This window comes from Dendrobates tinctorius, unplaced genomic scaffold (genome assembly GCF_039654945.1).
Source record: "Dendrobates tinctorius isolate UK_male_01 unplaced genomic scaffold, ASM3965494v1 ptg000011l, whole genome shotgun sequence".
In the NCBI taxonomy this organism is placed as follows: Eukaryota; Metazoa; Chordata; class Amphibia; order Anura; family Dendrobatidae; genus Dendrobates; species Dendrobates tinctorius.
In genome coordinates, this window is record NW_027361679.1 from 107121297 (window position 1) to 107265475 (window position 144179).

Consider the following 144179-nt stretch of genomic DNA (forward strand, 5'->3'; position numbering starts at 1 on the left):
ACCAAATACTTATTTTCCACCATAATATACAAATAAAATGAAAAAAAAAACAGACAATGTGATTTTCTGGATTTTTTTTTCTCAGTTTGTCTCCCATAGTTGAGGTCTACCTATGATGTAAATTACAGACGCCTCTCATCTTTTTAAGTGGTGGAACTTGCACTATTGCTGACTGACTAAATACTTTTTTTCCCCACTGTATATATATCTAATATATAAAGCTCAATGTGGGTGTGTATGTATGTTTGTGTGTGTGTATGTCCGGGATTGTCATCCACACCGTCGCAGCTACAGCCACAAAATTTGGCACAGTCACATGGGTCGCCCTCCCAGGGCAGCGGGATACTCGGTACCGGGCCGGTGTCAGGGGAGATGTGTCACAGCAGCGCTGATCCGGTCCGTGGCCCTGGGCACCCAAATCAATGGTGGTTTTTAATGTAGTTTATGTGAATAGTTCGTGACGCCACCTGTGGTGTTCGGCAAGGGAGGTGTTAAGCCGACGCTGCATGCAGATCCGCTGGGACTGATGGTATGGTGCAGCAAAGATGGCGTAGCTCCCCACAGGTGGAGCTGTAGTCCCAGGGCAGTGTAGGTGCTATGGATGAGGAGAGGCGCAGGATGGTATAGATGCTGGTACCAAGATGTAGTGGTGCTGAAGGTGTTAGCGCACAAATGAATGGAGGACACCAGAGTTGCAGTTTCAAAGCTTTACTCACAGTTCGTGGTACACACTGGTGCCTGCCTCCGTGCCGTGTCCTCCGGGGTAAAGACTCAATCAACCTCCCGGGCAAGTCAGGGCTGTCCTCTCCAACACTCCATCAACATGTACCTTCCGGAACGACTCCTCCAATGCGCCTTGTGGTGTGAAGCACTCCAGTACTTAGTAACCCTGGAATGCCTCCTAAGAGATGTTCCTAGAACTCTACTTGCACGGCAGACAGCTGTAGCCTGCTTCGGGGATGCCTCACTCCCGGCTCTCTATCTGTGTTGCTGTTGTTCCTCAAGTCTTAGATGGGAGTAATGCATTTACAGCCAACTACTCCACCGGTGTCTGCTGCAGAACCATAATTGTCCATACAACCTCGGGGACCGGGCCCCGGCCTTGCGCTGAGAACCTATAGGCAGGGTTCCTCTTCCAACCCACGTCTCCTCTCTGTTCTCTACTCCTTCGTTCCGTACTTGACTCTCTTTCGTATGGATGCTTAGGTTACAGTTCTACGTCCTTCCACCTTCCTTACTTTCCCGTGCCAGCTGGCTCAGGTCACTGAGGCAGCTGCAGCACTCCTTCCTCCATCCCTTCTTCCAGGGATCCTCACTCCTCTCCGAGTGACTACCTACTCCGCCGACCTTCTGTCGGACTAACCCCTAAGGGACTGACCTGTAATTCTAAAACTTCCCAACCTTTTATATGGGTGTAAACTCCACCCACCTCCCAACACATCCAGTGTTTCAAGCAGGGAACCACCAGAGGTGCTCTGCTACTCTCTAAGCACTGAGCCGCAATGTGGTTGTGCAGAACTACCCTGTTGTGTGGGCTACGAGTGTTGGAGTGTGGAAAGGAGCTCCCAACTTACCCAGACGGTGGGGAACCACACCTTAGGAGAAGGTGCAGTACTTCTGTAGCGACTGAGCCTCAGGGGCACCACATACCCCCCCTTAAACACAGCACGTCCGCGGGCTGCAAGACAAACAAAGTTGACAGCAGCGAAACATACAAAAATTTTATAATGCAGAGCAAACTTTTCTTATACTAAGCTTCCTAATATAGGAGGTACTCATTCTTGAACGTTACTAACAATTCTATCTAAAATTCTAAGTAAACAGTGCAAATCTTTCTCAATTCAAAAGTGCTGTACTCTGTAACACATTTCTTTATCATCTTTCTCTCTTCTAGACGTAAGACGCTGACCGCAAATACCTGGTCCGTCACCTGTCACTTTCAATTCTTTATTTCAATTGCTCATCTCTATATTCTCAGTTAGTAATACTCTTATAAAACACATTATCAAATACTCTTCAATAAAACAGTTCAAAGATTCTTGTAAGTGCTGGACACCGCTCCCAGCTGGGATTTCTTGCAATGTCCTTAGAGGTAGACATCATCTTCGAAAAGTGTCCATGCAAAACATTATCTTCGCAAAGTGTCTATATGTAAAACCAAGAAAGGGCACCTAAAGAGGTGCAACTATTTACAAGAAAGTTTTGGATCACACAGCGTTCATGATCTCCTCAGTTCAAATGCAAAGGCTGCCAGGGAACATGGGAACTTTATGAAAACAAAACCATGATAACCAAAAAGAAGGCACAACGGTGCAAAATACCCTCCTGGGTAACGAGATTTACTGTTGATCCCCTCCTGGGGTTCTGGAAACTGTTGACTTGGACTGTTTCCAGGGGAGATGCTCTGGGTGGTCTCGCCGAGATGTAGCTGCTGCCTGGGGTACCGCAGAAGTGGTGACTGGTACCGGGGAAGGAACACGGACTTTCTCCTTCAGGTAAGTGGACAGCAGGGCTTCTGGTATGCAGCGGATGTTTAACGCGTACCAGCCGCGTAGTCCCTCATGCCTGGTATAGGTCACGTACTCCCCTGGCTGTAGGTCTCTGTCAGGATGTCCCATCCACAGATGCGACTCCACGTCCTGCCGACTGAAGAAGAGGTTACTTATTCTCCTGGGGTCTGCAATGAATCCGAAACCCCTCTCCTGGTTCACGTTCAAAACTTGCCCCCATCCAGCTGCATCCCGGGGACCAAAGTGACCAGCACAGGCTCTCTCTTTGCATTCTAGATCAGGGCCCAGTACAGACATCCTCCTCTGCTCTCGCTCCCTTTGCTCGGCTGCCAGCTGGCGGAGGGTCTGCTGGAAATAGGCCTCAACCTCCTTCTCCTCATCCCGGGACCTGCTTCTGGGGCCTGCGGCGCCACCGTTAGGTGTTCCGGTTCTTCCCCCCTTGGACCAGCATCCCGATCCCACACGAGGTCCAGCACGACCTGTCCTGCCGCTGCCACGGGTGTACACCCTGTTAAGGGTTAATACTAAAATCAGAGTTGAAGTTTCGTTTTATCCATTCAATGTAAGGTTTCGTTTCTCCGTTTTTGTTGCTGTAAGATAAATAATTAAGCAAAATATTATAAAATAAGTGACTACAATAAACGGGATACCGATCTCTTTGGATCGTCCCATACAGAGACACGTCTCCGTTTGGTCATTTGAGTTGCTAGCAACACTCTGTGGAATAATTTGGATATCACTGGCTCAACCGTGAAGGGTTAATTTAGCCCTCCCTAAATAGCTACCTCGACAACCCCAGGGCCTTCCCAGGTGCAGGGACAGCAGACATACCTGGGGCCTCCTGGCGGTGTTCCGGTGCAGGCTTGAGACGGTGGGCAGCTGCAGGAACGTCCACTGGAATGGTAGGTCCGGGTGTCGGCGGCAGTGGAGCAGATGGCAGCTCCGGGTCTGCAGGGGCCTCCGGTCACTCCTCCGGGCAGGCCGTGACCAGCTGTATGGACAGCGTGGAGGTGTACACTGGCGCTGCCCGAGGGCGGTCTGGTTCAGCGGTAACAGGTACCGGGGTGGCAGCTGTAACAGCCAGTACCGACTGGAAAGGTACCGGGTCCAAGGGTGCCGGTGGTGTAGGCCCCTCCTGGGCGGGCTGCCTGCTCAATCTCCATAAGGCCTTCTGCCTCAGTCGCAGGCGGCATGTCAGCTGGGCGATGTCATCCTCCAGCTGCTGGTGGGTCATTTCAGAGACGGGGTCGGAGCCTTCAGCCATGGCACCAGGGAGGTCCAACTCAACCTCCGCGCGCTCTCCAGGCCTCCTTCCCTCTCCTTCCAAAATGGCGTTCTGGCGTTCTTCTTCCTGCCTCGGCCCCTTTCCCGCCACTGGCTTCTTCTGCCCCTCCTTCCGGGGCAGCGTCTTCTTCCAGCGCCTCCATACCAAGTCAGTATACGAACCCCTCGGGGGGTGGGCCATATTGCTGTCACATAGTAATTCAGGCAGGGGAGGCCCAAGACTCTTCGTGGTCTTTTCCTAGGACCTCCTATCTCTTCACGCCCTTCTTCTCCACTCCAACGGCCATTTCTAATGTCCATTTTACAGTCTATCAAATTAGGTCTTCTGCACATTTTCAAAAGTGTAAAGTCCAATAAATCTGAGTCGCACAGAACCCGATGGTATCGGGTCTCGTCATCCTGTTCGTGACACCAAGTTGGGTCTCCCACCCAGGGCAGCGGGGTACTCGGTACCGGGCTGGTGTCAGGGGAGATGTGTCACAGCGGTGGTGACCCGGTCCGTGGCCCTGGGCGCCCAAATCAATGGTGGTTTTTAATGTAGTTTATGTGAATAGTTCGTGACGCCACCTATGGTGTTCGGCAAGGGAGGTGTTAAGCTGATGCTGCATGTAGATCAGCTGGTACTGATGGTGTGGTGCAGCAAATATGGCGTAGCTCCCCACAGGTGGAGCTGTAGTCCCAGGGCAGTGTAGGTGCTATGGATGAGGAGAGGCGCAGGATGGTATAGATGCTGGTACCCAGATGTAGTGGTGCTGAAGGTGTTAGCGCACAAATGAATGGAGGACACCAGAGCTGCAGTTTCAAAGCTTTACTCACAGTTCGTGGTTCACACTGGTGCCCGCCTAAGTGCCGTGTCCTCCGGGGTAAAGACTCAATCAACCTCCCGGGCAAGTCAGGGCTCTCCTCTCCAACACTCCACCAACATGTACCTTCCTGAATGACTCCTCCAATGCGCCTTGTGGTGTGAAGCACTCCAGTACTTAGTAACCCTGGAATGCCTCCTAAGAGATGTTCCTAGAACTCTACTTGCACGGCAGACAGCTGTAGCCTGCTTCGGTGACGCCTTACTCCCGGCTCTCTATCTGTGTTGCTGTTGTGCCTCAAGTCTTAGATGGGAGTAATGCATTTACAGCCAACTACTCCACCGGTGTCTGCTGCAGAACCATAAGTGTCCATACAACCTCGGGGACCGGGCCCCGGCCTTGATTGAACACCTATAGGCAGGGTTCCTCTTCCAACCCACGTCTCCTCTCTGTTCTCTACTCCTTCGTTCCGTACTTGACTCTCTTTCTTATGGATGCTTAGGTTACAGTTCTACGTCCTTCCACCTTCCTTACTTTCCCGTGCCAGCTGTCTCAGGTCACTGAGGCAGCTGCAGCACTCCTTCCTCCATCCCTTCTTCCAGAGATCCTCACTCCTCTCTGAGTGACTTCTTACTCTGCCGACCTTCTGTCGGACTAACCCCTAAGGGACTGACCTGTAATTCTAAACCTTCCCAACCTTTTATATGGGTCTAAACTCCACCCACCTCCCAACACATCCAGTGTTCCAAGCAGGGAACCACCAGAGGTGCTCTGCTACTCTCTAAGCACTGAGCCGCAATGTGGTTGTGCAGAACTACCCTGTTGTGTGGGGTGCGAGTGTTGGAGTGTGGAAAGGAGCTCCCAACTTACCCAGACGGTGGGGCACCACACCTTAGGAGAAGGTGCAGTACCTCTGTGGCGACTGAGCCTCAGGGGTGCCACACAGACGTCTGGACCCCGAGAGCGTCATAGGCTATGTTGTGAGGCGAAATTTTAGCCCTGCACATTCCAATTCACCAAACAATTTTGCCCCTATCTACGTAATGGGTAAAAAGTGTGTGTGTATCAAGCCCCGCCCCTCATTATGATGCCATAATGGTTGCCATGGTGACGCTAATGTCATAATAGGTTGCAATGGCGAAGATGCTGTCACAATGGTTGCCATGGTGATGATGATGTCTTAATAGGTTGCAATGGTGATGGTTATGTCATAACGGTGGCCTTGATGATGATGATGTCATAATGGGTATATGGGCACGGACTATGGGATGGAGAATGTGTGATGGGTATATGGGCACGGGACTATGGGATGGTGGATATGTGTGATGGGTATATGGGCACGGGACTATGAGATGGAGAATATGTATGATGGGTATATGGGCACTCGACTATGGGATGGAGGATCTGTATGATGGGTATATGGGCACGGGACTATGGGATGGAGGATAATTATAATTTGTTATAACTAACCACAGTTAGTTACTATGCCCGGGCAGCGCCGGGCTGTTCAGCTAGTATATATATATATATATATATATATATATATATATATATATATACTATATATATATATATACAGTTGTGGCCAAAAGTATTGACACCCCTGCAATTCTGTCAGATAATGCTCAGTTTCTTCCTGAAAAATGATTGCAAACACAAATTCTTTGGTATTATCATCTTCATTTAATTTGTCTTAAATGAAAAAACACAAAAGAGAATGAAGCAAAAAGCAAAACATTGATCATTTCACACAAAACTCCAAAAATTGGCCAGACAAAAGTATTGGCACCCTCAGCCTAATACTTGGCTGCACAACCTTTAGCCAAAATAACTACGACCAACCGCTTCCAGTAACCATCACTGAGTTTCTTACAATGCTCTGCTGGAATTTTAGACCAATCTTCTTTGGCAAACTGATCCAGGTCCCTGATATTTGAAGGGTGCCTTCTCCAAACTGCCATTTTTACATCTCTCCACAGGTGTTCTATTGGATTCAGGTCTGGACTCATTGCTGGCCACCTTAGAAGTCTCCAGTGCTTTCTCTCAAACCATTTTCTAGTGCTTTTTGAAGTGTGTTTTGGGTCATTGTCCTGCTGGAAGACCCATGACCTCTGAGGGAGACCCAGCTTTCTCACACTGGGCCCTACATTATGCTGCAAAATTTGTTGGTAGTCTTCAGACTTCATTATGCCATACACACGGTCAAGCAGTCCAGTGCCAGAGGCAGCAAAGCAACCCCAAAACATCAGGGAACCTCCGCCATGTTTGACTGTAGGAACCGTGTTCTTTTATTTGAATGCCTCTTTTTTTCTCCTGTAAACTCTATGTTGATGATTTTGCCCAAAAAGCTCTACTTTTGTCTCATCTGACCAGAGAACATTCTTCCAAAACGTTTTAGGCTTTTTCAGGTAAGATTTGGCAAACTCAAGCCTGGCTTTTTTATGTCTCGGGGTAAGAAGTGGGGTCTTCCTGGGTCTCCTACCATACAGTCCCTTTTCATTCAGACGCCGATGGATAGTACGGGTTGACACTGTTGTACCCTCGGACTGCAGGGTAGCTTGAACTTGTTTGAATGTTAGTCGAGGTTCTTTATCCAACATCCGCACAATCTTGCGTTGAAATCTCTTGTCAATTTTTCTTTTCCGTCCACATCTAGGGAGGTTAGCCACAGTGCCATGGGCTTTAAACTTCTTGATGACACTGTGCACGGTAGACACAGGAACATTCAGGTCTTTGGATATGGACTTATAGCCTTGAGATTGCTCATGCTTCCTCACAATTTGGTTTCTCAAGTCCTCAGACAGTTCTTTGGTCTTCTTTCTTTTCTCCATGCTCAATGTGGTAGATACAAGGACACAGGACAGAGGTTGAGTCAACTTTAATCCATGTCAACTGGCTGCAAGTGTGATTTAGCTATTTCCAACACCTGTTAGGTGCCACAGGTAAGTTACAGGTGCTGTTAATTACAAATTACACAAATTAGAGAAGCATCATATGATTTTTCGAACAGTGCCAATACTTTTGTCCACCCTCTTTTTTATGTTTGGTATGGAATTATATCCAATTTGGCTTTAGGACAATTCTTTTTGTGTTTTTTCATTTAAGACAAATTAAATGAAGATAATAATACCAAAGAATTTGTGTTTGCAATCATTTTCAGGAAGAAACTGAGTCTTATCTGACAGAATTGCAGGGGTGTCAATACTTTTGGCCACAACTGTATATATAATTGTCTTGTAATCTTTTCGTTTCCTGTTCTGTCCAGATGTCACTGTATCCCAGAATTCCAAGCGGAGGAAGTTCACTGACCGCCATATTGGGACACCCAAGTGATGGGTATCCCAATATGGAAACTGCTGCTGGTAAAAACCAATTGCACTGTGCCACCAGTGGAACACCGTCGCACCACACACACACAGACACACACACACTCTATATGTCGTACGCAGCACACACACTCACACACAATCACACACTCACATACTCACACTCAATCACACTCTCACACACTCACACATTCAGTCACACACTCACACACATTCACACTCACACACTCAGACTCACACTCACATTCATACTCACTCTCACACACTCAGACTCACACACTCACACTCATACACTCACACACTCACATTCACACTCTTACACTCACACATTCACAGTCACACTCACATTCACACTCACACACACTCAAATACACACTCACACACACAGACTCACACACTCACATACTCACACTCACACATTCACACTCTCACAGTCACACTCACACACACTCACACATTCACACTCTCACAGTCACACTCACACTCTCACACTCACACGCACACACTCACCCTTACACTCTCACACTCACGCACACACTCACACTCACACTCACACACTCAGACTCACACACTCACACAATCATACACTCATACTCTCACAGTCACACTCACACTCTCACAGTCATACTCACACAATCACACACTAACACACACTCAGTCACACTTACATTCACACTCACTTACATTCACACTCACACACACACACTCTCAGACACTCATACACACACACTCACATTCACAGTCACACTCACATACACACTCACTCTCACACTCACATTCATACTCTCACACTCATACACTCACACTCTCCCACTCACACTCGCACTCATACTTACATTCTCACACTCACACTGACACTCACATACTCACACTGTCACACTCACACTTAAACTCACACTCTCACACTCACAATCACACTCACACACTCAGGCTGGAGTCACACACATCATATTAAATATTGGACTGATTTTGTAATGCGATAATCGCACAACTGTTTTCCATATGTTAATCTGTATGTAATCCATGCAAAATGCAATGATGCGATTTCCTCGCATCTAAGGATCCGTGTGACATCCATATGGCGTCCGCATGGCGTGATTTTATTGCACTCATGGAAAATGAGCAAATGAATGACTTCTGGCCTGAAATTAATTTTAAATTAATGTTTAAGGCTATTTATGGGTTGACTGACAAGTCCCCTTCTCCTCCTAGTTTGCTGTTGTGTTTCTAGAGCTGATTTTTGTGCAACATGTCATACAGGCTAACCTTTGACACCACTGAGCAGGTTCTTTTACACTGGGTTTTGTCCCAGCGTTTCGGGGAGCCTTACCCAGTAATTGTTGATCCAAAGAGGCGGAGAAGAATGTGGGTGCATCCACTTTTGAGACAACGGGTGACAAAAGGCCATTTTCCCCGTCTGTATGCTTCACTACGCAGCCATCCAGACAAGTTCTATCAATATTGTCGGAGGAGCCTGCTCGAGACTGTGCACCCTGGGATCACATACAAGGACACCATGATGCTCAAGTCTATTTCGGCAGAGGAGCAACTTCTACTGACTTTACGGTATGTTACCAATGTTGGGTCTTGTTTTTAATTTGTTATTTGTTTATACCCTATTTTTTTTTTGCCTCTAGCTTTCTGTCCACTGGGCTGTCCTATGAGGCCCTACACCTTGAGTTCTTACTTGGTAAATCCACCATTTCGGACATTGTTCACTCTACCTGCTCTGAAATTTGGTCAAGACTGCATCAAGTGGTATTGCCTGAGCCGAAACAACAAAACTGGCTGCGTATATCCCGTGGGTTTGAGGACACGTGTCAGTTTCCTACCTGTATAGGGGCACTGGATGGGAAGCACATACGTGTACGTAAGCCGCTCAACTCTGGCTCACAATATTATAATTACAAAGAATATTTTTCAGTAGTGCTGTTGGCCCTGGTTGACAGCACATACATGTTTACAACAGTAGATATTGGGGCGTATGGCAGAACAGGAGACTCCAGAGTCTTTAATTCCTCGATTATGGGTCGGCGTATGCGCAGTAATCAGTTGGATCTCCCACCCCCACGTCAGCTACCAGGGTCTAATCACGAACCAGTGCATTATGTGATGGTTGGTGATGAGGCTTTTCGGTAACTAGGAACCTCATGAGGCCCTATCCACGGCGAACCCTGGACCACCGGCGCCAAATTTTTACTTTCCACCTATCCCGTGCACGCCGCCTGGTGGAGTGTGCCTTTCGCATTCTCACTGCCAAATGGCAGGTTCTGCAGTCTGCAATCCAACTCAGCGAACAAAATGTCAATCAAGTTTTAAACGCATGTGTTGCACTTCACAACTTTACCCGAAAACATGACTGTCTTGCTAATGAAGCTTATGATGTTGCAGATGTAAACAATGTCGGGCCTGCTCCACATGGACATCAACCACGGCGCCACGTCAGCCACCATCTGGACTTAAAGTGCGGGATGTCTTCAATAATTATTTTGTTTCGCCGGAGGGATATACTCCTTGGCAAGATAATGCATTGTCTATGTTATGATTTTTTTTGCTGTGTGTGTTAAACAGAAAATTATTAAAAGTTATTTTTTCCCTTGTTTTTCCTTAAAATATAATATGTCTCCAATAAGACTCTCCAAGCATCATCTAGACATTAAAAAAAAAAAGAAACCCATATTGACTTTACGCTTTATGCTTGCATAAATTTCAGGACATAACATACCATATTAACGTCATATGGCAAATATGGCCTGTATTGCCGGCCAGAAACAGTTTGACAAAAGAAAACAATAATAATATAAAGTTTCCAAAAAAATTATAAACAAAACTACCAAAACATATTCACAAATTTATATATGTAGGTGGTGGAGATGGAGGAGCAGCAGCCTGAGTGCTTTTGGTACTTTGTTGGCCTAATTGGCCATGTTGCTGAGTGGTGGCTGAGGCGGCATGATGGAGCATGGAAGGTACTTGGGGTGGAATATGCTGGTACTGAGAGACATCCTCAAGGGTATTGACAGGGCCCATGTGCGGATACACCCCAGAATGTCCATGTCAACCATACCCATGTAGTGGCCACTCTCCTCCTCTGGGTATGGCAAGTGGCCATACTGGTGATGTACTGTTGGATGACACCTTGAGGTGGTTATGGGGATGGACTACGTGTGGAAGGAGGATCACTTTCAAGTCTTGTGCTATCCTCTGTTGGCACAGGCATTTGGAAACGGTTTGCCTGTGAAAGTTGCCATCTTTCAAGATAAGCCAAGACCTGAGTTGGGTTATTGGGTGGAGTATATGCATCTGTGACGATTTGGAGAGCACCTCTGGCCCGCAGCCTGACTTCTGGGGGGATTGTGCAGAGATAGCGAGCCAGACTCCGGGCATAGGCCTCCTCCCCATCATCATTTGCAGTGCGGGACAGGTAGTTCAATAAGCCAGTATTCACTTGGCGTTTGGTCCCAGTGGTGTTTAGCTCCCTTCTGCGTCGTCCATGCCGTGACAGTACTGCAGCCTGTGGTGAGGTATCAAGCGGGAGGGTTGGGCTGCTACTCTGCCCACGGTTCTCCTCTTCTTGATTTGCCTCCTTTCCTGCAGTAGGCCGTGCTGGTGGTGGTGGTTGGTGCCTACTAACTTGTTGGGAAGATGGTCCAGCCTGTTCTTCCCCTTCACCAACTGGGTCCACGTTGACCTCCAAGTCAGAGCCTGTCTCCCGCTCTGTTATATTGGATTCTGTTCTATTTTGCAGGAAATGAAAAAAAAATTACTATCATACCTTAAGGCAACTTGGCAAATGTGTGGGGAGTTGAAGCATGCACTTACGGACGGAGATCCATAATTGATACCAGAAAATTCAAGTGGTTGTAATATATGTATTTCCACTTTTGGGGTCTCTCTGACCCACTCCTGGCCCGATTCTGCCGCTCTCTGTGGAATTGGTCATGGCAGCTCCGCCATCGTCTAGTGACATCACAACTGCAAAATAATCCAACAAATGTTTGACATTAGGATCACAGTGTAAGCATAGTGAAATGTAGCTTAAAGGCTGCTCTGGCAGGCTAATTCATAAGTGTAAAATAAACATGCAGGCTAGCAAGCAGAACATCACATAGGATCCTGTTAGCTTCATTTGTGCATTAAGGTAAAAACCATGCTTTGGACTTGTATTTTTAGGTTAGTACTGACTCATTTCCTGCTGAACCTCAGATGTACTTTGTGTATAGTTTGGAAAAATTTGCCAGCAGATACGTTTCCATGAGGCATCTTTGCGAGCACGGTCGGCATAATGTGCATCACGTAAATCCCAAAGTCTCCTGTACAAGTACAATCAGTAGATCGACATTAATTTGCCTGGCCATCTTGCTGTACTCCGTGGAGGCGTGCTAGTTTCTTGTTCCAGAACTTCCCAGGCTAATAAGCATGCCAAAGCTTCCTGATTAATGGCTGAGGCAATTTCCTGTCATCTGGCCAATGCCTGCGTATTTTTCACAAGTCGCAAGTCGTGTAATCCGCTATTTTATAACACCCATAGACTTGCATTGGCGATTCTCAGCCGAGATATGCCTACAGTCGCAGCATGCTGCGATTTCACTCGCACATAGAAAACGTGTGAGAAAAAATCGGATGATGGAAGTTGCCCCATAGATTATCATTGGGACGAGTGCTAAGCAATGTTTTATCGCCTAGCACTCATCCGTATTATATGGAAGAGTTGAGTGAAACGGGTCAAAAAATTTCAAAAGTCGCCGACTTTTGGTAAAGTCGGGTTTCATGAAACGAAACCCGACCCTAGGGTGAGGTCGGCCACGAGCTCGGCGACTTTAGCGCCAAAGTCGCGTTTCAAAAGTTTGTTTTCCGCCCTTTTTCAGCCAATCAGGATCCACGGACACTGTGGGCAACGTGATGACATAGGCAGCGGTCACCACCATCTTTGAGAAGGGCATGCAAGTGATTGGCTTGATTTGGGGGGCGTCACAGGGGGTATAAAAGGGCGTGCACGCCGACCACCATGTTACTCATGCTGGTCTCAGAATAGGGAGAGCTGCTGCTGATGATGATTTTGTAGGGAGAGCGTTAGGCAGGGAAGAAGACACCAAAAACTGCTTCTGCTGCTAGCGATTTTGCCTGTACAACACACCAGTCACTGTGTGTGCAGTGCAAGTGGAGGCTATATTTTGCTGAATCAGCTGTGTTGGTTGTTAGGCTGCCTTATAAGGCTTACTGATAGCTGCATTGCTGTTTTCCCACTGCTCTGCAAACTGCTTTTTTAAAAGCAATCCAAATTTTTTTTTTGTCCTGGTGAGGTACTGAGCGTGCATTTTTTCACACCATACAGCTGTGTACGCTCCTCACACAGTACTGTGTAATGGCTGTTATAAGCTATCTGTGTGTGACTATGTAAGAATAAGTCGAGGACATGTTCCGATCTTACAGACCTCCACCTTCTAATTTTGTCTGCTTTTCAAACAGTTAAGTATATTTGCTGTTTAATCACATTCAAAACTATAGAGAGACAGCGTGTGTCAGTTCGTATACTTAAAAAACACGGAGCTTGACAATTTTACAGACAACGGACAGTGGTGTACGTGCACGCTCCTCTCTCAGTACCGTGTAACGGCTGTTGTCACGGCCACAGTGAAGCTATCTGTGTGTGACTCTGTAAGAATAAGTCGAGGACATGCTCCATTCTTACAGACCTACACTCTAGGGAGATTCCTATTCTGCCCAATTCTATATACACCTTGTAGTTTGTCATACACTAGCCAATTTCTGCCTGTGACATAGCGGTGTGATATTCACTGGGCCTCACACAATCCAACAGTGTCCACAAGTGTGTTCAGAAATTCTACATCTCCCCTGTCCTATAGTGACATTTTTCACACCTGCGACATTAAGCCTGTGACATAGCAGTGTGATATTCACTGGGCCTCACACAATCCAACAGTGTCCACAAGTGTATTCAGATATTCTACATCTCCCCTGTCCTAGTGATATTTTTCATATTTTTCACACCTGCGACATTGAGCCTGTGACATAGCGGTGTGATATTAACTGGGCCTCACACAATCCAACAGTGTCCACAAGTGTGTTCAGAAATTCTACATCTCCCCTGTCCTATAGTGACATTTTTCACACCTGCGACATTGAGCCTGTGACATAGCGGTGTGATATTACCTGAGCCTCACACAATCCAACAGTGTCCACAAGTGTGTTCAGAAATTCTACATCTCCCCTGTCCTATAGTGACATTTTTCACACCTGCGACATTGAGCCTGTGACATAGCGGTGTGATATTAACTGGGCCTCACACAATCCAACAGTGTCCACAAGTATGTTCAGAAATTCTACATCTCCCCTGTCCTATAGTGACATTTTTCACACCTACGACATTGAGCCTTTGACATAGCGGTGTGATATTAACTGAGCCTCACACAACACTGTCCACAAGTGTGTTAAGAAATTCTACATCTCCCCTGTCCTATAGTGACATTTTTCACACCTACGACATTGAGCCTGTGACATAGCGGTGTGATATTAACTGGGCCTCACACAACAGTGTCCACAAGTGTGTTCAGAAATTTTACATCTCCCCTGTCCTATAGTGACATTTTTCACACCTGCGACATTGAGCCTGTGACATAGCGGTGTGATATTAACTGGGCCTCACACAATCCAACAGTGTCCACAAGTGTGTTCAGAAATTCTAAATCTTCTCTGTCCTATAGTGACATTTTTCACACCTGCGACATTGAGCCTGTGACATAGCGGTGTGATATTAACTGGACCTCACACAATCCAACAGTGTCCACAAGTGTGTTCAGAAATTCTACATCTCCCCTTCCTATAGTGACATTTTTCACACCTGCAACATTGAGCCTGTGACATAGCGGTGTGATATTAACTGGGCCTCACACAATCCAACAGTGTCCACAAGTGTGTTCAGAAATTCTAAATCTCCCCTGTCCTATAGTGACATTTTTCACACCTGCGACATTGAGCCTGTGACATAGCGGTGTGATATTAACTGGGCCTCACACAATCCAACAGTGTCCACAAGTGTGTTCAGAAATTCTAAATCTTCTCTGTCCTATAGTGACATTTTTCACACCTGCGACATTGAGCCTGTGACATAGCGGTGTGATATTAACTGGACCTCACACAATCCAACAGTGTCCACAAGTGTGTTCAGAAATTCTACATCTCCCCTGTCCTATAGTGACATTTTTCACACCTGCAACATTGAGCCTGTGACATAGCGGTGTGATATTAACTGGGCCTCACACAATCCAACAGTGTCCACAAGTGTGTTCAGAAATTCTAAATCTCCCCTGTCCTATAGTGACATTTTTCACACCTGCGACATTGAGCCTGTGACATAGCGGTGTGATATTAACTGGGCCTCACACAATCCAACAGTGTCCACAAGTGTGTTCAGAAATTCTACATCTCCCCTGTCCTATAGTGACATTTTTCACACCTGGGACATTGAGCCTGTGACATAGCGGTGTGATATTAACTGGGCCTCACACAATCCAACAGTGTCCACAAGTGTGTTCAGAAATTCTACATCTCCCCTGTCCTATAGTGACATTTTTCACACCTGCGACATTGAGCCTGTGACATAGCGATGTGATATTAACTGGGCCTCACACAACAGTGTCCACAAGTGTGTTCAGAAATTCTACATCTCCCCTGTCCTATAGTGACATTTTTCACACCTACGACATTGAGCCTGTGACATAGCGGTGTGATATTAACTGGGCCTCACACAACAGTGTGCACAAGTGTGTTCAGAAATTCTACATCTCCCCTGTCCTATAGTGACATTTTTCACACCTGCGACATTGAGCCTGTGACATAGCGGTGTGATATTAACTGGGCCTCACACAATCCAACAGTGTCCACAAGTGTGTTCAGAAATTCTACGTCTCCCCTGTCCTATATACACCTTGTACCTTGTTTTACATTACTATATCGTTTGTGGGATTTTGTGTACATTTTTACCAAAAATGAGGAAGGCTGGTGGAAGAGGCCGTGGAATTGGGCGGGGGTTGCCAGCTGGTAATGATGGTGTTGGTGGTGGATCTGATGGTAGTGGCAAAAGCAAAATAGGACCGAATGCAGGAGGTGTTGAGCCTGAGTCATCATCTGGCTCCACAAGGCCTCAAAGGCTTAGTTTTCTAGGAGTTGGCAAACCGCTTTTAAAGCCAGAGCTTCAGGAAAAAGTTTTGGCTTACATTGCTGACTCAGCCTCCAGCTCTATCGCCTCCTCTTCTGAAGTTGTAAAAAAAAAAAGCACTGAGTCGTCATTGGAGGGTCATGTTCATGAACCACACCTTTCCTTGTGTCTTTCACCCCAACCAAGATTGAAGGATGACGCAGGCCATACAACTGATTACTCCATGGAGCTGTTTTCACATACCATGCCTGGGTTATCAAGTGAAATGGTGAATTACCCAGGCCAAGATGAATCTGACATGGAGTGCACTGATGCACAGCCACTGATAGATGATTCTGCTGGTACATTCAGTCAGAGCACTACATTGTCCTCGCAGTGTAATGAGCCAGATTCTGACCCTGATGAGACTCAGGTGCCCCTTCCCGCATACTATACCACCATACACAGTGACACAGAGGAAGGTGCACATGACATTGAAGAGGAGTTGATGGATGACCCAGTTGTTGACCCAGATTGGCATCCATTGGGGGAAGAGGGTGCTGCTTCTAATAGCTCAGATGAGGAGGAGGAGCATCCACAGCAGACATCGACATCGCAACAGCTGTTATCTGGCAGGCCCGGAGCACTCCAAAGACAGGTTCCAAAAATCAAAAGAGTTGCTGGACAGCTTGTCCAGACGGTCAAAATAGCACAGCGTGCTAGGCCGCAAAATGTCTTCCAAAGTAGGAAGAGTGCAGTGTGGCACTTTTTTGAACAAAATCCTCATGATCAGGCCAAGGTTATCTGTAAGAAGTGCACAAAGACCTTTAGCCGAGGGAAAAATCTGAAAAATTTGAATACCAGTTGCATGCTTAGACATTTAACCAGCATGCACTTGCAAGCGTGGACACAACACCAAACCTCAAGTACCACATGTGCAACTGATCACAAAGAAGGTAGTCAGCAACGCTACATTGTTTCCCCCACTGTAAGCCCACCGGTTAGCACAGCAGCAAATGTTGAGGTGTCGTTGCAAGGCCAAAGCAGTCAGGGAATCCCACTGTTATATCAACGAAAGACTGAATCTAGGCCATCAGAAAGAACACTAACTCCATCACCATCATCAACCCTCTCTCAGTCCGCCCTGTCCACCGCTAGTTCCACCATATGCAGCTCTCAAGTCCAGCTCACCCTCCCAGAGACTATGAGTAGGTCAAGAAAGTACTCAGTCTCTCATCCGCGTACACTGGGTTTGAACGCCCACATTGCCAAACTAATCTCGTTAGAGATGATGCCCTATCGGTTGGTGGAAAGCGCAGCTTTCTGCAAACTCATGGCCTATGCAGTACCACGCTATGACCTACCCAGTCGCCACTTCTTCTCTCGCAAAGCCATCCCAGCCCTCCACCATCATGTGAAAGACCGCATTGTCCATGCACTCAAACAGTCAGTGAGTGGAAAGGTGCACCTCACAACAGATGCATGGTCCAGTCGGCATGGCCAGGGCCGTTACGTGTCCATCACTGCGCACTGGGTTAATGTGGTGGATGCAGGGTCCATAGGGGACAGCGGTGGTGGGACAGTGCTGCCTAGCCCACGGTATAGGAAACAGTTGGCTGTAGGCGTTCGACCCTCCTCCTCCTCCTCCTCCAGAAGCGAAAGCTCGTCCACAGAGCGCAGTCGTACGAGCACTCCATCTGCAGCTGCCACTGTTGCACACGAGGTGTCCCCCTATCAAGTAGCTAGTGGAAAGCGTCAGCAGGCTGTGCTGCAGATGATGTGTTTGGTTGACAGACACACCGCGGAGGTGCTGGCCGAGTACTTTCAGCAACAAACTGAGTCATGGCTGGGCCGTATACATCTTGAGGCAGGCAAGGTAGTTAGTGATAACGGCCGTAATTTTGTGGCAGCCATAGCCCTTCCAAAACTCAGCCACATACCTTGCTTGGCTCACACCTTGAGCCTGGTGGTTCAGTGCTTCCTCAACAATTATCCGGAGTTAACAGCCCTGCTCCAGAAGGTGCGAAGACTGTGCGCGCACATCCGCCGGTCGCCTGTACACTCCATTCGTATGCAGAAGCTGCAGCGATTGCTCCACCTTCCCAACCACCGCCTCATTATCGACATTGCAACAAGGTGGAACTCCACCCTGCACATGGTTGAGCGGCTGTGCGAGCAGAGGCAGGCCATAATGCATTTGTGGGAGGATACACGGCCAGGCACTTTGAGAGCAGATATGGAGTTGACAGGTGTGCAGTGGTCGAAGCTGAAAGACCTCTGCAAAGACCTTCAGTGTCTTGAGGAATGCACACGGCTGGTAAGTGCAGACGACGCCATCCTAAGCATGAGCATCCCACTTATGCGTCTGCTCATGCAAACTTTGACGTACCTTAAGGAGCAGGCGTCTGCAGCCAATGTTGACGAGGAGGAAGAGGAGGAGGGAATCCTTGATGACATTCAGCCATTGTCTGCTGAGGGACCTCTCCTGGACGAGGTGGAGGAAGAAGAGGAGGAGGAGGAGGATGATGATGGGGATGATTACTTAGGGGAGGAGGATGCATCTCGTGGGGCAAGTGAAAATGTTGGCGTGGCAAGGTCTGGTACAGGGTTTGTGCGTGACTGGAGGGATGTGGATTTGCCAGAAAGTGCTCCTCCAACCAGCACTAGCAGTGCATCATTGACACCGGGAACATTGGCCCACATGTCAGATTATGCCTTTCAGATCCTAAAAAGGGACCCCCGCATTGCCAAAATGATGAACGATGACGACTACTGGTTGGCCAGCATCCTGGATCCACGCTATAAAGGCAAATTACAAAACATCATGCCACAGGAGAACCTTGACCTAATATTGGCTAATAAGCAAGCAACTCTGGTAAACCGGTTGGTTGAGGCATTCCCAGCACACAGCAGCGGTGATGGTTCTCACTCGAGCCGTACGGGCCAGGGGCAGCTTGGCAGAGGTGTTCGTGGTGCACACAGCAGAAGTGGCGTTGGAGACAGGGGTTTCATGACAATGTCGTGGACTGATTTTTCAAGTCCCGCTCACACAACTGGTAATACTGCATCGATGGAAAGTGACAGGAGACAGCAGTTGTCAACTATGGTTACAAACTACTTTTCCTCCCATATCGATGTTCTCCCGCACAGGTCATTCCCCTTTGACTATTGGGCCGCTAAACTGGACACCTGGCCTGAATTGGCACAATATGCCTTACAGGAGCTCGCTTGCCCAGCTGCAAGTGTGCTATCGGAAAGAGTCTTCAGTGCAGCTGGATCAATCCTGACAGAAAAAAGGACCCGTCTGTGAACCCAAAATGTGGATGATCTAACCTTCATTAAAATGAACCATGCATGGGTTTCCAAGGATTTTGTCCCACCTTCCCCTGATGACACATAGGGTGACAGAAAAATGGCTTGCTTTGGTCCTCCTCTTCCTGGGACTTGAACAATTTCACCTTTTGCATCAGCTGAATGTCCAACATCAACATATGCCACTTTCTAAAACTCCCTAACTGTGCTGCCTCCCCCCCATGGCCGGGGTCACCACCTAGCGCACGAAACCATGCGAGTGCCGTTGCCCTGGACAGGTGGGTAGGCCGACTCTTGGGCGCGGGCGCTGGCACAGGGTCCCTCATAGTGCAATCAAGTGTTTCTGACGGTGGTGGTGCACACCCGCCGTCAGACACACCGCCGTACTATGAGGGGCCCAGTGCCAGTACCGACGCCCACGAGTGAGCCCCCCTTGCTTGGGCAGGGCCCCAGCATTTTCAATCTTTACCTCTCCCTGCTCCTCCGCTGTGTAGTCTGGCCCGTCAAATCCATACTGTGCCTGACACCGTCTGAGCCTGCCTCCTGAGACATATATTTTGAATGTGTACGCTATCCATACATGTTATCCGGGGATACGGTACCCTTTCTAACCTTTGTGCAATCACGTGCAATCCATACTGGGCCTGACACTGTCTGAGCCTGCCTCCTGAGACATATATTTTGAATGTGTACGCTATCCATACATGTTATCCGGGGATACGGTACCCTTTCTAACCTTTGTGCAATCACGTGCAATCCATACTGGGCCTGACACCGTCTGAGCCTGCCTCCTGAGACATATATTTTGAATGTGTACGCTATCCATACATGTTATCCGGGGATACGGTACCCTTTCTAACCTTTGTGCAATCACGTGCAATCCATACTGGGCCTAACACCGTCTGAGCCTGCCTCCTGAGACATATATTTTGAATGTGTACGCTATCCATACATGTTATCCGGGGATACGGTACCCTTTCTAACCTTTGTGCAATCACGTGCAATCCATACTGGGCCTGACACCGTCTGAGCCTGCCTCCTGAGACATATATTTTGAATGTGTACGCTATCCATACATGTTATCCGGGGATACGGTACCCTTTCTAACCTTTGTGCAATCACGTGCAATCCATACTGGGCCTGACACCGTCTGAGCCTGCCTCCTGAGACATATATTTTGAATGTGTACGCTATCCATACATGTTATCCGGGGATACGGTACCCTTTCTAACCTTTGTGCAATCCATACTGGGCCTAACACCGTCTGAGCCTGCCTCCTGAGACATATATTTTGAATGTGTACGCTATCCATACATGTTATCCGGGGATACGGTACCCTTTCTAACCTTTGTGCAATCACGTGCAATCCATACTGGGCCTGACACCGTCTGAGCCTGCCTCCTGAGACATATATTTTGAATGTGTACGCTATCCATACATGTTATCCGGGGATACGGTACCCTTTCTAACCTTTGTGCAATCACGTGCAATCCATACTGGGCCTAACACCGTCTGAGCCTGCCTCCTGAGACATATATTTTGAATGTGTACGCTATCCATACATGTTATCCGGGGATATGGTACCCTTTCTAACCTTTGTGCAATCACGTGCAATCCATACTGGGCCTGACACCGTCTGAGCCTGCCTCCTGAGACATATATTTTGAATGTGTACGCTATCCATACATGTTATCCGGGGATACGGTACCCTTTCTAACCTTTGTGCAATCACGTGCAATCCATACTGGGCCTAACACCGTCTGAGCCTGTCTCCTGAGACATATATTTTGAATGTGTACGCTATCCATACATGTTATCCGGGGATACGGTACCCTTTTTAACTTTTGTGCAATCACGTGTAATCCATACTGGGCGTGAGAACGGCTGGCAAGCTACAGCACCTGTGGTTTGCACACGTAAGTTTTTCATTTTTTCAGGAATGACGGTTAGGCCTAATTCCGGAACTGCAGTTGACCTGCACTTACTGGGAAATCATTGTTCGCGGGTAATAATTGTAATCAGTGATCCCCATCACTAACGTTGTTCAGCGGGTTATCTGCACCTGTAAGCGACAAACGCTGGCCTTTTCAGTGTAGCGCACATGCAGCCACGGACTTGTAAGGGCATGACACACCAGTTATTGGCCAATCTCATGTTCCAGAGCCTCACGTGTCCCTCTAGTAAGCCGGACTCGGACCACGGGGCATGACGGAGTCTCGTTCGTTAACGGAATTAAGCTTGCAATGTGTGCATCTGTTCTGTAGCTGGCATGGTTGAGGTTTCCCAGGTGGAGTCGAATTTAACCGTAGGCTCCACTCCTGGTGGTGCCCTTCTGGACATTCCTTTAGGGTTCAGCTTTGCAACCATACTGCCCACGTAAAACAAACACTTTGCCTTCATGAACGCTGTTTGGAGGGTCATGACTCGTGGGAATAACGCCGCCCAATCAGTTAACCTGCTAGAGAGATCCTTCGTTGCTCCCAAGCATGACATCACACTCCCTAGGAGGAAGGTAATGCCACTGTGGCGACCGTACTCCTGGGGGCGACACAAGTGCACTGATGCCCAGCCACTGCTCGATGAATCTGCTGGTACATTGACCCAGACCACTACATTCCCCTCGCACGCTACACGGCCTGAATCTGACCCTGATGAAACTCAGGTTACCCTTCCCATATACAGTTCCATCTTACACGGTGACAAAGAGGAAGCTGCAGATGAAAGTGCAGGTTCGGCCCACCCGCCATCAGACACACCACCATACTATCAGGGGCCCTGTGCCAGTGCCGTCGCCAACGAGTGGGCCCCCCCTGCTTGCTCAGGATCACAGCACTTGCAAGGTTGAAATACTGTGCAGTGAGATGGAAGATGGGGACAACGAGGAGTCCAGACTAGTCCAGGGATTCCCTAGCGAGGAGACTTATTTGATTGTTTTCAATGTTGGGACAGCAATTTTTGGGGAGCACTATACTCTGGAGAATGATAGATGGGGCCCACCATACACTGGAACATTCCAAAGGTGGACATCAGACACTGGAGCAGCATTTACAGGGCCCATTATACACTAGAGCATTAGAAATGGGGCCCATTATGTTTGGAGCATTATTTGGGCCCATAAGACAGTGGAGCTTCATCCATCGGGACCAACATATACTGTAGCATTATGTGGAGCTCATCATATACTGTTTCCAACATTATATGGGACCAATGATTCTGTATGGAGAAATAGATGGGCCTCGTCATGAGATGTAAAAAGTGAAGTATTTTTCATTGTACTATACCGCTATTTCTCTGCCGTATCGGAGCATGATCATTGATGAGTTGTGGTATGTGTTAAAGGGGTGCTCTTTCGCCCAGGGCACCTGAAAACCTGCAGCCAGCCCCCCCCCCCCACAACTTTAGCCAAATAACCCCCATTTTTCAGTGCGTAACTTGTATTATGAAGTTAATTAAGGTTGACAAGCTTAAGTAAGAAGAATTGATGCTTTTGGCATTCAAATGGGCACTGTAGGTGTGTTTCCTGTCCTCCTCTCACTGCCGACTTTTATTCCCCATTGACTTACATTGGGTTTCGTGTTTCGGGACGACCCCGACTTTTCCCTATAATCGGACAATCTTGCTAGACCCGACTTTTGGAAAAGTCGGGTTTCACGAAACGAAACGCGACCCTAAAAAACCAAAAGTCGCTCAACTCTAGTGCCTATCACTTTGATCTTGCATTTAATGTCCTTCTTGTCTTTCAATAAGAAGTGTACATTTGGAGGTTCTTTTCTGATATTTCGCTATTTATTATCATCTTGCTTAATTTTTTCATGTGTATTTTTTAATTTTTTCTTTTAACTACATTATACTTGACCATCAGATTTGCCGAAATACCGATGAAGCAAATTTTAAAGTTTTTCTAACCTCTACTTAGAAAGTGCACTTTAAAAAATGACACATAATGATGGAAAAAATGGTATACCTATAAGGAGATGAGGCAATGGGTAAGACAATAGGTAATGCAGAGAAGGGGTGATGAGAATAGACTGGGGGAGAATGAGAATGAGAAAAGGGATGGCAGGAGGGGGAGTCACTGACTGAGGCATGCTGCAGCCCAATGATATGTTTGAGCAGCAAGGGAACAACACAGAGTGACTGGGAGGAGGGACACACGGCGGAGACACTGGGACACACACTGAGTGTAGCTGTGCGAGGATGAGGAGGGAGAGAGACACAAGAAGGACACAAGCACAGTGAGTGTTGGATGTATTGCGGACCCACTAAATCAGATGCATGCATATGGGGTCAGGACATGATGAGCACCAGGAGCTGCAGTGCAGGCTGGGGTGCAGTAAGGGAAACGTATTGGGCATCAATACTTGAATGATAACAGTGGTTTGCAGCGTAATGTAGTGTAGCATCCACTGACAGATAAGAATCATCAATGGTACACCGCACACATTTTCCCATAGAGAAAAAAGAAGGCTACTATGTTCTTCATAATCCCTTAATGCAAGCATTCAGCACAACCTTATGATCTGTAGATATTGTCGCCTATCCACAACCTATAATTGGGGTCGTGCGGTGTAGAGGAATGTGTGCATGCTTCGCTGTAGATTTCTTCCCATCTTACTAGCTTTGTTTTTTAAGAATGACTGCAATTGCTTTGCGTGTTCGGTGGAGACAGAAAAGACTTCAGGGCAAGTGTTTTTGTTCTTGCCACCGAAAAGGCGACTATCACATCCACTGGCGCAACAAACAAGCACATTCACCACACCGCTAGAACAAAACACATGTCGGCAAACATAAACTATCCATCATGTAGACGTTTCATGATTTAAAAGCTATGAAAAGTATTGCACTGCAACCAGAACATCATACGCTCACTGCTAATAACAATGTATCACGCTCATGGGCAGTCAATACATTACATCACGCAGCCTCCTAATAACAGTATTTCATGCTTCATTTGATAATAAGGGCATATTATATGTCAAGGATAATAACATGAGTAAATCATACTGAATGGATTGTATGGAGGAATGGAACTAACACTAGGGTTAACCCAAACGATTTTGCCCCCAATCAGACTGTGGTCCAGAAAATTCATTATCAAAACGGTTGCTTGAGCTGCCATTAACACACAGAAATATTTACAATGGGAAACGTCATTACCGTTACAGCAGAATAAAATGCTTCTATTCCCCCTAAGGAGATTTTCGTTTTCACTCACAGTCATGAAACAGGTCAATTATTTTCCAAATTTTTATTACCTTTGGTCATTTGAAGTGAAAATCTAGCAAAAATTGTGACAAGCATTTGACTTTATATATAATTCAAGGGACAAGCTTTTCGCTAGGTGTAAAGTCACATTAAACACAATTCATGCAAATTATTCGCTTCAATTATTTATTGGAAACAAGGGTGAACTATTCGATATTATACATGAGCTGGATACGCCATCGTCGTTCTCCGCACAGTGCATGCACAATTAGGCATAGCCAGGTCTTTGAAAAATAAAAATGTGGTCTCTGTATAGTTTGAAAAAGTAATTGCACAAAAAAAATGACTTGGGAACAAATGCGAGGGCTGCTAATAATATAGTACATGGAGCTCTAGTATAGCTTTCCTTCATAATCATATGACACACAGCATTTGGTAACCCACTGGCAAAACATTGTGCACAGCCAGGTTGTGTCAGCCGCATTGAAAATGCCAGCACAAGAGACTGACAGCTCTTACTTTTCTATACTGCCGAGAATCAATTTGTGCCTCATTGATGCTGTTAGGAAAATGTCTGCCACTTTTATGCTTGTTTTAATAACACCAGGAAACAGCTGTAGGTCTCGTCTTGTCTGTTGGATGTCTGAGGATGCCGCAAATTTTATATATGTACCATAGACGGCTAGATTCACATCTGCAGCTCCTTTTTTATCACAGTATCGGAAAACAATAAATGATGGTGTTCCCAGTCCGTCATGTGATAGACCCCAATGTTGCTGTCAGACCCACTGTCTATAGTGGGGTATGTCAGGGCTCTGTTAGGGTGTCTGCCATTTACCCACAAAAAAATAGTGATGAATGCTGTGATGTTTTCTTCGTGCAAAAATAAAAGAATCAGTTCAGACACTCCAATACAGATATGAACATAACCATATTTAGGTGATTAGTGATGAGCGAACATGCTCGGAAAAGGTGTTATCCGGGAAGGCTCGTGCGCTAACCAAGTATCTTAGGCGTGCTTGCAAAATATGTTTGACTTACGAATGTTCGACAGCCGCAAAACATGGAAGGATTGCATAATATGTTCAAGTCCCAGTGCCTGCATGCATGTCTCACAACTGTCCAACAGCCGCAACACATGCCCAACAAACAGGCAACCATGCATGTGTTGCAACTGTCAAACAGCCGCAAGACATGCAGGCGCGGGGACTTGAATACTCGGTTAGCACACTAGCATGCTCGGATAACACCTTATCCAAGCATATTCGCTCATCGCTATAGGTAACATATGTACTATATATATGCATATAATATCATAGTCCTCCATTCGATGCTAGGATTAGAGGACGTGCCAATGTTGCTGTTACTTTTAACTGGACTTCGAGTACAACAGTGAAATGATAAGCAGTGTTTTGCAAAATCAAATGCCTTAATGCCAAAATATTAGGAAAAGTGCAGGCTCTAAGTGCCAGAAAGGGAATAATCCCTTGTTAGAAACCCTAGGTTAAGGTGTCATCAGAAAATAAATCCACCGAGATAAGACCTGACTGTCCGAGCCATTTGGACTCCCGGAACAAATACCACTTTAGATAATCACAAAAGGAATACCAAAAACAGTATTTCAAGCAATTCGAGACTGGCATAATTAAGGTCAGATTATATACTACGAAAAAGGGGCAATTGCCTTCCGCCACCTGGGGTCTCTACCCCTTCGCAAGCGATTCCTAACTAACAATGGACGGTGCATGTTGAAGCCCAACATGCCAAACCATACTATTACTAGCAGCACAAAGGAAGGTAGAATGTAGTTGTAATCTGTGAACATTATTGAGATTTGATATAAATACTTGTTTATATACAATTTATAGCAATTCTCCAACTTAATGCCATTTTCTGTCTGAAATCACAACTAATGTTAATGGACACAGTACTATTCAAATAGGAAACTTTGGGAGTGGCGTTTACTTGATTTCCCCTTGGTTTTGACATGCACTAAAGTGTATCAAGCCAGGAGAGAGCAGTTTTTTTTTGTTTGTTTTTTTTAAATTATACTTAACTAGCTTGGACCGTGAAAAAATGTTCGCACATTGGTTGTCGGGGGCGCAGGCAATTTCAGAAAAAGCAAGCTGGTCAAATATAAATGTATTTCATGAGCTGATGAACACAGACAGATATTTATATATGTAGATTGGCAATACAATAAATTGTTTTGATAAGTAGAGGCCAAAAAATGTTTTCCCGTTGAGGTGCCACCTGCAGGTCATTGTGTCTTTCTGCAGGTTTATGAAAATGAATGTTTAAACTGTATTTAGTGATACAGTCATGAATGTGTGGTTTGTTTGGCTGTTTTCTTGCTGAAGGTAGCAAGTTTACCTTTCAAATGGTGTATCATGTATTTGGGTCGGGCAAAGTAATCAGCAAAAAAGCAGTGCATGTATACAAATGTGTTGGTAGTGTGCTTTGGGGTACTGTGGTGCCACCTGCAGGTAATTTTTCCTTACTGCAGGTTTATGAAAATTAATGTATAAACTGTATTTTGTGATCAAATCATGCATGTGTGGTTTGTTTGGCTATTTTCTTGCTGAAGGGGGCAAGTTTACCTTTCAAATGGTGCATCATTTGTGTGTGTGGGTGCAGTATGAACGGGGATACAAAGGAATCACCGAAAAACAGTGTTTAGAAATAATAGAATAGATTTACAAAACATGTTAATTAAACACATATCACACATGTTAATAAAGGACTCACCAAATTCAAGAAATGGTTGCATCACCAGCAATATTTGCCACTAAAATGACATTGACATTGCTATTAACCCCAGATCTCTGAAAAGTGAGATACTTGCTTCTCAAATTTTTTCAACAGTTTTTCACAATATCTCTCTAGATAATTTAGCACAATTTTCATTGTAGATTTTACTGCATGAACTGCTAGCTTTCAGTTTGAGCTGGTTGGTCAGATTTGGGATCCAGTCAAGACCAGGCCAGACCAAAACAAAACATTTTGCTTTGATGGGTATTCAGCTGGAAAGTTCTATCTTTAATTTTGCATTATTCACTTGCTCATAAGTCATAACCCAATTAAGTTCCATCTCATGAACAGATGGCCAGATGCAGAATTCATTGATTCATCACCAATGGCAAGTTAATAGGGAGCAACTAGAAGGCAGCATTGTGGTAGTAAATAACTGTCTTAGTATTGTACTTTTATTTTTTATTTTGGTGAGTTTATGTTTGCTTCTTTAATTGAATGAAAATATTTCACTATTCTCTTTTTTGTGGGAGGGCCAGAGGGATTTGCCTAAATGGTGGATATCTATTTTCTTTGTAGTGTACAGACTGGCTGGTGCAGAAAGCTTAGCTTAGATAACAGCGTTATGAATCAGGAGTGGGGTCACAACATTATAATGAAATAAAAGAGCCCCAGTAGGGCAATTGTTATTTTACTAATTGGGCTTATTGTAAAGAATAAACATTCTCATGTATTTGTAGTTGATGAAAAACCTGGCTAAAGAAAAACTGGAATAGATGCCCATTTAACCTGTTACATTGCTTTACTGTCTGACCGTCTGTTGAATTAGCCATTATATTTGGCTAAAAACTTACTACTTGTTTCTTGAGAAGAGCAGCCAAATCCCCTTTGACTGTAAATCATGCAACTAACTCCTTTTATGACTGCTAAATGTGATATTGCAATACTCCACTAACCTCCTTAATTGAACACCATCTGAAATCGTAAGAAGTGGAGATATTATTTAATCTTCAATCACTTTTCTGTAAAACTAGTGAGTAGATAGCGGTACATAATATACCCAAGGACAATGCACTTGAAATAAAAATAAAAATATGTATATGTCTATTACCAGATATAGATAGATGGATAATAGATAGATAGATATAAGCTAAATAATAGATAGATAATAGATGGATAGAACACTCAATAATTGATATCATAACAAAAAGGAAAACTAGGAAGACAATAAAGATATTTGGTGTATAATGATTTATTATCACCAATAGAGTATAATATTTGTTTCAACGAAATAGGAAAAAGTTTACTTGGTTGGTACCCTGCCATAGTTACAGTATGGTGCAACTACTTTTGGTTCTTCACTGATGCACAGAGCTATATTATGGATCCATTTAGTGAACATCTGAAATTTCTACTGTAGACTTAAACACAAGCTGAGTTATTTCTCAAGTATGAATCTGTGAGAATAATATGATGCCATGGACCATTGTATACTGTATTGCAAAGATAACACATATCATAAAGAGTCACCATATGCAAGGAAACATATTACCTAAGACTCCACATTGCAAAACTTTGCCACAAAACAAGATTGATGCACATGGCCAACTTAACTAAGATATAGATATAGATCATATTTAAAGAGGGCCTCTCAGTGGTTTTTTTTTCAACTGCATATATCCTACAATTTGCGCTGCTCCACTGATTCTGGAACAGTTTTTAATTTTCTTCTGCATCTTTCCATTCCATAATTACCGTATATACTCGAGTATAAGCTGAGATTTTCAGCCCATTTTTTTAGGCTAAAAGTGCCCCTCTCGGCTTATACTCAAGTCATTGTCCCAAGGGAAGCGCAGGAGCCGGCAGCTGTCAGATCATACTCACCCCCTCCTGGCACTGTCTCTGCATGCCCCTGCTTTTCAGATGCTCTCTGGCTCTAGCAGCTCTCCCTGTGTTCAGCCGTCACGTGGTACCACTCATTAAAGTAATGAATATGGACGCGTCTCCACTCCCATAGGCGTGGAGCGCATATTCATTACATTAATGAGCGGTACCACGTGACCGCTGAATACTGGAAGGAGCTGCTGGAGACCATGGGAGAAGCAGGGACTTGCAGAGACCATGCCAGGAGGGGGTGAGTATGACGGGGAGGATGAGGGAGCCATGCGATATTCACCTCTCCTCGTTCCACCGCCGCATGCCGCTCTGTTCTCCACATCCTCTGACTGTGACGTTCAGGTCAGATGATGTGATGACATGGTTAGTGCACACCCTCTGCCTGAACAGTCACTGCAGAGACCCAGAAGACACATCGTTGTGCGGCGGTGGTACGGGGACAGGTGAACATCGCATGTGTTGGGGCCCTGAGCCATCGGCGACACACGCCGGTGTCCCCGCCTGCTCAGGACACCGGCACCTGGCCCCCAGCGATGAAAGGTGAGTATGTAATTTTTTTTATTTTTTTTATTGCAGCAGCATATGGGGCATATATATCTATGGAGCATCTTATGGGGCCATCAACCTTTATGCAACATTATATGGGGAATTGTTTGGGGCTATCAACCTTTATGGAGCAGCATATGGGGCATATATATATATGGAACATCTCATGGGGCCATCAACCTTTATGGATCAGAATATGGGGCATATATATCTATGGAGAATCTTATGGGGCCATCAACCTTTATGGAGCATTATATGGGGCATATTATTCTATGGAACATCTCATGGGGCCATCAACCTTTATGTAGCAGCATATGGGGCATATTATTCTATGGATCATCTTATGGGGCCATTATTAACCTTTATGCGGCATTATATGGGGCATATTTTTTGTATGGAGCATCTTATGGGACCCATCATGAACTGTATGGAGCATTATATGGGGCGTATTTTGTATGGAGCATCTTATGGGGCGTATTTTGTATGGAGCATCTTATGGGGCCCATCATGAGCTGTATGGAGCATTATATGGGGCTCCTGATTCAATATGGATATTCAAAAACATTTAAGTAACTGATGTCTCAATTAATTTTACTTTTATTAGTATCTATTTTTATTTTTGAAATTTACCAGTAACTGCTGCTTTCCACCCTAGGCTTATACTCGAGTTAATAATTTTGTGGCAAAATTAGGGGCCTCAGCTTATACTTGAGTTGGTTTATACTCGAGTATATACAGTATACCCCCTGAAAATAAAGATGCAAATTTACAGTTCAACCAACTGGGTGTATACCCCAGAACTTTTCTGTGGGTGTTTGCTATTACTCCTCTGGCACTGACCAATCAAAACATGACTGTGCCCACAGAGAAGTTCTGTGGTATACACCAAGTTAGTTGAAGGGACAAATTAGCATCTTTATTAATGGGGCATAGCTTTGGAACAGAGGAGCATACAAAAAGAAGAAAAAATGTTTTAGAATCAGAGGAACAGCATCAATTCGAGTAGGTACTCAGTTGAACTTAAAAAAACAGTGTAAGCGCCTCTTTATGATTACTTGTGATTATTTTGTGGGAAATTAGATCAGAAGTGTACGAGGTCAGTCTGGGAAGGTATTGGCAGAAGGGAGAGAGTTGAGAGTGGATTGGGAGGGCATTAAAGAGTTGAAAAAGTAGACACCGAGAAGTACATAAAACCACCAGAAAAACAAATATTATAATACCACCGTACAAGGCAACAGCAATACTCAAAATCAATATACCATACCGCAGAGAAAAGAGTACAACAGGCTGTTTAAGAATGTTATCAAAATTTACAATTTTATTGATAATACATATAATAAAAAATTATTTAAGACGACAAATTGTTCAATGCTGCAAAGGACATGACCAGTAACAAGTAAGTGGTATAAACAATTAAAGTAAGGGCTGGGTATATAAAACCCCTATAGACCTACATAAAAAATATTATGCTAAAGTGATCTAATATATATGGCCACTCATATGGATTAGACCATAATAAGTAAATAAAGTGAGTTCAATATCAGTGATTAACTCTGAACAATTCCTTCCTCTGAGGAAGCCCACGCAAAACGCGCATCTGGGCTGCTGTGTACATGGTATATCTGGACCTATTGGGTAAGAATTCCCCTTCTTAATTGCACTATGGCACTTTATTAACTTGGAGTGGTTCACATTGTTCAGAGTTAATCACTGGTTGAGCTAAAGGTGTATTTGTATGGGGACTGAAGAACAGTTGTTGGGCCATTTAGTTAACAGCTATTGTAGTGTGGCCAATTTAAGAGATAGTTTATGGATTTACTTTTGAATTGTTACAGAAAGACAAATCTCCAGATTTAGATGTACCCAAAAGAACTGCTACATTTAAAGCCACAAGCAAAATCAGTAGATAATAATAATAAATTTTATTTCTATAGCGTCGACATATTCCGCAGCACTCTACATTTCAGAGCGGATTTGTACAGACAATAGACATTACAGCATAACAATAATCACATAGCTTACAATCTATGAGGAAAAAAGGGAGACCCGAAAGGCGGGTGGTAACAATTGCCCTGATTGTTTGGACCAGCCATAATGTTAAGTGTGTAACAGTACAGACACAGAGGGCTAATGGATGCATAAAGCATGTGGGAACATGATGTGGGGAACCTGGTTATGGTAAAACTTTTGACTGTGCCACCCAGGGATAGATTAGATTAATGTGTTGAGGCGGTAGGCCGGTCTGAATAAATGCGTTTTCAGGGTACGCTTAAACTTGTGGGTATTGGGGACTAATCGTATTGACCTGGGAAGTGCATTCCAAAGAATTGGCGCAGCACGTGTTGGAGATGGGAGTGGGAGGTTCTGATTGTTGAGGATGCTAACCTCAGGTCATCAGCAGAATGGAGGGCGCGGGTAGGGTGGTATACTGAAACAAGGGAGGAGATGTAGGGTGGTGCTGAGCCATGGAGAGCTTTGTGGGTGAGGGTAATAAGTTCGTACTGGATTCTGGAGTGGATGGGTAGCCAGTGTAATGACTGGCACAAGGTAGAGGCATCAGTGTAACGATTGGCGAGGAATATGATCCTGGCTGCAGCATTCAAGACAGATTGGAGAGGAGAGAGTTTGATAAGAGGGAGACCAATTAGAAGAGAGTTACAATAGTCGAGACGAGAATGAATAAGAGAAACAGTAAGAGTTTTTGCGGAGTCAAAAGTAAGAAAATGTCGAATTCTAGAAATGTTTTTGAGGTGCAGATGACAAGAGCGAGCCAGTGATCGAATGTGGGGGCAAAGGAAAGCTCAGAGTCAAGTATGACCCCAAGACAGTGGGCATGTTGCTGGGTAGTAATAGTGGAACCACACACGGAAATGGCAATGTCGGGTATAGGTACATTAGTAGAGGGAGGAAGCACAAGGAGTTCAGTCTTTGACAGGTTCAGTTTCAGAAATAGTGAGGACATGACGTTAGACACAGCGTTTAGACAATCGCTGGTGTTTTCTAGAAAGGCTGGCATGATGTCAGGAGAAGAAGCATATAATTGGATGTCATCAGCATAGAGATGGTACTGGAAACCAAATCTACTGATTGTTTGACCAATAGGGGCAGTGTACAAGGAGAAGAGGAGGGGGCCTAGAACCGATCCTTAAGGAACCCCAACAGTAAGGGGAAGGTGAGAGGAGGAGGAACCGGCAAAAGATACAGTAAAGGAGTGGTCAGAGAGATAGGAGAACCAGGAGAGAACGGTGTCCTTGAGGCCAATGGAACGGAGCATAGTGAGGAGGAGCTGATGATCCACAGTGTCGAATGCTGCAGAGAGATCCAAGAGAATTAGCATGGAGTAATGACCATTTGATTTAGCTGTTAGTAGATCATTAGAGACTTTAGTGAACGCAGTTTCAGTAGAGTGTAAAGAGCGGAAACCGGATTGGAGAGGGCCGAGAAGAGAGTTATCAAAGAGATAGCGGGAGTGGACCAGGCGTTCCAGGAGTTTAGAGATGAAGGGAAGATTAGAGACAGGTCTATAGTTAGAGGTACAGTTTTGGTCGAGGGATGGTTTTTTAAGTAGTGGATGTATGATGGGATGCTTAAATGAGGATGGAAAGATACCAGAAGAGAGAGAGAGGTTAAATATTTTAGTTAAGTGAGGTGTGACAGCAGGGGAAAGGGACTGGAGAAGATGTGATTGAAATGGGTCACTGGTGCAAGTGGTTGGGCAAGAAGATGCAAGGAGCCTGCTTACTTCTTCTTCTGTGACTGGTTCAAAATCAGAAAGTGAGCTAGATGCAGTGGGGGAGGGAGGACAGTGCATGGTATGAGGTGATTGGGAGATAATTTCCTGTCAGATGAGGTCAATTTTTTCTTTGAAGTAATTGGCCAGATCGTCAGCTCAGAGCTCCGTGGTTGGGGCCTGTACTCTTGGGTTGAATAGAGAATGAAAAGTGTCAAAGAGATGTTTTGGGTTATTGGACAGTGAGGTGAAGAGGGTGTTGAAATAGGTTTGTTTGGAGAGGTGAAGGGCAGTGTTGTATGTTCTAAGCATAAACTTATAATGGATGAAATCTTTGTGTAGATTGGATTTTCTCCACAGACGTTCGGCGCACCTGGAGCACCGTTCCAGGAAACGTGTTTGCAGGGTGTGCCAGGGTTGTCGCCATCTGTGTTGTGGTGTTCTATTTATCGGGGGTGCAAATTCATCCAGGGCACTGATTCAGAGACCCTTCTAACACACACTTAGAGACCCTTTTAGGAATACCTCTCAAACACTATTACTCTCATAAGCTAAAACAACACCTATTAATCTAAGATGACATTTGCTTGCAGTGAGACTTTGAACATATCAGCTAAGTTGTACATTTCTTTGTGTCAACATACTAGAAGGGTCCCAAGTTGCCCCCCCAAACCTATCAGTACTTTGAAGTGTTTCATTGTAATGCTTCAATGCAGAATCAAGACATGAGAGGGAGGAGATAGGGGCCAATGAAGACTGCAAGTTCTTCATAAGTTTCTGGGTGTTAATGGCCTGTATGTTTCTATAAGTCTGGACAGTGGGGGTGACCTGAGCAGCCTGGCAATTCTTGATAGTGAATGAAAGAAGATTGTGGTCAGAAAGCGGAAGAGGGGAGTTTGCAAAATCATCCACTGCACAAAGCCGAGAGAAGACCAAGTCGAGGGAGTTTCTGTCTTCATGCATTGGAGAATTAGTAAGCTGCGAAAGGCCAAACGAGGAGGTTAGAGATAAAAGGTGAGTAGCAGATGGGGAGAGGGGAAGAGCAATGGGGATGTTGAAATCTCCCATGATGAGGGTAGGGATGTCACAGGAGAGAAAATGTGGAAGCCAAGTGGCAAAATGATCCAGGAACTGTTGACAAGGGCCGGGAGGACGATACATCAATGCCACTCGCATGGAGAAGGGGGTGTAGAGTCTGATGGCATGGACCTCAAAAGAAGGGAAGACTAGTGAGGGTAGTTGAAGGATAACCTGAAAGGTACATTTTGGTGATAGGAGCAGACCAACGCCTCCACCTGCTCTATTGTCTGATCTTGGGGTATGAGAGAAGTGTAGTCCCCCGTATGAAAGAGCAGCAGCAGCAGTAGTGTCTGACTGCTGGATCCAGGTTTCAGTAAGAGCCAGGAGGTTAAGAGAAGAGTAGATTTGTCAGAAACATCATTATCATTATCCCTTGTTGTATTGGTAAAACAAGCAGAACCCCACCTCATGATCTCCTGCTTGCTATATCTTTACAGGACATCTGATCTGAGTATGATAAACATCCATTCCAGATGGCAATCAAAATCCGTGGTTCTAGTGTTCTAGGGTTGACATCCCATTACAAATAACCTAAGAAGACCGGCACTCACTTGTAAATTTGCAGAATTTGTAGATTTTTATTCAATGCTCTTCAAAAACAAATGTCTGTTTTTTGAAGTGCATGGAATAAAAATCTACAAATTCTGCAAACTTGCAAGTGACTGCGGTTTATGTGAGTTATCCATTCGATATGCAGAAATAAATGAGCACCCGGAGTTAATATGGAAACAAAGACATCCCAATTTACAAATAGAGGTTAAGGTGCAGTCTATCAAATAACATTTAAACATATACATCTACCAGATACTTAATTATCCTTCTGTACCCTATTCTAGGTTTAATTGAGCCAGCAGATCCTTAAGCATTGTAACAGGAGTTATTTATAGACTGTACCTTCCATCGTTAGACTTTACATTAACACCTTGGGCAAAAAAACTAATGAGAGATACCCCAACCAACCTTAACGAAAGGACATTAATGATAAGAGTGGAAGACCCCTAAATTTTCCTACTGAAAGAAGGACTTAATACAGCTTATCAGAAAAAAATCCAGTTAAAATATAACATTTATTTGAATCAAATATTAAAATAGTCAAAAAAGAGACCAGGAAAGGTACGGTAATCAAATATAAGAATAGCAATAATAATTGATGCCCTGAGTAGCCTCCCTTCCTGGCTGCGGAGGTTAGCACCCTACCTTGGATGCAATCTGTCACCCCCGTTCACCAACGGCTAGCCCTAATGTTCCTTAATGTACTCTGACCTAGGGTTACTTATCACCAACAAAACATCCTAAATATTTTTAGTACCTTGTGTTTTTTTGCACTACCTGTGGATTATCTCTTTCGAATATTTAGTCTCTTGTTTTTGATCACCCTAGTAGTATCTCCTTTTTGATGGATAATGGCTATTGAGGTTTTTTGGCTGTTTTGATGGTGAATGGTGATAAGTAACCCTAGATCAGAGTACAACAGGGAACATTAGGGCAGCCATGAAGGGACGCTTCTCAGGGCACCGACAGGATGAGAGAGAGTACTCCACATTTAAATTTTGGATATTAAATGCCCTAGTATCTAGTAGTATTATTGTTGTGTTTGATAACTTTTCCTGGTCTTTTTTTTACTATTTTAATATTTGTCTCAAAAAAAGTTAGACTTTAGCGGGATTATTTCTGATAATCCGTATTTTGTTAAACCCGTCACTTGGCATGCTTTGAAAAAAGAACTTAGTGGCGAAAACCTAGAAAATAGATTTGTCAGTTTTTAGTGTCCAATAAAAAAATAAAAGTATAAAATATTGTTCAAATACTAAAAAGGATAAGACTGCACTGTTACCTTCTACATATCCTGGCTCTCCTGCACCACTGGTTCCTGACTGCTTTTGCTTAGGCTACTGAATGGTAAATGTGTTCTTCCGACAGGTTATTACTACTATAGCCTATCCCTTGCTGGATAAAATTTAGACAACATGAACTAAATCCAAGCAAGTCAAATTATGCGTAATATTTAGCACAGTGGTGCAGGTTGTGATAAATTTGGCACATCTTGCTAGGAGTTAGGCACTTTTACAGATTTACTGTACATTTTTAAATGTCTTACTTTAGACCATTCATTTTTTGCCTAAAATTTGGCACATGCCAGTAAGAAATATTATACGTTTTATTCCATTTTTCAGACCCATTTTGAAACTGAAAAACTAAAGTGTTTAGTTCGTTCTTTCTGGCACAGCACATGAATAGATTTGGTTAAAATGAGTGCAAAACTTAGGCACAACAATCTTTTCGTATTTGTATTCTGGCAAGCCCTGCACCGTTTCACCCACATGACCAAGTGTCCCCGGAAAAATGTCAAATGTTGTCAACTGTGATTGAAGTGATTGTTACAATAAAACATTGTGGGGTTATCATCCTCAGCAGCAAATAAGTTCATGCGCCAGAAGCAGACCCACGTATAACTACAGGCTTCTTTGTGCCATCTGCAGCTGTTACCCATCAGTCAAGTATACAAAGACTATGAATTGATGCCACTCATGATATAGCTCTACTGTAGTGAATTAGTAGTTATGGCTCTATACCAGTAGTTACATTCATTGCTGCAGTGTGTGCTGGCTAAATGAGCCATTATCTGTGTATTTGAACAGGTTACACAGCAGGGGCAGGTATAAGGTTTCTGTTCCTTTCATGTATTACAAGTTCTCTAGTTTCTCTTTGGCTGCTTGCACAATACAGAAAAAGAACCAGAGTGACCTGTCTGTCTAACATGAATAATTTCATTCACGCTTCCCTCACCATACCCATTGTGAGGTTGGCAGGAGTTAGGTTACCAGTTGGTATACACCAATGACTGTCACATGGAGTACGTACGCAGCTCAAAGCACAACCCCAGCAGTGTTCTTTAAAGAGGACCTGTCACCAGGTCAAAGGTGGACCAATCCATGCTCTTATTTTATTCCCCTGCCCTCCTGAGTAATCTGTTTGTTTGTTTGTTTGTTTGTTTGTTTTTTTAAATCCACCATACGATTTGGGCCTTTTTATGTACTGATACCAACATGCTAATTTTTATGGTCTTTACCAATGATTATTTTTATTCTCTTGGGGCATATCTTTATATTACTCTGCACAATTACTCTGGCAAACACCATAAAAATTAGCACAGAATAAAAAAAGCAAAAATCTCTGGAACTGTATGGGTAGTTTTAAAAAGAAAATGGAGTAGCAGCAATAAACGGTAGCAGAAGAAATAAATTATGAGATACATCTGGACATTTTAGAACTGGTGATAGGTGATGTTTAAATATACTTATTATGCTCATATTTATTCCTGGGGATCTTCAAATATTGTACTATGTTGTATCTCTTTCATTGTCAGAAGTTATCACAGATAGCATAGTGGGACTAATATGTACTCATAAACTTCTCATTATATCTTAAAGACATTATTTTCATAGTGTAGTTGTGTCCCTTTAGTAATAAAAGAGGTAAAAAAAATAATATATTAAAACATGTATCCAAACTATAAAGAATATCACTAAATTGCCACAAATAAGGATTTTAGAGTATCTGCACTTGACAGCTTTTTCAGGTGGGTTTGCTCCATAGCCCCCCTGAAAAAGCACTCAATAAACATAAAAAAGAATGAACATAAGCACTGCAATGCCAAAACAACTTGCTGTACAAATGTTCACTCTTTTCAACTTCTTTTAACAGCTTCAAGTTTCGAAAGATGCAAAGGGGTCTACTGTAAAGAAGTAACCGATCCATTCTTCAGGCTCACTATTTTATACATACAACTTACCGGTAAACACAAAATATGCTCTCCGCAAAGCTATCGCAAAAACAACTGGAGAGATGCCACAGAAGACGCTTCAGGAAGTATTTTCCTATTGCAAAGCTCTGTTCTCTAGATATTGCTTTGGATTCTGCTTGGTGCCTTCTATGTCTGTTTGGTTTTGACTTCTGCTTGGCCCTGACTATCCGTTCTGTCTCATCCCTGGTACTTTACTGATATCTCTGTGTATGACCTCCGTTTTGCCTGACTCTGAGTATTTCTGTATAGTGTCCTGCCATCTCTGAAAGCAGGATGCTAAGCCCCACCCCCTTGCAGTCACAGGACCGTAGGTCCTGTGACTGCTTGCTAAACTTCAGCGTCCACAGGTCCTGTGTATTTGTACTTTCCGGCTGTACCTGACCCCGGGCCCCCCTACAGTGCGGGTGAGTCCCTGCTCAGCGGAGGCTGCACGCCGGCGCTTTCAGGATCCTGACAATACATAGTAGGAAAGAGCATCATCAACCCAGTGGACGAGTATTCCTACCGTAGAGCATACAGTACACCGTAGATTATTACTTATCCCTGTATTGGAAAACTCCATCCTACACAAAATTATGGTTGTAAGAGTTGCTTGTAAGAATGCTATTGCACCCATGTGTTGACTGGCAAACACTCACAACTGGTGATTGTACCAAATAGGTTGTAAAGTCATCCTTTCAATCCCATATATGCAGAAAGATTGGAATGTCGTGAAGAAGACAATGTCCTACATCAATTACATGATGAATCCATGCAGATCCTTTAGGCAGTTTAATAGATAATATTCTGTGTACTGTTTGCAAAGTTCGGTGGGTATGCATGTATCTGAAAGACATTGTGTGCACATACACCAAATGGAACCTCTCACATAGTATAAAAACAAGGAAAGAGGAGAAAAGAGAAATAGTCAGCTCATCATCATGTGTGGGAATTTCAAGCCTCAATCAAAATCATGCAGTGTACTGGCTCCTGATCGGCAGCTGGTCCGCAAGCAAAAAAAAAGGGGAAGGTTCCAGCATCTGACTATGGGTAAAATTAAAACAAGACTTTTGATTAAAATAGTAAGAATAAAACCATGGTGATAAAAAAGAGGGATGGGGGTGGCAGAAATACAGCAAAAAAGTCAGAGATGCTTACCTGTCCAGCTCAAATTATGGGCAGACACCATGAAAAGTGACATCAATTGACCCAGAGCACAAATAGTAAAATTGCGCAGCATGGATGCAAGGAACAGGCCTTGGACCAGCATTTCTAGCTGAAACATTGATCAGTAACAGGTGGATGAGTGCCAAGTGTAGGCCTGTGCTCTGACAGGTCTGTAAAATTCAGGCAACACACATGAAGGAAACTCAACTTGGAGTCTGAACATTTTCAAAAATATGGGCAGACCTTAGGAAAAGAGGCAACAATTGACACAGTAGAAATTTTAGAATGGCACAACAGCAGTCAGCCATGGCCCATGTGTAAAGGAGGAAAACTGGCTGCAGGTACCTGTGCTGAACCGGGTCCAAAACTGTTGAGGCTGCCTCCCATGTTGCCTGGGGGAAGGAAAGAGGGACCAGACCAAACTCATGACCCAGTTAGGAGGGGCGTTATAAAAACAAAAACGTGTGCAGTGGCGGGGTTTTGGCACGATGGGACAGCGCGCAGCAGGGTGAGCAGCGTGCCCTGGCTCCTGATTACCGGCGCTGCGACAGGCTACGATTGCCGCCTCCTGTCGCCACCTGCGGGAGTATGAGAGAGCACTGCACACGTGAGTACTGCACATGGGCGGAGGAGAGAAGGCCGAGTACTGGACATTCATTTGCGGTCTTCCCTGTCATCTGCTCTACGGCAGCCCACGGTTAACTCTGAGAGTGCTGTGGCCTGATTTGCTTTGGCCACACAAGTTCATGGACTAGGGGCTCAACGGAAGGTACCAGAGACCAACTGCTGCCGCCAGAAGATGGATCATTGTTTAAGGTACCCCCTCGATGGAGATCTTTCCGGCCATCACCGGCGCTACAAACCCTGTGGGACCATCTGCAGAGGAGGAACATAAAGGGACACGATAAGTTTGACAACTGGATTGCTGTCATTCCACACTTGTCATTTCTGTTATTTATCCTTTAACCATTTATCTCCCTGTGAGGAGGTTAATACCCTGTTGAATTAAACGTTTAAATTTGTAAACCCTTGCTCTGCCTCCTGTTTGTCACTGCATCCCAAAACCTGCTTAAAACTGGCGTAGTCGGCAGGATGCAGTCCACAAGCGCAGAGGTGGCAGACGAAGTGGCCGTGGGTCTCCCCAGGGCCAGATTGCTTCTGGGGTAATGCTCAGCAATCTCCCAGAATGCACCCCATGACCACCACTATGCAGACAGAGATTGCTGTGATGGTTCTGGATGGGGAAGCTAGGTGCTCTGTCATGTTCTGGCCCCCACATGAGTGGAACACTTTCACCAAGATGTTACAGATCTTGGAAGAGATGCATGGGGACCCCATGGATGTCGGTGAATTGCGGATGCGCTTGTTTAACCGTGTCCAAAGGGAGGATGTTATGAATGGGTCACCAAGGAGGAAAACAAAACCAAGCCAAGTCACAGAAAACCAGAGAGGTTGGTAACTACGCGGATTGCAGACCCCTGATCCTAACCACACAACTAACAGCAGCTGTGGAGCGTATCTACAATGATTCTAGATGCCTCGTCACAGCCGGAGGCCTAAATAAGCCTAAAGCAAGAAAAGGGGAAATCTAAAACTTCCCCAGAGCAGACCCCAAAGGAATAGACATCCCCCACACATGTATTGCCGGTGAGACAAGATGAAAACACGAACACAGGTCGGAAAATAGGCTGAGCAAACAATGGGGCCCACACTAGCTAGAAAGGACAGGAAAGGAAAGATACTGTCTGCAATCACGCCAAAAAAACCTGCAAAAATGTCCAACACTTCTGATAGCAAAAAATACCCTGCAGTCACTAGATTTCTCCCACTATATCAGCACTCTGGCATATTCTGAGAACAGAGCAAAAAGAGGCCAATCTAATAAGGGACAAAAAGGCAAACTGGCACATACAGTGACATAAGAGTGGAAATTCAGCACAGCCCCAGCCGGGGCTGGCTGACCACACAAAAAACTGAATAGACCAAACCAAATCAAATTTGAACATTAGCAAAGACAACTTAACTTGAGAAGGCAGGAACTGAGCTGGAAACTAAGACCTCAGGAGGCAGGAAAAAATCACCAGCATGGGAATAGGGAGTCGGCTGTCTTAAATCCAGTCTGAGACTCCAGATGTCCAATCCTCTTCCTCATTATCAGGTGGCAGGTCTCTGTTAATTAGATCAGCTTCACTACCTCCTGCCACCATCAGAGGCAGCCCGGAAAGAGAACTCACAACTCCTCTGTCAGCACAACCAGCTCCCTCACCAGAAACCAGAGACAGACCAGAAAATGAGTTCACAACAGGAGGGGGAGTCTGTGACCCAATATATAAACGTGCTCCAGGAGATCCAGGCCACGATCGCTAAGCGGAATGATGTGGGCGTGGAGCCTCCTGATGTAATTTTGAGAGACCAACTAGTGGTGTGCTGCTTAAACAGGCCTTGTGGGAGCGTTTGCGGGTCAATCCGCGCATGTCTTGTTTGGAAATTGGGACGGAAGCTTGTGCGCGTGAGCAAGATCAGGGGATGGCAGCCTCAACAGGGAAGGTCCGGAGAAGGGAGGTATTCATTCCGCCTGCAGCTGAACCAGATTGGGTTAGAGAAATCCAAAAAGAAATCCAGGACATGCAAGAAGAGTGGTCCGGTTCAAGAAAAGCCTCCTGGAGGTTCCGAACTCTTCCAGAGGCAGAACTAACCCCGAGCCCCATCAGGAAATGGGGCAACCCAGAGCAGAGAGACATCTGATTTGTTTTGAGTGCGGGGACACTGGACATTATGCCCGAGGATGTGCAAGACGGGGTAGGCACTTACCAGTCGGCCGTTAAACTAGTGGGCTCCATGGCTTGGGGATGCCACCTGGAGCCTGAGCCGCCAAGAAGGAGAGAAAGTAGTCCCACAAGTTTGATTTCCCTTAGTCCCCTCGTATTGGGCTGAAGTGGATGGACAGGCCATCCACTGTCTGGTTGATACCGGTTCCCAAGTGACCACCATGCCAGAAACTTATTTCAGGTATCATTTTTCTAAGGCAATGCGGTCTGAATGGGGCCCGGTGATCAATTTGACAGCGGCCAACCAATTGCCTATCCCGGTCGCAGGGGTGGTCTGGAGGCAAATTACCGTGTGCGGCAAAGATGTGGGCTGGAAAGGAGTAGTGTTTATTGCTGGAGACCCTGGCAATGGTCCCGCAGTGACTTTAAAGATAAATGTGCTGAATGATCTCAGGACCATCCTGGTCAGTGAGTCACCAGATGCTTTTCTCAATCAATGGAGCCCCCACACCCTCCAAAGGAAGGTGTTCCAACAACTGATATGGGTAGCCCAGGCTCAAGAAACGTCAAGTGAAGGAAAGGTCCTGGGGAAGGTGGTCATTCCGGCCGCTGCCAAACTCGTTTTACCACCTGGTCAGACAGTGCTAACGCTGCCCGTGCGAGCTTGTACACCCCTCAAAGGAGTGGAAGTCCAGATAGAGCCAGCCCTAATGGATCAGCTACCTTCAGGGCTCCTCATTGCTCGGACATTAGCCACCATTCATGACGGTAACGTAGTGGTGTGGTTTGTCAACCTAGGGGAGGACAATCTCAAGCTCTCACCCAAGAGTGAAGTGGCGCAAGTACTGGGTATGCCAGAAGAACAGATGCAACCAGATGCCATTCAGTTAGCGGTGAAACAAGGAGATCCCTGGACTGTAGCTGTTACCGTGTCCTCAGAGCCTCCGTCCAGTACCATGAAAGTAGGGCACAGGATCTTGGAGCAGATGCAGTCTGAACTGACAGGACACTTATCACAACAGATGCAACAGGTAGAAGCTATGCTGGAACATTACTAGGATGTCTTTGCCTGTCATGATGATGATTTTGGGTGCACTACAGCCATAACCCACGAGATTCCCACAGGAAGTGCCCCACCGATTCGGAAGTGCTATCATCAGATGCCACCACAAATGTACCAGGAAGTGAAAGAAATGTTGGGACACATGCTGTAGAGTGGAGTTATACAGGACAGCCAGAGCCCGTGGTCAGCCCCCATTGTTTTACTTCAGAAAAAGGATGAAACCCTGCGTTTTTGTGTTGATTACCGGCTGCTAAATGCCTGTACAGTGTGGGACTCCTACCAAGAATTGAGGAGTCGTTGTCTGCATTAGGAAAAGCCAAGTACTTCTTTTTGGCCAGAAAGGACGAGAGATTAGTGAGCTGAAGCTGGACCCAGAGTAGGACTACCCATGGACTGGGATGACCACCTGGGTCCATGAACATCGACATCGTTTGCAGACTTTACATCAGTTGGTACAGACCAAGTTTCTGGAACTTGAACACCATGAGACGACGCCCCAGCGAGGGACAGCTCTCAAGGCTGGAGACCGAGTATTGGTCCAAGACAAGTGACCTCGAGGCAAGTTAGAGCATTGATAGGAAAAAAAATCTGTATCGGGTGAAACGCCGAGTTGGATCTAATAGTCCCTTATATGTAGTTCAGCCTGCGACCTTCGATTGCGATGAAGCGATGAAGAAGAACTATCTGCCTCATCCTCTGACTTGGACAGTCCGCTACCCACCAGCGACCAGGAGAGGTGCGAGAACCTGAAACTCCCGAGATTGCTACTCCATTGAACTTGGACCACTCAACCCAACTTGCCCGGCACAAAAACGACTGATGGAATACCTCCCAATCGTTATGAACAAGACCAATTTATTTGGCAGCGGATCATTCAAGAGATGGAGGAGTGTCAACGTCTACTACAAGAACTCTCGCCAGTGGAATGGCGAGCTAAAGGAGAGGAGGAGTGTAAGGAGGAAGACCGAACTGTGGGTACTTATGCTAAGCCGGGTCAGAAAATGTTGAGGCTGCCTCCCATATTGCCTGGGGGAAGAAAAGAGGGGCCAGATCGGACCAACCTCATGACCCGGGTAGGTGGAGTGTTATAAAAACAAAAACGCATGCAGCGGCGGGATTTTTGGTGTGAAGGGACAGTGCACAGCAGGGTGAGCAGTGTGCTCTGGCTCCTAATCACCGACGGTGCGGCAGACTGTGATTTCCGGCTCCTGTTGCCACCCGCAGCAGTATAAGAGATAGGTGCCGAGCACCCAGACACCCAGAGACTGTGATTACTGCACATGTGAGGAGGAGAGAAGGAAGAGTACCGGACATTCGTTTGCGATCTTCCCTGTCATCTGCTCTATGCCAGCCCATGGTTAACTCCGAGAGTGCTGCGGCCAGGCCGCATAAGTTCATGGACTAGGGGCTCAGCGGAAGGTACCGGAGACCGACCGCTGCCGCCAGAAGACGGATCATTGTTTAAGGGACCCCCTCAGTTGACATCCTTCCGGCGCTACAACCCCAGTGGGAGGAACATAAAGGGACACGATAAGTTTGACAACTGGACTGCTGTCATTCCGCACTTGTTATTTCTGCTATTTACCCTTTAGCCATTTATCTCCCTGCAAGGAGTTTAATACCCTGTTGGATTAAATTTGTTAACCCTTCCTCTGCCTCCTGTTTGCCACTGCATTCCGCAACCTGCTAACACATGCATGAGTCTCAGTTAAGAAGAGGTGGGTGAGGGACCGGTGTAGGCCTGCTGTGCTGAAAGCCCTGATACCTCATGCAACAGCTCAAACTGCTTTTTTGCTCAGCCACACTCAAGCAGCATAAATATCAGCTTAGTAGACTACAAATGTTATAAAAATTTAAGAATGGTAATACAGGTAGTTGACTGATCAAATCACCAACAGTATAAATTTTAGAATGGCACAGCAGAAGTCAGCTATAGGCCATGCATGGGGTATCAGGGTCTGAACAAGCATTTATCAAGCATTTATAGTTTTTAATTTAAGTTTAAATTAAGACGAAGTGGGTGAGGTAGCGGTGTAAGCCTGCTTTGCTGGGATCCCTGTTACCTCAGGCAACAGTTCAAACTGCTTTTTTGCTCAGCCACACTCAGATGGCACAAATATCATTTTGGTAGACCACAACTGTTATAAAAAGTATATGATAGTAGCACAGGTAGTTGACTGAAAGTAAGTGCAGGCCTGCAGGTCTGGCAGCCCGACTGGTACAGGCATCACAGCTACAACTACCATTACAGGCAACACAGGAGACCCAACTTGGAGTGCAAACATTTCAAAAAATTATTTCCATACACAACTAAGGTGGCATTTATTTCCCCAGAAAAGAAATAGTATAATGGGCCTCTGACATACCTTACACTACAAGAAACCCATCAGATGGAGACCCAACTTGGAGTCTTCCCATTTCAAAAACATATTTGTGTAGGTACGTGTGCCGACTGGGGGGTGGTCCCTTTCAGCCGCGAACAGACTGGAGACAGAGACCAACCTGAGTTCAAACAGGTTTCTGTTGTGAGCTCATCTGTTCATTCACCTTTTGTGTCCGAGGATCTCCCTCTTCTGGTGAAGGAAGGTAGTGAGGCTGATTTGGATGAAAGAAACCAAACACCTGATCAGGTGGATTGTGACTGGGTAATGGGAAATTCAGACTGGATATAAGGCAGCCAATGCCCTTCTGAGTGGCTTGTGATTTCTCTGCTGGATTCTTGGAGACCAGTCTGATTCCTGCTTCCCAAAGATAAGCTTTTTGCTCTGCTATTGAACTTATTAGTTTTTGGTTTTGTTTACCTTGTTTTCTGGGTTCAGCCATCCCCGGCTGGGGGTGTGCTGGATTCTTTTTCCTTGATCAGTGTTCTCTTTTTGCTCTGCTTTCAGAGTGCTGATATAGGGTTTGAAGTCTAGTGACTTCAGGGTCCTTTTTGCTTATCAGTTGTGTTGGTAATATTTTTAGCAGGGTTTTCTCGGATTGCAGACAGCAGCTTTTCTGTCCTGTCCTTTTTAGGTAGCTTGGGCCCCATTGTTTGCTCAACCTATCTTTCTATCTGTGTTAGTGTTTTCATCTTGCTTCACCGTCATTATATGCTGGGGGCTGCCTATTGCTTTAGGGTCTGCTCTGGGGAAGTCAGTTTTTCCCTTTTCTCTCTTTAGGCTTATTTAGATCTCCGGCTGTGACGAGGTGTCTAGGATCACCGTAGGAACACTCCACGGCTACTGCTAGTTGTGTGACAGGATTAGGGGTCTGCAATCCGCTAGTTTCCAATCTCTCTGATTTTCTGGGCTGAGCTTGTGATTTGTTTTTTCCTCCTCGGTGACTCAATCCTAACAGGTTTCTCTTTATTGGCCGTCCTCCCGATGACCACAGCAACACGACAGCTTCTACGCACAGGCCCGGGTACCTTTTCCTCCTGCTTCCCCTGAAAGCGATGTCCCTCGTGGTTCTTTCATTGTGGCTGCCTTAGGCCCACCACCACAGTGCTTCCCCTGTCTGAGTCCGTCTGTCTGGTACCCCCGGGCATCCTCTGTCCTGCAGCTATCCAGTCAGGGCCACCCCCTGACTGTCTCTCTTCTTTCTAGTCCCTTCCGGAGCTCGTCCTTCTGTCTCTTCCTACGCTGAACTCCTCCTCCTGGACTGGCTTTCCTGGACTCCCTTTCTCTCTCTGTTATTCCCCTCCCTAGGAGTTCCCCTCTTGAGTCCCCATAACTCCGCCCACCAAGACTTTGCGGTTTCTTTAGCATTAGCTGCTGTTATGTCCTTTCCCTGCCTTCTTCTGTCTCTCTCTAGTGGCCAAACCTTAGTACTGCACCGTCTCCTTTTCCTGCTGTTCTTTGTCTCCCCCTAGTGGCCAAAACCCAGTACCACACCATCTTTCACTATTTCTAGCTGTCTCCCCACATGTATATATGAGTCTCCCCACATGTATATACGAATTCACTTTAAAGATGTTTACTGCACATTTTACATTTACTGTTCCTCTTCAGACAGGTCCATAGGTCAGTCCACTTCCCTACATTTGCAATATCAGTAGTAGCAACAGCAGGTACAGAAGCCACAAAAAAGGTGTCACAGACTGCAATAAAGCAAGATCAGCAGCACACTAAAAACTACCCAATCTCCTAATTTGCCCAGTCTGTGACTGGGGTGCAAAAGTCATTGGAGATCCATGAATTGTTCATCTTGATGAAAGTTAGGAGGTCTACACTTTCAGGGGACAGCTGGATGCGCTTATCCGTCAGAATACCACCAGCAGCACTGAAGACACATTCTGAGAGAATGCTGGTTGCTTAGCATGACAAAACCTTTAGGGTATGTGCACACGCTGCAGATTCGTGTGCGGAATTTTCTGCGTGGAATCTGCTTATTTTGGCAGAATCCACAGGTAAAAATCCGCTCTTTTTTCCTGCTGATTTATTGCAGATGTTGTGCAGATTTGGCGTTTTTACACCTGCAGATTCCTATAATGGAATGGGTGTAAAAACGCTGCGGAATCCGCACAAAGAATTGACATGCTGCGTAAAATAAACTGTTGAGTTTCCGCGTGGATTTTTCCTCATCATGTGCACAACGTTTTTTTTTTCCATAAATCTACATTGTACTGCAAATCACTAGGAAATCTGCAGCGGCAAATCCGCTGTGGATCCGCAGCAAATCACTGGGTTTTGGTTTTGGCCGTTGGTTTTGGCCATTGCAGCTGAGAAGAGGAAATCGGAAAACCAGGGGAAGAGTCTTGAGGAGATCATTTGCATATTCCCAATGCCTTCTGGGATAAGTGAAGAGTCTCCGCGAGCTCAAAGATCACTGGGTTTTGGCCGTTGCAGCTGAGAAGAGGAAATCGGAAAACCAGGGGAAGAGTCTTGAGGAGATCATTTGCATATTCCCAGTGCCTTCTGGGATAAGTGAAGAGTCTCCGCGAGCTCAACGATCACTGGGTTTTGGCCGTTGCAGCTGAGAAGAGGAAATCGGAAAACTGCGCTCCGATCGGTGCGCGAATTTTGGCACATGTTTCATCGTTTTTAAGAAATCTCAATTTGGTGAGCTGCATTTCTTGCTACATGTTCACAGACTTACCAGCGGAAAAGCCAAACTTCACATGCCACAAATGCAAGCTTGTGTCCCTGTTGGAGGAAAAGTTGCAAAATCTCGAAGAGAGGTTAGCTACGTTGAAGATCATTAAGGAAGGTGAAGAGTTCTTAGACAGAGCAGAATTATCTCTTCATGTTACAGAAAGAGAAGAAATTCGAAGTGCACCTGAAGAAACAGAGGAATGGAGACATGTGACCCAGAGAAGCAGGAGGATCAGGAGGCAGTCAGCACCCATACTTCTCAGGAACCAGTACCAGGCTCTCACGCAGGAAAATGATGAAGAAATACATCAGGATAAGACTTAGCCCACAAACAACAACCTTGTACGCCTTCAGAGTCCTCCTGGATGGAGAAAGAAAAATGTTGTGAGAAGAAACGGAGAGTGGTGGTCATGGAGGATTCCCTGTTGAGAGGAACAGATGCCGCTATCTGCAGACCGGATATATCTTCAAGAGAAATGTGCTGTCTTCCAGGGGCAAAAATTAAAGATGTGTCTGACAGGATATCAGGACTCTTCAGACCTACAGATGACTACCCATTCCTGCTACTACATGTGGGGACAAATGACACCGCAAGAAACGACCTGGAAACCATCTGCAGAGACTTTGAAGACTTAGGCAAGAAAGTGAAAGAACTGGGAGCGCAGGTGGTCTTCTCTTCCATCCTCCCAGTGGATGGCCATGGAACAAGGAGGTGGAATAAGATTCTGCGGTGAACAACTGGCTACGTAGATGGTGCCGTCAGCAACGATTTGGATTTATGGATCATGGAGTGAATTACCTTTACGATGGACTACTTGCTAGAGATGGAGTGCACCTTACGAAGACTGGAAAACATATATTTGGAAGTCGCCTTGCTACACTTGTAAGGAGAGCTTTAAACTAGAACAACATGGGAAGGGAAGCAAAAGACCAGAAAAAGCCATACACCTGACAAATGCTATTGAGAACTCTGCTATTAGAAGTGGAAAGGAAGAACAAAGACAAAAGAATCTAATTAATAAAAATATTGGAGAAAGAGAAACCAATCACAAACTAAAATGTTTCTATACTAATGCACAAAGCATGGGCAACAAACAAGGAGAATTGGAACTACTAACACAGGAAAAGAAATATGATGTCATTGGAATCACTGAAACTTGGTGGGACAATACACATGATTGGAATACAAGACTAGAAGGATACAACTTATTTGCAAGAAACAGACTTGATAAACGAGGAGGAGGTGTTGCATTGTATGTTAGAAACGTGTATATCTGCACAGAGATTGAAGCTTCAGAGACTGTGAGTTCTGTGGAAACTGTTTGGGTAAGAATACAAGGACAGAACAATGGAAAGGACACCATTGTAGGCATTTACTACAGGCCACCTGTGCAAGCTGAAGATATGGATGAACTCTTTATGCATCAAATGGCCAAGTTCTCCAAAAAATATGACATAGTTGTCATGGGAGATTTCAACTATCCAGACATTTGTTGGAAATCTCTCTCAGGCAAAACTAACAGGTCAAGGAAATTCTTATCCTCTCTTGCTGATAACTTTATCTTCCAAAAGGTAGGGGAGAAAACAAGGGGAACTGCTACCTTGGATTTAATCCTTATAAACAGGGAGGAAATGGTTGAGGAGGTAAAAGTGGCTGGGACCCTAGGAGGTAGCGACCATGCTATTTTAGAATTTTGGATAACTAGAGGAGGAAGATCTGTGAAGACTCAGACGTCAAGGTTAGATTTCAGAAAGGCAGATTTTAAGGGATTCAGAAAGAGAATTGGAGGGATCCAATGGCTGGATATCCTTAAAGACAAAAATGTCCAGGAAGGATGGGAAATCTTGAAAAATGAAATTCTCAATGCACAATTGTTAACAATTCCGAAAAGAGGGAAGAATAGGAAGCATTTAAGGAAACCAGGATGGATGAACACAGAACTTAAGCACATGCTAAAAAGGAAGAAAAAAATGTTTATAAAATGGAAAGAGGGAGGCATATCTAAAGAAGAATATAATGCAGTCTGCAGAACCTGCAGGGCACAAATCAGATTACTAAAGCTGACAATGAATTGAGGCTTGCAAGAGATGTCAAAAGCAATAATAAAGGATTTTGGGAATATGTCAAAAGTAAAAGAAAAGTCAAAGATGCTATAGGATTTTTACAGGATGAAAATGATGAAATGGTAAGACAGGATGTTGAGAAGGCCGAACTTTTAAATTCCTATTTTGCATCTGTTTTCTCTCAGAAAGGAAATGTAACATCAACTGTTCTTCACTGTCCTATTAAGGGAATAGAAGAATCCAGGATATCTATAAACAGAAAGATAGTGAGGAAACACTTAGCTAACCTAAATGAATTCAAGTCTCCAGGTCCAGATGAATTACACCCCAGAGTACTGAAGGAGATAGCAGAAGAAATTTTTGAACCCCTCTCCATAATCTTTGAAAATTCTTGGAGAACAGGAGAAGTCCCAGAAGACTGGAGAAGAGCAAATGTTGTTCCTATCTTCAAAAAGGGGAAGAAGGTGGACCCAGGCAACTATAGGCCGGTGAGTCTGACTTCTATACCAGGAAAGATCTTTGAACAAATTATTAAACAACATGTATGTCAGTACCTGGATAAGAATGAAGTGATTAAACAGAGTCAGCATGGGTTTGTAACTAATAAGTCATGTCAGACTAACTTAATTTCCTTCTATGATGGAATCCCTGATTGTGTGGATCAAGGAAATGCTGTAGATATAGTATATCTTGACTTCAGCAAAGCATTTGACAAAGTATCTCATACAATCCTTATTGAAAAAATGGCTAAGTATGGAATGGACAAGGCAACTGTTAGGTGGATTCATAACTGGCTTAGTGATCGGACCCAAAGAGTGGTCGTAAATGGCTGCACATCCAGTTGGAAGAATGTCTCAAGTGGGGTTCCACAGGGCTCTGTCCTGGGCCCTGTATTGTTCAACATCTTTATCAACGATTTAGATGAAGGAATTGAGGGTAAACTGATTAAATTTGCTGATGACACAAAGCTAGGAGGGATAGCTAATAATAGAGAAGAGAGAGAGAGGATTCAAAAAGATATAAATAAACTGGAGAAGTGGGCAGCAAGTAACAATGGTTTTTAACAGGGAAAAATGCAAAGTACTACATCTGGGCAATAAAAATGAAAAAAGCATATACAGAATGGGAGGAATAGGGCTAAGCAACAGCACATGTGAAAAAGACTTGGGTATACTAATAGATCACAGACTGAATATGAGTCAACAGTGTGATGCAGCAGCAAAAAAGGCAAATGCAATTCTAGGATGTATTAACAGAAGCATACAGTCTAGATCATGTGAAGTCATTATTTCCCTCTACTCCTCTTTGGTCAGACCTCATCTGGAATATTGTGTCCAGTTTTGGGCACCACATTTTAAAAAAGACATCAACAAACTGGAGCAAGTTCAGAAAAGAGCGACCAGAATGGTGACCGGTCTGCAAACCCTGTCTTATGAGGAAAGGTTGCAGGATTTGGGAATGTTTAGCTTGCAAAAGAGAAGACTGAGAGGAGACTTAATAGCTGTCTACAAATATCTAAAGGGCTGTCACATTGTAGAAGGATCAACTTTATTCTCATATGCACAAGGAAAGACTAGAAGCAATGGGATGAAACTGAATGGGAGGAGACACAGATTAGATATTAGAAAAAACTTTTTGACAGTTAGAGTGATCAATGAGTGGAACAAGCTGCCACGAGAAGTGGTGAGTTCTCCTTCAATGGAAGTCTTCAAACAGAGGCTGGACAGACATCTGACTGGGATGATTTAGCGAATCCTGCCTTGAGCAGGGGGTTGGACCAGATGGCCCAGGAGGTCCCTTCCAACTCTACGATTCTATGATTCTATGATTCAAATCCGTACATGTGCACATACCCTTAAAGCGTGACAGACGAGCTCGGGTCACTCTTCCCTTTTTGAAGACCAAAATGTAAAAGGGTCCCAACCCTCCCAATGGCATTAATATTAAACGCAAGATGCTCCTGCACCATCCTCTCCAGTCGTTCACAACGTGTCAGACTTATACTCTGTTCTGCTGGTGCACGGGCTAGTCTAAAAAATGTGTGAAATGACTCACAGAAATTGCTTATGCCACTTACACTGCTGCTGCTAATGTTTTTGCGTTGACAACTTGACGTTCCCGGAGTTGGAAGTCTATAACTGTGATGCACACTGTGTGCCTCACTGCTGTCTTGGGGAAAACCAAGATTGTCTGAAAGCATGTTTCGATACTCCAGCATGCGCGAGTCCCTTTCCAGGGGGAATAAGATCTAGCAAAATTTACTCTTGTACCGTGGATCTAACATAGTGGCAACCCAGTATTCAGTACTATTTCTAATTCTAACAATATGAGCACCATGTTGCAGATAGTGCAGCAAGAAGGTGCTCATGTATTGGGCGCTTCCATGAAGTCCAAGTCCATGGTGTGTTACTGGCAGATAAACACTCAAGTTTACTTCCTTTGTCCCCTCCCACCAACCATGGACAACAGAGAGGGGATCATTATCCTCTTCATCTTCTAAATGTTGCACGCCCATCACCTCTTCCTCCTCGTTCTCCTCTATTTGTTCCTCGGCTTCTGCACCTTCAATAAAAGTTTGTCTGGTACCATGAGTCCCCCTCGATCACTGAAATCCACCCTCACATGGCAGCTGCCTGAGCAACGACAGTCTGGAACTTAAACATATTGTTATCCCTTCCGCATCCTCCCCTGCTTCCACCTCTTCTTCTGGGACCACTACGTCCTCCCGCGGACTATTCAAAGTGTGCTCCATCATGTAGATGACCAGAATAGTGATACAGATGATGGCATTATCAGCACTTATCAACTTAGTAGCCATTTCGAAACTGTGCAGAAAGGTGCAGAGGTCCTTCACATGTGCCCACTCTGCAAGCGTGATTTCCGGGCTTTTTTGGCCCATGCTATGAAAAAGGACATACTGCACAAGGGCTCATCGCTGGTGCAAGAGTCGCTGCAACATGTGCAGAATGGAATTTCACAGTGTCGACACATTGCAAATCAAGTAGTTAACCACTATGCTGAAAGATCTCTGTAGTGATGCAAGCCAACAACGGAAGTAGGCACACAGTGGCTGTGCTTTCTGCAGCAGCACATCCAGACCAGAATAGTGGTGGAGAAATTGCTGCACCACCAGGACGAGGACATGAGCAGTGCAAGGCACGTGTGTGATTGCATTGGCGTAGGGTCACCACCAGGTTTGTACTGTTATCACACGTGGCCTTCCATGGCTCCAGGTTCAGTGGAGACAGCTATTTCTCGAACTCGGCCTGAATAGCTGTCCACTACTCTTGAGCTGTTTGACTGTGATCACCAAGGAATATTAATTTAAACACTGCCTGATTGCAATGAGCCCTGGCTGCGCCATACAGAAGTGGGTGGGATTCTCTCTGCACCGTTGGAACGTGTGCCTCATTAAAGAACAGGTTGAGGGTGCAGGTGGAGGCACTAGAGGAGGCGGAGGAGACAGAAGCAGTGGAGGAAATGTTAGATACAGAGGTTTGTCCCACAAGCCTTGGGAATTCCAAAACTTGTGGAGCAGTCCTTTGACCTCTTGCCCCCACAGCCACCAAAGTCACCAAGTGCTCTGTCAGCGAGATGTAACACCCCTGAGCATGTTTGCTTGTCCTTGTGTCAGTGGTGAAATGCACCCTGGCAGACATAGATTTTTTCAGGGAACAGGTGATGTTGTGTGTGACATGATGGTGTAGCACAGGCACAACTTTCTTAGAGAAGTAATGGCAACTGAACAACTGGTACTGGGGGACTCGGACAGCCATCAGCTTTTGGAAACCATCTGTATCCACCAGGCGGAAAGGCAGCATTTCCATGGCCTACAAATTGAAGATGGTGATGTTGAAGCTCTTAGCTTTGGCATGAGTAGGAGGAAACATTCTTTTACAGTGGGGGAAAATAGGTATTTGATACATTTCTGATTTTGCAAGTTTTCCCACATTTAAGAAATGGATAGGTGTGTAATTTTTATCATAGGAACACTTCAAGTATGAGAGACAGCATCTTACAAATATCCAGAAAATAACATTGTATGATTTTTACATAATAAATTTGCATTTTATTGCATGAAATAAGTATTTGATACAATAGAAAGACAGAACTTAATATTTGGAACAGAAGTTCAGACGTTTCCTGTAGTTCTGGACCAAGTTTGCACACGTTGCAGTAGGGACTTTGGCCCACTCCTCAACACTAGTGTTGAGCATTCCGATACCGCAAGTATCAATATCGGAAGTCGGCATCGGAATCGGAAGTTCAAAGTTGATTGACAGCCTGACGTCATCATGATGCGCGGTGTGTGCACATCATGATGCGCCGTCATTTCGGGCCTTCCGGGGGTCTCTGCCGGCCTGCCGGGGGGCTGTGTGGACTGCCCGGGGTCTGTACCGGCCTGCCGGGGGGCTGTGCCGGCCTGCCGGTGGTCTGTGCACCCTGTGGGGGTCTGTACCGGCCTGCCGGGGGGCTGTGCCGGCCTGCCGGTGGTCTGTGCACCCTGTGGGGGTCTGTACCGGCCTGCCGGGGGGCTGTGCCGGCCTGCCGGGGGGCTGTGCTGATGTCCGGGGGTCTGTGCAAGCATCGTCCGATGGGACTACAAGTCCCATCTGGCGATGCCTGCTACCATGACAGTGATTGACACATTAGCCAATGATGGGACAGTAGTAGTCCCATCATCCGGCTAATGTGTTAAATGTTAAAAAAAAAAAAAAAAATATACTACATACATACTACATGCATGCTACATACATACTACATGCTACATACATACTACATACATACCACATACATACTACATACATACTACATACATACTACATACATACCACATACATACTACATATATACATACATACTACATACATACTACATACATACCACATACATACCACATATATACATACATACTACATACATAACACATATATACTACATGCATGCTACATACATACTACATGCTACATATATACTACATACATACTACATACATACATACTACATATATACTACATGCATGCTACATACATACTACATGCTACATACATACTACATATATACTACATACATACCACATACATACTACATACATACTACATACATACTACATGCATGGTACATACATACTACATGCTACATACATACTACATATATACTACATGCATGCTACATACATACTACATGCTACATACATACTACATATATACTACATGCATGCTACATACATACTACATACATACTACATATATACTACATATATACTACATGCATGCTACATACATACTACATGCTACATACATACTACATATATACTACATACATACTACATACATACTACATGCATGCTACATACATACTACATGCTACATACATACCACATACATACTACATACATACTACATGCTACATACATACTACATATATACTACATGCATGCTACATACATACTGCATGCTACATGCATGCTACATACATACTACATACTACATACTACATCCACTAGTGTGTCCCACGACGATCTTGGGTAGAGAACTGCAGCATCAGCTTTTTTAAGTGGCGGAGGAATACAGTGCGGAAGGATACCTACCTTCCGTCATTGGATTCCTGCAGCCCGTAGAGAACGGCAGCATCAGCTGATGCTGCAGTTCTCTACCCAAGATCGTCGTGGGACACACTCGTGGACTGCTTCGGATCGTTGGTGAGTATTTTTGTGGTTTGTTATGTTAATATTTATTCCGTAAAAGACAATGGCTTCAGGGGAACAATGTGACAAGTATTGGTAAGTATGTTACTCTATGTTATATGTACTGTACGTCTATGTATGTATTGTATGAATGTATTGTATGTAGTATGTATGTAGTATATATGTGGTATGTATGTAGCATGTAGTATGTATGTAGTATGTATGTAGCATGCATGTAGCATGCAGTATGTATGTAGCATGCATGTAGTATACTGTATATGTAGTATGTATGTAGCATGTAGTATGTATGTAGTATGTATGTGGTATGTATGTAGCATGTAGTATGTATGTAGCATGCATGTAGTATGTATGTAGTATGTATGTAGTATATATGTAGTATGTATGTAGCATGTAGTATGTATGTAGTATGTATGTAGCATATATGTAGTATGTATGTAGCATGTAGTATATATGTAGTATATATGTAGCATGTAGTATGTATGTAGTATGTATGTGGTATGTATGTAGCATGTAGTATGTATGTAGCATGCAGTATGTATGTAGTATATATGTAGTATGTATGTAGCATGTAGTATATATGTAGTATGCATGTTGCATGCATGTAGTATATATGTAGTATGTATGTTGCATGTAGTATATATGTAGTATGTATGTTGCATGTAGTATATATGTAGTATGCATGTTGCATGCATGTAGTATATATGTAGTATGTATGTTGCATGTAGTATATATGTAGTATGAATGTAGCATGTATGTAGTATGCATGTTGTATGTATGTAGCATGTATGTAGCATGTAATTTTTTATTATTTTTTTTTACATTCAACACATTAGCCGGATGATGGGACTACTACTGTCCCATCATTGGCTAATGTGTCAATCACTGTCATGGTAGCAGGCATCGCCAGATGGGACTTGTAGTCCCATCGGACGATGCCTGCACAGACCCCCGAAGCCTGCACAGCCCCCCGGCAGGCCGGCACAGACCACCAGAGCCTGCACAGACCCCCTGGCAGGCCGGCACAGCCCCCCGAAAGGCCCGTACAGACCCCAGAGAGGCTGTACAAGGGAAAAACAGGATTTTTCTTATTCCGATACCGGAAGTCCCATAGACTTGAATGGGACTTCCGGTATCGGAATCGGCGATACCGATACTTTTTTTTAAGATCGGCCGATCCATTCCGATCCAATACTTTGAAGTATCGGACGGTATCGCTCAACTCTACTCAACACAGATCTTCTCCAGATGTTTCAGGTTTTGGAGCTGTGGCAGGACAACATTGAGTTTCAACTCCCTCCGAAGATTTTCTATTGGGTTCAGATGTGGACACTGGCTAGGCCACTCCAGGACCTTGAAAAGCTTCATACGGAGCCTCTCCTTAGTTGCCCTGGCTGTATGTTTCAGGTCATTGTCATGCTGGAAGACCCAGACACGACCCATCTTCAATTCTCTTACTGAGGGAAAGAGGTTGTTGGCAAAAATCTCGCAATACATAACCTCATCCATCCTACCTTTAATATGGTGCAGTTGCCCTGTACCTTTTGCAAAAAAGCACCCCCAACATGCTTCACGGTTGGGAAGGTTTTCTTGGGGTTGTACTAATCCTTCTTCTTCCTCCAAAAAATGTTGAGTGGAGTTGATACTAAAAAGTTCTATTTTGCTCTCGTCTGACCACATGACCTTCAACCATGCCTCCTCTGGATCTTCCAGATGGTCATTGGCGAACGTAAAATGGGCCTGGACATGTGCTAGCATGAACCATGAGACACTGCGTGCCCTGCAGGATTTTAATTCTTGACGGCATAGTGTGTTACTTACAGTAATGTTTGAGACTGTGGTCCCAGCTCTCTTCAGGTCATTAACAAGCTCCTCCCATGTAGTTCTGAGCTGATTCCTAATCTTTCTCAGAATCAAGTTTACCCCACGATGTAAGACTTTGAATGGAGCCTCAAACCAAAGAAGATTCACAGGCATCTTGTGTTTCTTCCATCTACTAATAATTGTGCCAACAGTTGTTGCCTTCTAACTAAGCTGCTTATTTATTGTCCTGGAGCCCATCCCAGCCTTGTGCAGGTCTACAATTTTGTCCCTGGTTTTCTCAGACAGCTATTTGGTCTTTGCCATGGTGGAGAGGTTGGAGTGTGATTGATTGAGTGTGTCAACAGATGTATTTTATACAGGTAACGAGTTAAAACAGGTGAAAGAAAAACTAACAGGTCTGTGAGTGCCAGAATTTTTGTTGGTTGGTAGGTGATCAAATACTTATTTCATGCAATAAAATGCAATTTAATTATTTAAAAATGATACAATGCGATTTTCTGGTTTTTATTTTGATTCTATCTCTCACAGATGAAGTGTACCTACGATAACAATTACAGACCTCTATATTCTTTGTAGGTAGGAAAACTTGCAAAATCGCCAGTGTATCAAATACTTATTTTCCCCACTGTACGTGACCACAACTGTGAGATTAAGGGCTAGCTGCTTTGCTGAGAGAGGGTGGAGTGAGAGGGAACACAACAAACTGCTTGACTGTGAGGCGGAGATGTTATGGTGGATTGAGAAAGATGTGGTGTGCTTGGTGAAACAAAAAAATCAGGCATCTCCACTTCCATAACAACTGACAGGTTCTCATTCAATCCGACTGTAGGGGGTAAAGACGTGGAGGTTCTGCGGTCGGAGACCTGTGTGAGAACACTTGTCACAGTGACAGAAGAGAAAGAAGCAGCAGAAGAGGTTGATGGTACAGCCATTGTTTTTAGAGGCCCACTAGTCCGCATTTTAGCGCAGTGAGATTCTCAGGCATGTTGATCGTGCATGTGGTAGTCAAATTATTGCAATTTATGCCTCTACTGAGTAATTTTTTGCAAAGTTAGCAGACAACGTGAGATGGGTCATCCTTTGCGGTCTCAAAAAAGACACAGGTTAGCAAACCCTAGCCATCCCTGCGAACTGTCAACTTGTGACCGCTGCTGGCCACAGCCAGAGTTGTGGCTGAGGATTCAGTGCTTGTTGTGGTTGCATCACTCCATGCCTGTGCAGTAAGATGCAACATACGTATCTTCCTCGTCTTCCTCCTCCTCCTCCACCTTCTCTGCTGAGCTACTCAGCTGTTTGCCTCTGGGTTCACACCAAGTGGGATCTACAACCTCATTGTCATCCTCTCTATTTTCCCACTCCTCGCCTAGAGAATCACTTTCCTCCTCTTCCTACTCTGACAGCACAGTACAGTCCATGTGCGCCTCAGGTATCTGAGTCTCATCATGATCACCTCCACGGATTAACGTCTGGTGACGAGGGACTGGATTCTGCTCAGACCCTACTTTGTCTGGCCCAAGATCCAATAGGAAAAAATGTTGGCCATCGGTGCAGATGATTTCCTCCTCTGGATTCTGCTAATCTTTGGAGCAGACCTCTGATAACCATGGAACAGAATGTGTGAACAGCTCTGCAGACTTGCCCATCTTTGGTTCAGCACAGTTAGTTGGGCAGTTGGAAAGTTGTGACATGGGAGGAAACAAGGGTGATAGGGGAGGAAGAGGAGGAGAGACCACTTGATGCAGCGCTTGCCATCCACTGAACATTTACTGAACTGTGACCAAATTTTGCCTACTTTGAGGAAAAACGCTCAGGAAACCAAACACGAATCAGAATGTGCTGCATTCGTGCCGAATTTGAGATTGGCAAATGTTTTTCGAACAAGTTCGCTCATCTCTAGTAATGATGCAAGGATATCAATCTCAGATATGGTAATCCTAGTGGATACTGCTCTCGCTAAAAGCATATAGAAAATCATCTTTTTTTCCTTTAGAAAAAAGATTGATTGTTCTCAGTGGGAGACGCAAAATAATAATCTTGTAGTTATGACACCTTTTAATGGTTAGAAAAAAAAGACTATTTTTAGTCTGTATTTTCAGTCATATGTAATTTTTATGTGTATTTTTTTTATTCATATGCTAGCCATGTCAGTTTTGTGCAGCCATATAACACCTGATTTTTACATGAATAATTTCATAAAAAAAGGGCAAATACATTTTCCTACATTAAAAAAGCACTCCCATGAATATTTTTATTCATTAAATGTGTGAATATGTGCATGTAATATATTGTGAGTGTAATAATATACTAACCTACCACTGCCCTCTCCGAGAACCTGCACTGCTCTGCTCCTCTTCTCAGTGACATCACCGTTCTTCAGACTTCCCAGGTAATTCTTTGCTTTATGCATGAGCCAGAAGTGTCTTTTACAATAAAAGCCTATAGAGCCTCGTTCTGACCCTCGTTCTGACTCTCCATAGATTTACGTTGTAAAAGCCACTTTCGGGTCATGCAGAAAGCTGGATATCATAGACAGTGGCCATAGAAGAATATATTAATATATTCCTAATACACACCATACACATACACACACATTTAATGCAAAAAATATTCATGGGAGCGCTTCTTTAATAACAGTAATGAAACCATGAAAAATGCTTGACATATGGATGGTAGCCTATATGTGATCTGGTTGGTAGCCTATATGTGATCTGGCTTTGTTTTTCATGCCTCAAAGTAGCAAAGTAGTGCATGCTTTGATTTTTTACACCAGACCATCGGTCAAAGTGTTAAACTGTTCATGTGAACTATCACATTGACAAGTTGCTTTGTATCTCCCTCTTCTGCATACGGACAGCACATGGACGTTTATTACGTTCATCTGTGCGATCCTGAACAGCTAGGAGGACTACCCGGCTAGTAGCCGGTGGAGGATAATATAGATAGTTATAGTTGATGGGATTCTATAATTAGGAAGATTGATAGAAAAAAAATTGCCGTCAAGACCTCCTCAATCAAATGGTTTGCTGTCTACCTGTTGCCAGGGTTCGGCACCACGGAGAATGGATCGATTAACTACTGCATAGGGCTGGTGTTGATCCAGCTGTCATCATCCATGTGGGAGCCAATGACAGAACAAACGGTAGGTGGAGGATACTTGAGAATAATTTTAAAGAAATAGGCTGCAAGCTGAAGGGAAGAACCTATACATCATTATTTATTTTACTCACTTATATAGCGCCATAATTCCACAGCACTTTACGAACATTAACATTGCTGTCCCCATTGGGGCTCACAATCAAAATTCCCTATCAGTATGTTTTTGGAGTGGGGGAGGAATCCAGAATACCGGGTGGAAACCACACAAATATGAAAAGAACATACAAACTCCTTGTAAATGTTGTCCACAGTGGCATTTAACCCAACGACACCATCTCTGTAAGGATAAAGGATAAAGTAGTAACCACTATGCCAACATGTGCTCACATAATTTCAGGAAACAGCCCTTTTTAAAAATAAATTCAAGAAACTAAGTGGAAATATAAAATATACGCTTACAAAAGCCAGAAGTCTAGCAAACAAAATGAAAAAGCTTGATGTCCAATTACTTCAGGAACACACTGATTTGGTTTGTGTTGCTGAGACATAGTTATCCTCTTTACGTAATTGGGCTGTAAATCTTCCTTCATTTACACTCTTTAAGAAAGACATGACTGGCACATAGGGTTACAGGGGAATTCTCCTGTGGGCCCTCAACCTCACTGTATGGGCAGTAATCGGCATCATTCACTTTATTCCTCTGCACAGAAAAAAACAGCATCTCATCATTCATTGACCAAACTACCCAGTGTATTATTATATAGAGATATAAGTAAATTTGTGAACGAGGCTAGTGTAATAATTGTATGCAGGTGAAAAGTGGGCCCCCCAAAGTCAATGTTACTGGTGGGCAGTCCGACACTGCTTTAGACAATTCAACATCACTTAGGAGTTGAAAGGTCAGCTACATAATCAGATAGGGAGGACTGCACAGGCTCTTCCACTAGTAAGAGATTTAACTGCCTAGATACTGACTGGGGTCATGGCTCTAATTCAATTGCAAAGGGAAGAAAATTCCTTAAGCTTGTTACCTGATAATTTTATGGGTCGGTCCATTGAAGACCTGACAAGGGGCCATGCTCTGCTGGGTCTGATAATTTCAAATAATGCAAAGCTCGTTAGACATGTCACTGTTTGCAGACGCCTTGGTACAAGTGTAGGGGGTGGACTGACCTATGGACCTGTCTGATGAAGAGGGAAAAGTAAAGAGGATGATGTATACAATGCTTTATTCTGACTTGTATGTGTATGTGAGGGACAGCAGCTAGAATTGGGAAAAGACAGTGTAGTACCAGGTTTTGGCCACAAGATGGAGACAGAGAGTAGTGAGAAAAGGACTTAGCAGCCTGCGGAATCTGCTGCGGATTGATCCGCGCGGATTTTCAAAATCCGCAGATAAATCCGCAGGTCAAAAGACCTGCGGTTTATCTGAGGATTATCCTGCAGTTTTGCCCTGCGGTTTTACCATCTCCACAATGGAGGAGATGGTAAACCGCTGCGGAATCCGCAGAAAGATTTGACATGTCAATTCTTTCTGCGGTTTAGAAACCACAGAAAATCTGCTCGGAAAATTCCGCATCATCTGCACTGCGGTTTCCATTTCCCATAGGGAATAATGGTACTGTAAACCGCTGCGGAACCGCAGCAAAATCCGCAGCGTGTGCGCACACCCTTAGGCTAGAGAAACCGCATAGTCATGGTGGGCAGAGTTACCGGACTGAGAAGGGGATTTCCAGAAAGAGGAGATATAAGGGAGGAGAGTCCCAGGGAGAAGGGCAGACACCCAGGAGGAAGAGAGAAGCGGGAAGAGCTCAGGTGAGGACAGAGGAAGGAGAAGCTCAGGAAAGACAGAAGAGAAAGAGACGGTGACTAGGAGAAGGGGGTGGCCCTGAGAGGAGAGCAGGACAGGACGGCAGTGACTAACGGAGGTCTGGGGTACAGGATGGCTGGACACTGAAGAGTGAGTAGGTGTTGCAGCAGGCAGACTCAGACAGGGGAAGCGCTGTGGCTGTGGGCCTAATAGCAGCCACAGTTAAGGAACCCAGGGGTCTTTTAGGACAGAAGCTGAAGGAAGGTGACAGGTACCCAGGCCAGGGAGCAGAAGATGTTGTGTCTGCTGAACAGATTTCTGCATCTGTCTCCTGTCTGTTCCACAGCCAAAAGGGACCACCCCCCAGTCAGCCCATGTACTACACAAGTGACCACAATATCCTTTCATTTGCTTACACTAAAAACAGACTAGGGGAGGCAGGGCAAAAGCACAGAGGGATCAATTAAGAATGGAGTTGGAGACGCCGGTCTTAATGCAGAGGTGTGGTGGGCTAAGATGTACCAAGTTAAAAAAAAAAGGTGCACCCAACATAATGAATTTGGCTTATTTTGTCAGTAGCATGTTCCTCCGTGCGCCTTGTTGGAAGTGCTACTCCAGCCATGGGCTGCAGTAACATTTCTGGCATACGTTATTACACTAAAGTAAATAAGCTTAACATACCTTGTGGTAAAAATGTTTGAGTTGCTTGTAAGGAACTACATTCATGTAAATATATGGTAGAAAATGATATTATAAGTTAGGAGAGTACATCAAAATCATAGTGCGCCACAGCAAGAAGCAAACAAAGTTTTCAAAACATTTCAATCTATTCAGCATCAAGTATGAGCGCCACATGCAGAAATCCTCACACTTACAGCTTTGGCTACTATCAATGAGGTTATTATGGGTTGTCTGAGAAATGTTCTGCAACACTGAATGCACTTGGGCAAATCACCATCAAGATCTGCTGCTGGCAGCTCATTTTGCAATTGCCAATCAATGACATTCCAGATGTGCTGTAAAGGGACAAGTCCAGAGACACTACAGGCCATGATAATAAGTTTAGGCCACACTGGCTGCTTACAGTAACACCTACGACATGCAAATGAAAATTTAAAAAACATTAAAAATGGTTCCTGAGTTACTCAGGAAAAATTTAAGACCTCTTGGTGTTGCACACATGCTCTTCTCAGATTTGAAGAATGTCACACAGTGATCCATTCTGTACTACAAGTGAAACTAAGTATCACTTACCAAGTCTAATGTGTCTAATGTATAAAACAGTGTCTACACAAAGTATTAGAAGACTTTACATTCTTGGTGTTTTCAATTTCAATGTTGATGAATGTAAAAAAATACTACTTTCCTTGCCCTCGCTTCCCGGCACACTGCTTTAGTCTGTTCACTGTGTGAACTGAGGCACAGTGTGGAAGGTGCAAGCTAATGATGTAATTGTGCCTGCTGTGTTGGGCCTCAGAACTCAAGATAAACAGGCAGAATGATGGCACAGGGAAGTGACGTCTCTCTGTTCCATCATTCCATATAATGGAATCGAACTGGCCAACAGAAGGGCAGTGGGGAGTAAGTCAGTGTTGCTTGGAACCGGGCCTACCAGCTCATGGACCCCATAGCGGCAGTGGTGTGCTCCTGTTATAAGTGATAGCCCTCATGGTTTTTCACAGGACAACATTTTTCAAATTCACCTGGTTAAATTAAAAAAAGAAGTTTTCATCAGGAGCTGAGTAGAAACACTTTAATAACAGCATTTGATTCTTTAATTTTCATGGGGACCAGGATGGGGACATTACTGCAAGATGTAGGACCTGGATGGGTACATTACTATAAGATGGGACAAGGATAGGGACATTAATATAAGATGGGAGCAGGTTGGGAGCATTACTGCAAGATGGGACCAGGATGGGACATTTCTATAAGATGGGACCAGGATGGAACATTACAGCAAGATGGGACCAGTATGGGACATTTCTATAAGAAGAAGGACATTATTACAGAATTGGAGGCATTATTACAGGGTGAGGGATATTATTATAGGACGGGGAATATTATTACAGGATTGGAGACATTATAATAGGATGGGGGCCAGAATTACAAAATGGGGCTAGTTGTAAAACTTTATTACTCTATGGGACCGATTGGGGGGAAAAAAAGGAAAACATTTTTTTAAAAAAATGTAAAATAAAGAATTAAAAATAATGGAATAATATTTTGCCACGAAAAGTGCTGTTTTATGTAAAAATTGAAGTAAAAGGGAAGACCTGTACCATAACCCATCTGAAAAACACCATTAAAAAGAATACAAAACACACCAAGAAAAAGATGATGATCAAAAAGCCATAGAGAAAAACAATGATATCACTGAAAACGTCATCTTTTCCCGCAAAGAAAGTGGCCCTTCATACTCCAATTATTTCTAGGTGTGGGCCATTTACCTGGCTGAATTTGAAACCTCAGCCATAGAATAAGAAAATGTACAAAGACGATTTGAAAAAATTGACAGGGTTCTTGAAGAATCTTAGCTATGAGGTAGTATTAAAAAAAATTACATTTATTTATTCATTCTTGAGAAGAGATGTCTAAGGGGCGATATGTAACTGGTACAAGTACATAACTGGCCCATAGAAGAAGTATGGTCAAAAGCTGTTTCAAGCAAAATCCCCTGAAAAAGCAACAGGTACTCCCTCAACATGGAGAAAGAAAGTTTCAATCTCCAGAGGAAATAGGCCTTCTTTACCATAAGAACTATTAAGAACATTGTTCTTTACCTTAATAACTATCTGTGGAATAGTCTAAGAATAGCCGGACACAGCGGGAACCGTTGATGGTTTTAAAAAAGACTTGGATACTTTTTTAAAAGAAAATAACATAAATACATATGTAAATGTGTAGAGTACTTTCCTGAGCGTTTGGTGCAGTGGATCAACAATTGGGATTAGGATGGAAAGGTGATCTCTTTTTGGGCAGATTGGACCATGCATTGTGGTAGTGCATGTGCACCTTTGTCCGCTCCTATCCCTTGGTTGAACTTAATGGACTTTTGTCTTTTTTCAACTGTATTAGCTATGTATCTTATTCTTACCTATCTACTGTATATCACTAGCATCTGACCATAATTGCTCAGGTTTTTAAAAGGAATCTCTCACCCAATTTTAGCCCTATAAGCTGCGGCCACCGCCATTAGAGGCTTATCTACAGCATTCTGTCGGGTGCGGGCTTATCTACAGCATTACAGAATGCTGTAGATAAGCCCTTGATGGTGGTGCCGGCAGCCGATAGCCCAAAAATGGGGTGACAGACTCCCTTTAAAGCCAGAAACAGTTCATTTTTTATGTAACATGAGGGTAGATATATTCATTTACTAATTTAAATATTGCAGCATTGCTATACCATCTATTTTGTAACATAAGATGAGCAAATTTGGGTACACCATGTTAAATTACATTCTGTAACAAAAGCAAAAAAACAGATATATCAATAACAAAAAAGTCCACTAAGTTCAGCCAAGAGAGGAGGAGGATGTGAATTAAGAAAAAGAAAGGGATTAAACTAGGACTACTGGACTCGTGACCCCGACTAGAACTACTGAATGTAGTCATTCTGACTACTGACTTGTTTTCGTTTATTTTTAGAGTTTCATTTGTGGTTATTTATTAATAATTATATATTTTTTAATGTATTATTATTGTGAGATCCAACAGTAATGCTTTGGAATGTTTTCTTTCTGATTTTTCATATTTTTCTACAGGAAATAACAAAAGTAAACTAAGTAAAACAATAATAATAGACGTTTTGCAATCATTTATTATTAAAGTGCACACATATAAACAACAACTCAAGAACAACAACCAGAGAAAATGACTACTAGGTCAGTCAGTGCTCCTTCTCCTCAGTACCTGAAGAAGGCCGTTGGGTCGATACCGGTTGTACTTCATAATACCTTTTTATTGAGATTCAGCTCCAATTCTACATTTTCCTTCTCCTCCTAAAAAGTACGGCATAATTGACCTTCTAATTGACCTTTCATTTACGGCGGTACATTGCCCACACAAAGACTTACGGCAAGTCATACAATAGCCAACAGATTTTTTCTTTTATCTGGCAAAATTTTTTTTGAAGCATCACATCTGAAGATGTAGCAACTTGGGACATGCCACCCTTTCCCCTAGATATAACATAAGGACCACTCAACTCTGTAACAAGCTTTTGCAAAAATGCCTTGCGTGACATTTTTTCGACATGGTTCACTGCTGAAAAATAGAAATGAAAACTAAAAGAAATAATAACTGTTCTGCCACCTTCAAACGTAGGTGGGCTGAATCAGTTGACAAGACAGCTAAACTCTTTCCTAACAATTCATTGAGGTAGATGCAGGGGGTCCTTTACAACTTTTATTGCTAGGATCATTGTAAAACTACAACAGAAAATAGCAGTCCTGGACATATATACAGTATATATTCATATAACACAGCATGCAATGAGAATCACCAGTAACATATCCCTGCTGTTCTGTTCGCTACCACTATACAAATATAATGTTCGTTCATTTTTGACTGGACCTATAAAAGTCTCGATGTTTTAGCTAATTTATACATTTTTTCACAGAATTATACTGTATGTGAACATGGTTGATCATAAACAAAAGAAAAATGAAAAAAACACGTAATTTTTATCGTTTTCGCGTCATAAACCATTACATTGCATTATTGCTATAGTCATGCATATTGCCCATTTGCAGATAAACAAATATTCTTTCTAGCTGTAAACTATAACTAAAAACATCAAGCTGTATGCAAATATAGTTTTTCCCCAAAAAAAATTGCTGCTTCACACTATACAGTACAAAATAATCGAATAATATGACAATAAAATGTTGTATCTGCTATATACTTGTATGAGTTTTTTGAGCTCTTATGTCTGCATGTGTTCTCTTTGTCTCTTCAGCTGAACTGAAAATAAACTTACTATCCAGACTACTGTCTACTACTAGGACCAGAGAAAAACAACACCCTTCTTTAGCATAAGATAAGAGCCTACAGTATTACAAACAAGCTCTTTTCAGTTCAGCATTACACAGTAAAAGAACCAGGTAACACAAGGAAATTGTGAAAAGTTGACATCTGAATTGAGCTTCATCTATATGAACATCAGGGTAAATAAGATACAGTGAAAAAATTATGCACAAAACTTTACAGCAACATTTAGTGACAAAAGGACAGCAAAATATAGTAGGTAGTCAAAATGACTACCTTTAGTAGTTAAAGGTAAATTTTGAAAAAAAAGCGCAATTTTTTCATCAAAATTATTTATTGCCACAAAATCTTTTTTCACATCCTATTTGAGGAAAAGTCACCGAGTCTCAAGCCGGAATTCCGAAAAATGTAGTCACAGAAGAGAAATAAAAAGTGCAAGTAGTCAAAATGACTATACCAGTAGTCCTAGTGTTAAAAGAGAATAGTCCAATGAACATAGTGGATAAGAGGATGAAAAAGTATTATAATGGACACAGTCACAATCTCACATATCCACCATAATGAGGACAGAAGAAGACCAACTGCAATGTGAACTCACAGACAAAAGGCAAATACAGTCAAAAGGTCAAACGCTAAATAAAAACAATTTTATTGGTATATATAAAAATATGTATACACAAATATACAGACAAACATGCATGAAAAAGGGCTGAATGGTGGAAAAAGGCTATAACAACCACATACAGAAAACCCATTATCACTCATGATAATATGCCAACAGGTAATACATACCAGGTACCCATGCTGGCAAATATACCACCCCCGAAACACATCATACAAAGGGTGAATGCCACCAATAATAACCAAAATATATAGGAATACAGGTACCTTGTAGACAAGAGGCAACCCTCCCGGACCGACCTACCAACCCCAACGCGCGTTTCGGCGTGCCTTCATCAGGTACCTGTATTCCTATATATTTTGGTTATTATTGGTGGCATTCACCCTTTGTATGATGTGTGATCCTGTTTCGGGGATGGTATATTTGCCAGCATGGGTACCTGGTATGTATTACCTGTTGGCATATTATCATGAGTGATCGATACATTCACAATACCCTGCTGTTCATTGCTACTCCCCTGTGACATACCTACCTGGGTTTTCTGTATGTGGTTGTTATAGCCTTTTTCCACCATTCAGCCCTTTTTCATGCATGTTTGTCTGTATATTTGTGTATACATATTTTTATATATACCAATAAAATTGTTTTTATTTAGCGTTTGACCTTTTGACTGTATTTGCCTTTTGTCTAGTGTTAAAAGGAACACTCCCCTCCAAACAAAACCAAATCTCCTATGCAGCCATAGCAATACTTTAAGTGATAGAATGTTTTTATCTTCCAATTGATCTAAAGGAAGGTTAAAAACCCTATAAATCATGAACAAATCTGCACATAAAGATAGAAAAAAAGCTTCTTCCCAAACCCCATTTGTTGATCAAACTGAACCAACATTCAAACAAGGATATTATATATTTTGTTCTAAAAAAATCATTTAACCTTTTCTTGAAGCCAGCAAAGTAGCATTGCAGTGTTTTTCTTTCATTAATCCATCTTGTCAATAGTTACCCAGTACATAAAATTTAGTTAGTGTTACGTTTTGTAGTTGTTCCTTTCTTTTTCAATTTATGGTATCCTTGTCTTCAGTTGGGTCATTTGATCACATGGTGACCCCACTCTGCCTACCTGGAAATTACATAGCTTTATGTTCTCTGAAGGAAGAAGCATCTCAGTCACCAAATCTTCCTGCATGATGAAACTGCATGGACGGTTAGTAAGTTCTCCAATGCAATTTAATTTGCGCAGGTAGGCCAAAAAATATTCTTGCCACTATTTCAAATACTGCTGAAGAGTCAAAGGGTGCGCTAAGGAGTAAGGACGTCAGACGTGGCCAGCTAAGCTTCCCCATAATGCTCTACAAATATGACATCCCTGATTGACTGCCTTAGACCATGTGCGGACAGTAACAGCTAGCATAGAGGAGGGGAGCCAGCCAAACAGAGCTATTTCATGCTTTCATAGAGTAGGTGTAAGGGGAGGACAGGACTGTAGTCATGACCTGAGATACCGTAACATCTATGTCCAGACCTTCCCCTACAGAAAGCTGTATTCTTCTCTTCAGCATACCTGTATCTCCAAATCAAGACTTCCCTGGGAACTTCCCAGGCAATGACGGTGCCTCTTTCAGGCTACCCTCAGTAATTGAGACACAGTCCAGGATAACTTAAACATTCTCTTTACTTAATACTTCACACGTTACATCCACAGCTGGCACATCATGATATTTACTTGTTTCCTCATCTTTCCCTGCTTGGCTGTCGCTTCTGTGCAATATACGACGGACCAAACCATCCTAGACTGCTCCCCAGTTCCTTCCTGGTGTGACCTCGCCATGATAACAATTCCTTCTGCCTGTTTCGCCCCAGACTAGAAATCATCAGTCACCAGGTTTGGTTGCCTTTGGTAGAGCATCTGGCCCGTCCGTACCGTTCTCATCGAAGTTCCAACTTCCTTCAACTCCTCACTCCAACCGATTCCTGCCCTAAAGGCATCCCCCCAGGTGATAAGTAGCCACATCTTTCCTTTCCTGTACTGGCCCACTGCTATGACAAACAGTGGCCATGGGTAATGTGGGCTGCAGCGATTTACTGTTACATAGCTGCCGAGCTGTCCGGGGCTATAGCCCATGTGGATACTTGGGCCCCCTGGCCCCGTCTGACCTAACTTCCTAGAAACTCCTGTCTTACCACCCGGCCGTGCCTCCTACACTTAACCCTCTATAAACATCCTATGAGCTATACCTACAGTGCACACTAGTATGCCCTCATCTAGTGGCCCACAACAGAACTACACCTACCCTATGTATAATAACTATAATACTAAAGTGTTATGAGTGGCGGAAGACACTAAAAAAAATAAATAAATTAAGTGCCTTCGCCACTCGGGGTCCACCGTGCGGTGGATGGCAAAACCGCTGCTAAGAGAGGCAGAGCACTAAAGCGGTAATGTGCACAGGGTTCTAACTCACCCAAGTGCAAACAGGCAATCTCTGTTAAAGGACACAGAGCTGCACAGGTAAATAATGAAAAATGTAGTAACGCTTAGTCCGTTAACCACACAAGAGTCTCAGCGGCACACGTACGGTAGCCAGTAACAGGAGTAGTTAAAACGTCACTACAACCGAGCGGACTTACCGTAGAAAAATGTGTGCTCGGCGTCGCAACTGCGCACGCCTGGAAAGACTGCAACATATATAAATGTGGCAGTACCATAAATAAATATATATTTCTATATACAGTCATGGCCAAAAGTATTGACACCCCTGCAATTCTGTCAGATAATACTCAGTTTCTTCCTGAAAATGATTGAAAACACAAATTCTTTGGTATTATTATCATCATTTAATTTGTCTTAAATGAAAAAACAGAAAAAGAATTGTCCTAAAGCCAAATTGGATATAATTCCACACCAAACATAAAAAAGAGGGTGGACAAAAGTATTGGCACTGTTCGAAAAATCCTGTGATGCTTCTCTAATTTGTGTAATTAGCAGCACCTGTAGCTTACCTGTGGCACCTAACAGGTGTTGGCAATAACTAAACAGACTTGCAGCCAGTTGACATGGATTAAAGTTGACTCAACCTCTGTCCTGTGTCCTTGTGTGTACCACATTGAGCATGGAGAAAAGAAAGAAGACCAAAGAACTGTCTGAGGACTTGAGAAACCAAATTGTGAGGAAGCATGAGCAATCTCAAGGCTACAAGTCCATCTCCAAAGACCTGAATGTTCCTGTGTCTACCGTGCGCAGTGTCATCAAGAAGTTTAAAGCCCATGGCACTGTGGCTAACCTCCCTAGATGTGGACGGAAAAGAAAAATTGACAAGAGATTTCAACGCAAGATTGTGCGGATGTTGGATAAAGAACCTCGACTAACATCCAAACAAGTTCAAGCTGCCCTGCAGTCCGAGGGTACAACAGTGTCAACCCGTACTATCCGTCGGCATCTGAATGAAAAGGGACTGTATGGTAGGAGACCCAGGAAGACCCCACTTCTTACCCAGAGACATAAAAAAGCCAGGCTGGAGTTTGCCAAAACTTACCTGAAAAAGCCTAAAACATTTTGGAAGAATGTTCTTTGGTCAGATGAGACAAAAGTAGAGCTTTTAGGGCAAAAGCATCAACATAGAGTTTACAGGAGAAAAAAGAGGCATTCAAAGAAAAGTACACGGTCCCTACAGTCAAACATGGCGGAGGTTCCCTGATGTTTTGGGGTTGCTTTGCTGCCTCTGGCACTGGACTGCTTGACCGTGTGCATGGCATTATGAAGTCAGAAGACTACCAACAAATTTTGCAGCATAATTTAGGGCCCAGTGTGAGAAAGCTGGGTCTACCTCAGAGGTCATGGGTCTTCGAGCAGGACAATAACCCAAAACACACTTCAAAAAGCACTAGAAAATGGTTTGAGAGAAAGCACTGGAGACTTCTAAGGTGGCCAGCAATGAGTCCAGACCTGAATCCCATAGAACACCTGTGGAGAGATCTAAAAATGGCAGTTTGGAGAAGGCACCCTTCAAATATCAGGGACCTGGAGTAGTTTGCCAAAGAAGAATGATCTAATATTCCAGCAGAGCATTATAAGAAACTCATTGATGGTTACCGGAAGCGGTTGGTCGCAGTTATTTTGGCTAAAGGTTGTGCAACCAAGTATTAGGCTGAGGGTGCCAATACTTTTGTCCGGCCCATTTTTGGAGTTTTGTGTGAAATGATCAATGTTTTGCTTTTTGCTTCATTCTCTTTTGTGTTTTTTCATTTAAGACAAATTAAATGAAGATAATAATACCAAAGAATTTGTGTTTGCAATCATTTTCAGGAAGAAACTGAGTATTATCTGACAGAATTGCAGGGGTGTCAATACTTTTGGCCATGACTGTAGCAGTACCGCAAGCATTTATCATAGACATTATCAACATTAGCACATGCAAACATCAACAGATAAAAGACAATTAGAAGAAGGGAAGCAAGGAGGTAATTCTATCCCACCCCCTTACATAGGGATAGAGGTCAAAGTGAACAGAACATAGGAACAGAAAAAGGGCAAAATTTTATTGTGTTGTACTACTGCCCTGGTGTTGAAGAACATGAAAAATGGTAGTGGAGTAAGAGTGTGAATAATAATCCAAAGATTCAAGTGAGATAGAGAAGTGCAGGACCTGCATAGTTATTGTGACTGAATTCATTAATCTGTGATATCCTGCAGTAACAGCATAGAAGCACTTTAATTAAATAGCATTTTTTTCTTTCATTTTCAAACACTGCAATTGCGAACCAAATGGACAGTTTAGTAAGTACCCTGTGTCCTAATTTTGCTAGTAAAATAGAATCCTGAAACCTAGGCTTATGTGTCAGAAGTAAGGAAACAATAATTATTTTTTAATACAAATCCCAAATTTCCAGAATCCTGAAAATAAAACTGAACTATCTCACAAAGTGTGAATGTCAGTATAAATTTTATTTTCTTTTTGCATACTTCTTTGTGGAAGAAGTTCAATATTCCTCAAGATAATGGAGTATATCGTGCTGCAGCAAAACTGGAGCACAGGTTACTTTGAGATCTGTGATTGGCAGCTGATAGGGGATGCATGTCACCTACTGAAGACCGGCGAAGAGGCAACCAATTTTGTTTGTAGGGGTAAGCATGAAATCAACAATATCATCCCTTTCATATTTACCTTGGAAAAGCAATCACCAGAATATAAGAGGGGATGGGGGAGGATCAGCAACTTGTGTATATTCATCACTGCCCTGTGTTTGTTGAGGACCCCCCAAGGTGCATCTTACTAAAGGGGCCTTTACACATAGTGATATCGCTAGCGCGTCACAGATTTTGTGACGCAGCAGCGATATCGCTAGCGATATCGCTATGTGTGATACTTACCTCCGACCGGCTCCCCCGCTGTCTGTCGCTGATCGCGCGAGATTGTGCAGCTCCATTTCTCATCAGGCGCTTCCTGCTGGGCTTCCTGCTGGCGCCGACGAGCGACGCGTGGACACGGGCGGGAGGAAGTCAGGATCGCCGCGTCTGAAAGGTAAGTAACGACCGCTGCTGCGTCGCTACATCGCCGTGAGATCTGCGTGTGTGGCAGCTCACTAGCGACCATTGAGCGATGCACCAGTGATCCTGACCGGGTCGTATCATTGTTGGGATCGCTGGTGCATTGGTAAATGTAAAGGGGCCATTACATTCATCAGGATTTGGAGGAGGAGGATGCACAGCAGCAGGTGGATGTGGATAGAGACATAGAGTTGGCACAGGCAATGGGTGAGACTGATAGCCGGAGTCAAAATGACAAAGATGGCTACATCAACCAACTGTCACAGTGGGGTGATGAAAATGAAACAACATGACCCTGAGCCTTGCTGGTCAGTATGGCAATCTGAATGCTGGAATGCTTCTAGGATGATGGTCATATTGTTAACATCAAGATAATGGAAGACTATTGGATAACTATGGTTTTAGATCCTCACTGTAAAAGAAAAATTTGGAAAGTTTTTCCATCTTCCAAAAGGGAGTCCAAATTGGCTTATTACTAGAATAAGTGGAGCGCCCGGCCAGGGCTATCGGGGTACTCGGCATCAGGCCCGTTGATCTCAATGGGAGTTGTCACGGAAGCTGTGACCCGGTCCATGGCCCTGAGGCTCCATGGCAAAAGGGGTGAAAGAACAATGAAATAAAATTGATGAATAGTTCGTGACGCCACCTGTGGTGTTCGGCAAGGGAGATGTTAGGCCGACGCTGCATGCAGATCCTCTGGGACTGGTGGTGTGTTGCAGCCAAGATGGTGAAGCTCCCCACAGGTGGAGCTGTAGTCCCAGGGCAGTGTAGATGGAGGGGTAGCTGAGAGACGCAGGCAGTGTAGAAGCTGGTACCCAAATGCAGCGGTACCAGGTGTGTTGGCGCGGGAATGAATGGAGGACACCAGGGCGTGTAGTTCCAAAGCTTTACTCACAGTCTGAAGTACACACAGGTGCCTGCCTCCGTGCTGTGTCCTCCGGGTCAGAGGCTCAATCAACCTCCAGGTCAGATGGAATGCTCCCTTCCAACGCTCCGCCAACATGTACCTTTCAGAACGTCTCCTCTTAGAGCGCCTTTAAGTGTGAAGTACTCCCAGTACTGAGTTACACTGGAGTGCCTCCTGACAGATGTTCCCAAGAACTCTACTTGTACGGCAGACAGCTGTAGCCTGCTTCGGGGACTCCTTCTCCTGAATCCCGGCTCACTATCAATGTTGCTGTTGTGCCCCCATGTCTTAGATGGGAGTAGTGCATTTATAGCCCACTACTCCACCGGTGTCTGCTACAGAACCATTAGTGTCCATACAACCTCGGGGACCAGGCCCTGGCCTTGTGCTCAGAACTTCTAGGCAGGGTTCTCCTCTAACCCACGTCCTCTGTTCCCTTTTACTCCTTCATTCCGTACTAATCTCTCCTTCTTATGGAAGATCAGGTTTCAGTTCAATGTCTTTCTCCTTCTTTCCTTTCCCGTGCTAGCAGACCCAGGTCACTGAGGTCTGCTGCAGCACCTCCTTCCTGCATCCCGCTCCCAGGGATCTTCTGTCCTCACTCCTCTCTGAGTGACTCTCTCTCACTGACTGACTGATTGACTGAAATTCTAAACCTTCCCACTCTTTTATGTATTCTAAACTCCACCCGCCTCCCAGCACGTTTCGTTTTCCAAGCAGGGAGCCACCAAAGGTGCTCTGCTACACTCCAAGCAGGGAGCCGCAATGTGGCTTTGCTGAACTACCGTGTTGTGTGGGATGCGAGTGTTGGAGCGTGGTTAGGAGCCTCCAACTCACCTGGATGGTTGGGTACCACACCTCAGGAGGAGGTGCAGTACCTCTGTGGCAACTGAACCCTCAGGGGCACCACACTCCCCCGTTAAACACTGCACATCCGCGGGCTGCAAGTTAAACAGAGTTAACAATACAGGAACATACAAAATTTTGTAATGCTGAATAAACATGTCTTATACTAAACTTCCTAATATAGGAGGCACAGTTTATTGAATGTTGCAAACAAATTAACTGTCTAAATTTTAAATTATGCTACCTAATTTAAAGTGCTATATAAGAAAACTCAATATCAATTCACATTTGCTAGCAACACATCTCCTTTCCACTAACTTTCACATTTTCCTCTTTCTACTGTGTCTTCTAGACGTAGGATGACAACCGTGGATACCTGGTTCGTCACCTGTATTTTTTTATTCTATATTCACATCCTCAACATCTTTATTCAAAGTTCTGTAAACATTCACTATGTCTTTTTCTCAAGATACTTCCATAAAATCTGTCATCATATACTAATAATTTCTAGTTTCTATTCAGGAAATAATATTAAGCATTATCATTAAGTGCAAAAGTAGACGCTGGATTCTAGACGCTGAATTCTACCACAGCAGCGCAGTCTCTTATTGCACTACCAGCCTTCTCTTTGTACCAAGTCCTTGGACCTCGTGCAGACTGCTGCAGCTGTTTTATGCGATTATAGGTGTTGTGACTCTCACAACCCTATCAGGTGAGTCTAACATTTGCTGTTCACTCATCTACTTTCCATACAGACCTACGCATTGGAAGCGCCCTGTCTCCCCCTTTTTCTTTCCATAATATCATTGATAGCAGCTAAGGTGTGTAAGTGCATGTAGTTCTGCACATGGAGCTCACACTCAATACTGAATAAATCAAGATGTTTTGAAAATTCCATTTCCATGTTTTTACACTTGCACACCATTAACACATCTATCAATCCTGCCATTTCCAGAATTCCACAAATTTTTCTTCTAAGTGTTGCAATTTCAAAGTTGAGACGTGTATTAGCTTTATTAAAGGGAACCTGTCACCAATTTTTCACATATGAGGTAAGGCCAATACCTGTAAGGCCTCATATACAGAATTCTAATATGCTGTATATATGCCCCCAATCCGGCCTGCGAGACAAGAAAAAGAGCTTTTATTATTCTTACATACAGGGTGGTCCAGTCCGATGGGTGTTGCTGGTCTGGATCCGGCGCCTCCTCCTTCTTGCTTTGTGTGGATGACATATCCTATGTCATCCACCCAGTGTCCATCTACTCAGGTGTACTTTTCTCTGCCAAGTCGAGAGCAGAGCAAAGTACTGCAGTAATAATTCATCTGCCCTCTTTGGCCTACTCAATGAGGCAGTGATGATGACCAGTATTAAAAAATTGCAGAATGCAGCAATTTTACTCCAAAATCGGATGGGTGCAAGAAAAAAATTCATCCTTTTGCTGAGCTTCACAGGAGGGCTAAGACGGAAGCCAGCAGACTCTTGGCTGCCGTGGACACCACTGGCTCCCTATGATAGCATCACAGGGGTTGATGGGTACCTGTGTTCTCTAATTTAAAAGCCACTATCAGTGATTGACAGTGGCATATAGATGGTTAACAGCAGGAATTGGAGCTCACTGCTGTTAGAGGTAGATACTGTGCAACATATCTGGAATCTGCAGCGTTTGAAGCGTGTTCAGCCAAACCTGACCTCTAATTGGTCCACTGACCAACCTTCAAGGTTGTATTGTCAACTGGATACATTGACAGACCAAGAAAAATGTCACTCAATCTGAATAACTGGTACATGTGCCGCCCATCATTTAAACCAATGCTAAATGGAAGACCTAGGCATTGTTGATTGGAAGAGAAGAATGACTCAGGAGAACATTTACATGTTATTTTCACAGCTAAATCTTTGAAATTCCTATATCCTTTTTTCATTGCAAGGATTATTCATTAATTGTCAATGTGAAAATGAAGATCTTTTGGTTTAGAAAGTATTTTTCATAATTGATGTGAAAATTGGTTTATGGACCATTTCCAGAGAGTTGTGGTCAATGATGTTCATGTTGATTTTTAAGTGAAAATCATAATGCAGAAATAAATGGTTTTCTGACCCACAGAACGTGGGAAAATAGGCTCTAACAGATTAACAATAAAAATAAACCAATAATATTCTGTCCCAATTATATTCTTTATGTGTTTACTGGGCTTGAAGTTGCAGTCAGACTCTGTTGTATATCACCCATTGCATAAAGTTAAGCCAGTCTGTGGCTTCATGTAGCAAAAGAAATAAAGTCCAGCCCTACCTGACAGAACACAGAGTATTTTAGTAAATTCCTGGCTATTCAACAACTAAAAAATAGTTGTTGTTATTATTATTATTATTATTTATTTATATAGCACCATTGGTTCCATGGTGCTGTACATGAGAAGGGGTTACATACAGATTACAGATATCACTTACAGCAAACAAACTAACAATCACAGACTGATACAGAGGGGAGAGAGGACCCTGCCCTTTCGGGATGGTGGGGAAGGAGACAGTAGGTTGGAGGATTACAGCGGTTCCAGTGATGGTGAGGCAGCAGCTCCAGTAGTGGTGAGGAGGCAGCGGGGATCACTGCAGGCTGTAGGCTTTCCTGAAGAGGTGGGTTTTCAGGTTCCGTCTGAAGGATCCGAGTGTGGTTGATAACCGGATGTGCTGGGGCAGGGAATTCCAGAGGATGGGGGCTATTCGGGAGAAGTCTTGGAGGCGGTTGGGTAAGGAGCGAATAAGTGTGGAGGAGAGAAGGAGGTCTTGGGAGGACCGGAGATTACGTGAGGGAAGGTATCGGGAGATTAGTTCAGAGACATATGGGGGAGACAGGTTATAGATTGCCTTGTAGGTCAGTATTACTAATTTGAACTGGATACGCTGAGGGAATGGGAGCCAGTGAAGAGATTTGCAGAGGGGAGAAGCGGAGGAGTAGAGAGGAAAGAGATGAATTAGTTGGGCGGCAGAGTTGAGAATGGATTGAAGAGGTGCAAGGGTGTTAGCAGGGAGGCCACAGAAAAGGATGTTGCAATAGTCGAGGCGGGAGATGATGAAGGCATGCACAAGCATTTTAGTAGATTGAGCTGGAGGCGACAGGAGGTGGACAGAGCTTGGATGTGCGGTTTGAAGGACAGGGCAGAGTCAAGGGTTACTCCGAGGCAGCGGACCTCCGGTACGGGGGAAAGCGTGGTGTTGTCAATTGTTATAGAAAGGTCGGGTAAGGAAGATCTGTGAGATGGGGGAAAGATGATCAGTTCAGATTTGTCCACATTGAGTTTGAGGAAGCGAGAGGAGAAGAAGGAGGATATGGCTGATAGACACTCTGGGATTCTGGAGAGGTGATGTCTGGGCCAGAGAGGTAGATCTGAGTATCATCGGCACAAAGGTGGTACTGGAATCCGTGGGACTTTATGAGTTGCCCCAGACCAAGTGTGTAGATTGAGAAGAGTAGGGGTCCTAGAACAGAGCCTTGGGGGACTCCAACAGAGAGAGGGTGGGATGAGGAGGTAGTGTGGGAGTGGGAGACGCTGAATGTGTGGTTGGAAAGGTATGAGAAGATCCAGGATAGGGCGAGGTCTTTGATGCCAAAGGAGGAGAGGATCTGTAGTAGGAGGCAGTGGTCAACTGTGTCGAAAGCAGAGGACAGGTCTAGAAGCAGGAGTATAGAGTATTGTCCGTTAGCTTTAGCTGTATGTAGGTCGTTGGTAATTTTGGTCAGGGCTGTCTCAGTGGAATGATGGGGGCGGAAGCCAGATTGTAGATTGTCAAAGAGCAAGTTAGATGAGAGGTGAGAGGAAAGTTCAGCATGGACATGCTGCTCCTGGAGTTTAGAAGCGAATGGGAGCAGCGATATTGGGCGATAGCTGGACGTGGCTGTTGGATCGAGGGTTGGCTTTTTAAGGATAGGTGTGATTGTGGCATGTTTGAAAGCAGAAGGGAAGGTACCAGAAGTTAGCGATAAGTTGAAGAAGTGGGTTAGGGATGGGATAAGAGTGGTGGTGATGCTGGGGAGGAGGTGGGATGGGATAGGGTCAAGTGCACAAGTGGTGAGGTGTGATTTGGAGAGAAGATGAGCAAGCTCCCCTTCAGTGATGTTAGATAAGGAGGTTGTGGGGTTTGGGCATTGGTCTGGTATACAAAGGGGTTGAGGTGGTTGGGCAATAAAGACTTGCTGTGTTTGGTCTATCTTGTTTTTGAAGTGTGCGACAAAGTCCTGATTAAGCTTTTAGAAGGGCAGATAAAGATAGAGCAGTGGTCATTTTGGACAGTTTACTTTATTTAAAGGTTATAAAAAGACATGCTAAATAAACTTGAACCCTATCACAATGTAACATATGATCCCACTAATAGCTGCAATATTAGGTTTACAAAATTGATGGAGGAAGCAGTCAATCTGGATTTAAATCTAAAAAGGAAGAAGTATTCTTAAATTCCAGTAATCCTATTATGCCCATTTTCCATGGACTTTGCAAAATCCAGAAATCCTGTCATGATCCAGGATGGATTATGACAGATAAATGCACTAGTAACCTTTTTTTTTCCTTAAGCTGTGTGCTTTAAGGTAGTTTTGCCCCCGGTGGCCATTAGGGTCATTGCACTGTGGTGATTTCAGTTCTAGTTTTACCCCTGGTGGCCAGTAGGGTCATTGCACTCTGGTTACTTTAGTTTAGTGCACGTGATTATCACTAACAGGTGTGATTGCTCTGGTTTAACTATATAGGAGTGTCTTGTTCTCTCACTCACTCTTGGTGATATTGGTCATTTCCAACCATCCCTGGTGGAGGAAGGAGCTAGCGAGAGTTCCTTGCAGCACAGTCAGAGTCCTGGTGTGGAAGGACCCATAGTGAGGAGTTCCTTGCAGCTCTGACAACGCTTGGTGACGTAGCAGCTATTCAGGAGGAAAGCCGCATTCTGGTGCTGGTCTCTGTTGCTGGGAGCAAGAGCAACAGAGCAAAGCTAAGTTGTGTTATCCCTGTTTGTGACTTCCCTTATGTGTGTTTCAGTGCAGTGGTGGGATTAGTTTCTGCACCGCCCATTTCACTAGAAAGGGCTAGGTGCAGGGCGAGCTAGGGTTTTTAGGTATCCTGCTCGGCAACAGGTGCGGAGCCTGTGTAGGGACTGTCAGGAGTGTAGAGACACTGACTCAGGGGAGTGCAAGAGGTCTCCACGTCCCCGTTCCCTATCGCAGGGCCCTCCATTGTATCGGTTTCTCTGGTGTTTCCCCTTATTATTTAAATTCACCCTGCTGGAGGCGGTGTATCCAGATACATGTGTAATTCTGAAATTCGCCTGCTGGAGGCGGTGTATCCGGCTGCACCTTCTATTATTTAAATTCGCCCTACTGGAGGCGGTGTATCCAGGGTCACGTGTGTCAAAAAATTCGCCCTGCTGGAGGCGGTGTGTCCAGTCACACGTAACCATCACAAATCCCAGGTCCCACCTCCTTTTTACAAGAAGAAAAAAAAATGGGGCCCGCATACCTTTAGTATTAAAATAATGCACAGTTGCACAAATAAGCTATGTGATCAATACATAACTATATACATGCACGATGCGTCATCACACTGCGAGTAATGACCTTTATGACCTATCATAGCAAATTATTGAATCTTTCAATGAGAGACACGGCCCCTGGGTTGATGGTGCTATTTTTTCTAAATTTTATTGGTGTGACAATTATTTTTGGATAAGACGTAGCTAGCCTTTACCCATATATTCTACATGGTAAGATACTACTAGCAATTGTCATGGGTTTTGAGTCCTGTCTTTCCATGTTCCCAGTCTGGTCATTTCAGGGGTTAACTTTTCTCAGCCTCAGTCTGGCTTCAGGTTTGCTATTTAGCTCCGTTGCATCCTGCAGGCGGTGTCAGCTATAGCTTTGCCTTCAGCGTGTGTATCTGACTCTGGTATATCCTGATTTGTCCTGCTGTGTTCCCTGATGTGTCTGTTTATTCCCTTTGTCTGTCCTGACTCAGTGTTTCCCTCTAAGTTTGTTGACTCCCTGCTTTTGACTTGGCTTGCATTTGGACCTGCTTCTGTCTTTGCCTTATCCGCTTTCGACCGTTGCTGATCCCCTGGCTTGTTTCTGACTGCTGTATTGCTGTGACTTCTGGTAATTCTGTTCCTGACTGTTTCTGACTTGGCTCATCTGACCACTCTTGCACAACCTGGTGGCGCTTGAGCTACTGCTCAGTGTTGCTACGCTGGGTGTGCAACCTCTCTTCCCTCAGCAACACCCCCTAGTGGAGGTTGCGCTATACTGCACTGCAGTAGCATGACAGCAATATGCTCTCATTTAGAGAAATAAAGCTTATATGCACATAGTTTACAAAAATATATACTATGATGCATAGGCTAGCTTCTCAAATACATTTTTTCCACTTTCAATAATTGGGTTTATTTATAATAATTCACTAAACCTAAAGTTTATAAGCACTTCTGACAACATACAGAAATAATAGCTGCTCCCGATTGAAAATGGGTATCCATGTTTTTATAAATAGTTGTTCAGCTTTTTTTTCCATGTATTGGAACTGCCAATATATGCAATAAATAATGATATAAATAAAGATTTGGAAGATGCTATCCCAGGCACTAGACTCTCTTTCTCCAATTTTATTCCGCAGTGTTCTTGCATTAGTGTTCAAAAGATGACCCCCAATGTCTTGTCATTGCAGAGAATAATGGAGTCTAATTTACTGCCACAAAACCACCACAGCTTATTGTTGGCTCCACCAGCATCGGTATCAAATAGCAAAAAATGTACCTCTATGATGCAGAGTCTTCTCTCTTTTCAATCAGAAACACAAAATCCAGTCCAAAGTTCCTTATCAGCTCCATTTAATGTTTCCAGATATCTACCAATCTGAATATAAAGGAAAAGCAGCATAAAACTGAGGCAAACCTCAAATTTAGATTTCTGCCATGAATTGGCCAATGGATCTTCTCCTTTTTAGCCTCGCTATAATTCAATTGAACAAAAACAGTTTATTTTTATATGTAATCCTCTGGATTAATGAACAAAATGTGGATTTTATTCAATCTAGAATAGTAATGAAATAACTTAGACAATATTTATTGGGAATCCTTATAGTTGTTCACAATTCAGTCCTCAAATTGGACCTTCATCAGAACTGTACAAAATACTTAAGAAAGGGCAAAAATAAGTGATAACTAACAATATGTACATATTTACATATACAAAAATTATGTACTTTGCCTTGGATTTTATAAATGCCAGGATACCATGACAATACCTTCATTGTTGGATTTTTTTTTCATATTTCTTTAAGGAGCAATAATATTCACTAGACTGATGCATATCATAAGTAAGAAATTCTATAACGTGAAAGTATTTCTGAAAAAGGATATGGTAGTGATCTAGAATGAGGTTCGAGAACCTATCACCAGCTCATAGCCTGCCCAAGGAGAAAAAGAGGCAGTAAAATTGTCACAATCCATTTTTGGATCGATGTCAGATCTGGATCCTCACATATAAACTTTTTTCCATTCAGGCCATCGGGGGTTAATACCAGTTTTTCCCCCTGGGGTAACTACCTGGTTGGTGAGTTTGCTGATGCACGTGGTAACCACTCCCACCTTCCTTTAAAAGGTCACCTGGTGCATCAGCTGACTGTTGGTTATACAGGTCCTTTTGGAAACCAACCGTGCTGAAGACAGGAGCTTTCTGGTGCAGTTGAGATTCAACTGAAAGCTGTGTTCGGGTGTCCCCTTGTTTGTCTTGCTGTGTAGTGACCGACCGATTGTTGGGACATGTGTTATGATGAGTCACCGAAGGAGGAAAAAACAAAATACCAGCTAAGTCCAGAAAAACCAGAGAGGTTGGCAGCTATCGGATTGCAGACCCCTGAACCTATCCACAACAACTAGCAGTAGCCGTGGGGGGTTCCTATGGTGCCCTAGACCCCCTCGATCACAGCCGGAGAACTACATAGCCCAAAGACAGAAAGGGGAAAAACTAAACTGCCCCAGAGCAGACCCCAAAGCAATAGGCAGCCCCCAACATATAATGACGGTGAAGCAAGACGAAAACACTAACACAGATAGAAAGATAGGTTGAGCAAATGATGGGGCCCAAGCTAACCACATAGGACAGGATAGGAAAGCTGCTGTCTGCCATCCGCAAAAACCCTATCAAAATGAGCCAACCGACTGATAGGAAAAACAGGCCCTGAAGTCGCTAGGCTTCAAAAGACCATATCAGCACTCAGGTATATTCTGAAGACAGAGCAAAAGATCAACAGATCAGAGACAAAAATGGAATTCAGCTCACCCCCGGCCGGGGATGGCAGAACTCCCAAAAAACAAGGCAAAACAAAAACAAAACTGAAGAGTACAAAGCAGAGCAGAAAAACTTAGCTTTGAGATGCAGGAATCAGACTGGTCTCCAAGAATCCAGCAGGAAAATCACCAGCCAGGAAGAAGGGCGTCGGCAGCCTTATATCCAGTACTCAATTCCAGCCACCCAGTCATCATCTAGCTGCCCATGTGTTTGGAAATCAGCCTCACTACCTTCCTTCACCAGAGGAGGGAGTTCATCAGACCTCAATGGTGAAGGGAAAAATGAACTCACAACAGACATGTCACACTGGGCCAGTCACTCCGTGACGGAAATGCTATGAACCAGTGATAGTGTCGATAGTCATGCTACCTGTTTTGTTAGCCATAGGGTGAGTATGCACTATGAATCATCAAGGCAGCTCAGTGGTTATATAATTTAGGTGGTTATCATAGTAAGAATATCACAATAATACAATTAGAAAATTAATTCACCTGTTTTTCTGATAAGTTCTTCAAATGTGAAGATCAAACATTGTAAATATATTTCCCTAATGCAACTCAATGTGCAGTGAATAAGTGAAATGCAAATCAGGTAAAAGTTTCTTCACTTCCACCTCCTTGGGCTTGGAACTGGCGGGTAACTGCACCACATTTAACAAACCCATAACACAAGAATGTAAAGCGACCAATACTGACTGACCAATATACCAGAGGAGGATGGAGCTGCTTAGAAAGGGTTTGAGTCTCTCACTACATACACACAGAGCCCACAAAAGACTCACGGAGGAGAAGCTGTGGCAAAGATGCTCCTACTAGTCTCCTCCACTTTCTGCTCCACTGTACACAGGAATTGCTTTTCACATTGCTTTTTATATACACCCCGCATGAAGACAGCAGTACAAATCTCCTTGGTTTTAACATCATAAAGAAAGTTTTTTCCCCACATAATGGTCCATTGCAGCTCAGAGATAGGAAGTCACATAGAGCTGTCTAGAGGAACAGTGTTTAGCCCAACCTCAACCAACCTTCACCTATGTCCAAAGGACTAGAGCTTGTATTACTAAATTAGAGAGGAATTCCATGCTGAAACCACTCCCTACTGTGGCTACATAATGTTTATATGCAGTGTCGGACTGGGGTGCCAAGGGCCCACCAGTACCATTGACTTTGGGGGCCTACTTTTCACATGAATGCAAATATTACACGACCCTGGTTCACAAATTTACCTATATCTCTATATAATAATAAACTGGGTAGTTTGGTTACTGAATGACGAGATGCTACTTTTTTTCTGCACAGAGTGAATCAAGTGAATTATGACAAGTAAATTACATACAGTACAATTGGGGCCCAGATCTGCACAAAAGCCCACCGGGGAATTCCCCTGTTCCCCTATGGGCCAGTCCGAGCCTGTTTATATGGTGCTGTTATCTTTTAGATATAAAATATTGTATATGTAAAACATTGTGGCTGATTCCTTTGAGTTCCTCACAAGCTAGTCACCTACCTAGTAGCCAATGGGTCTTAAGGTACTGTCACACTTAGCGATGTACCAGCGATCCCGACCAGCGATATGACGCGGTCAGGATCGCTGGTACATCGCTAAGTGGTCGCTAGTGGGCTGCCACACAGGCAGATCTCACCAGCGACATCGCAGGGGTCGGGGGTCGCTACTTACGTGTCACACTAGGCGATCCTGACGTCCTCCCGCCCGGCTCCACACTCGTCGCTCATCTCTCCACAGGAAGCGCCGCAGGAAGCTGACGACGAGAAACAGTCCAGGACGTTCTCGCGCGATCAGCGATAATCAGCGGGGGAGCGGGTCGTAGGTAAGTATCACACACAGCGATATCGCTAGCAATATCGCTATAACGTCACAAGTTATAGCGATATTGCTAGCGATATCGCTTAGTATGACAGTACCTTTAGTCTACATTACTAGTTGATAGCTGCAGCAGCAGCTATCATGTGGAGATTAAGCCATAATTCTGTTTGAGGAAAACTGTAAAATGGGTAAATTTGCACAGTGCTTGTAAAAACAATAAACTTTTCAATTTTCTCCCTTTTTAAAATCCTCTCCATTCTCAAAACCAGAGGGAATTTTAATGCCATCCGAAGCTCACAGTTTAGACCTGTGGGACAACCACTGCCAATTTTCAGAAACACACTGTGCCCCAACAATCAAAAAGCTGAAAGGCAGAGGATCAGTCTGCTCCTGAAAATCTGAAGATAGAACTATAGACAACTCATTTAAGTAGTTTCATATACATATTTTATCCTGTATTCTCACATTGTATGTCCATGTTCCTGTATGGAGATCTTGGAATGACATGTTGTCCTAACAGGCAATTTATTCTTCTTCTGTGACTGCAGACTGTTACACATTGTGTTTTCATTTCTTTTTAAATGAGTAAATGAAAATAGATTAAACTTAAATTAGGATTTGTTTTTACTTTTTCCAATTATACACATTTAAGAAAGGGTGAAAATTTGGTTTAAGATCATGTTTTCCAGAAGTTAATAGATCTTCTTTAAGTGAGAGCATCCACGATTTTTTAAATTTAGCAATAAACATTGCTATTATAGTGCTTTGTACAACACGTATATTGAGAGAATAGTGAAATACAGAGGCCCTCCAAGTATATTAAGGCTATGTACCCATGTTCCAGAAATGCTTTGGAAATTTCCGCAACATTTCCGCACTCCCGCAATGGGTAAAACGCATGCGAATTTGCATGCGTTTTTCCTGCGGAAAACAAGCTTTTTGCAAGCGTTTTCCGCTTGCGGAATGCTTGCACATTCCAAACGATTAGCATTGCTTGGAAATGTGATAGATAGGATGTTAAAATAATAAAAGAATTTAAAAAATTGTTATTCTCACCTTCTGACGGCCCCCGATCTGCTTTGCGGAGCTTCCGGCATCTTCCGGTCCCAGTAATGCTTTGCGCAAAGGACCTGAGATGACGTCACGCTCTCCAGAGCATGACGTCATCAGCGGTCATTCCCGCAAAGCATTACTGGGACCGGAAGATGCCGGGAGCGTGGTGAGAGGCGGAAAGGACTTTGGGGGCCGTCGGAGGGTGAGTATATCCCTATATTTTATTTTTATTCTATTTTTTACAGGATTATGGTACCCAGGGACTGGAGGACAGTCTCCTCTCCTCCAGGCCCTGGGTACCATCCACACATGATCTGCTTACTTTGCGCATGGTGGGCATAACCACATGCGGAAAGTAAGCAGATCAATGCATTCCTATGGGTGCGGAATCGCCGTGATTCCGCCAAAAGAATGGGCACGCTGCAGATTTTTTCGCTATGCGATTCCGCAGCAGAAAAATCCGCAGCATTAGCACAGCATTGCGGAATCCCATAGGATTGCATGGGATGCGTTTTCGCGGTGATTCCGCAGCAGAAAATTTCCGCAAAAACGCAAAAAAAGCAACATGTGCACACAGCCTAAAGGGAGCCTGTCACCTGTTTTGGCCGCTATAAGATGCAGCCACTGCCTTTCAGGGCTTATCTACAGAATTCTAAAATGCTGTAGATAAGCCACCGGTCAGACCTGAAAGATAAGAAAAATTAGTTTTATTATACTCACTCGGGAGGCGGTCCTGTCCCATGGGTGTTGCAGGTCCAGGTCTGATGCCTCCCATCTTCTTGCGACGCCGCCCTCCTGCTTGTTTCCTTGCTCATGACATCGCACTTCTGCTGAGGGCAATGCAAAGTTCTGCAGTGCGCAGGCGCCGGGAAAGGTCAGAGAGGACCAGCAACCGTGATTAAGATCTTGTCCAATATTTCTTCATGGAGGGCGATCTTGTGACATGCAACAACATCAACTGTTCAATGGGAGCTCTGAAGATATGTCATAATCCAGAGGAATGGAGGCTCTTCATTGATTCTTGCAAAACAAGTCTAAAAGCCATTTTGCTGCAATGTGCTACCTTCAATTCCATCTAGTTATGCAGTCCACATGAAAGAAGTCTATGATAACATGTCTGAACTATGACCAACATTTGTGGCTCATCTGTGGTGACTTAAAGGTCTCCAAGGTGGATACACAAAGTAGTGCTGCTTTCTGTGTCAGTGACATAGTCTTGCAAGAGAATATCACTGCAATAAAAGAGACTGGCCCCTCCAACATTCACTACAGCCAGGGAGTAAAAATGTCCTGCATCCAGCACTTGTTGACCCATATAAGATTTTGTCACCACGATTGCATATCAAGTTGAGCCTAATGAAGTACTTTCTAAAGGCAATGGATAAAAATGCAAAAGCATTCAAGTATCTCATTGATAAAATTCCAAGATTGAGTGACGCAAAGATAAAGGAAGGATTCTTTATTGGATCTCAGATTCGTAAGCTTCTTCAAGATGAGGAATTTGTACGTTTGTTGCAGGGCAAGGAAAAGGCTGCATGGGCAGCATTTGCATTAGTGATAGCTAATTTTTTGGGAAACTCAAGAGCAGAAAACTATGAAGAGTTGGTGGAAAATTTCCTCAAAACATATGAGGATCTTGATTTTAACATTTCCTTAAAGATTTATTTATTAAATTCACATCTAGACTTTTTCCACCAATGACAAGCACAGTGAATGATTTCACCAAGATATTGCGGCTATGGAGAAAAGAGATGAAGGAAAATAGAATCAATGCTTACAGATTACTTTTGGACAATTGCAACAGACGAGCCTATGCAGGAGTACAAGAGACAAGCAAAAAAGTTGTCATTCTACAAATTTTGGAGTGCAATTTCTGTAACCCTTTATAATTCGAACCAGTGCTTAAACAAGTTTTAGCTATTTGAATTGTTGCTAAGTTACCTCTAAATAAATATCAGAAAATTGGCATAACAAAATATTGTGCATCTTTAAATTTGCAAAAATAAGAATGCTTCAAAGTACTTAAACTTTTATACATTAATTATATGTAGCAGTAAAATAAAAATTCTGATCTGATTCTGATTCTGAAGAGCTAACTAAACATTTTCAGATTTGAATACGGGAGATCAAAATCATTTAGAAATGGCTCATTTCATAAGTGAACCTGGCAAGTTTTGAAAATATGCAGAACAATGTTATCAGCCATCCTTTGCTGGAACCCACACTGATCGGTAGACCAAGGAACTTTTATTTCCCATGGGAATTTTTATCATCATTATGAAATGGTGCTGTAGGTCAGACGTGCTGTAGGTCAGCCTGGCCTACCAGAGAAAGTCGATCACATCGCTTAGTAGCCCTATAGGGAATGAATGAATGCTGCTCCATTCTAACGAGGAAGAAAGTGCCCTATCCTCCTGATCAGTACATGGCTACTATTGAACGACAAGTTAACTGCTATGCTGAGGATAAGTGATAACTTGTTTTAACCAGACAACTTCTTTAAATCTTGGCTATTTACGGACAGATGCAAATCAATGTGGCAATGTGACAGCATTAATTTATTTCACCTGTCACTCAGATTGCTCTGCCCTGGCCTTGGTATCAACTATTTTGGAAAATCAGTGTGTCTGAGGGTAACTGGTAGTGATGAGCGAGTATGCTCGTTGCTCGGGTTTTCCCGAGCATGCTCGAGAAAATCCAAGCAACGAGTATACTCGCTCATCACTAGTAACTGGCAATAGACAGAGTGTGAATAAATACAGTTGGTATATCTGGTCATAACCAACTGTCTTAGTGACTTGCACCGTGTATACAGTGCGTACAGTATGTGTGAGGTTATTATTAGGTTTCATTCATATTTTTGCACTGCTGTTGAAAATAGCTAAAGTTTACTACATGATATATTCCCTGAGTATGTATGTGTAGATTTTTATTCATGTGTTGTAATGTTGACTTTTTTACCATATGATGATATTAACACTTTCAGCTTGTGTATAAGCAGTACCAATGTTCTGGATACATGCCTTATACTGATTTCTGAAGGGAAAATATCTTCCATGTAGAACTAGCAGATGAACGCTTACATAGGTTCAGTGGGTACAGCACTATCACGGAATGTCTTGATCTATTTCTTCAATAAGGGGATTTCGGATTCTTATGTCCAGACACATTATGTATGCAGTCACAAAGCCCAAAGTCACTCTTGTTTGGTTGCTTGGCAACAGATTTGGCAATGTAGTCCTGGAGGTTATGTCACGTAGCTGTATTTTGCCCTCTCTGATGGTCCTTTTATCCACCTTGACATTCGGTTCAACCATTTACACTATTTGGCACAATTATTCTCATATAATATCACAATATGTTTTGAAGGCTGATACAGACTAGTGATATGAAAAATTGTTTCTTACAGGAAAAACTTTCAGAAGTGAAAATTATCAAAACTCCTAAAAGTGAAATGACCTTTCTTGGTTAATATGAAATGAATACAGCTTGTCTTACGTGACTGGACGTAATGTAACCCCTGTGTTGTGTTAATATTATGATTTTTAGCCTGTGTAAGATGTATTGTATGACATATTGTAAGACTGGAAATCATAATTAACTGACTCTTGGCAATTCATTAATGTTGTATTAAAATGAGAGAGTAAATGAAAGCACGTTGCTCACTTGCTAGGACACTCATTAAAAGCACAACAGATGTGCTGTAGCACTTTCCCCTTGAGATGTCCCCTAGTATCAAAGCTTTTCTAAACCACTCTCTCTTTAATGGTGTTTTCTATAATATACAGTATTTCTTTCTTTTTTTTAAGTTTTATATGTTAACTGTCTCCAGAAAGTACAGGATAATGGAGTCCAAATGTGGTTTAATCTCATGTATCACCAATGTGTTATATCCTTAGCTGCAACCACTTCATCAATGTCTACATTTGTCACCCAGCACCAATGCATTTACTCTGGTTTAATTTAGACATTTGTTTGATAATTTCCTGTTCCTAGCCCACCATATTTCAGATCTCATAATCTCCGTAATCCCTCCTGACTTTTACTACAGCTTGTCTGACTCTGCTCTTGACTGACCTTCTGTTATCTGACCCCTGGCTATTTCTCTCACTATGGTTTTTGTCTTTGGATTCTGCACCTAGTTCTGTCCCAACAGTTATTAGCCTGGCTAGTTTGACTACTGTTACCTCAGGCTCTTAGCTTTGGCCAGCACTCATTCCATAGACACAACCCAGGGAGCCCTGTTTAACCCCGAATTAAAGCATGATGTGGCTTACATTTGCTGCACAAATTTCCTTGGTGGACTACTGTGTCTTTAGTGCTCAATGTTGCCCATTTCTTGCTGCTTTTTCAAAAGAGCTTAAACACTACATCTTGAGACCCCAGCCTGCTTTAAAATCTTTGCCAGAGTAAGTTCTTGCTGATGATGTCTAAGTACCATATTTTTCGGACTATAAGACGCACCGGACCATAAGACGTACCTAGGGTTTAGAGGAGGAAATTCTAAAAAAAATTATTAAAGCAAAAAATGTTGTCAATTATGTACTAATATATGATAAAATGAAAACCTGGCACTCAACTTAATGCTTGGTGAGGCAGTTTATTGTAGTACCAGAAAACGTTTCGGTCAATATAGACCTTCATCAGTTACGTGCTAGTATGTTTGAAAGTAGCTTGAAGGAGGGCGCTTTTTATGTTATTCACTGATAACGCCAGTAATCAAATTGTCAGAATGCTGCTGTAACGCAGGATAATCTTAATAGTTGAAAATATCAGCGATTTTAAACGTGCGATTTTGCCGTGAAAACGCAAAAAAAAGCATCCCATGCAATCCTATGGCATTCCGCACATGCTGTGCTAATGCTGCAGATTTTTTCACGGCGGAATTGCATTGCGGAAAAATACGCAGCATGCTCATTCTTTGTGCGGAATCGCGGGAATTCCGCACATGTAGGAAAGCATTGTTCTGCTTACTTTCCGCATGTGGCTGTGCCTACCATGCAAAAAGTAAGCAGAACATTTGCGGATGGTACTCAAGGTTTGGAGGAAAAGAGATTCTCCTCCTGGCCCTGGGTACCATATCCCTGTGAAAAATAGAATTAAAATAAAAAAATCATCATATTCTCACCTTCTGATGTCCCTCGCAGCGTCAGCAGGCCTCAGCAATGCTCCCGGCAGGTCCCGTTCCCAGTGATGCATTGCGACAATGACCTTTGATGACGTCGCGGTCTCGCGAGACCGCAACGTGATCAAAGGTCATTGTTGCAATGCATCACTGGGAACGGGACCTGCCGGGAGCATCGCTGAGGCCTGCTGACGCTTGCGTGGGACATCGGAAGGTGAGAAAAACATGATTTTTTAATTTTTTTTATTATTTTTAACATTAGATCTTTTTACTACTGATGCTGCATAGGCAGCCTCAATAGTAAAAAGTTGGTCACACTAGTTAAACCCTCTCTTTGACGAGTGTGACCAACCTGTCAATCAGTTTTCCAAGCGAAGCTACAGATCGCTTGGAAAACGCTAGCATTCTGCAAGCTAATTACGCTTGCAAATCGCTAGATTTTCTGTGGGAAATAGGCGGAAATTAAAATGCGGTTTTCTTGCATATTTCCCGCTGAATGGAATTCTGGAATTCCTGCGGAAATTGCTGCGGCAATTCCGCAACGTGTGCACATAGCCTTATAGTCCGAAAAATACGGAACCTTGTGCTGTGTTATTGTGCTCAGTTGCCATGGTGTATGAATTGTCATCCACAACCTCACCTTTGCATCACAATTTAACTGTTCATCACCCAGTTTTAAGCTTCATACACAGTAGTGATGAGCTAGCAGTAAACTGCTCGGGTGCTCGGTACTTGAATCAAGCAATTTGGTATGCTTGGATGCTTGATTCGAATACCGAGCATAACGCACGTCAGTGAAGAAGTTGAGCATTTTTCTGGCAGACTTCTACTCGACGTCCGTGGGGTTGGAGGAGAGAAAGAGAGACAGATAGAAAGATAGAGAGAGCGTTCCCGATTTCAGTTCTGTGCGGCTCAGCACCATGCGATATTCAGCACTGCTCGGTACTCGATTGAGCACCCAAATGCTCGATCGAATCTCGAGCAGTGGCGAGCATGCTCGCCCATCACTACTACACAAGTATTTCAGTTAATAGCTGTGTTTCAACTGACATATGAAATAATGGTATAATTTTATAGTATAGGCCAGTACAATTGCAGCGATACACAATTTATATAATTTTTACAATTTGCTACTTTTGCATAAGAAAATCACTTTTTATTGAAAAAAAAAAGTGTATTTTGCATCATGTTTCGAGAGCCATAACATCTTCATTTTATTGTTTTCAGAGCTTTTTAGCATAGCAAGCTGTAGGTTTTATTGGTAGCATTTATTAAATATATATATTTTTGATATATATACCGTATATATTTAGTCACCTTTTATTTAATTTTTTGGTAAGGCAGCATGAAGAAAAACAGCACTCCTGTTTTTTCTAAAAAAAAAAATGATGTGCCAATTTCTGTGCTGGACAAATAATGATATAATCTTGTAGTACATGTTTTTACAGACGTGGAAATACCAAATAGGTGTGGTTCTCAAATGGCATTTATTTTCTCTAGATTAAATAGGTTCTTTTTTACAGGGAAAACTTGAATTTTGGGAAGTGTGTTTTTACTCTTTTTTTCTTTTTTTTATTAAATGGTGTGTGAATATTTTTTTTCTGATAAACATTAGATAGCATCACTTTTGCTTTATACAACCTAGCCCTGTGGCCTGACTTGATATCCAGCCTAGTACTGTTGTAAGAGATAATATAGTACTACATTCATTACCAGAAGGAACGGTTTGCTGGTTTTAATTTATATTAGTGTGTTACTATCCATAATTTGATGAGATTGTTTTGTATGGCTTGTATTTTTAGCTATCGTAATTAAGAATAAAAGCAAAATTTTAATAATTATTGCGGCATCACATCTTATTCCTCTCTTCTTTTTACCTTCCCTATATATTTAATTTTCATATTTAATTGGCCTCCTAACTGTTTGAGTGACTTGCTGCTTGCGTCATGCGTCCCCTATCTTTATCACTGAGAACGCAGGCTGTGCGCAGTATGTGTTTTGGCGGCGCCTGCGTCCTTTTGACGGTGCGCTGACCAGCGCCAAACGCAACCTGTTGCAATTTGGTTGCGCTCGGCGCACCGTCAAAAGGACGCAGGCGCCACCAAACGCATACTGCGCACGGCCTGCGTCCTCAGTGATAAAGATAGGGGACGCATGACGCATGCAGCGTCATGCGCCCGGAGGCGGAGCTACCAGTGGAGGCGCGGCAGGGGGCGGGGCCTAGCGGCGGACGTGCGCAGGCCGACGCTGCGGCCTTTAACGCAAATGTGAAACCGGCCTTATAACCTTCAAACTAATAACATTTACTTACACTGAAAAAAATATCAACGCAACACTTTTGTTTTTGCTCCCATTTTTCATGAGCTGAACTCAAAGATCTAAGACCTTTTCTATATACACAAAGAGACCTTTTTCTCTCAAATATTGTTAACAAATTTGTCTAAATCTGTTGGTGAGCACTTTTCCTTTGCTGAGATAATCCGTCCACCTCATCAGTTGTGGCATATCAAGATGTTGACTAGACAGCATGATTATTGCGCAGGTGTGCCTAAGGTTGGCCATAATAAAAGGCCACTCTACAATGTGCAGTTTTATCACACAGCACAATCCCATAGTTTTGTCGCAAGTTTTAAGGGAGTGTGCAATTGGCATGCTGACTGCAAGAATGTCTACCAGAGCTGTTGATCTAGAATTGAATGTTCATTTCTTTACCAAAGGCATTTCAGAGAATTTGGCAGTACATCCAACCGGTCTCACAACCGCAGACCACGTCTAACCACACCAGCCCAGGATCTCAACATCCAGCATCTTTACCTCCAAGATCATCTGAAACCAGCCACCATACAGCTGATGCAACAATCAACGAACCAAAGAATTTCTGAGCAAACCGTTTCAGGGAAGCTCGTCATCCTCATCGGGTCCTCCACCTGATTGCAGAGGACCAATGAGTTAATATGACAGCCAAGGGCCTGCTAAACACCCATGTTATTGTCATCTCAGTTCTCCTTTGAAGCTAAGCTGTAGGTTGAACTAGATAGAACAAGATTTTCAATATATCACGCAATACTGCGGTACTGCTGTACATAGTATAAGCGATCAAATGGTCTCAGTACCCTAAAGGGACTCACAAATTATGTAAATAATAAAGAAAGAAGTTCTAAAAAAGATTTATAAAAATATAAAAACTCAAATCACCCATGCCTTTTTCGAAGTTAAAAATTAACAATAAAAGAAAGTTAAATTCAGGGTCATTAGAGCTAACAATGAGAAGTTCTTCATGAAGTAAAACACTACCAAAATACAAAACCCTTCGCAAATACTTATTATTAGGAAATCTAAAAAATTCTTGTCTATTTAGTAATGAACTCTCTGGCTCTGCAAGTGAAGGAGACCCAAGTGGTTGACGTCCTGGCTCTCCACTGTCTCACTGTTTTGACAACTGTGAAGTCTTCTTGCTTCTAACGAAAGAGAGATAAGGAAAAGACTTGATGTGTGCAACATGGAAACCCAGTAGATATCTGTGCTGCTGTCTTATTCATGCTGCATTTAGCTATGTTAGAAGAGTTGTAAGGTGGATATATGTAGTATGGAGCAGCAGGGGGAGGTTAGAAACAGCAACTGACGTTTATTGCTCTAATGTTTTACAGTAAGTGGCACGTCACATTATATGAATATGAGTAGAGGTGAGAACTGTAACCGTTCACTGGAAATATTATTTTGCTATACAAATAGTTTACTGTCTTTAATATTCAGAAATGTAAGGTGCAGAAAATAAAAAAATGGACCTGTATCTATGCTTTTTAAGATACAAGGAAATTTCATATTCACTGTAATCTTTATGTTTCAAGGCTATTGGGTCTGTCCTTTCAAGTGAGTAACCTATCATTTTATCCCATAGTATAAAAGCATAAACGTTATTGTAGATAATCTGCACAGATTCACCAGCCAACAGCAATGATATCAGGCATCATAATAGGAAATAATGGAAAGTATGCACAACCATATCACGCTAATGTCGCAATGATCAAATAAACAGTATTCTGGGCAAACCTCACAGTGACTGGCAAACCACTTTCATTCAGGTCAAGTGACCACCATCCCCCTAAAATCCATTTGTGCATCATGATATTGCACACTAATGCATAATAAATCCCGCCGGGCTCTGTAGGATTTAGTTGCGTGTAATACTGGAAGCCAAAGGCATGAAGCAAATAAACTGCCATTTTATAATCCTTGACACACAAATTGGAATACATTATCTTATCAGCGGCAGGGATGCAATCATTTATGGTGACGTTAGAATTAATATTTGATATCAAGAAGTTGCACGTGTAGTACATGTCATCTCCTCTGATTATTCTTTATATTATCTTCCAGCTAATGTGACTAGGTAGAGCAGCTCGTGTACGCACCGCTATGCTGGGGTGATTTCGTTATTCCTTACGATAGGTGGAATAATAGGGGGACTTACCGAATATGATGATACACTCATTTTCTAAGAGGAGAGCTTCATTTTTTTTAAAAAAATCACAGAAAAAGGCTTACGGTAATTTTAGGGGTGTACCGGTGTGACGATAACTCCAGCGTAGTTTCCACTTAATCTTTAAGTATCACTTTGGGGCTAATATCAATTATGTGACTCTGATTATGTGGTCATTCCTCTTTTTCCCTATAATATATAAAATAGGATTTATGTAACACTTTCTGGGTCTTCGAAGCTTGAGCAGATTAAATGACACAAAACACAAATCATGGGGGTTTTAGAGACACTCGGACCGCGGAATCGCGAAGGTGCTCCTGCAGATTATATCTCTCGGATTTATATGTAACATAATATTGCAGATTTTCAGACATTAGACAGGATTAGAGGAAAGCGACAGATGCCATTATCTCTAGTTGGAAAATTCCCGATTTTTCTCTCTTGCTAAGAGAATTAACCCTTTCACTTGCTAACCGTGTTGGCGTCTAGAAATGAAATTGCGCACGGGCTAATCACATTGCAGACGCGCTATTCTATCAAGGCGAACACATCGGCGCTGCACGGCAGTGAGCGCAGTCAGCTCTGCCATCGGAACTGATACACCGGGCGTGACTTTATGCTGCATAAAGCACATTACATAAGCCAAAAATGGCATGCTTGCAAATTAAATGGCTGCATGCTTTAAAAAACTTGTATGTCCATGTTTAAAGTGTTTGATTTTTTTTTTTAGTAGGATAACAGCTGGTAAAATACTTAAAAAATAAAAGTAAGCATTATTTATCTAGCACATCTCCCTCCTCTTCAGCTGTGGTGGTCCCCGACAGCCCTGCAGGACTTCAACGCAATCATTGCTCAAATGAGCATGGCAGCTAATCGCTGGCCTCAGTGGCATTTATCGCCATTAACCCTTGAGGCCAGTAACTGGCAGCAGTGTTCAAGTGAATGATGGACATGAACTCATCATTGCAGGAATATTGGGACCATTGGTGATAGAGCAGAGGGGATTCAACAGGTAATATTAAATCTATTTAAATAAAGGGAATCTGTCACTAGGACTTTGCTACCCCATTTGAGAGAAGCATGACCCTGATTCAAGGGATGTGTCACTTATTGAGCTGCTTGCTGCAGTTTTGATTAAAAGCTCTTTTATCTGCTGCAGATCTACCAGATCTCTGAATGCTGAGCTCTGTATGACCCCACCCACACTGCTGATTGGCAGCTTTTCAGTGGTGGGGAGCGGATTATACAGAACTCATGACTATGGAGGACTATCTGACAGCATGTTTATTAGTCCTCTAGTGATAATCTAAACATTGATTTTATCAAGACTACACTAAGCAAAAAAAGTACGTATTACTGTACATCGCTGGAATTAGGGTCTTGGCGCCTACATTACACTGCTCTCAGGTTAAGTAGCAAAAACCTGGTGAAATAGTCTCCTTAATGCATTTACAGCTGTGACATTAAAGGGATTTTTAAAAAGCAATGTAACTCATTATTTGTTAATTTTGTACTTTAACTTCTGTTTCTAATTTTTAGGTGCCTGACAAAATGGTAGCCCCGCTGATAATATGATGCCTAATAAAATAGCATCATGTTGGCCCTCCATCTTAGTTTTCCACCTTCTGCTGCTATGTTCAGAAAGAAAGGCTTTGGGGTGCCCTGCTCGTTGTGATTGTGCACCTCAGATCCGGTCAGTCATTTGCCATCGCAAACGCCTCTCTTCTATCCCAGAAGGGATTCCATCTGAAACAAAACTCCTTGACCTCAGCAAGAATCGCATACGCTGCCTGAATCCTGGTGAGCTGTCCTCATACCCACAGCTTGAAGAGGTAGATCTAAGTGAAAATATTATTTCAGTAATAGAGCCAGGAGCTTTTGCCAATCTCGTTTATCTTCAAATCCTCAAACTGAAAGGCAATCAACTGAAACTTATTCCAACTGGAGTGTTTAGCAGACTGAGCAATCTAACATTACTGGATATCAGTGAAAATAAAATTGTCATACTCTTAGACTTTATGTTTCAAGACCTTCGTAATTTGAAAATCCTTGAGGTTGGGGATAATGAACTGTTGTATATTTCACAGAAAGCCTTTTCTGGATTGGTAGGCCTAGAACAACTGACAATTGAGAAATGCAATCTAACCACTATATCGCCTGACTCACTTTTCTATTTGCAAGGCCTTGAGATCCTGAAGCTCCGCCAGCTGGGCATCAGTTCATTGGAGGAACAGAATTTTCAGAAGCTTTACAACCTCAAAAAACTAGAAATTGATTGCTGGTCTTTTTTAGAAGACGTCTGCCCAACTGCTTTCCAAGGATTAAATCTTACTTCTCTTTCCATCACCTATACCAATCTCACCTCAGTGCCAGCAGCTGCTCTAAGGAGTCTTACATACCTAGAATATCTAAATCTTTCCTACAATCCCATTCGAGTCATTCAGCGAGGCTCCTTCAGAGACCTTGTAAGGCTAAGGGAGCTCCATGTAGTTGGAGCTTCCCTAACTGTTGTGGAATCCCAATCATTTTATGGCTTGAGACAGATTCGTCTACTTAATGTCTCCAATAATCTGCTTTCAACTCTGGAAGAGAATACTTTTCAGTCGGTCAATACTCTAGAGACATTAAGAGTGGATGCCAATCCTCTAGCCTGTGACTGCCGTTTGCTATGGATTTTACAAAGAAGGAAAACATTAAATTTTGATGGCCACCAGCCCGTATGTGCTTCTCCTGCTGAAATCCAAGGTAATGCATTGTGTGACTTCCCAGATTCAATACTTTTTGAATACTTTACATGCCAAAAACCCAAAATAAGGGACCGGAAGCTCCAACATATCATAGCTCATGAAGGACAGCCTGTATCATTTCACTGCCGGGCAGATGGAGAACCTGTTCCACTCATTGTCTGGGTTTCACCACAGAGAAGGATGATCACTAGCAGGAGTGTAGGAAGATCTACTGTGCTGCCAGAGGGTACGCTTGAAATAAGATATGCTCAGATTCAAGACAGTGGTACATATATATGTATTGCCACAAATGCAGGAGGAAATGACACTTACTTTGCGACACTGACTGTAAAAGGTGATAACTCACCATATGCTAACCGAACACTGTATCTTGCAGAATACAATGATACCTACCACAATGACACACATGTTTTCTTAAAGTTTACTTTGGACCTAAAAACAATCTTAGTATCAACAGCTATGGGCTGCATTACCTTTTTGGGAGTGGTTCTATTCTGCTTTCTTCTACTATTTGTATGGAGCAGAGGAAGAGGACAACACAAAAATAACTTCTCCGTTGAGTACTCCTTCCGTAAAGTTGATGGGCCCGCCTCTGCTGCGGGACAAGGTGGAGCTCGAAAGTTCAATATGAAAATGATTTGAGAAGTTACTGTTCATTTAATGGATTGGACACTGTGATATTTTGCTCATTACATGTAGTGAGTTCAAAGGCGTGCCTCAGTAATGGGCTTAGATAGTGTTTTCACCTATGCCATCCTTTTTCTTCCATTAAAATAAAAAATAAGGGCTTTTTGTTGGCTTTTGCCAAATAAGTTGCCCTGACCAGCTACGCTCATCTATTTTTATAAAATATAGCAGGGTTGGTTTGATATCTAAAGCTCAGCATTCCAGAAGCCAGGTGCCTCTCCCATAAGGTGTGCTTAAGTAATGAGCACTGACTTACAATCAATTTTAAAAAAATTGATGCCAAGTTCCAAAAAATTACATTGCGTTTGAACAGGAAGTCTACTTTTGTTTGAGATATAACACAACAATCATGCAGGGTTAACATAACTAGCCTTAAAAAAATGGAAACTGGTTTATAAACAATAACTTCATCACAGCACATAAAAAATTATTATTAAGGTTTATGTAAGAATAAAAAAAGTACAATATACATAAAACATATAGGAAAATGATGAACACATAGGAGAGATTTCTCAGGAATTACCAGACATATTGAGTCATCTGAGATGAAAGAACATTATTAAAATATTATGATGTTGAACATTTATGATTTTAACCCCTCAGTTTTCTCAGATTTCTGGCAATATCCAGTCAGTTAAACCGGTCGCTCCAATGTATGGACATCATTGGTTACATGAGATACGTAGGCGGTCAAACTTCTTAAGCTCACAATGAGCATGCTTGGTTCCAACCACCATGGTTTGCTTCACGCAATATTTTCTAAAAAGCATCTAACACTTTTGTGTGAGTAGACTGCCAATGTAAACTCGAATTCTCAATATGTAGTGCCAGAAGGTGGAGATGAACGGATGAACACTAGAGTTCTATTGAGAAAAGTAGTATTGGTCTGCTTGTCATCACTATGCAAGCTAGAACTTGGCGCAGACTTAGCGCACAAATAAGTATACCCATGATCCTAAGTCAAAAAGGCAACAGTCATTTCAGTAAACATATCTCAACCAAAAAATCGTCACGGAAGGTACCGTGAAGACTCAAGAAATGAAAAACAGTAATATTAGTAAAAATATAATTTTTATTAGTTATCAATTAAAATTACATAATTGTATTAAAAAGACAGGACTAATTGGTCTCCAACATGGGGGGTAGGGATAACCAGCAAGGAAAATATATAGTATCCCCACAATGTGCAAATTATCTATTTCAATTATATCCAAAAACCAGAAAAAATCCCTCCAAAGCAGAAGAAAAGCAGTGTATTAAAGGCCTATATTCCAACAGCAGTTACAAAAACTTGCCAAAATAAAGCGCTATAAGCACTAATTGGAAAAAGTGGGCCTATTCAATATGAAGGATGGCTAGGAAAAATGTTGCACTTCAGGAAGATACATTCAAGAAGACAGGGCACAGCAAAGGTCCCATAAATGGATAAAGTGCAAGGCAATATTGAAATAAGATTTTTACCTGTAGCTGGCTACTGAAAAGAAAGGAGCCGATGGAAAGGCTGAAATGCTGGTGAACCTTTTCCCCCACCGCCGCCCGACAGCACTGTTTCGCATAAGTAGCTTCTTCCCCTGCACTGTCCTTCATTTATTATGCTTTGGGGCATACATTTTGGGAGAACGCCCCAGAAGAAGCTACATATGTGAAACAGTGCTGTCGGGCGGCGGTGGGGGAAAAGGTTCACCAGCATTTCAGCCTTTCCATCGGCTCCTTTCTTTTCAGTAGCCAGCTACAGGTAAAAATCTTATTTCAATATTGCCTTGCACTTTATCCATTTATGGGACCTTTGCTGTGCCCTGTCTTCTTGAATGTATCTTCCTGAAGTGCAACATTTTTCCTAGCCATCCTTCATATTGAATAGGCCCACTTTTTCCAATTAGTGCTTATAGCGCTTTATTTTGGCAAGTTTTTGTAACTGCTGTTGGAATATAGGCCTTTAATACACTGCTTTTCTTCTGCTTTGGAGGGATTTTTTCTGGTTTTTGGATATAATTGAAATAGATAATTTGCACATTGTGGGGATACTATATGTTTTCCTTGCTGGTTATCCCTACCCCCCATGTTGGAGACCAATTAGTCCTGTCTTTTTAATACAATTATGTAATTTTAATTGATAACTAATAAAAATTATATTTTTACGAATATTACTGTTTTTCATTTCTTGAGTCTTCACGGTACCTTCCGTGACGATTTTTTGGTTGAGATTAGCGCACAAGTAAGCATGTACTAGGTGCAGAGAAACCAGCAAGAATAGCCTCTAATACTCACAAAGTCTATATAGTGTCAGAAAACCATGTACTGTGGACAGACTAGGTAAATGGGCAATTTGAGGCTTGACGATCACATTAATACCCTTTGTCACATGACCAATGGAGATGAACTACGGTATGTCAAAATATTTAAGCACTAGCAAATTATTTTATAATCTGAAATCCTATTGTGAACTCACATCTTAGGGTGGTTTCACATTAGCACTTTTTAAGCGCACACACGGCCGGGGGTAGCTCCGCCCCCGAGCCGGCTCTCTGCCCGGCGTGCCCGCCCCTTGCTTGTAGCGCCGCCTCCTAGCGCACAGCGGTGCCTGCGATCGGCGCACCCTATCTTTAGCATAGGGTGCGCAGATCGTGCGCAGGCCGTGTGCTAGTTGCGCTTTGACCTGCGCTGCGCACTTTTGACGGTGCGCCGTGCGCACCAAAATCCGAAAAGTCCCAAAATCCGACGGCGCACCGTCAAAAGTGCGCAGCGCAGGTCAAAGCGCAACTAGCGCACAGCCTGCGCACGATCTGCGCACCCTATGCTAAAGATAGGGTGCGCCGATCGCAGGCGCCGCTGAGCGCTAGGAGGAGGCGCTACAAGCAAGGGGCGGGCACGCCGGGCAGAGAGCTGGCTCGGGGGCGGAGCTACCCCCGGCCGTGCGTGCGCTTAAAAAGCGCTAATGTGAAACCACCCTGAATCAAGTAATGTACACATTTTATATACTTCGACAATTAAGATGTTACTATTAAAATCTATAAGAGATTAGTTACTAGCTGTTAGTAGACAAAAACATAGAACTTTTCAGAATTGGGTGTAAAAGATTGACATTCAATTAAAACAGAGATCTGATGACTTTCTCAGTCAAAAATTCATAGTTTACAAATGCTGATTATATTAAATTAAGGTACATTGGCTGAAAAGTTCATCTTGTAGTAAATAAACAGAATAAAAATGACGTACACAAAATATACACAGAAATCTTATTGTCACATCCCATGTGGAGATCAGTATTCCCTATGACAGAAGGGAATAAATACAGCAAGGGGTCCAGAATGCTGAAGATCTTTACATATCTACAGAAAAATAATAATAATAATAAATTTTATTTCTATAGCGCCGACATATTCCGCAGCACTCTACATTTCAGAGCAGATTTGTACAGACAATAGACATTACAGCATTACAATAATCACATAGATTATAACAAATACCAAGAGGAATGAGGGTCCTGCTCGCAAGCTTACAGTCTATGAGGAAAAAGGTAGACACGAAAGGTGGGTGGTAACAATTGCCCTGATTGTATGGACCAGCCATAATGTTAAGTGTGTAAAAGTACAGACACAGAGGGCTAATGGATGCATAAAGCATGTGGGAACATGATGCGGGGAACCTGGTTATGGTAAAACTTTTGGCTGTGCTACACAGGGATAGATTAGGTTAATGTGTTGAGGCGATAGGCCAGTCTGAATAAATGCGTTTTCAGGGCACGCTTAAAATTGTGGGGATTGGGGACTAATCATATTGACCTGGGAAGTGCATTCCAAAGAATTGGCACAGCATGTGTAAAGTCTTGGAGACGGGAGTGGGAGGTTCTGATTATTGAGGATGCTAACCTCAGGTCATCAGCAGAACGGAGGGCGCGGGTATGGTGGTATACTGAAACAAGGGAGGAGATGTAGGGTGGTGCTGAGCCATGGAGGGCTTTGTGGGTGAGGGTAATAAGTTTATACTGAATTCTGGAGTGGATGGGTAGCCAGTGTAATGACTGGCACAAGGTAGAGGCATCGGTGTAACGATTGGTGAGGAATATGATCCTGGCTGCAGCATTCAAGACAGATTGGAGAGGGGAGAGTTTGGTAAAAGGGAGACCAATTAGAAGAGAGTTACAATAGTCGAGACGAGAATGAATAAGAGAAACATAAGAGTTTTTGCAGAGTCAAAAGTAAGAAAAGGTCAAATTCTAGAAATGTTATTGAGGTGCAGATGACAAGAGCAAGCCAGTGATCGAATGTAGGGGGGCAAAGGAAAGCTCGGAGTCAAGAATGACCCCAAGACAGCGGGCATGTTGCTGTCGAGTAATAGTGGAACCACACACAGAAATAGCAATGTCGGGTATAGGTACATTTGTAGAGGGAGGAAACACAAGGAGTTCAGTCTTTGACAGGTTCAGTTTCAGATATAGTGAGGACATGATGTTAGACACAGCGTTTAGACAATCGCCGGTGTTTTCTAGAAAGGCTGGCGTGATGTCAGGAGAAGAAGCGTATAATTGGGTGTCATCAGCATAGAGATGGTACTGGAAACCAAATCTACTGATTATTTGACCAATAGGGGCAGTGTACAAGGAGAAGAGGAGGGGGCCTAGAACCGATCCTTGAGGAACCCCAACAGTAAGGGGAAGGTGAGAGGAGGAGGAACCGGCAAAAGATACAGTAAAGGAGCGGTCAGAGATAGGAGGAGAACCAGGAGATAACGGTGTCCTTGAGGCCAATGGAACGGAGCATAGTGAGGAGGAGCTGATGATCCACAGTGTCGAATGCTGCAGAGAGATCCAAGAGAATTAGCATGGAGTAATGGATGTATGATGGCATGCTTAAATGAGGAGGGAAAGATACCAGGGGAGAGAGAGGTTAAATATTTTAGTTAGGTGAGGGGTGACAGCAGGGGAAAGGGACTGGAGGAGATATGACGGAAATGGGTCACTGGTGTAAGTGGTTGGGCAAGAAGATGCAAGGAGCCTGCTTACTTCTTCTGTGACTGGTTCAAAATCAGAGAGTGAGCTAGATGCAGTGGGGGAGGGAGGACAGTGCATGGTATGAGGTGATTGGGAGATAATTTCCTGTCGAATCTGGTCAATTTTTTCTTTGAAGTAATTGGCCAGATCGTCAGCTCGGAGCTCCGTGGTTGGAGCCTGTACTCTTGGGTTGAGTAGAGAATGAAAAGTGTCAAAGAGACGTTTTGGGTTATTGGACAGTGAGGTGATGAGGGTGTTGAAATAGGTTTGTTTGGAGAGGTGAAGGGCAGTGTTGTATGTTCTAAGCATAAACTTATAATGGATGAAATCTTCGTGTAGATTGGATTTTCTCCACAGACGTTCGGCGCACCTGGAGCACCGCTGCAGGAAACGTGTTTGCAGGGTGTGCCAGGGTTGTCGCCGTCTGTGTTGTGGTGTTCTATTTATAGGGGGGTGCAAGTTCATCCAGGGCACTTTGAAGTGTTTGATTGTAATGCTTCAATGCAGAATCAGGACATGAGAGGAAGGCGATAGGGGCCAAAGAAGACTGCAAAAATAATTACACCTCTCAGCACTGAGATTGCCACAACAAGAAGAAAAAGTTGTGGCTTTATGGAAATCACATGATGTATAGACAGGTTAATGATATGCTAATTATTAAACAAATTTCTAGATGAATTGATTGATTCAGTGTTTTGTATGAGAGCCACATGTTCACTCACATGCCTTGGCTGCTATCATTGAGCTTACTAATGGTTGTCTGAGGAATGTTCTGCCACTCTGAATACCATTGGGCACACAAATCGTCAAGATCCACTGCTGGCAGCTACTTTTTCAATCAGCCTTTGCTTTATGGTCATGTTCTGATGCCCACGTAGCCATTGTAGATGTTTTGGTTGGGATAAATTAGTTAACACCTATTTGAAATTAATTGTTTGAATTTAGAAACCTTTCGATCATAGCCAACATTACTCTCTTCAAAAATTCTTTGGTGGGATCTGAACAGCCAGGTTAATCTTTGGTCTTTCTTCCTAAATGCCTCAAAGAGTCTTGAGCACATATTTATTACCATGTAACCAAAATGAGTGAATCAAATTGGATTTGATTCCTTTGAGGGCCAGGAAGAGGGATCATCTGTACTAATTTGTCCAGCAGTCGCAGCTCTCCTCACTGATTCTCCACTTACTTCAAATTTGTCTATGATCTGGATTTTCCTTGGCTGCCTATCCTCATGCAATCACATGGTGTGGGATCAGTGACATCAAAGATGTGCATTCCGCTCTATGTTACCACATGAGGACTGTGACCACAAAACTATCTGAAGACCAATCCAAAGCATGCAGATGTGGCAGCACGAATGAATAGTAGGTCCAAGACAGGTGAGTATACTCTTTTATTATTTTTAACCCCTGCACTGTCCTTCATTTATTATGCTTTGGGGCACACATTTTGGGAGATTTGCTCATCTCTAGTACTAACCACTAGATACCCAACAAGGCCTGCTGTTATCTTTTAATTATCCAGCTATCACAATTTGACCTTTGGTAAAGTTGCTCATTTTCTTTTACTTGTCCATTCACTGTGGTTTTAATATGTTGTCAGATTCTTCCAAAACCATATAGACCTTTGAAATGGCTTACAGTGTATAGCCAAGTAAATTTTTCTATTGTAGCAGACTAAAGGCTCAGTTTACATGGATACTCTAACTGTTCAGCAGCCATGCAGCTCCCTATGCAAAAAGCAACGACGCACCTTTCTATCATAGCCAGCACTACCTTCTCAACAATTTGTTAGATGCTCTTCTCTCCGACCAGATGAGGTAGCCTTCGCTCCTTGTGCCCATTGTGCTGTGAGTGTATATGACCATGGTTCTCTGGTTGTCCTTCCTTGAAATACTTTTAGGAGGTACTTTCCACTGCCAGGAACAGCCTACAAGACTATGTACAGATTGGTCCAATATATAAGATTATTACATGCCCCATTATGTCCAGCAGTGGGCAACTACATAAAGTGCTGTCAAGGAGCAGAGATCTTCGGGTGAGAGTTTAACCATTTATTAGATGCTTCAGAAAGGATTTGTGTTACTTTTTACTGACAATGTGTTCACTACTGTTCTTGGTTTTACTTTATAAATAGTCACTTGTTCTGAATAGTTAAAATGTGGTCTCTCAATTACTTCTCCTCGTGGGTGTAAGGTACAATAATGGCACCGTTCCTGCCTACATTCATTTTAGCATGATAATATAAAATGTTGCTCTAGACAAGCAACTTACGGCACACTCTAGTAAAATTAAATGTAAAAAATTATTTTATTATGTGCAATTTACTTACAACTTAATTTTAAGGGATTATCTGACCTACTCATAGCCTTGCAGTGTTATCTCTTTGTTTTAACGAGGTTTCAGTTCATGGTTTTATTACTTTTACTGAATAAACCTCATTATTGGTTGAGAGAGAAAATAAGACACCTTTATAAAGTCAATTTACGTCAATAAGACCATGTAATGAAGCGAAAACCTCCCAGTGCGACATTTGTGAACTGTAAAAACTAATCTGCTAATCTGTTGTTTTTTTCACCTAATCAAAATTTTAAGGTCAACATGAAATTTTATGGTCGAGAGTATTTATGAGAAAAACATATTTCTCTTTACCCAATAAAAACTTCATCAAGTTTTCAGCATTGTAACAAATACAACATGAACCATCAGCATCCATGTTCTTTTCTGTCTTCCGAAAATGTCCATTGACTTTCCTGCTTAGTTTCTATACCTGTTACTTCTCCAAAATTGTATACCCTTATTGCTAGGACTGCATGAATACTTATATTGTTCTCATGTAAATTCTGTTGTTCTCTGTGGGAAAGAAAGTGCATGTGGTTAGGAAGGTTACTTTTACTTTTTCATAACATGGATTTTCTACAATTTTGCTGTAACCAGACCAGTTGCACACAGCGACCTGTTTTCTGCTTTTATTATTTGGAGGCAAATTAAAAAAAAGAAAACAGCAACATGATTGTTTTTATAATCAACTGCTCTAATTTTTATTTACACTCATTTTTATACATTTCTCCTTTGTGGTTTCCAGCTTAAGGCTATGGGCCCACGTAGCATTTTAAAACGCACAATGAAAACCGGACTAATTCCCAGAAATCGCTCCGTTTTTTCCACGCAATTTCACCGCGATTCTGTTCGCGATTTTGCCGCGATTTTCTCAAGCACTTTCCAAGCGATTTGAAGCATCGCTTGGAAAGTGATTGACAGGTTGGTCACACTCGTCAAACATAGTGTTTGACAAGTGTGACCAGCTTTTTTCTATTGAGGCCGCCTATGCGGCCTCAATAGTAAAAAATAAAATGTTAAAAATGATGAAAAAATTAAAAATCGGTGTATATTTACCTTCCGACGTCCCGCGCTGCCATCCCGGGCCTCAGCGTTCCCAGCGATGCCTTGTGAGACCTGTGATGACGTTGGCCTCGCGTTACTATAGCGATCTCGCGAGACACGTCATCACAGGACCTTGCCGCAAGGCATTACTGGGAACGCTGAGGCCCGGGAATGCAGCGCGGGACGTCGGAAGGTAAATATACCCCGATTTTTTATTTTTTATTCTTTTTTTTACAGGGGTATGGTACTCAGGGCCTGGAGGACAGTCTCCTCTCCTCCAAACCGTGGGTACCAACCGCACATGAGACGCTTAACTTCCCGCATGGTGGGCATAGCCACATGCGGGAAGTAAGCGATTCTCATGCATTCCTATGAGTGCGGAATCGCAGCAATTCTTTGCGATTCCCCACAAAAGAATAATCATGCTGCGATTTTTTCTGCGAGGCGATTCCGCCGCGGAAAAAAGCGCAGCATTAGCACAGCATGTGCGGAATGCCATAGGAATGCATGGGGTGCGTCATGTACAAGATTTTTAAACGTTTTCGCAGCGCTTTCGCGCCGAAAATCGCGGCTTAAAAATCGCATCGTGGGCACACAGCCTAATACTTTGGCCCCTTTTCATCATTTGCAGGTTTTTTCAAGTCACTTTTCTTTTTTGTATTGCATTGTGGCATTTGTTACCATTATTTGCTCCAAATTCTTTAAAATGGCTCACGTAGTTCATGAATTTTGCACAAAATCAGAAATACTCTTTTTTTGGTCTTCGACCTGTTTCGCGACTACTTACAGAAGCCACACTTTTCCTAAAATGGTGCAAAAATTCCAAATAACTGGCATACATAAAATCACTCTAGAGGTGGACTAGAGTTCATTTGCAACAAATTTTGTGACATTTTCAAAAATTTGCATTTGAAGAATCAATCTAAAACATTAGAAAAAGCCATATTGACGTAAACATCATAAAACTAAAACAAATGAAAAATTTAAAACTGGCGAAAATTGTTTGATGAATTTGTAACAAATCAAAGAGTCACTAATTGAGATGTATTTATGCCAAATAAAATGCTGAGATGCAATGATGTAGTGAGCCCTATGAGTGGGCCTTTTCGCTCTATTTACAAGGTACCTTCCATTTTGTCTAGATGTTTTGCCAACAAAATCATCAACAGTTCTGAAACTGTTTTCAGTTACAGTAATTAAAGGATACCTCTAAGTTAAATTACAAGTGAAGATTAAGACAACATCATGTTCTAAACATATGCCTGGATTTACAGTGCATTGAAAAAATATTCACACACCATAACCTTTTCCCCATTTTTCATGTTGCACTGAAACAGGGATCAGGGGGGTAGCCGTGGCTGATGGTGGTTGCTCTATCACACACTGGTCTCCCGCCACATACACTCAATGTCCCTTCTGCAGCGTACCTTTTTGTCCGCTTGCTTGTCCATCAGGGTCTTCTCTGGTCTGCTAGGGATCTCTTTCCTGAAGTCCCATATAATGACAGGCAGAGTCAAGTTCCAATATAAAACAAACCATTTTACTCAGTTCTTTTCTCAGTTTGTCCAGTCCACACTAAAGTACAGCATAAGATTCTTCACAAAGCATGGTATTTTCTTTCCTTGTGCTGTCCTTCATTTCTTTAGGAATATCGCAGGGTCGTACCGTTGCCTCCGGTACCACAGCGTTCTGTCTGGCCAGTCTGACTATCTTTAGGAGTTCTCTGTCCGTTTCACCCCGGACATTCAGGCGTCTACCTACGTAGCTGACTGCCACCATGTTGAAGCTGCCCTGTAATCCTTCACCTTAACAGTGATTGTTTATCCTAGGCCCTGGACTAGCTAGGCTCCTTCCCTTTCAACGTTGCATGGCACAACTGCCCTGTCCAGTCTCCCAGGCCCAACTAACCAAATGCAGGAAATCCTTCTAGCTTACCCCAGTTGGCCCCTCCTTGCTTAACTAATACCTATTCTACACTTATTGTGATCCTACACTGCCCCCCACTAGTGGGCTAATCCAATCATTATACTTTCCCTAGCTTTATAATACAACATACATATATATATTTATGCATTACACTACACAACAGCAGCATTACAAAACATACATTACATTCCACCTTATAACACGAACATGGGCAAGGAGAATGGGGCACAAATTTGTCTTGGTACAACACCGACAAACTTAAATCCGTTTTGTTGGGATTTTATGTGATAAGCTAATACAAAATATACTTCTTGTGAAGTGTAAACGAAATGATACATGATTTTCTAATTATTTTAAAAATATAAATCTGAAAATTGCATTTCAGGCCCTCCTTTTCCCACCCCTGAGTAAGTTCTTTGTAGGACCACATTTTGTTGCAATTGCTCCGTAAGTCTTTTGCTGTATGTTTCTACCAGCTTGGTATATCTAGAAGCTAAAATATTTGCCCATTCTTCTTTGCAAACTAGCTAAAGCTCAGTGAGATTGGATGGAGAGCATCTGTGAACAGCAATTTTCAAGTCTTGCCCCAGATTCTCAGTGGAATTTAGATCTGGACTGTGACTGTGTTATTCAAACACATGAATATGCTCTGATCGAAACTGTTCCATTGTAGCTCTTGCAGTATGTTTAAGGCTGTTGTGCTGCGTGAAGGTGAACCTACGCTGCAGTCTCAAATCTTTTGCAGCCCCTAAGGTTTTCCTCCAGGATTGCCCTTTATTTAGCACTATCCATCTTTCCATCAACTTTGACCAGCTTCCCTGTCCCTGCTGAAAAGCATCCCCACACCAGGATGCTGCCATCACCATGTTTGATGGTGCGGATATTGTTTTCAGGATGATATGAAAGGTTAGTTCTCTGTCACACATAGCTTTCAGCATTTAGTCCAAAAAGGTCTACTTTAGTCTCATCTGACCAAAGCACCTTTTTCCACAAAGATTTTTGCAAACTGCAAACAGGACATCTTATAGCTTGCTTTTAAAAATTTATTTTTTCTTGACACTTTTCCATACAGGCCAAATTTGTGGAATATAGGACTCATCGTTGCCCTATGTACAGATTCTCCCACTGAGCTGTGAAACTTTGCAGCTGACCATAGGCCTCTTGGCTGCTTCTCTAATTAGTGGTATCCTTGCTTGGGATATCAGTTTGGGTGAAGAGGCATGTCTTGGTAGGTTTGCAGTTGTGCCATACTCCTTCCATTTTTGTTTGATAGACTGAACAGTGCTCCGTGAGATGTTCAGAGAGTGGGTTATTTTTTTATAACCTAACCCTGCTTTTCTCTTCTCCACATCTTTATCCCTGACCTGTCTGGTGTGTTCCTTGGTTTTCTTGATTCTGTTTGATCCCTAATGTTCTCAAATAAATCTCTGAGACCTTCACAGAACAGCTATAGTTATACTGAGAGAAAATTACATACAGGTGGACTCAGTTTACTAATTATGTGACTTCTGGAGGCAATTGGTCACTCAGCATTATATTTAGGGGTATCAGACAACAGACTATTGTATACAAATGCACGTCACAATTTTCAGATTTATATTTTTAAAATATTTAGAATACTATGTATCATTTCCTTTACATGTCACAAATACTTTCCACTTTTTGTTTTGTTTTCAAGGCACTGTAGCTACTACTTTACCAGGTTACACAGTTATCCACCTTGTTATATATACAACTAGATTATCTCCAATTAGGAAAATTTGGCACCACACTTACAAAATTAACAAAAACCCTTCTTTATTGTCAAGGTTTAAAAAAATGTGATCTTTAAAATGACTTTTAGCAATATAACATCATATACCAATTTACCAACAAATATATTGTAAATAAGTAATTGTAGGAGAACTTAAGTGTGAACATAAAACATGGCGACTCAACTGATTGTGAACTGTGAATTCTTAAATTTTCACTGCCAATTCCCGGAGATTAATACAAATGTAGACATTTTCACAACTATGCATTAGGAAATAAATATATGTAGTTGAACGCATGTAATAATGCTACACAGATTGCAATGTTGCTAGTAGGACTCCCATAGATTAGATACTTTGGTAAGATGTATTGTATCAATGCATGGCAGAGGCAAATAGAGAATGTAGACATTTGACTGATAGGAATGCTTGAAAACCCTGCAGAATGGAAAAAATGATATAAGGCGTTAACACTTCCAACATTTTGTTATAAACATCAGCTCAACATACTTCACTAAGTAGGAGCCAAAGATAATGCACAGTCCGTGGTCGATCTGTCATGAATAATGTATTCTCAGATTACCTCCTGCAGGTACATAAATCTTAATTAGAGCTAATGAAATCATTAGCTCTGCGTAGGCTGATACACAACCAAGTAATTTGTGTGTTTACTTTATTAAAAAAAAATTCTTGTTGTGAAGAACAATCGTTTTTTCTTGATGTTTTTTTTCTACGTGACTTCCTGAAATAAAGATGTGGTTAACAAAGCATTGCCCATTTTATTCTGTGGATGTAATTACTAATGAACAATTCACACTAAACTTAATTGTATGCATATGTAAATCAGCAAACAGCATTGTCCTGATTTTTGTCTATAGCCTATTTCTCTCGAGAGCTTGGGAATGTCACTGCAGAAACAGCAATAGTGTTCTAGGAAAGGATTCAGCTCCAGAGATATAAAAGCTTCTTCTTTATCAGTAAAGTTCTAAAAACATCTTTACATCCAGAACATTGTCCATTCTCGAAAACATAAATGCGTTTCTGGTGCACACAGCACCTTTACTCATGGTGTAAAGTAAGTAATGGTGCTGAGTGAACCAGAAACGCGTTGGTTGGAGGCGTAGCTATGGTTTCAGCTTAGGGTGGGGGGGGGCGAAAAATCTCAGTGGGCCCCTAACCAGGTAATCCTGACTACAGCTACGGTAGCGCAACCTAATAGTAAGTATAGGGGAACATCAGCAGATGACCACGCTGTGATTGAAAATAAATCTATATTTCCAAAACGAACACTGATATTACTATATGGAGACCATATAGTGGTAGATACCAGTCCTGCAGACCATATAAGAGATCACAGTACAGTTATATATAATGAATCACAGCTGATGTTCCCTCTTATGGAGTCGTTCACTTTTCCCATCTTTTCCATCTGGCCCAGACCAGCATGACAACTTCTTCAGCCAGGACTCGTCTGCAGAGATTGCAACAAGACATCTGACTTCTCACATTTCCTGAACCATCCAGAGCTATGCCAACCTATGCAAACTACTCATTCTGCTGATACCCCAATACTGAGCCGCTCCTGCTGTATGTGTCCTACAGCACCTGCTGTGTGGTACAATAACGGCTCCTCTTATCTCCCCACATACTATTGCCACCACTGAGCCCCTTACATAGTAATAATGCAATCTTTGTGCTCTATAGATAGTAAAATTCCTCCCCTAAAAATATTAATACCCTGTGCTAGTGCCCTTCACATTTTGTCCCTAATAAGTAATAATACTCCATATGCAACTTTTATGGTCACAATAATCTGAGTCCCAATAACAATAATGCTTAAGTCCCCACTTAACTTTTAATAATTTCCCCTGAGCCCCCCATGTACAGTAATAATGACCCCAGTATCACTGAATCGAACAGGCGTTCATGTGACGACTCTTTCGGCTTCTCTCAATTCTCTTCTTTTGATAGAAACCAAAGCTTTCTAGTCGACACATGCACATAGCAAACATGGGGTCCATGACCGCCTTATAACGCCAGTGATATTGGGGGCTCATGCAACAGGCGCTCCCTGTGATGATTCGCCAGTCTGCAGACACATAAAGTGACTTCAGACATTTATTCCAAGCCGTAATTAACTTTATAATAATAAATTACTTATTATTCTAGCACCACTTCAGCTGGGTTTTTTTTCACACCACTGGCGTGGTGCTTTAAATGAAAGTCTCCTGTCCCGGTCATATACTCATCCTCCGGCATATTCACCATTTTTTGGCACCGCTCCAGTCCCACTGCTCAAACTTGTGGAAGCAGCTTTTGACTGGCCAGACGCTAGAAGCTACAGTATGCCACAAGAGCTTAATGTAAGTGTATGAAAGACAGAATGAAGCCAGAAGAAGGCTCTCATAGACTCACATTGATTAGAGACGTCTGTGCCGCTCCATGAAACACTGGAGCAGCGGACAGGTCACAAACTGCCGAGCAGAGGCGAAAACAGATGAAAAAGCCGGAAGGTGAGTATCAGACAGTCAGTAGAGGTCTTGGATTTAATGTGCTACTCCAGTGGTGAAATTAAAAATATGCTGGACTGGTGCTTTAAAGGGAATGTGTCACCTCCAGGACGTGTATGACCTATTAATATGGGCTTACAGGTGATAGAAATTTTACACTGGTCCTACCTGTATGCCTCATATTAACGGTCTTGTTGCTGATAAATGTTATATTCTTTCTTTATGTTAATGATTTCTTCCAGGCTACGGGGCGTGCAGTGCTGTAAGAAATCCCTGCCTCCTATCCTCATTATAATACTACCCATGTATGTCAGTTATGGCGCCGGAATCCTGCGCCCTGTGAGTCACCACAATCTGAACCTCTTCCTCCCTTCTATGAGCACTGCATCCTAGGATCATCTGCACAGGCAAGTCACTGTGACCTCCAGTGTGCGTGCCAATAAGATACTCTCCCTACTTCCTCCCTGCACTGTCATCGCTAGGAACCATGTGTACATGGCGATGACTATGCAGGGAGGAAGTGGGGAGAGCACCTTATCGGTGCGCACACCGGAGGTCACTGGAGTGAAAGTCGTCAGCACCAGCGCAGAAGATCCTTGAATGTAGTGCCCATAGAAGGGAGGATGAGCTGTGTATTTCTGAGGGAGTGCAGGCGTGAGATTTCAGGGCCATAACTGACACTGATGGGAGGGGGTAAGTATTACAATGAAGACAGGGACAGGGATTTCTCACAGCACCGCACGCCCCGGAGCCTGGAAGAAATCATTAACATAATGAGGATATAACATTTCTCCACAACAAGACCATTAATATGAGGCATACATATTTTTATTACCTGTATGCCCATATTAATAGGTCATATAAGTCCCAGGGGGCAAGCTCAGATCCTTTTTAAATTTGATGCAGTTCATGGTTACTGAATGGGGGCTTGTTATACTAATATTTGTATGAGACCCAGCTGGTAAGTAACAAAAGCCCCCTACCTTCCCATCTTCAGCCCCCAGACAGTAACTACAGTCATGGCCAAAAGTATTGACACCCCTGCAATTCTGTCAGATAATACTCAGTTTCTTCCTGAAAATGATTGCAAACACAAATTCTTTGGTCTTACTATCTTCATTTAATTTGTCTTAAATGAAAAAACACAAAAAGAATTGTCCTAAAGCCAAATTGGATATAATTCCACAACAAACATAAAAAAGAGGGTGGACAAAAGTATTGGCACTGTTCGAAAAATCATGTGATGCTTCTCTAATTTGTGTAATTAACAGCACCTGTAACTTACCTGTGACACCTAACAGGTGTTGGCAATAACTAAATCACACTTGCAGCCAGTTGACATGGATTAAAGTTGACTCAACCTCTGTCCTGTGTCCTTGTGTGTACCAGATTGAGAATGGAGAAAAGAAAGAAGACCAGAGAAATGTCTGAGGACTTGAGAAACCAAATTGTGAGGAAGCATGAGCAATCACAAGGCTACAAGTCCATCTCCAAAGACCTGAATGTTCCTGTGTCTACCGTGCGCAGTGTCATCAAGAAGTTTAAGGCCCATGGCACTGTGGCTAACCTCCCTAGGTGTGGACGGAAAAGAAAAATTGACAAGAGATTTCAACAAAAGATTGTGCGGATGTTGGACAAAGAACCTCGACTAACATCCAAACAAGTTTAAGCTGCCCTGCAGTCCGAGGGTACAACAGTGTCAACCCGTACTATCCGTCGGCGTCGGAATGAAAAGGGACTGTATGGTAGGAGACCCAGGAAGACCCCACTTCTTACCCCAAGACATAAAAAAGCCAGGCTGGAGTTTGCCAAAACTTACCTGAAAAAGCCTAAAACGTTTTGGAAGAATGTTCTCTGGTCAGATGAGACAAAAGTAGAGCTTTTTGGGCAAAGCCATCAACATAGAGTTTACAGGAGAAAAAAAAGAGGCATTCAAAGAAAAGAACACGGTCCCTACAGTCAAACATGGCGGAGGTTACCTGATGTTTTGGGGTTGCTTTGCTGCCTCTGGCACTGGACTGCTTGACCGTGTGCATGGCTTTATGAAGTCAGAAGACTACCAACAAATTTTGCAGCATAATGTAGGGCCCAGTGTGAGAAAGCTGGGTCTCCCTCAGAGGTCATGGGTCTTCCAGCAGGACAATGACCCAAAACACACTTCAAAAAGCACTAGAAAATGGTTTGAGAGAAAGCACTGGAGACTTCTAAGGTGGCCAGCAATGAGTCCAGACCTGAATCCCATAGAACACCTGTGGAGAAATCTAAAAATGGCAGTTTGGAGAAGGCACCCTTCAAATATCAGGGACCTGGAGTAGTTTGCCAAAGAAGAATGGTCTAAAATTCCAGCAGAGCATTGTAAGAAACTCATTGATGGTTACCGGAAGCGGTTGGTTGCAGTTATTTTGGCTAAAGGTTGTGCAACCAAGTATTAGGCTGAGGGTGCCAATACTTTTGTCTGGCCCATTTTTGGAGTTTTGTGTGAAATGATCAATGTTTTGCTTTTTGCTTCATTCTCTTTTGTATTTTTTTTTATTTAAGACAAATTAAATGAAGATAATAATACCAAAGAATTTGTGTTTGCAATCATTTTCAGGAAGAAACTGAGTTTTATCTGACAGAATTGCAGGGGTGTCAATACTTTTGGCCATGACTGTATGTAATAGAGTGCATATAATCTGCTAACAAAACTGCATAATAATCAGCCCCCCAGGGCTCTGATGCCCCTCACCCATCTCAGCCCTCACAATACCCCATCCTCTCACATTCACCCCGGTGCCATCTCCCCTACTTCAGCCCACACAATCCCCCATCCTCTCACATTCAGTCGTCAGTGCCCTGACCCCACCTTCACTTCAGCCCCACAATACCCCCATCCTCTCACATTCAACCCCCCAGTGCCCTGTCCCCCTCCCCCACAATACCCCATCCTCTCATATTCACCCGCTAGTGCCCTGTCCCCCCTCCTCCACAATACCCCCATCCTCTCACATTCACCCCCCAGTGCCCTGTCCCCCTCCTCCACTTTAGCCCCCACAATACCCCCATCCTCTCATATTCACCCCCCAGTGACCTGTCCCCCTCTCCCACTTCAGCCCCCACAATACCACCCCCATCCTCTCACATTTAGCCCCTCAGTGCCCTGTCCCCTCCCCCACAATACCCCCATCCTCTCACATTCAGCCCCCCAGTGCCCTGTCCCCCCTCCCTCACAATACCCTCATTCTCTCACATTCACCCCATGACCTGTCCCGCCTCTCTCACTTCAACCCCCAGTGCCCTGTCCCCCTCCTCCACTTCAGCCCCCACAATACCCCTATTGTTATGAATGGGTCACTGTGGAGAAAAAAGCAAACAAGCTAAGCCACAGAAAACAGAGTTGTTGGTAACTATGGAGATTGCAGATCCCTGATCTTACCACACAACTAGCAGTAGCTGTGGAGCGTGCCTACGATGAACCTAGACGCCTCATCACGGCCGGAGGACTACATAAGCCTAAAGCAAGAAAAGGGAAAACTAACTGCCCCAGAGCAGACCCCAAGGGAATAGATAGCCCCCACACATGTATTGACGGTGAAACAAAATGAAGGCACAAACACAGGCAGGAAAATAGGGTGAGCAAATGATGGGGCCCAAACTAACTAGACAGGAAAGGAAAGGGAAGACACTATCTGCAACCTGCAAAAAACCCTACAAAAATAATGTCCAACACTTCTGTTACCAAAATTAACCCTGAAGTTACTAGACTTCTCCCACTATATCAGCACTCTGAAATATTCTGAGACAGAGCAAAAAGAGACCGAACTGGTAAGGGACAAAAAGTCCATTGGCAAAATACTGATAAATAAGAGTGGAAATTCAGCTCAGCCCCCAGCCGGGGCTGGCAGACCACACAAAAAACTGAATAGACCAACAAAATCAAGTGTGAACATTAGCAGAAAAACTTAGCTTTAGATGACTGGAACAGAGCTGAAAACCAAGAGCTGACAAGCCAGAAGGAATCACCAGCAACTGAATAGGGCGTCGGCTGTTTTAAATCCAATCTGGGAATCCTGAGATCCAATCGTCATCCTCATTCTCAGGTGGCAGATCTCCACCGATCAAACCAGCCGCACCACTTCCCGTCACCACCAGAGGGAGTCCAGAAGGGGAACTCACAACTGGTGAGAATGAACTCACAACACCCTATCCTTTCACATTCACCCCTCAGTGACCTGTCTCCGCTCTCCCACTTCAGCCCCCATGCTCTCATGTTCAGCCCCCAGTGCCCTGTCCCCCTCCCCCACAAATCCACCATCCTCTCACATTCACCCCCATTGCCCTTTCCCCCTCCTCCACTTAAGCCCCCACAATACCAATAATCTCACATTCACCCCTCAGTGCCCTGTCCCACTCCTCCACTTCAGCCGCAACAATACCCCATCCTCTACATTCAGCCCCCCAGTGCCATGTCCCCCTCTTCCACTTCAGTCCGCACAATGCCCCCATCCTCTCACATTCAGCCCCCCAGTGCCATGTCCTCCTCCTCCACTTCAGCCAAAAAAATATGCTCATCCTCTCACTTTCATCCCCCCAGTGCCCTGTCCCCCATCCTCTCACATTCACCCCCCAGTGCCCTGTCCCACTCCTCCACTTCAGCCCCCACAATATCTCCATCCTCTCACATTCAGTCACCCAGTGCCCTGTCCCCCCTCCCCCACTTAAGCCCCCACAATACCCTCATCCTTTCACATTCACCCCCCAGTGACCATGACATGCCTACATTTAATCAATCTACATTTACATTCCATCCCCACTTACCAGGTTACTTTCAATACCTCCCAACTTTTGAAGAAGGGAAAGAGGGACAAAGGTTGCAGTGCACTACGCGCACCGTGGCAAATTTTAGGACACGCCCCCGATCACATCCATTAAAGAACTAGTCACACCCATGTCCATGCCTCAACCACTCCCAGAGAACGAGGGGAAAGAAAGAAAGAACAGAGAGAAAGAGAAAAAGAAAGGAGAGAGAAAGAAAGAAAGAACAGAGAGAGAAAGAAAGCGGGGAAAGAAAGAGAGAACAGAGAGAAAGAAAAAAAGATAGAACAGAGAAAGAAAGAGGGGAAAGAAAGAACAGAGAGAGAAAGAAAGATTAGAGAGAGAAAGAGAAAACAGAGCAAAAGAAAGAACAGACAGAAAGAAAGAACAGAGAGAGAAAGAAAAAGAGGGGAAAGAAATAAAGAACAGAGAGAGAGAGAAAGAAAGAGGGGAAAGAAAGAAAGAACAGAGAGAATGAAAAGAGAAAGAAAGAGAACAGAGAGAAAGAAATAAAGAGGGGGAAAGAAAAAACAGAGAGAGAGAAAGAAAAATTAGAGAGAGAGAAAGAAAGAAAGAAAGAACAGAGCAAAAGAAAGAACAGAAAGAAAGAAAGAAAGAAAGAAAGGAGAGAGAGAAAGAAAGAGGGGAAAGAAAGAACAGAGAGGAAGAAAAGAAAGAAAGAAACAGGGGAATGAAAGAGAACAGAGAGAAAGAAAGAGGGGAAAGAAAGAACAGAAAGAGAGAGAAAGAAAGAAAGATTAGAGAGAGAAAGAAAAAGAAAGAAAGAACAAAGCAAAGGAAAGAACAGAGAGAAAGAAAGAAAGAAAGAAAGGAGAGAGAAAGAAAGAGGGTAAAGAAAGAAAGAACAGAGAGAAAGAAAAGAAAGAAAGAGGGGAAAGAAATAAAGAACAGAAAGAGAAAGAAAGAAAGAGGGGAAAGAAATAAAGAACTGAAAGAGAAAGAAAGAACAGAGAGAGAAAGAAAGAGTGCACAGAAAAAAGAACAGAGAGAAGAAAAAACCAAAGAGGGGAAACAAAGAACAGAGAGGGAGAGAAAGAAAGAGGGGAAAGAAATAAAGAACAGAGAAAGAAAGAAAGAACAGAGAGAGAAAGAAAGAGGAGAATGAAAGAACAGAGAGAGAAAGAAAGATAAGAAAGAAGAGAGCAAGAGAAAGAGAAAGAAAGAAAGAACAGAGAGAAAGAAAGATTAGAGAGAGAAAGAAAGATGGGAAAGAAAGAAGGAAAGAACAGAGAGAAAGAAAAAACAGAGAGAAAGAAAGAAGAGAAAGAGGATAGAAAGAACAGAGAGAGGAAAAAAGAAAGACTAGAGAGTGAGAGAGAAAGAAAGAACAGAGAGAGAGAATGAAACAAAGAGAGAAAGAAAGAAAGATTCTATAAAGATACTATAGCAGCCTAGCTCCCATTGTAAAGCCCACCTGAGCCTCCCAATGCAGGACATATCATGATCCGCTCACATGGCCAGCATCCCTGATTCCAAGGCGATCCCGCTGTCCGCGCTGTCGGAGGAGGACATGGTGATGGATCTGAAGCATTCCCTGAAGTGACTCCATGGTTCTGTGACAACCTCCTCCCGAAATTACCTCATTTCCGGTCAGCTTCTAGCACGTCACTTCCGGTGGAACGTCACATGCGAATTTCAAAATGCTCCTTGGGGCTCCGCAGTGTACTCCTGTGTCCGCAGGAAAAGTAAGCTCACAGCCGGGACAGACTCTCTCTCAAAATCGGGACTGTCCCGCTGGATCCGGGACAGTTGGGAGGTATGAATGCTCCCCACCATACACCTTGTACACGCATGGCTCCGCACACCTCATATACACACGGTTCCACTTTGTATGCCTTGTACACACAAGGCTCCGCTCCGTACACCTCGCACACACGGCTTCACTCAGTACACACTTCTCCACTCCGTAAACCTCGCACACATGCGGCCACGCTCTGTACAACTTTTACACAAATAGCTCCACTCCGTAAACCTTGTACACATGCGGCTTTGCTCCATACACCTCGTACACACGTGGATCTGCACCGCTCCGTAAACACATGGCTCAGCTCCATACACTTTGTACACACAGGGCTCCATTCCATACACCTTGTACACACACGGCTCTGCTCCACACACCTCGTACACACACACGGCTCCGCTCTGTACACATCTCCGCTCCGTACACCTCATACACTCGTGGCTCGGCTCCGTACACCTTGTACACACACATCTCCACTCTGTATACCTCGTACACACGCGGCTCCGCTCTGTACACCTCATACACACGAGGCTCCGCTCTATATACTTTGTACACACGTGGCTCCGCTCCGTACACCTCATACACTCGTGGATCTGCTCCATACACCTCATACACACACGGCTCAGCTCCATACACCTCATGCACACACACGTGACTCCGCTCCATACACCTCATACACACACGTGGCTCCGCTCCATACACCTCATACACACGTGGGTCCGTTCCATACACCTTGTACACGCACGGATTTGCTCCATACACCTCGTACATGTACGGCTCCTCTCCATACACCTCGTAGACGCAAGGCTCCGCTCCATACACCTCGTACACACACACACATGGCTCCACTCCATACACCTCGTACACACACACGGCTCTGCTCCATACACCTCATACACATACACGGCTCCGCTCGATACACATGTGGCTCCGCTCCGTACATCTCGTACACACACGGCTCCACTCCATACACATGCGGCTCAGCTCCGTACACCTCATACACACGCGGCTCCGCTCCGTACACCTCGTACACACGCGGCTCCGCTCCATACACCTCGTACACACGTGGCTCCATATACCTTGTTCACACGCGGCTCTGCTCCGTACACCTCATACACACACGTGGCTCCACTCCGTACACCTTGTACACATGCAGCTCCGCTCTGTACACCTCGTACACATGCAGCTCCGCTCCGTACACCTCGTACACACGTGGCTCCGCTCCGTACACCTCAAACACACATGTGGCTACGTGCCGTACACCTCATACACACGTGGCTCCGCTCCGAATACCTCGTACACACATACATGGTTGCGCTCCATACACACGTGGCTTCGCTCTGTACACCCTCGTACACACACAGCTCTGCTACATCCACCCTGTACACTCCTCCTGACCCCACACAGAAACTTCCCCTCACCAGCATCATGACAACCAGCCAGCAGAGTCCTGCACACACCAGACCCTGATCATGTGACTCCTGACTCCTCCCTTCCTGTAACCTCATCACAGGGCCTGTGCCGCTGTCGCACAGATGCAACACATTAGCAAGTCATCGCTGGCTGTGGGGGGGCGCTGCGGGGGGTTTCTCAGAGCGTGAGGATGGGTTTGCATGGGGGGACGTGGCGGCTCAGTGCATTGCTGCTGTGTGAGAAGAAAAGAGGCCCACTCGGGACAGCGGGACAGGCAGTGAAAACTTTGAGATTCGATTCACAAGGATCACAAAGAAAAAAAACTTGCACCATTTCCCTTGAAGAAGGAGTCCGAAATGCGCGTCGGGGCGGACGCGCTGGCCCAGGAGTTACACCACCTGATACCACTGACGTTGATAGGTAATAATTATGGATTACATCATATAATATCCTTTCTGTTATCAGCATGAGGGACTGTCTGGGTGATGTAGCAACCACGGATGTTTATTTAGCACTATGGGTAGGGTATACGGGCATCATTAGACATAACAACAGCGGCATTAACCCCATTATGGGGTATTGTTAGTATTCATTGGAGGTTATCATGTGTCACGTTAGGTGGTGCCAGATAAATTCATGCTGCTATATTGGTACACACTGTGGCGGCACTTACCCTATTATAGGGGATCTGTTATGAATGGGTCACCGAGGAGGAAAAAACCTAAACATGCTAAGCCCAGAAAAACCAGAGAGGTTGGTAACTATGCAGATTGCAGATCCCTGATCCTAACCACACAACTAGCAGCAGCCGTGGAGCGTACCTACGATGAACCTAGACGCATCGTCACGGCCGGAGGACTAAATAAGCCTAAAGCAAGAAAAGAGGAAAACTAACTGCCCCAGAACAGACCCCAAAGGAATAGACAGCCCCCACACATGTATTGACGGTGAAACAAGATGAAAACACAAATACAGGCAGGAAAATAGGCTGAGCAAACGATTGGGTCCAAACTAACTAGAAAGGAGAGGAAAGGAAAGACACTGTCTGCAATCTGCCCAAAACCCTACAAAATAATGTCCAACACTTCTGATAACAAAATTAACCCTGAAGTCACTAGACTTCTCCCACTATATTAGCACTCTGAAATATTCTGAGACAGAGCAAAAAGAGGCCAATCTAATAAGGGACAAAAAGCAAGTTGACAAATACAGATAAATAAGAGTGGAAATTCAGCACAGCCCCAGTCGGGGCTGGCTGACCACACAAAAAACTGAATAGAACAACAAAATCAAGTGTGAACATTAGCAGAGAAACTTAGCTTGAGCTGACTGGAACAGCGCTGAGAACCAAGACCTGACAAGCAGAAGGAATCACCAGCACCAGAGGAGGGCGTCGACTGTCTTAAATCCAATCTGAGATTCCTGAGGTCCAATCGTCATCCTCATTATCAGGTGGCAGATCTCTACTGATTGAATCAGCCTCACTACCTCCTGTTACCACCAGAGGGAGCCTGGAAGGAGAACTCAATGAACTCACAACAGGGATCTTTAATAATGTAATATTTTATTAAAAAAATTTTTATCATCTTTTGCCACATTTAACCCCATTATAGGGGATTACTAGTATTTACTAGATGTTATCTTGCCACTCCAATACTGCGTTACATGTGTCTCATCAGGTGGTGTTAGACATACATATGCTGTCCTACTGGGATACAATACTGCGGTATCAACTCCATTATGGGTGACTACCAATAAATCAATGTTTTACCGCTCTAATCTGTTGTTATATGTAATGCACTAGGTGGCGGTTGATCAATAGTGTTGGTATTAGTTATTATATGAATGCCTGTATTCTATTTCCCAATACAAGGAAATTTTTTTGTGTAAACAATCGTACTATTTAAAACTGCATCTGTGATACCTACCCGTCCTTGAGAGTTGTGAGTGGTGAGACATCTTACACCTTTCTATTTCCTACCAGTATTTTGGTTATGTGATTTTAATCGTGTATTAATAAAAAATTGTATTTTTTACGCATATATTGCCTTTTGATCATCTTTTCTATGAGTATACAATTTCCCACACTGTAGAAGCATCAGAGAGCAGGCTAATGATATTTGCGTGGACGCATTGGCTTCTTGTGACGCGAGTCACGGCAGTAAATATATATACTACTTACTGTAAGTAAAGGGAGGTCAAACAATCCAAGGTCAGGTCCAGGAAATAGTGCAGTATGACAAAGGGAAGTTAGAGACGAAGTCCAATACACGAGCCGAGGTCAGGAAAGCCAGAGAGACAAAACACTTACAGGGAGCAGGCACAAGCAAAGTCAGGTCGCAAGCAAAGGGTCTGAGTCCGGGAAGAGAATCAAGTCAAGCAGGGTCAGGCTCAGAGCGCAGAGAGATTAATGTTCCACAGGCAACAGCAAGTGTACGATTGACACTGGGGTGGAGGAACTAGCCTGATTAAGGAAAATGAACACAGGTGATTGCAGCACAGACCCAGCACAGACTTAGAGCCCCAACACAAAGTAACTAAAAGACAGAAACAGAGTAGAAATCGTGACACTTCCCCATAATGGCCTGCAGCTATGACATCACATAGTCAATCCCAGTTGGGTCAAGTTCTCTCTCTCTCTTTTTTTTCTCCCACACCCCGCACCCTCACTGCAAAAACTAATACATATATTTTCCAAGCAATTAGAAGCATTCAAGTATTGCAATTTGCAGCAAATTTATTTGATGAGAAATTAATTATGAAGGAAAATGCAATGAAACCTGCAAATTTGAATTTCAAACAATCCACTAATTTCTACTAAAGCAAAACTGAACATAGACACAAAATACTTTCAGCCAAGGGTTCTTTGAAATGACTGATGCCAGAATGCCTTTTGGTTTGAGTATATGACCTGGGGAAAATAAACACATACCATGACCGATAAAATCCAACTTTGAGTGGGGCTCTGTCACATCCATAAATATTAGATTATGGCCATATTTTTTATTTATAACATTTTAGCCTATGCACTATTGTAGACAACTTATGTCTAAAGCTACATTTATTTTTTCAGATTGTTATCGTCATGTGATGATATTTGTTGCCTTATTATAGCAGGCAGAAACTATTTCTTAAGTTCGAATTAACCCATTCATCATCATCCATTATTAATATACATTTCATAGCCTGGTGCTTTCTCTATACCAATATATATCAATTTGATGTGGGTTTCTAAGTTACTAGAGATTCTGAAAAACGTGCACACTTCTTAACCCCTTCATCACCCAAGTCTGTTTTCACCTTCATGACCAGGCCAAATTTTATAATTCTGACCAGTTTCACTTTATGTGGTAATAACTTTAGAACGCTTCAACGGCTCACAATAATCTTCAGAATCTTGTTTCATGACATATTATACTTTATGATACTTGTAAAATTTGTTTGATATTACTTGAATTTACTTGTGAAAATATCAGAAATTTGGTGAAAATTTTATACAATTTTGCAATTTTCAAATATTTAATTTTTATGCTCTTAAACCAAAGAGATGTGTCACACAAAATAGTTAATAAATAATATTTACCACATGTCTATTTTACATCAGCACAATTTTCAAAATATACTTTTTTTCATTAGGAAGATAGAGGGGTTAAAAGTTGAACAGCAATTTCTCATTTTTCTATCAAAATTTACAGAAACAATTTTTTAATACACCACATCACAACTGAAGTGACTTTGGATGGGTCTGTATGACAGAAAATACCTAAAAGTGGCAAGATTCTAAAAACTGCACCCCTCAAACTGCTAAAAACCACATCCAATAAGTATATTAACTCTTCAGGTGCTTCACAGGAACTAAATTAATATGGAAGGTAAAAATGAAAATTTTACCTTTTCCCACAAAAATGTAAGTTTAGCCTCAATGTTTTTTATTTTCACAATGGTAACAGGAGAAAATACACCATAAAATTTGTTGTGCAATTTCTCCTGAGTACACCAATACCCCATATGTGGGGTAAAACTACTATTTGGGTGCACAGCAGGGCTAAGAAACGAAGGTGCACAATTTGAATTTTGGAGAGCAAAATTGTCTGAAAAAGATAGTGGACACCATGCTGCATTTTCAGTGCCCCTGATGTGTCTAAACAATGGAAACCTCCCACAAGTCACCCCATTTTTTAAACTAGACCTCCCAAGGAACTTATCTAGTTGTGTGGTGAGCACCTTGAACCCCTACGTGCTTTACAGAATTTTTAATGTTGAGCCGAAAAAATGGAAACTCAATTTTTCCACCAAAATGTTGTTTTAACCTCAAATTTTGCATTTTCACAAGGGTAACAGGAGAAAATGCACCACATAATTTGTGGAGCAATTTATCCCAAGTACGCTAATACCTCATATGTGGAAGAAAACTACTTTTTGGGCGCATGGCTGGGCTCGGAAGGGAAGGAGTACTGTTTCACTTTTCACATGCAAAATTGTCTGGAATTGAAAGTGGACGCCATGTTGCGTTTAGAGAGACCCTGATGTGCCTAAACAGTAGAAACCATCAACAAGTGACCTCATTTTCGAAACTAGACTCCTCAAGAAATTTAAACACAGAAAAACACAGTATAACAAACGTATAAAAATACTCTGTTGTAAAAAAGTAACAGTAAACAGCAAGTGCTATTAAAAAGATGATAACAAAACAGGGTATTTGGTTGATACGTTTTTTGCAAAAATGTATACTAAGCCGCTCTACCAAACGTCACGGTATACCCATATCAGAGCAGTCCCTAACCGATATATTTAAAAACCTGACCATGTGTATGGTACCCATATGAGCAGGATTCAGAAAGGTAACGTCCGATGTGGACACGCTGTGGAAGACGGCTTATACAGTTAGGTCCATATATATTTGGACAGAGAGCACATTTTTCTAATTTTGGTTCTAGACATTACCACAATGACTTTTAAACAAAACAATTCAGTTGATGTTCAGACTTTCAGCTTTCATTTGAGGGTATCCACATTAAAATTGGATGAAAGGTTTAGGGGTTTCAGCTCCTTAACATGTGCCACCCTGTTTTTAAAAGGACCAAAAGTAATTGGACAGATTAAATAATTGTAAATAAAATGTTCATTTCTAGTACTAGGTTGAAAACCCTTTGCTGGCAATGACTGCCTGAAGTCTTGAACTCATGGACATCACCAGACACTGTGATCCCTCCTTTTTGATGATCTGCCAGGCCTTCACTGCGGTGGTTTTCAGTTGCTGTTTGTTTGTGGGCCTTTCTGTCTGAAGTTTAGTCTTTAACAAGTGAAATGCATGCTCTATTGGGTTGAGATCAGGTAACTGGCTTGGCCATTCAAGAATATTCCACTTCTTTGCTTTAATAAACTCCTGGTTTGCTTTGGCTTTATGTTTTGGGTCATTGTCCATCTGTAGTATGAAACGATGACCAATCAGTTTGGCTGAATTTGGCTGGATCTGAGCTCACAGTATGTCTCTGAATGCCTCAGAATTCATTTGGCTGCTTCTGTCCTGTGTCACATCATCAATAAACACTAGTGACCCAGTGCCACTGGCAGCCATGCATGCCCAAGCCATCACACTGCCTCCGCCGTGTTTTACAGTTGATGTGGTATGCTTTGGATCATGAGCTGTATCACACCTTCGCCATACTTTTCTCTTTCCATCATTCTGGTAGAGGTTGATCTTAGTTTCATCTGTCCAAAGAATGTTCTTCCAGAACTGTGCTGGCTTTTTTAGATTTTTTTTAGCAAAGTCCAGTCTAGCATTTTTATTCTAGATGCTTATGAGTGGCTTGCACCGTGCAGTGAACCCTCTGTATTTACTTTCATGCAGTCTTCTCTTTATGGTAGATCTGGATATTGATACGCCTACCTCCTGGAGAGTGTTGTTCACTTGGTTGGCTGTTGTGAAGGGGTTTCTCTTCACCATGGAGATTATTCTGCAATCATTCACCACTGTTGTCTTCCGTGGGCACCCAGGTCTTTTTCCATTGATGCGTTCACCATTTCTCGGATGGGTTTTTTCTGTTTTTGCAGCTTAAGGATGGCTTGTTTCACCTGCATGGAGAGCTCCTTTGACCGCATGTTTCCTTCACAGCAAAACCTTCCAAATGTAAGCACCACACCTCAAGTCAACTCCAGACCTTTTATGTGCTTATTTGAGAATGACATAACGAGGGGATTGCACACACCTGTCCATGAAATAGCCTTGGAGTCAATTGTCCAATTACTTTTGGTCCCTTTAAAAACAGGGTGGCACATGTTAAGGAGCTGAAACTCCTAAACCCTTCATCCAATTTTAATGTGGATACCCTCAAATGAAAGCTGAAAGTCTGAACTTCAACTGCATCTGAATTGTTTTGTTTAAAATTCATTGTGGTAATGTCTAGAACCAAAATTAGAAAAATGTTGTCTCTGTCCAAATATATATGGACCTAACTGTATGTGCACAGCCCACAAGGGAGGGGTGGAGACCACCCTAATCTTGCAGAAACAAGAAACCAATTAAATATAAACACATGGGCCATGCACACAGTGAACATGTCTGTAGGACAGTGTTCACACCACTGAAAGACTGAAACACAGAAAAACAGTATAGCAAACGTATAAAAATACTCTGTTGTAAAAAGTAACAGTAAACAGCAAGTGCTAGTACAGAGATGATAACATAACATGGTATTTGGTTGATACGTTTTTTGCAAAAAATGTATACCAAGCCACTCTACCAAACATCAAGGTATACCCATATCAGAGCAGTCCCTAACCAATGTATTTAAAAACCTGACCATGTGTATGGTAGCCATATGAGGATTCAGAAAGGTAACGTCAGATGTGGACACGCTGTGGAAGACGTCTTATATGTGCACTGCCCACAAGGGATGGATGGAAACCTCCCTAATCTTGCAGAAACAAGAAACCAATTGAATATAAACACATGGGCCATGCACACAGTGAACAAGTCTGTAGGACAGTGTTCACACCAGCAAAAGACTGAAACACAGAAAAACACAGTATAACAAATGAATAAAAATACTCTGTTGTAAAAAAAGTAACAGTAAACAGCAAGTGAGAGTAAAAAGATGATAACAAAACAGGGTATTTGGTTGATACGTTTTTTGCAAAAATGTATACTAAGCCGTTCTACCAAATGTCAAGTGTTGTGAGTTCATTTTCCCCTTCACCGTTGATGTCTGATGAACTCCCTCTTCTGGTGAAAGAAGGTAGTGAAGCTGATTTCCAAACACCTGATCTGGTAGATGATGACTGGGTAACAGGAAATTCTGACTGGATATAAGGCAGCCGACGCCCTTCTGAGTTGCTGGTGATTTCTCTGCTGGATTCTAGGAGACCAGTCTGATTCCTGCTTCCCAAAGATAAGTTTTGCTCTGCTATTGAACGTATTAGTTTTGTTTTGTTTACCTTGTTTTTTGGAGTTCAGCCATCCCCGGTCGGGGGTGTGCTGAGTTCCATTTTTGCCTCTGATCAGTTTGTCTCTTTGCTCTGTCTTCAGAATTTACCTGAGTGCTGATATAGTCATTTTGAAGTCCTAGCGACTTCAGGGCCTGTTTTTCCTATCAGACGTTTGGGACATTTTTTGGTAGGGTTTTTTACGGATTGCAGACAGCAGCTTTTCTATCCTGTCCTTTTTAGTTAGCTTGGGCCCCATCATTTGCTCAACCTATCTTTCTATCTGTGTTAGTGTTTTCATCTTGCTTCACCGTCATTATATGTTGGGGGCTGCCTATTGCTTTGGGGTCTGCTCTGGGGCAGTTTACTTTCCCCTTTCTTTCTTTAGGCCTATTTAGTTCTCCAGCTGTGATCGTGGGGTCTAGGGCATCGTAGGAACCCCCCACGGCTACTGTTAGTTGTTGTGGATAGGATCAGGGGTCTGCAATCCGATAGCTACCAACCTCTCCGGTTTTCTGGACTTAGCTTGTATTTTTGTTTTTTCCTCCTTCGGTGACTCATTCATAACAGTCAAGCTATACCCATATCAGAGCAGTACCTAACCGATGTATTTTAAAACCTGACCATGTGTATGTTTTTTCCGGGGACAGCAAGGCCTGCAGAGGGTTCATGAATCAGTGTTCAATCCATCTACAGTTACTGGCTTCACGATTCCCAACTGAGCTAACCAAGGTGGGATTCATGATTTCCCTTTTGTCAGGCAGAGCGTTGGCGTGAGCTGACCAAGTCATTCTCAACTCCTCCCGTTTTTTAGGTGCTTTGAAAGAGATCTTTTTGGGGCCACAAGTAACCCATGATACCGCACTCCAACTCCTGGCATTAACCCAGGGTTAGTCCAAGGTTAGCCAATTCGCCATCTAATTCCGTACTCTGGCTTCTTAGTTGAAGTGGCCTGATAAGGTCCTGATACCTATTTTTTGGTGGTGTCTAGCAGATCATGTCAGGGATGCTTTGGCCACTAGGGAGATTCCCACTACTCTGGAGGAGTTAATACCCGTGTCTACTCGCATAGATCTTCGGCATGCTGAGCGGGGATTGGAGCAAACTCAGAGTAGATCTGGGATTCGGTTGGCTCCAAACTTCACCAATCCTACTGCAATTCTAGGATGTACTAACAGAAGCATACAGTCTAGATCACGTGAAGTCATTATTGCCCTCTACTCCTCTTTGGTCAGACCTCATCTGGAATACTGTGTCCAGTTTTGGGTGCCACATTTTAAAAAAGACATCAACAAACTGGAGCAAGTTCAGAAAAGAGCGACCAGAATGGTGACTGGTCGGCAAACCCTGTCTTATGAAGAAAGGTTGCAGGATTTGGGAATGTTTAGCTTGCAGAAGAGAAGACTGAGAGGAGACCCAATAGCTGTCTACAAATATCTCAAGGGCTGTCACATTGTAGAAGGATCATCTTTATTCTGATTTGCACAAGGAAAGAGTATGAGCAATGGGATGAAACTGAATGGGAGGAGACACAGATTAGATATTAGAAAAAACTTTTTGAGAGAGTGATCAATGAGTGGAACAGGCTGCCACGATAGGTGGTGAGTTCTACTTCAACAGAAGTCTTCAAACAGAGGCTGGACAGACATCTGTCTGTTATGATTTAGCGAATCCTGCTTTGAGAAGGGGGTTGGACCAGATGGCCCAGGAGGTCCCTTCCAGCTCTATGATTCTATGATACTGTATGTGCCCCTCAACTCAGGTTGATGACCTTGTAGAGCCCATGGATGTCTCTCGGGAGGAGTCCAGCACCCAATCTGTATATCCTCAATTGACTTGTTTTGCCTGCGGGCAAGTCGGCTATTTTGCCAATAAGTGTCCCAAGCATCAGAGGGAGTCACAGCGTCTAGTGGCTTTGGGGAGAGGCTCACTAGTTCCAGTAGATGTGTCTTCCACATTGGCCTTTGGGGTTTCTGTGACATTTGGGTCAACTACTCTCATTGCTGAGGCTTGAGTGGACTCCGGGGCTGAAGGCAATTTCATGTCTGCCACCTTCGCCCAACGGCACGCAATCCCATTATTGATGCTTCCTAAGCCGATGTCCGTTCGGGTAGCTAATGGGTCCATTCTATCAACTACGATTTCCATTGGACTGTGCCTCTTACTCTCACTATGTCTCAAAAACATCAGGACATATGGGAGCAGGATGGAGACACATTGGGGCCAGGAATGAGACACAAGGGGACCAACATGGGGTTGTTATTACAGGAAGGTGCCAGGATGTAGCACATTATTACTATAGGTCCTAATTAAGGGATATTTTTAATGCAATGATATATTTTATTTCTGAGGATACTGTTTTAAGTGGGAGTTGAGAGTTCCTGTTACTGTGCAGGGCAACACTGTCGCTTTTTTTATTTGTCTGTAAGTTAGTGTAGAAGTTGGGGAATAAACTCTACATAACTGTTATTTTGTGCAGAGATGAGTCCTGACTGGAAGAAGTGATGATAGTCTGTGCTGGATGAGGAAGAAAAGTGAAAATAAATATCTTCAACTAGAGACATCACTGGTGGTTAAGTGTGTAACCTGTACACTTACGCTAAACATTGATTCTATTTACAGAGCTCCTGTGTATAATGTCACTGATGATCCCTGTATGTCACTGATGATCCCAGTATGTATCCTGTGGAATGGCGAGTGAAAAGAGAGGGGGGTGTAAGGAGATGAGCCAAGACAGAGTCAGCGGTGTCCGGTGCCCTTTAAGGCCGGAACTATCGGGACTGTCACCACTGTTGACGGGGGAGGTTTCTTCAAGGAGGGAGAGATCTTTCTGTTGGACAGCGGGGGCGCGGGGTATATAAGGAGACCTGAGCGTGGGAATGGGTCATACTTGGTGGGAAGATGACAGGAGACAGTTGACTCCCTCTCTGCTGCTCGCGCTGACAACTCCACGTCATCCAATCCTCAGCGTGCTGACCTTAAGACTTCCTTTGACACTATTAATTTACCGTATGAACCTGTACTTTTGCATACCCCTGTTTTGACTGTGATAGAGGATAAACAGCCTAGAGACTACTCCGCAGGGCCGCCAGTTGCCACGGACTGTAAGTGTGCCCATGTCTCATGTCTGTCGCCATTGCTGCGGAATCCGCCTAAAGGACTGTTTCCATGTTCCAGCGCACTCAAGTCAAGCAGGACTGAATCCATCAGCACCGTCGGGAGACAGTGCTTCTCGTATCTCCATAGCAGAGCCAGAGACTTTCTCCATGATTTGCAATGCCGAGATTTTTCAGCCTTTCCCCTGCAAGAACTGCAAGCGATAAGTTAACGTGTTTCTATATATCTTATTCCTGAGCATTGTGTATGTGTCACACTCGCGCCTTGGCTGATTGGCGTGAGCCAGGGGTTTGTGGCCCCATTGTGCCACAGACCAGACTACCCAGGAAGGGGCGTGACTAAGACAGCTGCCTTGGTCTTCTCTGGAGCCTCCAATGGTGAGGTCAGGGTTGTGCGGCAGGCAGCTGCCAGGTGCCACTCCAGGGTGGTGTCTGGCTGTGGCTGCTGATCCCACTCGGGGACAGGTGCTGCTGATCCCACTCGGGGACCTGGTCAGGTGTAAGTGACAGGCAGGCTGAGACACAGGGCAAGCAGGCATGGCTGAAACACAGGGCAAGCAGGCACGGCTTGATACACTGGCAGGCAGGCACGGCTTGGAGACACAGGGCAGGCTGGCATGGATGAGACACAGGGCAGGCTGGCACGGACGAGACACAGAGCAGACTGGCACGGATGAGACACAGGGCAGGCTGGCACAGCTTGAGACACTGGGCAGGCAGACATGGCTTGAGACACAGGGCAGGCAAGCACGGCTTGAGACACAGGGCAGGCAGGTATGGCTTGAGACACAGGGCAGGCAGGTGTGGTGTATGAAGGAACAGGTAACAACCTGTTCACACAGCAGGAGCGGGTACTGGCCAGAAGGAATGGAATGTGGAGGAACAGGTAGGGTTCTGTTCACACAGGAGGTACAGGTACTGATAGGAGGGAGTGGAATATGACAGGACAGGTTTGGACCTGTTCACACGGGAGGAGCAGGTATGGATACAGGCAGGAGTGCGGAGTAGGTGGAGCCGCAGGAGTGCGGAGTAGGCGGAGTCGCAGGAGTGCAGAGTAAGCGGAGTCGCAGGGGTGCAGAGTATGCGGAGCTGCAAGAGTGCAGAGCACAGACAGGGAGGACACAGGGAAAGACACAGCAGGGAAAGAAGCCAAAGACAAGGAGGCAGGGGTAGGACAGAGTTCAGACAAAGTACAGGGACAAAGACACAAGGACCAGGATATTCTGCCTGGAGGGCGGGCGGAGGTACTAGGCAAGACAAGGTCAGGAGCTATAGCACAGAGACCAGGATATTCAGCCTCCTGGAGGGCAGACAGAGAAGTACTAAGCAAGGTACAGAGATAAGCAATAAAAGCCTTCAGAGAAGGCGAGACACAAGACAGGGCATGGCTTACTCAGCAGCAAAACAAAAACTGAGTTTAGACATCGCACAGGCAATGTTCCAGTGGGTACGGCAGCCCTAAATAGTAGAGGGCTCTAGGTAATTGGTCAGGGACACATTAGACAGGTGCACCCTGACTCCATAAGAAGCAGAGAGTTCAAGCGCCACCCCCCTATACACACAGCCAGATAACATGCAGAGAGAAAGGAGGAGACAAGAGGCATAGCGCATGGAGCTGGCAGCAGACAGAAATCACAGCATGACCTGGAGCAGTGAGTAAGTTGGTGTGCGGGAGATGTGAGGCCATGCAGTGATGCCAGCAGGGTTGTTACAGTTTGTATGTAATTTCCACTGCTTCTTTACTGGTCTTGCCTCCCTGCGTGGAGTATTACTTGTTAATTGCCTGTCTCGTAAACTCTTCACTGCATCCAACAGGCCTCTCCTCTTTACAGGGTCACAAGGGTCAAAATCCCAAGGACGATCTCGGGCTTTCAATAAATATAAATCTGCTCTTATAAAAAAAAAAATCCCAAGGAAGCTGGGATATGTGGCTGCAGTAGGGGCACAGACACAAGCAAGGCTGCGAGAATCAACCTTCAACATAGTCCAAGGCGTGCAGTCCATGATGAACAGAAGTACTCTATGTGGGCTTGCAAGGATCACAGAGACATCAACCCAGGAAGCTGGTAAAAAGAAGCTCCTCGCTGAGACCAGAATGAGCCATACTCTATAATAATAATAATAATAATAATTTTTATTTATATAGCGCCAACATATTCCGCAGCGCTTTATAGTTGAACAGTTTCAAACACAACAATCATAAGTAACAACGTTAACAATACAATAATTAAAGCGAAATAAGACGACCCTGCTCGTGGGAGCTTACAATCTACAATGAGGTAGGGGAGATACAAAGCACAGGTTTGTATTTACAATGATTTATTTACAATGATGGTCCAGCCATCTTCAGGGGGTGGGGGTTAGATGGAGATAGTGAATGGGCTACACACACACAAACATAAAATGACTTTGATTACTGAATGTGATAGGCCGCTCTGAACAAATGTGTTTTGAGCGAGCGCCTAAAACTATGCAAATTGTGGATGGTCCTAATATCTTGGGGTAGAGCATTCCAGAGGATTGGCGCAGCACGGGAGGAGTCTTGGAGTCGGGAGTGGGAGGTACGGATTAGGGCAGAGGTTAGTCGAAACTCATTTGCAGAGCGCAGCGGTCGGTTAGGCTGATAGACAGAAATGAGGGAGGAGATGTAAGGGGGTACCGCACTGTGGAGAGCTTTGTAGGTGAGAACAAGTACTTTGAATTGTATCCTGTAATGAATGGGCAGCCAGTGTAACGACTGGCGAAGAGCGGATGCGTCCGAGTAATGATTAGCCAGATGGTCAACCCTGGCTGCTGCATTAAGAATGGACTGGAGGGGGGAGAGTCGAGTGAGGGGGAGGCCAATTAATAGAGCGTTACAGTAGTCCAGGCGGAAGTGGATCAGGGCGACAGTGAGGGTTTTTGTTGTTTCCATGGTGAGAAAAGGGCGGCTTCTAGAGATGTCCTTTAGGTGTAAGCGGCACGAGCGGGCAAGAGATTGTATATGGGAGGTGAAGGAGAGATCGGAGTCAAACATAACACCCAGACAGCGCGCCTGCTGTCGGGGTGCTGTTATGGTGCCACCCACGGAGAGGGAAATGTCAGATTTAGGGAGGTTAGTAGATGGCGGGAGCAGAAGTTCAGTTTTGGAGAGGTTGAGTTTCAGATAGAGAGCAGACATGATGTTGGAGACTGCAGACACTCAGTGGCGTTCTGTAGTACAGCGGAGGTAGGGTCAGGGGATGATGTGTATAGTTGTGTGTCATCAGCATAAAGATGGTACTGAAAGCCAAATCTGCTGATGGTCTGTCCAATTGGGGCCGTGTAGAGAGAGAAGAGAAGGGGGCCAAGGACTGAGCCCTGAGGTACCCCGACAGTGAAAGGAAGAGGAGATGAAGTGGAGCCAGAAAACAGAACACTGAAGGAGTGGTCAGAAAGATAGGAGGAGAACCAGGAAAGAGCAGTGTCCTTAATGCCTAGTGACTGGAGCCTAGTGAGTGGTAAACAGTGTCGAAAGCTGAAGAAAGGTCGAGAAGAATGAGCAGAGAGTGGTCACCTTTACGTTTTGCTGTCAGAAGGTCATTGGTCACTTTGAGTGCAGATTCTGTCGAATGTAGGGGGCGGAAACCGGACTGTGAAGGGTCTAGGAGGGAGTGAGTGGAGAGGTAACGGGTAAGGCGGGAACATATCAGGCGCTCCAAGAGTTTAGAGATGAAGGGGAGATTGGAGACTGGTCTGTAGTTGTTTGTGCAGGATGGGTCGAGGGTGGGTTTCTTTAGTAATGGAGTAATGATAGAGTGTTTGAAGGGGGAGGGGAAAATGCCAGAGGAGAGGGAGAGATTAAAGATTGTAGTTAGGTGAGTTGTGACGACTGGAGAGAGAGACCGGAGGAGATGTGAGGGAATGGGGTCGGTTGTGCATGTAGTCGGACGAGAAGAGGAGAGGAGCCTGGAGACTTCTTCTTCTGTGATGGGATCGAATGTGGAGAGTGAGCCAGGGGAAATGCAGGGAGGGATGAGAGTCACTGAACTTGGTGATTGGGAGCGGATTTCCTGACGGATATTGTCTATTTTCTCTATAAAGTGAGATCAGTGCAAATGTCTGTGATAGGGGCTTGTGCTTTTTGGCCTGAGGAGGGAGTGAAAGGTGTCAAAAAGTGTCTTGGGGTTGTTGGATAGTGAGGAGATCAGGGTGGTGAAGTAGGTCTGTTTGGCGAGGTGAAGGGCAGAGTTATATGTCCTTAACATAAATTTGAAGTGTATGAAGTCTTCTGGTGTGCGTGTTTTCCTCCATAAGCGTTCAGCACACCTAGAGCATCGCTGGAGAACTGTAGATTATATATCCAACGTTACTCTGTTTGGAGTAAACGTCGCTTAAGGTTGCCTCCTCTACCTTTGCCCAAGATCTTCTGTAGGCCAAAAAAGCATGTATTAGTGGAGGTGCCCCCATGTTGTGACAAAAAGTGGGCAGCCACAGTAGTCAGCATCTTACCCTTCCTAAGGTTGGAGGCCGCTAAATGGATGGTAAACAGGTGTTTCTGTGCTCTCTTCCTCAACTCCTTGGAGGTTTGACCCACATAGACCTTGGAACATGCACAAATAATGGCATAGATGACATTAGAAGATTTGCAATTGATATAAGACATCAGTTGATAAGTTTTAGAATCAAGTGGATTAGAGAAAAAATTCCTTGTAGCAGGCATAAAGGGACAAACACTGTATTCCTCACATGGGAAGGACCCCCTGAGGCATAAGCCACGATTAAGTCTTACAGTGGGTCGTACATTGTGGCTTCTGGTTAATATGTCTCGTAGATTAGGCGCCCTTCTAGCTATCAAGAGCGGCTGTGGGCTGACAAGGGGAGACATTTGGGCATCCATGGTAAGAATGTCCCAGTGAGTTTTAAGTATACCCCTCTCCTGGTTCCATCGATCATTGTAGTTAGAAATTAATCTAATGTTTAAGTCCTATTGACATTGAATAGTGGTAAGTAAGGAATCCTTGTTAAGGCCCTGGGCTCTCTGATAGGCTGATGAGATAACTTTCCTTGGGTATCCCCGTTGGTGAAATCTTGCTGTCAGCATGTGGGACTGTTGTGAGAAATCCGCTTCCATTCTTCCTCAGCCGGTGTAAAGAGGCCGGGAAACAAGTGTCAAACGACTTAAATATTGCTGATCACTCTCGGTTAATGGCCTGAACTCAGCGCATGTAAATGCAATTAAAATGCTTGTGTGTGATGGTGTAATATGTGAGCATTTGGGGGCCAACTTTACATTTTTGCCTAGGGCCCCACTTTGTGTAAAACTGGCCCTGTCACTAGGATGTTTATTTCTAACTGTGCTGTTCTCCTATTATTTAGGATGCCTATAGCTATACTGCATAATTTTTATAAGTATTGTTATTACTTTGTCCTCTCGATACCTGATGTTCATGTGACTGTAAAATTGGCATTGTTCTCATTGATAACAAAGTGACCCATTTTCTGCTCCATTCACAGAGTGAGAAATAGGCATTGCAGAATCAGGAGGATGGACAGCAACCATCAGCCATCATAAAAAGAAAAAAATAAATTTTCATTGTTTGACTTTAAATTTCTCCCTTGCTGTAAATAATAAATGTATCATAAAGACTTTTATGGCTTATCTGACCTACAGCATTTCACCCTGTCCAGATCATTTGAGTCCTAATAGCAGTTTGCCAGTAAGTGTAAACTATGCCAACAGTGCCTCCTTGTGTACACATGGAGAACAGCAGACATCATTACAAAGATACTGGAGAAAAATTCCGCTTCTGCTAGTTGCAAGAATAGCTATGCAAAACCACAACTTGAATTAAATCAATATCAGATACTCGACTACTGCACTTTCCTAACAAATTATAAATGTTATTGTTACCTCCAGGGTCCAAGGGGTAAAGTGAGAGTGACATGTCAAGTCTGACATGCCGAAATGAGGAGACTTTTAAGCCGCAATGCTCCTCTGGGAAATGTGCTAATTGTCTCTTCAGAGAGGAAGAGAACTAGAACTTTACTGCCACCTATTGGAAGTAGCAATCCTAAAAGTCAATGTCGACCCTTTAAGGAGCCTTGTCACATGACTTAGGATAAAAGCCAAAACCAGAATATCAATTTGCAGACACTGTGTTTTGGGGCACTGCCCCACATCAATGTGAGATGATATATACCAGATTTGAAAGGATGAACTATGTTTAAAGTTGAAAAAAGTTCTGTTCCTTGGTTTCTTAAACATCATCTGTTTATGGGAAAGCTGGTTAACAATTAATATAGCCACAATTAAAACTCTTCCCCATCTATCCCAAGAGGTTTTAACTCCTTAGTGACCGAGGCAATTATAAACCTTTATGACCAGGCCAAATTTTTTAAATCTGACATCACTTCATTGCGTACTCGCTGTGTGTCGGTCAGATTGCAGTGCTGCTGCTGATAGCAAAGCAGAGCCGGAATCAGCGTGGGAACGAGGAGGAGAGGTGAGTATTGTAGTTTGTTTTTTTATATATATATGAGGGGGGTGCATTGTACCCTATGATGGGGGGTGCCTTATATGTGGCGCCCCTGAGGCTCAGTCGCCACAGAGGTACTGCACCTTCTAAGGTGTGGTGCCCCACCACCCAGGTAAGTTGGAGGCTCCTGACCACTCTCCAACACTCGCACCCCACACAACAGAGTAGTTCAGCAAAGCCACATTGCGGCTCTTTGCTTAGAGAGAAGCAGAGCACCTTTGGTGGTTCCCTGCTTGGAACACTAAACGTGCTGGGAGGTGGGTGGAGTTGAGAATACATAAAAGAGCGGGAAGGTTTAGGATTACAGGTCAGTCATTAGGAGAGGGAGAGAGAGGAAGCCACTCGGAGAGGAGTGGGGATCCCTGGAAGAGGTATTGAGGAAGGAGTGCTGCAGCTGCCTCAGTGATCTGAGCCAGCTGGCACTGGAAAGGAAAGAAAGAGAAAGACATTGAACTGAAGCCTGAACTTCCATAAGCAAGAAAGACAAGTACGGAACGTAGGAGTGAAAGGGAACACAGAGGACGTGGGTTAGAGGAAGAACCCTGCCTAGAAGTTCTAAGCGCCCGGTCCCCGAGGTTGTATGGACACTAATGGTTCTGCAGCAGACACCGGTGGAGTAGTGGGCTGTAAATGCACTACTCCCATCTAAGACTTGGGGGCACAACAGCAATTTGGATAGAGAGCCGGGACTCAGGAGTAAGGAGTCCCCGAAGCAGGCTACAGCTGTCTGCCATACAAGTAGAGTTCTTGGGAACATCTGTCAGGAGGAACTCCAGTGTAACTCAGTACTAGGAGTTCTTCACTCTTAAAGGCGCTATAGAGGAGAAGTTCAGAAAAGGCACATAAGTTGGCGGAGTGTTGGAAGGGAGCAGTCCATCTTGCCTGGAGGTTGACTGTGTCCCTGGCTCGGAGGACATGGCACGGAGGCGGGCACTACAGACTGTGAGTAAAGCTTTGGAACTACATGCCCTGGTGTCCTCCATTCCTTCCTGCGTCCGCCTGCCTGGCACTGCTACATCCCCTGCACCAGACACTACACCAGCTAAGTGTCACTTCACCTATTCTGCCCTGGGACAACAGCCCTGCCTGTGGAGGGCTATAACATCATTGCTGCACCACACCATCTGTCCCAGAGGATCTGCATGCAGCATCGGCCTAACATCTCACTTGCCAAACACCACAGGTGGCGTCACGAACTATTCCATTAACTACATTCCACCAGTCACATTCCCCGCCAATACTTGGGCGCCCAGGGCCACGGACCGGGTCACCGCTGCTGTGACATATCCCCCTGACACCGGCCCGGTACCGAGTACCCCACGGCCCTGGGGGGCGACCCATTATACCCTAGTGCATTATACCCTATGAGGGGGGCAGCATAGTGCCCTATGAGGGGGGTGCATTATTCCCTATGAAGGGGGGCGCATTATACCCTATGAGGGGGGCAGCATAGTCCCCTATGAGGGACATGCATTGTACCCTATGAGGGGGGTGCATTGTACCCTATGAGGGGGGCAGCATTATACCCTATGAGAGGGTGCATTGTACCCTAAGAAGGGGGCAGCATTATATCTTAAGAGGGGGGTGCCTTATACTCTATGAGGGGAGTGCATTATACCCTATGAGGGGGGCAGCATAGTGCCCTATAAGGGGGGTACATTATTCCCTACGAGGGGGGTGCATTGCACCCTATGAGGGGGGTGCATTATACCCTATGAGGGGGACAGCATAGTTCCCTATGAGGGGGGTGCATTATTCCCTATGAGGGGGGCAGCATTATACACTATGAGAGGGTGCATTTTACCCTAAGGGGGGGCAGCATTATATCTTATGAGGGGGGCAGCATTATACACTATGAGGGGGTGCATTGTACCCTAAGAGGGGGGCAGCATTATATCTTATGAGGGGGCCAGCATTATACCCTATGAGGGGGTGCATTGTACCCTATGAGGGTGGCAGCATAATACCTATGAGGGGTTGCATTGTACCCTATGAGCCATGACCCATGGCTGACTGATGCTTTGCCATTAGCAAATTTAAACTGTGGGTCAATTTATGCCGCTATTCATGGTGTCTGACCCTTTAATTGTTTGGGAAACTTTTTGTCACCCCTTATGGTGATGTGTATACGTTTGGTTTGGCCTTCCATTGAATATAGTGGTTACAATAAATATGTGTGGATGATATCCGCGCTGCTGTGACAAAACAAATCCAGATATAGTTGTAATACACTCTGGTGGTTTATTCAATGCAAAAAGAAAATAAAGAATTTATTCGAAGACCGGGACAAGAACGCACATGAGCATGCGAAACAAACCCCCATTCAAATTTTTTATTATTATATTTTATATAATTTTAACTTGATTTTTTAAATAAAAATATATTTAATAAATAAACACTAATAATAGCTATATATCTAAAGGTGGAAATTGATTTTATATACGCATGTACTTAGTCCTCAGGTAATGTTCCTCTGGCTGGAAGTGTGGCGCAGGTAGATGGGAGGATGAATGGGGATTGTCTCGCATCCTCAGGTGGGTTCTTGTCCTGTTTTTCGTATAAATTCTTTATTTTCTTTATGCTTCTGATATCTGAAAAATGAATAAAATTTTATTATATTGGTTTATTAATTTAAATACCTATATTATCTGTATGTACATATGTTGAAAATAACTTTATTATATGTATTATCGCTCCACGAACTTTGACACTAAATGTCACATGTCAGAAGGTCTTTTGGTGCCGTTTTTGAATTTTGAATGTATATAAGCGATGTAACAGCACTGTCTTCAAATGTCTCTGTGATCATCTCCTGAAGAAGAAGCCATAGGCTTTGAAACGCGTTTAATAAACCACCAGAGTGTATTACAACTATATCTGGGTTCGTTTTGTCACAGCAGAGCGGATATCATGCACATATATTTATTATAACGTCTATGAGAGGTCGTCTCATGACCTGTGGATCTGCAGCAGCTGACCTCTACATGCTTTCACTCTGCACCATCAGTTGAGCAGTTCTCTAACATTGATTGGAATAATCTGCGGGATAAGACCCTATTTGCCCTTTTTTGTTTCCTATCATTCTACTAGTATTGAATTTAGTGGGGTTCGGGTACTTTCGCCAAACTGTTCGGTAAAGATGTTTGGCGAACATTGGGACGTACAGAGAACCGAACTGAACCTTGAAAGGTTTCCTCATCTTTACTGTCTACCTCTTCCAGGCTTATTTGTTTCTGTGCCTAAGTTCCTCTGCCTTCACCACAACCCAGCACAGTACTGCAGTCCAGTTAAATGTGAGACCTTTCCTTAACCCGCATTGTGCTTTCCATTAGGGGAACTAGTTTGCCACTATGGCCATTACTTGACTTCCTTGCTTGCTGACATCTTAGAACTACCGCCCGGCGCACTCTTTGTCTCACGTTCAATGTTTTGTCCCGGCCCATAATCTATTCAACTTGCTTATTGGGGCCATACTGCTAGGCGTCCTGTCCCAGAACCCATCTCCAGTGCATCACTCTGTCTTTCTGTTCCATTCCTCGTCTCTACTCTGGATCTCTCTGTCCACTATCTCAGTCTCCACTCATGTCATGGACACCCATAACATGCTCTGCTGTCTAGTCAGATCTTAGGTCAGCTTCTTCTTCAGGCTGAACCCTATCTATCTTTCTGACAGGAAACTGTCTCTGTCCATACACTTTAGCCCCTCCCACTCTGAACTAACCCTAACTCTCCCTGATGTCGGTCAAAATACAATGTTGTCGGGCAAAATCCAATCCACCACTAATAACGCGAATCACAATGCACATTACACAGTACAGTAATTTGAATGTCTTCAAGGGTGAACATGGGCAGTATATCCATCTCTTTACATTCCTATCAGCTGTCTGCCTCTTTTCAAACAGAGCTATTTCCACTTGAAAAAACATTTGTAACTACCAAGCATATTGCCTCTTGGGAGACTGTAACCACAAGCTCGATGCTTCTCCAAGATTAAGTTGTTCCTGAACCGTCTTCTTTGTACATTTTCATCCAAGAGTGAGTAAATCACTAAAACCAAAAAGATACTGTTATTCTACAATCTTTTTTCAGACACATACCAAGCATGTTATCTCTCACTGACATACACATGCTTTACACAATTGCCAGTGCAAAACACAATTGACTACATCTCAAAGGCTGCCTCAAATAATCGGATACTGCCCAAAATGTTGCCCGATAGAGCAAACAATGATTCTGTCTACATCATTACAGCCAATAGACTCATCAGTGCGTATGCCAGAATCCCATTTTGCAGGACTTGATATGTAAACGTCAACAGGGCCACTGACGGAAGGGTAAAACATGATGTGAGCATAGCCTTAGTCATAATGCTCTTCAAAGGAAGATAAATTAAAAGATTTTGGCTTTAAAGACATCAAGTGAGTCAAACAGTCTATCGACCTCTCCAGTGCAATAGGTAAAGGGCTAACAAGTCAAATTAAAGGAGTATTCTCAAGTTTCACAGTT

The 144179-nt window shown here is 43.5% G+C and overlaps 1 protein-coding gene across 1 annotated transcript; it reads left to right on the plus strand.

Moving 5' to 3' along the window:
• Positions 1-23527: 23527 nt before the first annotated feature.
• LINGO3 (leucine rich repeat and Ig domain containing 3) lies at positions 23528-100248 on the plus strand. The gene is made up of 2 exons (XM_073545931.1): positions 23528-23628; positions 98212-100248. Exon 2 carries the CDS (start codon positions 98244-98246, stop codon positions 100059-100061), a length of 1818 nt encoding a protein of 605 aa, XP_073402032.1. The 5' UTR covers positions 23528-23628; positions 98212-98243; the 3' UTR covers positions 100062-100248.
• The last annotated feature ends 43931 nt before the right edge of the window (positions 100249-144179 follow it).

Bases quoted from the DNA above. Each gene is read 5' to 3' on its own strand.
- LINGO3 (XM_073545931.1), top strand. From the start codon at position 98,244: ATGATGCCTAATAAAATAGCATCATGTTGGCCCTCCATCTTAGTTTTC.